The sequence below is a fragment of the Fundulus heteroclitus genome, unplaced genomic scaffold, assembly GCF_011125445.2.
Source record: "Fundulus heteroclitus isolate FHET01 unplaced genomic scaffold, MU-UCD_Fhet_4.1 scaffold_92, whole genome shotgun sequence".
NCBI classification, from domain to species: domain Eukaryota; kingdom Metazoa; phylum Chordata; class Actinopteri; order Cyprinodontiformes; family Fundulidae; genus Fundulus; species Fundulus heteroclitus.
This window is the reverse complement of record NW_023397384.1, coordinates 605,543-716,148: the sequence shown is the minus strand read 5'-3', so window position 1 is coordinate 716,148 and position 110,606 is coordinate 605,543. Positions and strand designations below refer to the sequence as shown.

General features: G+C 42.2%; 5 protein-coding genes across 14 annotated transcripts; 3 read left to right on the top strand and 2 right to left on the bottom strand.

Annotated features, from left to right (window-relative positions):
• Window positions 1-9,752: 9,752 nt before the first annotated feature.
• Window positions 9,753-13,129, top strand: rln3b (relaxin 3b). The gene is made up of 2 exons (XM_012851793.3): window positions 9,753-10,076; window positions 12,246-13,129. The coding sequence occupies exons 1-2, from the start codon at window positions 9,902-9,904 to the stop codon at window positions 12,509-12,511; spliced, it is 441 nt and encodes a 146-aa protein (XP_012707247.1). The 5' UTR covers window positions 9,753-9,901; the 3' UTR covers window positions 12,512-13,129.
• Window positions 13,130-13,492: 363 nt separating this feature from the next.
• Window positions 13,493-27,550, top strand: LOC105917088 (transportin-2). The gene is made up of 24 exons (XM_036134807.1): window positions 13,493-13,704; window positions 14,361-14,460; window positions 15,445-15,520; window positions 15,693-15,842; window positions 16,093-16,199; window positions 16,294-16,427; window positions 16,529-16,610; window positions 17,763-17,885; window positions 17,999-18,117; window positions 18,196-18,256; window positions 18,392-18,563; window positions 20,227-20,379; window positions 20,500-20,725; window positions 20,811-20,982; window positions 21,066-21,260; window positions 21,348-21,506; window positions 24,503-24,590; window positions 24,724-24,822; window positions 24,912-25,007; window positions 25,101-25,176; window positions 25,281-25,380; window positions 25,482-25,556; window positions 27,194-27,323; window positions 27,410-27,550. Exons 2-23 carry the CDS (start codon window positions 14,362-14,364, stop codon window positions 27,299-27,301), a joined length of 2,670 nt encoding a protein of 889 aa, XP_035990700.1. The 5' UTR covers window positions 13,493-13,704; window position 14,361; the 3' UTR covers window positions 27,302-27,323; window positions 27,410-27,550.
• Window positions 27,551-36,275: 8,725 nt separating this feature from the next.
• On the bottom strand, window positions 36,276-54,228 carry LOC105917098 (Na(+)/H(+) exchange regulatory cofactor NHE-RF2). 2 transcript variants are annotated; one of them, XM_021310178.2, is made up of 6 exons: window positions 53,449-54,228; window positions 49,436-49,753; window positions 42,653-42,838; window positions 41,034-41,187; window positions 37,761-37,981; window positions 36,276-37,676 (listed from the first exon to the last, which is right to left on the bottom strand). In XM_021310178.2, the coding sequence occupies exons 1-6, from the start codon at window positions 53,656-53,658 to the stop codon at window positions 37,509-37,511; spliced, it is 1,257 nt and encodes a 418-aa protein (XP_021165853.2). In that variant the 5' UTR covers window positions 53,659-54,228; the 3' UTR covers window positions 36,276-37,508. The 2 variants fall into 2 exon arrangements, with proteins under 2 accessions (XP_021165853.2, XP_012707254.2); XM_012851800.3 differs by having other exon boundaries at window positions 42,653-42,844; window positions 53,449-54,226.
• Window positions 54,229-58,172: 3,944 nt separating this feature from the next.
• On the bottom strand, window positions 58,173-65,906 carry nthl1 (nth-like DNA glycosylase 1). 2 transcript variants are annotated; one of them, XM_036134821.1, is made up of 6 exons: window positions 65,623-65,906; window positions 63,036-63,266; window positions 62,772-62,959; window positions 62,540-62,699; window positions 60,458-60,563; window positions 58,173-58,652 (listed from the first exon to the last, which is right to left on the bottom strand). In XM_036134821.1, the coding sequence occupies exons 1-6, from the start codon at window positions 65,885-65,887 to the stop codon at window positions 58,355-58,357; spliced, it is 1,248 nt and encodes a 415-aa protein (XP_035990714.1). In that variant the 5' UTR covers window positions 65,888-65,906; the 3' UTR covers window positions 58,173-58,354. The 2 variants fall into 2 exon arrangements, with proteins under 2 accessions (XP_035990714.1, XP_012707253.2); XM_012851799.3 differs by having other exon boundaries at window positions 62,772-62,942; window positions 63,040-63,266.
• On the top strand, window positions 65,676-108,949 carry tsc2 (TSC complex subunit 2). 8 transcript variants are annotated; one of them, XM_036134814.1, is made up of 42 exons: window positions 65,676-65,789; window positions 70,246-70,415; window positions 71,108-71,194; window positions 71,289-71,399; window positions 72,697-72,844; window positions 73,156-73,273; window positions 73,456-73,504; window positions 74,471-74,596; window positions 74,700-74,773; window positions 74,891-75,032; window positions 78,845-78,988; window positions 79,081-79,218; window positions 79,294-79,397; window positions 79,509-79,590; window positions 79,865-80,020; window positions 80,107-80,226; window positions 80,313-80,435; window positions 80,528-80,634; window positions 80,734-80,899; window positions 83,051-83,173; window positions 83,265-83,399; window positions 83,553-83,742; window positions 83,885-83,978; window positions 84,057-84,159; window positions 85,487-85,581; window positions 89,369-89,509; window positions 93,172-93,333; window positions 94,544-94,702; window positions 95,241-95,353; window positions 95,697-95,939; window positions 96,051-96,299; window positions 97,120-97,209; window positions 99,042-99,190; window positions 101,000-101,604; window positions 102,169-102,247; window positions 103,802-103,888; window positions 104,009-104,195; window positions 104,283-104,422; window positions 104,503-104,581; window positions 104,661-104,752; window positions 108,480-108,578; window positions 108,666-108,949. In XM_036134814.1, the coding sequence occupies exons 2-42, from the start codon at window positions 70,281-70,283 to the stop codon at window positions 108,831-108,833; spliced, it is 5,712 nt and encodes a 1,903-aa protein (XP_035990707.1). In that variant the 5' UTR covers window positions 65,676-65,789; window positions 70,246-70,280; the 3' UTR covers window positions 108,834-108,949. The 8 variants fall into 8 exon arrangements, with proteins under 8 accessions (XP_035990707.1, XP_035990709.1, XP_021165852.2 ...); XM_036134816.1 differs by lacking the exon at window positions 65,676-65,789 and adding an exon at window positions 66,987-67,007; XM_021310177.2 differs by lacking the exon at window positions 65,676-65,789 and adding an exon at window positions 67,034-67,119 and having other exon boundaries at window positions 74,906-75,032.
• Window positions 108,950-110,606: the final 1,657 nt, after the last annotated feature.

Genomic DNA, 110,606 nt, shown 5'->3' with positions numbered 1-110,606 from the left:
ATCCCCCCGCGCCCGCGGCGGCAGCAGCCGCCCCACTATTGGCTCCAGCCGTCGCCACGGAAACCGGCTGCGAAGTCACCGATCCGGCGATTTCCGAGTCCGAGCTGGGCGTGGCCTCGTAGAAGGCGGAGGAGGACGCGGGAGGCGTCTGGGAGTAGAGGGGCGAGTCGGAGAAAGGGAAGCTGTTGGATCGGCTGGAGGAGGACAGAAAAGAGACGCGGGGGACACGTCAACGCCGAGAAAGGCTACCGCCCCGAGTCACGTGACCCGTCGTGTGGCTCTTACATGGCCGACGTGGTAAAGGCCGCATCTTCTGCTCCGTCCACGTACTGCACCTGGTCCGGATAGACATGCTCCACCTGAACAAGCAGGAAGAGACCGGCGTTAGTTAGCGCTGATGGTTTCTGGGCCCGAGATTAGACGCTCTACCTTTAACACCGGGCTCATTCCTAGCCAGTTACCCCCCCGCATCCCATTCTTAATCTACAGGGATCAATACATTATATAGTCACCCTTTGCAGCCGTAAAAGCTTTTATTCTTCTGGACGCTTTTGATAAGGTTTAGCTGGGTGCTTGTGGGATTTATTTTGGACATTTATCCTCGGAGATCTGAGAGATTGAACACTGATGTTGGACAAAAATCTCCTTGGGATGGAGAGAACAATCGATGTTCAGGCTGGAGCTGCCAGGTAAGAGGCCTGGAGGAAGACCAAAGAGGAGATGTATGGATGGAGTGAAAGAGGACGTGAAGGTAGCTGCTGGGAGAGAAGAAGATGCAGAAGACTGGGGTGAGAAGGAGACAGACGACTCGCTGCGGCGACCGCTGGAGGTGAAAAGCCAAAAGAAGAAGAAGAAGAAGAAATTAGCAGAATATAGCTCCTTATTCGTGCTGGTGGTTTTACTTAAAAAGAAACTCCTGTATTCCCCACATGTTGCCAGTTTCTCAGATAACAGGCAAACCCAGTAGTACAGGAGCTTAGTCAGCATATTTTACACCCTCAATGTCACCAAACGGTGAGATTTTATACTTTTCAGGACACGTTTAGTTTCTTCCGATCGTTTGGCAACGTAAGATCTGCTTTTAGAAAACGTGCCAGAAGTGATGTTGATCAGAGAAACTCCAGCCCCATCGTTCCTCATCAGGTTGGATGATGCCGCTGCCTTTTCCTCCCCGTCTGACACACGCCCAGTGCTCCGCTCCAAGGCGGTGGAGGAGGAGGAGGAGGCCATAGGTGACGTGACGGATTTGGCCTTTCTCCTCCCAGCTCATCAAAGCCATACGGCTGGTAATTAGTAAAGCAGTCAGTGTCCTGCTACTTTAGGGTTACAAACGCTGTCTGCCTAACCACAGGGTCATCTTTAGAAGATTAAACTAAAATATATATAAAAAAAAAATGTTTCATTGCAAAGACTAAGAACAACACCCAGGCTTTGAACTTTGAGCACGAAAGAATCGTCTTAACTGAACTTTGAGCTTTCTCTTGCGAAGTTTGCCGTTGCGTAACCGGGCCGTGAAAGCAACGACACGCATGGGGCGTCTGACGGCGACCGAGCCCAGGGGGAGGAGCCCAGTTCACGGACCCGACCCGAAGCTTGCGAACTGGGGTTCTCCGCCGACCCACCTGGTCAAACGCACCCAAAAGGACGTCTCTGTACGGCATGCGCGCTGTACTGTGTGCGTTACGGAGGGGGGGCGTCTCTTTTACCTCCTGGTTGAGATGCACGGACTGCTGCAGGCTGCTGATGTGGCCCGTCTGGATCCTCTTGGTGGCCTGCGTCACCGCCTGCAACACCGACCTCTGTGGGAGAGGCAGCCCCGAGCTCGTCAGTGCCGAGCCCACCCACAAGCTGTCGCACGCAGAGAAGCGGCGGTGCGCTGCTTACCTGCGCCGGGGGCTGCACAGCCTGGACCACATGGGTGGGGACGCTGGGAGCGGGCGGGCTGGAGTCTGACAGGCTGTCGTTGGAGTGAGCCGGGCCCTCTGCGAAAAGATACGCCAGCGGATGAGGGAGGGAGGTGTTTGCAGGGAGATCAAATAAGAGGGAAAAAAAAGAGACAAAAGTTCAGTACTCACGAAAAACTGCCTCGATATCATAATAACAGCCGCCGCAAAACATATCGCTACCAAACGTCTGTTTTTGGCCCCGCGGAGCCAACATGGAGGAGGGAGAGTGCGTCTGCCCGTCTCCCCTTCCATCCTTATATCCCGCGTGCAAAAAAAAAAAAAAAAAAAAAGGGACAGCCTTGGACAGCTAATCTCCCCAGATGGAGAGAAAAATCCCTCCGTCTTGTAAACACGCAGATCAGATGAGAGAGGGAAGCGGGAGAGCGCTCCACGTGGGCTGACGGGCAGCGGGAGGACAACAAAAAGGATGGAGAGCAGGCGGGGAGCAGGGAAGGGCGGTCGTTTCTTTCTAACCTTCGGGGATTTAAAATCAGGAAGAAAAACAAAAAAAACAGCACTTCCTAAAACGCTGCCCTCTCTTTTCAAGCTGAAAGCAGCCGAACTACTGAAGGTCTAACTCACTGCAGCACGTACGACTTAAAATTAGCACGTCATCAATTAAATCAATCAATCAATTCTGCCCCCCCGTTCAGATTTCAAACATGCCAACGGTATTTCAAAAACTAGACCTGCAGAATATATTAAATCACAACCGTTATCACGCCGTCATTATCCCCTGATGCAACACGTCGGTGCGTCATGCGTGTGTTTTCTCCACGCGCTCCATCACACCTGGCTTGTAGGAGGGGCTGTGAAGCCAAAGCCCATAAAATAAACTAAAATAAAAAATTAAAAAAAGACGGGGACGGAACAACGACAATATCTGAGTCCATGTCGGCGGTGCAGTTTTGAGCAAAGGGAGAACATTTAGTCACTGCAACAGAACTGGTGTTTATGGAAGTCAGCGACATTAGAACTGAAATAGTGTTGATTCTTCTAAAAAAAATAAAAAAATAAAAAGCAACAAACCGTATATTTACATACTTACTGAGAACCTTGCATTAACTTTCATTTATTTCCATCCCTCTATGGCCTTACCCCAACTACCCCCCCCCCCTCAAAGGTTCTCACTTTGATGGTAAGATACCAAATGTTCTCACTCATCTGTAAGTGTGAGGACAAGTACACACATCCTTGTTTGAAGTACAAAGTGAGGATGGTGCCTTGACTTCCATACATCTCCCAGCCTTTCTACGCCCCCCCACCCACCCATCACCCCCCAATTGACACCTTAGTCCTAAACCGAACCCCTAGTCCAAAAGTGAAGACCTTTTTTATCCCCCGGTCCCTGCTTTACATCAAAGTCCTCACTTTAGCAGTAAAATGAGCAAAAAAAATGTCTCGCTCAGCTGCAAGTACAAGAACACGCACACAATTCGAAGCAACAAAAAGGAAAGAGAGCAGTTAAAAACTTTTAACTCGTTTAGATTCAGGATTCCAGTCCGCCTTGGGTCAGGAACGGAGACGCAGGCCTGGAAGCGTCTGACTGTAGGTGAGAGGGCAGCGTTACCTGATCCAAGCAGAGAGAGCCGTCTAGGAATAGATGGCTCTAAATTTAACATACAGGACACATGGGATCCTGTTGGGGGCCGGCTTCCTGTTATGAGGGTGTTAGGTTTTTTTTAGTTTTTTTTGTTAGGTTTATACTCGTGAGGAAAAACAAAAAGTTAAGGAGCTCAAGTTAATAAAAATTGCGGACAGCTTGGAAAACGGCTAAAATCCTAGGGTTTAACGGCGTTTTCACGAGACGCCAAAGAAAGTGACGGAGCGACCAGAGTTTTCCTGCAGCTGTTTGGAGCCCAGAGTAACTCAACACTCCCCCTTCCACACACGTTGCTGCACACTGCTGCTCAGCTGGCTGAAAGAAGGCTGATACACCTTTCCCCTCCCTTTTCACGGAAGATTTTCAGTTAAAAAAAAAAAAAAACGCAAGTACCTAACTTTTTTGATTCAGATTTGTACATAAACACTCTTATACCTTGAAATAAGACGTTTTATCTCAAGGTAATCCTGCTTCGAGAATCTCGTACTGCTCCATGCCTCATTGCAACCACCCAGTGTTCTTGCGTGTCCATTTTCTCTCCTCGTACAGGTTTAAACCGCCTCTGTAGCTCGTTAAAGCCCATTAATACACCACGATCAACTAAAATCCAGCTTTAGGGTCAGAGAAGATGTGAAGCCAGACTGCTGAGTCAGCCGTTTTATCTCCCTGGGAGCCAAGTCACTCAGCACAGCTTGGCTGCGTGGTACCTGCCCAACCCATCCAAGCCTAGAAAACGACTTTAACGCGCGTTTCAGACATATAATAAAGGGTCTACCCTCTGCTTTCTGAATCCGATCTGATCACTTCCTGCTGAGCAAACGACCAATCGGGTGACGTTAAATCCTGAGTTCACCTGAGGGCCTCTTACCTGTAACAGTCACTATAATGTACTGGGGCGAAGTGCTCTGCCCGTTGCTCTTCTGGACAGCGGCGTGCTGCTGGATATCAGGGCCCACATAGTGCTGCGTGGGCGCAGTTGGCGGCGCCGCCGCCTTCTGGCTCTGGGCGGGCGGCGCTTGTGAACAAAGTGCATCCTGTGCCGTCTTGGAGGCGGAGGCCGGCGGGTTGGCCGACGAAATGCTCCCAGACGCCGGCGGCGGGATCTCGGACAGGAAGTGCGCGGTCTTGGCGGAGGAGGGTGTGGTGGTGGCAGACGTCGCCATGGTTACTGCGTTGGCCTGCTGAGGCTGAAGGTCCTCAGAGTATCCACAAGTCGCCATGGCAACCAATCAGATGAGGCACCAGCTCTGAGGATGAAAAGCAGGCAGCGCTCATTAACTAAAGTGCCAGGAACAAACACCGAAACACAAATTGCTTCTTTTTTTATTTTTTTTTATATCTTCTATACGCTGTTGCTTTTACCTAAGTGGGCCGTGTGTGTGTGTGTGTGTGTGTGTGTGTGTGTGTGTGTGTGTGTGTGTGTGCGTGTAAAACATAAACCAGGGAAGGAAGCGGGGCTTTTGTCTAAGAACTAAGCAGTAGAGCATGCCTTTCCTGTTTTTCCATTTGCTATGTGACCAGGACCTTTTAATAATGAATTAGTTAGTAAATGGCCTCTTTTGCTGAACACGTACAACATTTCAGGTGAAATAAGAACGACACGCACGCATCAACAGGGAGGGAACGTTTAACTGTTGTCAGTTGAAGGTTATTCAACCCGGATTTAAACTCAAACTAATAATTCAAGCTACTGTCAGGCTGCACCTTAGGCCATCCTACTTGGCAAGGAGCCAAGTATGGCAAGCAATTTTATAACATAGTTGGCAGATTAAAACTTAAGCAGATATCGTTAAGTCCGTTCCTCATATGTAAAAAAAAATAAAATCAATATTTGTCCGATCCACGACAAATTTCAGGCATCCCAAATATCATTACCTCAATGATAAATAAGGTTACAGAGACCTGCAAGGAAGGCCATCATCTTGTGCATAAATACATAAGATCTCGCTGCAGCCGTGGGAAAAATGTGAATAAACTCTTAAGGATACTGAATAGGATTTCAAAGACCAAAAACAACAATGATAAGCAGCATGTCAGTGTTACCCTGGATGTATACTTCAGACATCGGTAAGGGAACCATTTCTGCCTGGTATGCAATTACAAACAGCAGCAATCGTATTACAGATAAACGACTCAGAACCGAGTCGGATGCTTTTCACTTAAAAAGTCTGAAGGTTTGTTATAAAAACATCGAAGACATCTGCTGTGTGGATTTTTTTCCATGGAGAACTTGGTTTTTAGGGACCTTACGATTAAAAAGACGTTTACTTTTGGGTTCATTGTGTATCTTATGTAACCATTATTATAGTTTAGAGTTATAGTTTGACAGAGAAAAATCAGCGCAAATGCTTTCACATTATTAGCCTTAATAATGTGAAAGCATTATCATCCCCGGGCCTGATTGCCGAGGGGTCAATTTCACTGCTAACTCACCTTAAATTGAACCCCCACCACCTCCCGTGGCTCAGAGGCCATGAGTTAAAGCAGCTCTTTTCACCATATGTTAAGTTTTAGACTATCTGTAACGATAAACAGCACGCATGTACACCTAGAACCACACAGCGAGTCACCAGTTATGGCAATCAGGTTATAGTTAGTACAAATGACATGGATCAAGACTACGTAAATTAATAAGTTAAAAAAAATTCTTTAGAAATGTTGCCTTAATGATTAAAAAGCAGATTATATGAATGTATTTACCACACACACAAAAAAAATTATTCCTAATCTTATCCCAAAACTAACAAAAACAGTGTAAACTAGAAAATAGTTACGAGGCCTTAACAGGGCGCCGTAGGCTGGAAGCTATAGTTGGGCCAACACGGACACTGGAATGATGAGCAAGGTGGAAAGAATGCTCGCAATGAGGAGAACGCAGTCCGTGATCAATAGTTAGATCAAATCAAGAGGAAGATAACCGTGAAAGTGTTGTGGCGCGACATCGCAGCAGGGCTGTGACCAGGTGACGGGTGTTCACAGGCGTCAGTGTGGTGGGTCTGGGAAGTATGCTGCTGAATGTTTTGTGGGTGTGCAATTTCTGCATTTAGAAAACTGTTTTGTCAGCAAATGTATAACTGCAAGAGACAAACACTTCTGTTTTTTTTGCGTTTTGATTAGTCTCATCAAACACACAAAAAAAAAAACAACGTTTCTGAGGCGTTGAGTGTTGCTTCACTTTAAATGCTCTGATCAATTATTTTAAAGCAGGTAAGTTTCTGTCAGGGACGGGTGATAACACATCATCTATCAGGAGGAAAACAGGGTGGTAAGAATAGGTCATCACGTGGTGATACAACATATAACAATATAAATAAATGAGGGGGAAATGACATAATTTGTCACCAGCTATGTGATGGTTGAGATGTTGACTGTAGGAAATAAATGCCTTCTGAAGCGGATTTTTTTTGTTTGTTTCTTGCCAAGAAAGAGCTGGACAACAGATATTAAACTTACGGCTCAGGACTGTTATCAAACCATTAAAAAGTCGTTTATACACAATTTTTTTCACATATTAATATTTTTTTTTATTAAATTCGAGTCGCTGTACACTTGAAATACTTTTGTTAAAGCAGATATAATTAATTCCATTCTGATTAGTTAAAAAAAAAAGGATCCAGGAGGAGCCGTAATCGTTGGCATTTAAAAGTAATTAGCGAACGCGGTGTGATCATTTGACAAACGGCCTGCCATACCCTCCTCTCCCCACAAATCGTCGATCATGTGGCACACCGTGCGCTCGCGAGTGACTTCAAGAATTCAATGTCACACCAAAAAAACTTTTTCGAAGTCGTAAAAAGATCGCCAAACGAGCGCACGTGTGGTTTTTCTGAACGCACGCACGCACGCCTGAAACGCGCGAGCGCTCGACTGGCGTTTCTGACCAACGCAGTCGGACAGCTGCTCGATGTGAGGGAGTTCGGAGCGAGAGTGATACGTAGCTTTCCGCGCTAGCTGCCTGCGTCGACTTGTGACGTTTAAGGGAGCTAGCTGCTCACTAGCTTCCTATATATCAGATTTGATTAACCGCGCTACCCGACTACGCCCCCAGATAGTTTCGTGGCAGTCCAAACTGTCATGAAACAACACGGACATTATGACGGATGGAGATGAATTGGGGGAGGAAAAGTACGATTGCCACTAGAAGCCAGCCGCCATCTTGTGCTCTTATCAAAGATCTGACATCGCCATAACAACGGCTCTGCGTTTGGAAAAGAAGCTAGCAACCACTTTTCATCATTCGACACGCTCGACCGATTTCACGTTTTTTTTTTTTACCGTGAAACACGCGCTCACGCACGTAATCGCCACACAAACTACACAATCACTTCTGAGATGTTTTCACCTGTATTTCCCAGTGTTGTCCTGAAAAGTCGATAAAGTTTATTCCCTTTGATCCCGCTTGTTGTTGTTGACTCCCGTTGCTTGGCTCTTGTCGCCAGGACTACCGTGACTATGGCGCCTAGCCTTCACCGGGGCAACTGTTGCTACCCTCCACACGTTGCGCCGCCCCTGCTTAAATGCTGATTGGCTTATACGCGACGTGGTTGCAACGTCAGTGAGACAGTCCGTCGCTGATTGGTGGGTAGTTCCTGCCTGTTACTTTCACACAAGCCTGACGTTAAACCATCACTTGTGGCGCTGTAAATGTACTTTTTTTTGGTAAATTGCACAGGCCGTTGAGCAGTTTAACGGGAAATTATTTTTCCTTATCTAATCGTAGTCTTTGTTTAATCGGGGTTTGGTATTAAATTGCAACTTAATACCCAAATAAGCGATTTTTCACGATTCTCGTGCAAGATTGCGGAGACTAATTACGTTTTCGGCTCCGTTCAGAGACATAAATTACTTCAAACCCCAATAATATGCACGTGGATTATTACTTAGCAAATTGCAAAAGGCTGTGTGGGCTTTGGTGTCTGCAGAGGCACTTCGGTTTATGAATCTGATGCTGTAGTAGGGTGGTGCCTATATGCTGTGCTGGATTAGCCTTGTTGCTGCTTTGTATAACATACCAGGAATCAGGATCAGAGGTATCGTGTCTCGCTGAAATATTCATACCTATTAAATCCCCCCCCCCCCCCCCCCCCATTTTGTCATTCACAACTACACACACCAATGCATTATACAGGATTTTTTTTATTTGAGGCACAAACACCAGATTGAACATAATATGAAATGGAGAATGATAAATGGTTTCACAATAAATCCATTAATAAACACGAAAGAAGGTGCTCATGTCAGATCAGACCAAATTGAACTTTTTGGCCTACATGCAAAACATGTTTGATGGGGGGAAAAACACTGCAAATAACAATACATCCCCACTGTGAAACATGGTGCTGGCCAAATCATGCTGAGGGGATCATTTTATTCTGCATGATGGATGAGGATAATTGCACAGCAATTTTGGAGCAATGCCTTTTGGAGACCGCAAAAGACCCGAGACTCGACCAGATGCTCGCATTCCAGCAGAACAAACATACAGCCCGAGCTACAATACAGTTTAGATCAAGCCTTATTTATGTGTTTGAAAGGCATAGTCAAACGTCCAGACCTCAGAGTATGTGACAAGGCTTGAAAATGGATCTTCCCCACCAAACTGACTGAATCTAAGCTATTCTGCAAAGAACAATGGCCAAACATTTCAGTGTGTAGATGTCCAGTGCTGGAAGAGACATACAACAAATAGACTTGTAGCTTTAATTGTATTTGAAGGTTTTGACTGTTAAAAAAAAGATAAACTTTTTTCAGTGGTGCACTACTTTGTGTAAGTGTATTAAATACAGTCCTAATGAAAAACAATAAAGTTAACGGTTTTAGAATGACAAAATGTGACAAAGTTCAAGGGGAGTGAACAATTACGAGGCGTTATCGCGACACCATTTTCCATGTTTCTGAACAAAACAATAACAGGGATAGAGTATCGTTCAGAACTTGTTTTTCTGTGATCAGAGCTGTATTACTTGGGACATACACTGTGTGTCACCAGCCTCTGGCATATTAGGTATCTTCAGTGTGAATGGATAGTGATCTCCATCCATCCACAGCAGAACAGATACCAACACGGAGACGGTTCTGGTGACAAACAGCAAACCCTGATTGATGTAAAGGACTGAAAGGCCAGCTTAAGGTCACAGGTGATTAGATTACCAAGAGCTCTGTTGACATCGGTTCTAGCATCATCCTTTTTCTTCCAGCATTGTTGCCCCTAAAAGGTCAGCAGTTCTATCTCCGAGGACGCTGATAAGGGAAGCGGCACTGGGGTCCATCTATGAGGTTCTGAAGCCTTTAAAAAGTGCCGGGACCATCCAGAGAAATAGCCACAGCCCACAGAGTCATTTATTCCGTCAGCATGTTGAAAGCAGCACTCTTAACATTGGGCCTGTTCATGGCATTTGTACACTTTGCTCAGTGTACTGATGGTCATTCTTCTTTCTACGGGGTAAAACTGTGCGGAAGAGAGTTCATACGCGCTGTCATCTTTACATGCGGTGGTTCTCGCTGGAGAAGAAGCATAGAAGACTCAGGTAAGATAAAATTGGGGTGGGAGGGGGGGGGGGGGCACTACGAATGTAAGATTGTTTTCATAATTCAAATTCCGATGTCCTTTACTGTTCCTAAAAGTGGGTGGGGGGCGCGGGGGTAGTAGTAAAAATAGCTGGAAACAACCAATAACAATAGCAAAACAATGATAATAGTATAGGTGCATCAAGATGCATATAAAAAATAGACTCAGATAACCAAACGTAAATTAAAGCAAGAAGAAAAAAAAAAAAGTGCTGATAGTTCACAGTGCAAATTAATAATTGCAGGTAATTGCACATTGAACAGAGTTTTTATTTATTTAGGTCATTTTTCAAAGAGGAGATATCTCTTTCCTAAAGGAAAAAAGAGCTCATCTTAAAAGAGGTATCACTCAATCGGCCAGAGATCACAATTAGCCCATTTTTCATTGATTGGCTCTGACTGGTGATGGTCAAATAATGAAAAATCGGATTTTTTTCCCTGTTCATTATATGCATCCAAACTAACCATTTTCTTTCTAAACTCTCATCCAACAACAGCAGGCAATTTGATTCCCCTACTTGTGTTTAGAAACACACACACATGTGTTAGGGACATGTGTCTACTGCAGTAAATTGGGAGAATCTTGTATTCCTTCATTTTCAGTTGGATTAAAAACTGATTTAGCAAATTTAGCTCAAGCTTGAAATAAACCTGGGAATCTGTATCGGCTGCACCAAAACGTTTTTGGTGCAGCTCCTTAAAAAGATATGCATGCTCTGGGCTGAAAAAGCTTTCTCTAAATGTTTCCTGCCATTGACACGTGCCAGAAAATGATGCTGTACATCAGCGTTTTAATTGGCAACGATCAATGTTGGACAAACATTGTTTTGTGCAGAAAAGCTGGAATAACAGGAGATTATACGTTTTTTTTTAAGACTACAACCATTGAAGTCCTTTCAATAGTAACAGTATTCAATTCTCTGAAGGGTCTTTTTGCAGAGAGCTGGACTGTTGTGGCTATCCTGGGTCAAGGTTTATGTCGCTCACTGTCCTGGGATATGTCAGCCATTTTCACAGCTGCCGGAAAATAAATGATGGCCACGTCCTTCATTTTCTGCACAGTAAAGGGACAATTCAGGATTTTTCAAGTCAAGTTCCGTTAATAGCTGTTAATATCTGTCTTGCTATAAATAACTCTCTTGGCATCTTCGTTGAGCGTAAATCAAGCTTACTTGGTCCCAGAGGCTGAACGTAAAGGTTAGACTGAGAGGAGCCAAGAACACTACGTACTTCTCCCGTGAAAGAAAAACTCCAATGGCAAAAACGTTGTGGTTCACGCGAACACCATTTGATGAACCTTTAAATCATTGTCACGTTTGCATTGGGAAGTCATCTGATATAGAAGTCGACTGTATAACGCTTGAAAAGGGAGCCATGTGCCACCAATGGTCTTCTTGTGGGAAACACATAACGGAAATGAAAGTAACAAAATAAAATGTTTATCCCAAACAGTAAAATCTGTTTTCTTTTAACTCTGCTTCACGTTTACGTCAGTGACTCTGACTGGAATTGCTTCTGCTCTCAGAATGTGTTTCCCATAAGAAGATCGTGGTGAAGCCTCCATTCCCAGTAGACATGTTTATCAGCTTCTTTCTAAACAGCCTTCCAATGCAAGTGACTCAAACATTTAAAGGTTCATGCGATAGCAGCATGAACATAGTCCACTAGGATGTTTTTGAGTTGTTTCAGTATGGTATAAGTCCACAGAAGTCTTTGATCCTCTTGGACTAGCCACTACCTTCAGCAACCAGGACCAACTAACATGGATTTAGACTAAATGAAGACACCAAAACCGTTATCTACTGCCTGTAAGACATGAACTGCTTACAACGCTTTCAATGAAGCTGATTTAGACTGAAGGAAGTGGAGGCTGCACCATTCTGTCGCAACCGGCTGATCATGATGGCTGACTTCTCCATCCTGTAGCTGGCCGACTAGAACTGTGTGATCAGCAAATTTAAGGAAATGCCTGCCGGTGTGGAAAACCTTTGCCATCATTAAAAATATAAAATAGTATCACAGCAGAAAAACAACCCTCTCCTGTAGATAACCAGCAAATGACATCCACATGTTCTGTGTTTTCTCTGAAGTCAAATCAGGGTATTGATACGTATTCTCCTTTCGATCAGCTCTTATTGGGGAGGAGATCCTTGATCCGTGGAGGACAAATTCAGTCCCTCAGCCTTCTGAGCAGGATCCTGCCAGTTCCCAAGCATGGAAGGATCAAGTGGTGAACGCTGCTGGTTTCAGCCGCTCGGCTCGCTCGCCACTCTCAGAGGAGGTGCTGGAGGCACTGCGGGGCGCAGACAGGAAAGGACGGGAAGTAGTGGTGGGACTGTCCAACGCTTGCTGCAAATGGGGCTGCAGCAAGAGTGAGATCAGCTCTCTGTGCTGAACATTGCTCACCCGCTCACTGACTGACACGTACGACTTCATGTTAGAATCCATGATTTTTTTTTTCTCCCATATGTTGATCACAAAATGTGTTACTGTGACTGTCACAGACTGAAAATGTGTAGATTTAGAGTCGGTTCCTTTTGGAAGAACCAATGTGCTATGTTTCATGCATTAAAGGCATTCCCACTTGAGCAAAATGCTGTTTCACAAGCAGTGATGTTAAGGATTTCAAAATAAAGGAAAGAGTAGACATAAAGCGAACAAGTTACGAAAACACACTACTAAATTATGACTCAATTATTATGAAACATTTTGTCTTGTAACTCACATCTCATCCGTCACATAGCTGGTGACACCACAGCTTGAGTTCTGTTGCCACATTCAGAGTGTTTAGGGTGTTTTACTTCTCTTTTAAACAGGAGGACATGCAGAAATAAAAACCCTTCTTTGAAGACAATTTTACAGATTCCAGTTAGTCATAACCTGTAAACCTGTATCAAAAGAAAGAGCATTGTATAACAAAAAAAAAAAGGAATCACATAACTGTACCATTAAAGTTACACAAGATGTATAAGATGTTGTAAGACTATAAAAAATAAATAACTACAGGTGATCAGAGGGGGTTTGTGTGATTGTTTTTTGCACTTCGTAAGAGAACCATTTTAACAGAATAATTTTTTTTTATTCTACTGACTGAGGTTTAAAGTCCCACCTGTTGCATGTGCGCTTTAAACTACACATCAATCAGGACAATAGAGACACAGTAATCACACGCTGGCACCATCTGGTGGTCAAAAATAAAACTCAAAACAAGTCATCAACGATATTCACGAACTAAAACGCATTGTATGCTTTTATATCGAAAAGACACCTTATTATAAACGGATTACCAAATTCTGGATAACAGAAAAGCAGCTGTGTTCAAACGTGCCCTTCTGCGCAGTCACCTGGCTCAGCCTCTGTGTTCACTACGGAAGCCGACAAGAACCAAACAGGTCACCCGGCTTGTTCGCAAGGCATGCGATCTCTGTCATACACAAGCTAGCCTAGCAAATACACAGACCTCCAGAGACTACGGCTTCCCTCCCCACACAGCCAGCTGCGATATTTTGTTTAATGTTGTGGGGTTTTCACGGCGTGACTGCAATCTTTTCTGTGTAAACATAGACCCAAGCACACCGGAGAGACCAGGTAACATGTTTCGCGCTACTTTCACACCGACGCTAGCTATTTACGCTACTTATAGCTTTGGGCTAATGTCCGGTTTGTTTTGTTACGCACGTCTAAGGCTGCCCGCCTCGTTGATTAGACGTTCAGATTTATAGCTGCGTGTTCCGGGATCTGCGTGATTTCCGCCTCGCGGCCGTTTAAGAAACCAGCGAGCACGCATTTATTAACCCAGCGGTTGACGCTAAGCTAGCCAGCTAGCTAGCTAGCCGTGTCAGGGACATTTGCGCCGTCTGGGCCTCATGGGGGAGAAAACGCTCCTCGGCTCGCAGTTTATAACTTACCAGAAAGGTACCGAGGCTAATTCGCCGTTAGCTTAGCACTGGCTTGTGTTAATTTTTGGGATTCGTCGCTAGGAAACCGGGGGATGCTTTTTTTTTTTTGTTTTTGTTTTTTAGCCAGTCATGTCACAGAACCGGCTTCGTCACGAAACCCGGCAGCCGTTTACGGCGTAGTTTCATTCTCTTGGAAGATTTCAAACGTCAGATTGCGTTGTGGTCAGATAACGTGACGGATGCCTTCCGTGTTGCCTTCCTGTTTGTTTGTTTGTGTGCGCGCGCGCTGGCGTGACTCAGAGCGCCTTTCAAAACAGCTCACGGATGTTGTGTTGTCTTTCCCAGGATGGAGTGGCAGCCAGACGAACAGGGTCTGCAGCAAGTGCTTCAGCTGCTCAAGGATTCCCAGTCCCCGGACACGGCCACCCAGAGAGCCGTGCAAGAAGTATCCTCGCCTCATGATATAAGCAGCAGGAGAAACCCCCGTTTCCCCCATGTGTGCCGAGCCCAGGGCCTTGGGTTTTCATTTACTGTGCCTAAATGCTGATCATGGGTGGGATGGTGCTGTGCTCTGGTGCCTCAAACCCAAAGCCGGCGCTTTTTTGTGGCTTCCGCCTGTTACGGCTTCTTCCAAAAGCTCAGGGTTCCTGAGCAGCCTGGAAAAGTAGGCAATTTGATTTAAGTGTTTTCCAGGTCTGGATTAGTATTGAAAAACGTCTAGTTTTTCAATACTAATTAATATTAGTATTCATCCATCCATTTTCCGACACGCTTATCTATCTCCAGCTGTCAATGGGCGAGAGGCAGGTTTAGTATTAGTATTAGTATACTAATACTAATTACTGTTAGTATACTAATACTAATTACTGTTAGTATACTAATACTAATTACTGTTAGTATACTAATACTCTCCGCCTTTGCATTAGTCATCACATCCACATCTTTGTTCATCTAACAGTCCATATATCACTTTATCCTTACAGTTTGTCGTTTTTTTTTTGTTGTTGTTGCAGGCATCATGTTTAAAGCTTGAATGTATGTATTAATATAGATTATTATTTTTTTAAGTGACAACAAGCTTTTGTATTCTTTAAAATTGGCTAAAAGGACCGAGGTCGTACTCTGGAAAAGTCAAGAATTGTGACAGGGGGAAAAAATGTGTAGAAATCAAGCCAAGGCTAAAAAGAAGTGTGGTTGGTTAATCAGCCGAGGTAAATTGCCCTTTGGTGTGAGTGGGTGTGTGGGTTTTCCGCGTGTCTGTGTCGTTCCTGTGATGGACCCACGGCTCTTGCCCGACCACGGCCCGAGTCGAGATTTAGCGGACGCAGAAGGTGCATAAATGCCAGCTGCATAAAGGCCAAAGTTGGATGAGGGTGTGCGAACGTTTGTGCCAAGCAGGGACGGCTGAACTCCTTAACAGATGACCCAGAAACTGGAGCAGCTTAACCAGTTTCCTGACTTCAACAACTATCTCATCTTTGTCCTCACAAGCCTCAAGTCTGAGGGTATGATCGTCTGAAAAACACAAACATAACACGGCAACATTAGAGCATGAATATTACAGCTTTTACTTTGCAGTACCGTTTCTATTCCGTATCCATCATCCCGCTTCCCACATGTTGAAATGCTGTTTCGTACTCTCTCTCTCTCTCTCTCTCTCTCTCTCTCTCTCTGAAGACGAACCCACTCGCTCGCTCAGCGGTCTGATTCTGAAGAACAATGTGAAAGCTCACTACCAGAACTTCCCCCCCACCGTGGCTGACTTCATCAAACGAGAATGCCTCAACAACATCGGAGATCCTTCGCCGCTTATCAGAGCTACGATCGGTGAGGGTGTGGCTGAAGGCGGGTGTGGGTGTGGGGGGGTGAAAACATTTACCCTGTAGTGATTGTGAGTCAGTCAGCCATGTGGGAGGCCGACTTTTTGCAAAAAAAGTGATGCGTGGGTGCTCCAAACTGTGTTTAACCCATTTTTGAAGGTGTAGAAGACTACGTGGCATTAAATAGGTAACCCAGAACTCTGACTGCAGGTTTAATTAATTTTAATTAACTAATTTTTTATTCCTATGTCGTGAAGGTATTCTGATCACAACTATAGCCTCTAAAGGAGAGCTGCAGACGTGGCCGGAGCTCTTGCCTCAACTGTGTAATCTGCTCAACTCTGAGGACTATAACACCTGCGAGGTGCGTCCTCCACACAGTAAACGTCCCGGCGGTTAAAGAGCAACGTCTAACTGTCGGTTCGATCGTGTCCCCCCTAATTTGCTCCTCCTTTCAGGGCTCTTTCGGAGCGCTGCAGAAGATCTGCGAGGATTCGTCAGAGCTGTTGGACAGCGACGCTCTAAATCGGCCTCTCAACATCATGATCCCCAAGTTCCTCCAGTTCTTCAAACACTGCAGCCCCAAGATCAGGTTCGTTGAATCTCTGCCGCGCTTCCTTCACATCTCCCTTTTATTGTCTCCTAAAGTCGAGCGTCTCGTCTAAAGAAGCTCTTGATTGGGTCTTCCTTCAGGTCCCACGCCATCGCTTGTGTGAACCAGTTCATCATCGGACGAGCTCAGGCCCTGATGGATAACATCGATACGTTTATCGAGGTGAGGGGTTTGAAAAGAATCTTGCTCCATCCTCAGGTGTCTCACGTTTCAGTTGTGTCTCTGTGATGCAGGAGGAGAGTAATTCTGATGTCCTGCATGTTTATGTTCCTGTGTGCAGATGAGTGAGATGTTAGCAGGCTCCTTTATAAACTTATTGTTTTGCTGAAGAGTTAATTCAACTACTTGGAGGAAGGGGTTTCCAACATGGAGACATTAAAGGCCTGCAAGAGCCACCTCTGGTCTTATATACAACATTTATTTTTTCTTGAACTGTCTTAGAAAAGGAAAGTGGTGAAAGAGCAGCAGTTGCAGCACATTTTCTTAGGGCGTGTTCACACCAGGGGAAGTCCTTTTGGTCCAAAAGCGGACTTTATTCTTTTTCGTTTGGTGCAGTTTGCTTTCACATTGTAATTTATTTTTAAAAGTGAACTATAACTTGTAACAGAGTCACACTGTGGCGGTGGTTGTTCCCATTGGACAGAAATGACTAAGGTAGCACAGACCTGGAAACGTACGACAACGAACCCCCCGCCCTTCATTTTCTCGCTAAACATACAGAACACGACTGCATTCTTCCACGTTTAGCTGTTGAGTTATGCGTGCATCTGCTCAAATATCTAGAAGGCACAGTGTCTCCTCGTCTGTCCACGGTTAATTATTTTACACTGCAAAAACAAAACTAAAAATAAGTAAAATCTTCTTGAAATTGGTGCATTTTATCCTTGATTTTAGCAGGTAAATAAGATAATTTGACAATGGAATGAGATTTTTACACTTAAATTAGGAACAACTTATCTCTATCATCTTATTTCAAATGCAGTATATCTAATTATCCTATTTTAGGGGTGAAAATACTCACTGCATTGGCAGATCAGGTAAAACATTTTTTTTAGACTCAAATATCCAGAATGTTATTAAAAGGTTTCCTAAAAAAAAAAAAAAGAGGTTTCTGTCTGGGTCAAAAGAGGAACATTTGCAGGAGCCATCGCAGAAAGCGGCTACATGTTTAAGACGGGAGAACACTGGACAGAATGCAGCAGAGGAATCTGCGCGTTACCCCTAAACCCTCACACAGCCTTCTCTGCTCGGTTTTCCGCTGCTCTTTCCTTTAAACCGTCACTCTTTCATCCTCCTCTGCGTCTCCTTCGGCAGAGTCTGTTTGCCCTGGCCGGGGACGAGGACAGCGAGGTGAGGAAGAACGTCTGCCGGGCTCTGGTCATGCTGCTGGAGGTCCGCATCGACCGCCTCATCCCGCACATGCACAGCATCATTCAGGTGAGGCGACCGCTGACTCTTTCATCACCTCCGCTCTCGTAGATGCGCGTCCCCTCTTCCTCCTCCTCCTCCTCCTCCTCCTCACTATCAGCTGTTATGTTTTTTCCCTGCAGTACATGCTGCAGCGGACCCAGGACCCAGACGAGAACGTGGCTCTGGAAGCCTGCGAGTTCTGGCTCACCCTAGCTGAGCAGCCCATCTGTAAAGAGGCTCTGTCTGGCCACTTGGTTCAGTAAGTGAAGACACGCTGACAGATGGGCGGAGTTGATGAAAACATTATCTCACCTAACTTATCTTTTTTTTTTTTTAGACTGATTCCTATCTTGGTGAATGGGATGAAATACTCTGAGATCGACATTATCCTTCTAAAAGTAAGCAGCGTCTCCTTAAATCAGACCCTCTGCATCTGCCTTCCTTCACCCATTATTAAACTTATTTAATAATGGGTGAAGGACATTATTATGAGAGGACGTTTCACTTCATCCGCCGTCTCTGCCGTCCTCCAGGGGGACGTCGAGGAGGACGAGACGATTCCCGACAGCGAGCAGGACATCAAGCCTCGCTTCCACAAGTCTCGCACCGTGACTCTGCAGCACGAGGGAGGGGAGGGAGAGGAGGGCGAGGACATCGACGAGGACGAAGACGACGACGACGACACGCTGTCTGACTGGAACCTCCGTAAGTCAGAGCTGCGAGATCGGATCCGTGCAGTCAGCCGGGCTCAGTTGGAGCCGCGCAGTCAATTATAATGACAGTAGATTTTATTTGTAATGCACTTTACATTTCTAGCAACTCTCAGAGTGCTCCAGTGGAGAGAAAAACGACTAAGAACATAAGAACACACTGCAAAACCGGATCTAAAAACAAGTAAAAATGTTCTTAAAGTTAGTCTATTTGTCCTTAATTTGAGCCAGTAAATAAGATTATCTGCCAAAGGAATGAGTATCTTTACCCCTAAAATAAGATAATTAGACATCCTGCACTTGAAAATAGATGATGGAGATGAATTGTTCCTATTTTAAGTGGAAAAATCTTATTCCATTGGTAAATAGTCTTATTTACCTGCTCTAATCAAGGACAAATACACTAGTTTAAAGAAAATTTGACTTATTTTTAGTTCTATTTTTGCAGAGATTAAAATGCAGAGAAAATACACAAGTGGAGGTTTTGAAGCCATTAAATTCAAGACAAATAAAAAGCAAAGCCAAGCGTTTAAAGAGGCCATTAAAACTATTGGGTAAAAATGAAGATTTTAAGGCCTGATTTAAAATGTATCTGGTTCTGTAAAAGGAGGCGAATCGTTCCACAGCGCAGGGAAAGGCCCGATCTCCCATTGCGCGGAAACGAAGCCTGGAAATGAGTAGAAATGCTACAGCACAGTTGAATCTGTGCTGTAGCAAAATATCAGGGAATTTGAGGAGGGAAGACGTTTAACTCGTATCGATCTTTTCTATTCTTCCGTCAGTTCAGCTGCTATGCTCTCATCTAACTTTCTGTTTTCATCCATTTGTCCATCTACACGTTTCCCCTCCGTTCATCCATCTCTTTGTCAGTCTGTCTATTCTCTCAGCCGTTTTAAGTTTCCATCCACCCCTCTGCTCTGTTCACCCCTCCATCGACCCATTGGTTCACTACCCAGCCTTCCTTCCTTCCGTCTATTCTTTCAACTATCGTTCTGTTTCCATCCACCCAGCCGTGGATTCCTAATTTGCTGAGCGCAGTGAAATTATCTGCTATAAATTCACGTTGAACTTTTTGTATTTTTACTTCTGGGACCTGAGACTCAGACTTTTTATTTTTATTTATTTTATTTTTTATAATTTTTTTCTCTTTTTTTTTCTTTTTTTCCCCTTTTTTTCTTTCTCTTTTTTTCTCTTTTTTGCTTCTTTTTTTCTTTTTCTTTTTTCTTTTTTGCTTCTTTTTTTTTTCTTTTTTTCCCCTTTTTTCTCTTTTTTTCTTTTTTTTTTCTCTTTTTTCTTCTTTCTTTTCCTTTTTTTCTTTTTTTTTTTTTTTTTTTTTTACAAATAAACAGGTTAAAGGCGTGGCCTGCATTCGTATTCAGGTCCCTTTTCTTCCAGACGCCTGATTAAAATCCTGTTAGTAGAAAGAATCCGTCTGTGTCGTTTATTCTCTTATCAAAGATTAGGTAAATATCGCTTTGTTGTAGCATGACAGAAATGGGAAAATATCCCGATCTCAGCGTTGGTAGCTAACTGGGTAGTTTTACCGCAGTTGCATGCAAAGTAAATTTAACATGATGGCTCTGCATGTTGTTATTAGCGGATGTAACCAATGTTAAAACGAGGTTTCCCCTGTTCTCTCTTCCTCCCCCCCCTCCCAGGAAAGTGCTCCGCCGCGGCTCTGGACGTCCTGGCCAACGTGTTCCGCGAGGAGCTGCTTCCCCATCTCCTGCCTCTGCTCAAAGGACTGCTGTTCCACCCGGACTGGGTCATCAAGGAGTCGGGCATCTTGGTGCTGGGGGCCATCGCCGAGGGTTAGACACAAACACGGACGTTAAACGGAAACGAAGATTTTTTTCCTGGAGCGAAACAGAAAAAAAACGAACCTCTCCTCGTCAGAGTAACGTTGAAACTAGTTCTCCTCCTTTTTTCAGGTTGCATGCAGGGAATGGTACCTTACCTGCCCGAGCTCATTCCTCACCTCATCCAGTGCTTGTGCGACAAGAAGGCTCTGGTGCGCTCCATCGCCTGCTGGACCCTGAGCCGCTACGCCCACTGGGTGGTCAGCCAGCCCCCCGACGCTCACCTGAAGCCCCTCATGACGGAGCTCCTCAAACGCATCCTGGATGGAAACAAACGGGTGCAGGAGGCGGCTTGCAGGTGCAGCTCTTAGCTCTTTTTTATATATATATATATTTGTTTTTTTTCGTGTCCTCCTGCTCACCCGTGTCCTGTGGGCCCGCAGCGCTTTCGCCACCCTGGAGGAGGAGGCGTGCACGGAGCTGGTGCCGTATCTGAGCTTCATCCTGGACACGCTGGTCTTTGCTTTCGGCAAATACCAGCACAAGAATCTGCTGATCCTCTACGATGCCATAGGGACGTTGGCCGACTCCGTGGGGCACCATCTCAACCAGCCGGTGAGCGCCGCAGACACGGGACGCACGCGCAACCCCCCGTTCGCACGGCCTGCAGCTAAACCCTTTTGTTCTTTTTATTTCAGGAGTACATCCAGAAGCTGATGCCCCCTCTCATAGCCAAATGGAACGAGCTGAAGGACGAGGACAAAGACCTCTTCCCGCTGCTGGAGTGCCTGTCGTCGGTGGCCACCGCGCTGCAGAGCGGCTTCCTCCCGTACTGCGAGCCCGTGTACCAGCGCTGCGTGACTCTGGTCCAGAAGACGCTGGCTCAGGCCATGGTGAGCCGCCCTCCCACGCACCGCCTTAAAACGCGCTCGTTTTGCATCGCTGCATGAAATGACGGCGGCCGCTCCGGCGTTTCTCAGATGTACAGTCAGCAGCCGGACCAGTACGAGGCGCCGGACAAGGACTTCATGATCGTGGCCCTGGACCTGCTGAGCGGGCTGGCCGAGGGGCTCGGGGGCCACGTGGACACGCTGGTGGCCCGCAGCAACATCATGACCCTGCTGTTCCAGTGCATGCAGGTGAGTGGAGTTCAGTGGCTGTTTGGTTTGTTCCTGCTATCAGCTCTGTGGATACAGTGGGGCTGGACGATAATTCAATAACAATATATATCGATCTATAGACGTATATGGATGATAGAGAAAAAGGGGTCAATAAAGGTTCAACAGAATAACAGGATTTCCCTCCTTCTTCCTAATTTTAGCGATGTAGGTTCATATTACAATCATTACATCCTCCCAACCAATCACAACACAGACCCAGTAACCAAGCTCCGCCCACTTTAAAAAGAGTTCAGAGAGCATGTGTTCTTTTTTTCTTTTTTAAAACTTGCAGTTTTGTTAAAAGGTTGGTTGAGTGTGAATTGAGTGCTTGTATCTAGAAGTAGATCGCGAAGCAATAGCATGAAATGGTCAGAGGCTGTACTTAAAATATGCTTTAAATTTGTTGATAATTATCAATATCGATCAATATGATGTATATTTTATCAATATGCTTTTTTTTCTATATCATCCAGCCCTAGGATACAGCTTTATATTCTGTAATACAGGGGCTGCAGGTATAGGAGGTATCAGAAATGGGTTTTCTTATTTATTACCGAAATACTTCGCCTTGCACAAATATTGCATTCTTTTTACATTTTGTCACATTGCAGCTGCAAATCTGCGTTTTTCTATTTTGGTTTTTTATGTGATGGACCAGATTAAGGTGACGTAGTAGACGGTCTTTCGGGGCATCTCTCCGGGGCCTCTACCGTTTCTCCACGTCTAAAATCTGAGTCCATTAGCTCAAACCCAGCCCGACTGAACAGATGAACATAATTTAAGTCTCACCACAGATTCAGCCATCTAGTTTTAATGCATCTTCCCATCTAGTCGGACCAGCTTCCCCATCCTTATTGGAGGAAAACATCTTTGCAGCATAATGGGCGTTGCCACCATCCCAGAGGATGTGGCGTGTTAATGACTTTCTGCTCGCCACTCTAATGTAAACGGCAGGTTTAGGGTGTGGAGTTGTCGTGAGACATCTTCTCCATCCCGGGCTGTGGATCTCTGCAGCTCCTGTGGAGTTTCCGTGGGGCTCTGGTCTGCTGCTGCTCTACTCAGAGATCTCTGTGCACAGCCTGCCAGCTCAGGCTGACTGCCACGTCTCGGTAGGTTGGCGGTAAGGATGGCCGGATATCATGGTGTTACGAGCAATTTCTTTTCAAGAGGAGACAAATTCTGATTAATGGTTAATATAAACTCCAAAACCTGCTACTTTTTAATAGTTTCTCCACTGTTTGGTCCATGAGAGCATCAGTTATTATCACTGAATAGAAAATTATGATTCAGTGCAGTTTAGTGAGAGAAATCACACTTCATTGTGTAACTGGTGTCATAATGGAGCTTATTTTATAAAAAAAAAGAGATTATTTTTTAACGCAGTACTGTCTTTTTCGGTCTGTAAGTCACTTTTTTTTTTCATTCTTTGACCAATTCTGCGACTTACAGTCAGGTGTGACATATATATCAATTTTAAATGCTAAATCATACTGACCAGCATGAACCAAGTAGTAAATGTTACCGTCTATAGCCACACGGGGGCGCACTAGGATGGTGCAAACTATAACCTGTGCCACTTAAAAATTAATTGAAACATTATAAACACATGTTTATATGTTGTTTCGCTGTTTCAGTCTCCATTCACGCAGCTGGGCGTCGCCTGGTGCAGCTTGAAAGGAGAGCCCAGATCGAGACGACTTTTATCGGGCTGTCTGTGAGGCTAATAACAGCTAGCGCTAGCTTACAGGTCTGCTGTCTGGGCGTTTTACAACTTCACTGATGCACGTGAGCTTTATGTTGCTCTGAAACATCCATGTCGTGCTGTTAGCTTAGCACGTAGCACCGCTACGATCACGGTCTAATTTCAGCGTAACTGACAACTTTCAGCGTTACGGGCCGTTACGCTGAAATGCCCTGACGGGTTAGAGTTGGAGGCTTCTTATGCTTATTTACCTCATTTACCTCAAAAATATGCAACATACCTCCCAGGTATGTTCCATATTATTCAGCCTGTCATTGCCTTAACAGATTAAATGCCAGCTTTTAGTCTTGGATTGTGTGAAATAAATTTCTAAATAAATGCGACTTATAGTCTGGTCCAACAATACGGTGTTTATGTTTGAGGGGCCTTGACTGCAGAGACACGCAGTCATAAATACCTTTTGTATCATCACTTCAATTGTTATCACAATAAACACCTCAAATTATATCGTAATAAAATTTCAAGTCCGTATATGCCATCCTTAGCAGGTTCGGCAAACTCTGTTTCCAGATGCTGGTCTGAACGGCATCTTGGGAAAGTTTATAACGCCACGCTGCTTTAACGGTCTCACATCTCCGTCTCTAAACTGTCTGCCGTGCTCCTCGGTTTTCATTAAGCCGGTTCCTCTTCTCTCAAACCTCTGAGGCCTTGAGAGAAGAGCCGGGTTCATAGGTAGACTCACTAGAGATGCACAATGTGTTGAACCGCCACTGCAGTGTCGGCGCGCGCTGTGACGACAGTCGTCGCAAAGGACGGCTCGGAGGCAGTATTTGGTAGGAAAATATATTTAAAGCGCCACGCATGCAAATTACCTCACGCAAATGACGCACGTGGCCCGTTGAGCCGGCCTCCGCTGCCCTTTGATGTCCATGCGCTGATGTATGTTTTTATTGAGTAAGAAGGTCACAGAGTGGTGAGGGACGGTTGTGTTGAGGGAAGGGAAACAGGCTGCAGTGGGGGGGGGGCAGTCATAATCAATGTTGTTGTTGCAGCAGATGTTGTGGATCCCTTCTAATATTAATCAAGTGACTTCAAAGGTTCAAGGGGTGTGAATACTTCTGCTTGGGCAAAACCCTCCCAGACTCTTATCCACTTATGGACCTGTTCATCACCTGTTGGCCCGTCCCGATGATCGGACGAGGGGACGTGCGCCATCGCTCCGCTTCTTTCGTTTACATCCGTCTTTGTCTGTTTTTGTGTCTTTTTGTCTCAGGATACGATGCCCGAGGTGAGGCAGAGCTCGTTCGCTCTGCTGGGGGACCTGACCAAGGCCTGCTTCCCTCACGTCAAACCATGCATCGGTAATCCTCCTCTTCCTCCTCTCTTCCTCCCCGTCGCCGCGGCCTACGGACAACGCAGGCTGGTCTCGATTCTTACCGTGAGCCAATTAAAACGTGTGTTTTTTTTCCCCCCGTCTGCTTTTTTGTCCCACAGCCGAATTTATGCCGATCCTCGGCACAAACCTGAACCCAGAATTCATCTCGGTGTGCAACAACGCCACCTGGGCCATAGGGGAGATCTGCATGCAGATGGGTTCGTGCCGCCGCCAGCTCGACGTCCGTCGTGATCTAAAAAAGGGGACCATGACGCGTGTCTCACTTTGTTGTTTGTTCATCACTCAGGAGTGGAGATGCAGCCGTACATAGCCATGGTTCTGAACCAGCTGGTTGAGATCATTAACCGACCCAACACGCCCAAGACCCTGCTGGAAAACACAGGTGCGCCGACGTTTGTTTGCATTCGCACGGCCGTCTCCTGCATGTTTTAACCTCTGGTTAGACGCCCTAATGCTGTCTGTGCTCATGTTGTAGCCATCACCATCGGCAGACTGGGTTACGTCTGCCCTCAGGAGGTCGCTCCCATGCTGCCGCAGTTTATCCGACCCTGGTGGGGGCATTTGTTTTTCTTTTTTTTTTTTTTTTCTTTTGTTTTTTTTGCTGCTAAAATTCTAGGCACCTGCTGTTAACGACTTCCTCCGTCACTCGTTCCAGGTGCACGTCTCTGCGCAACATCCGAGACAACGAGGAGAAAGACTCGGCCTTCCGCGGGATTTGCATAATGATCGGCGTGAACCCCGGAGGTGTGGTGCAGGTGAGGCGCTGAAGCTGTGCGTGGCGTTCAGCTACAGCCCCCCCCCGCCTGCCTCCTCCCGTCTTACACTTGTTGCACTGCTTTTTCCGTTTGTCGTTCAGGATTTCATCTTCTTCTGCGATGCTGTGGCCTCCTGGGTGAACCCTAAGGATGATCTGAGAGACATGTTCTACAAGGTAAGGGTCTGGTTTCACACGTCTCGTCCATCAACTCACCATCTCGCGTTTCTTTTGTGAGAGACGCGTTCGGGAAAGTGTCGACACGCAACGTGTCTCTGCAGCAGCATTTATTTCAAAGTAATTGTAATAAATTAACTGACACCAGCGGCTAGACAATATTGAAGGTTTCTGTTGGATCTGAAATGTGTTTATTTTTAATCATCCAAATTTAAGCCCTTTAAAATCTCCTGATTTTTCCTGATTTGCTCCCAATTCCCAAATGTTCTCTTCTTTTCATTCTTTGATTCTTACGTGATCAACTTTTAGCTCAAATATTTTGGATTTAAGAGCAATGTGGTTGTAATTTCATAAATAAAGTGTCTTTTAAAAGTATTTTGTTTTAGATTTTGTCACCACTGTACATTTCATTTGATTCTAGTTAATTTGTTTTTTATTTAGTAAGGAAACAGTAGCACATAATTATGAAGTGATGGAAAATGACCCATAGTATTCCTCCTTTTTTTTTTTTTTTTTATAGATTTAGGCTTGTACTTTGACTAGGCCATTCTAACATATAAAATGAGTTGAGCTGAACTATATCTCTGTAGCTCTGGCTCCATGTTTAGGGTTGCTGTTCTGCTGGACTGTGCTGAACTTCTATGCAGTCACGAGTTGTCTGCAGCGTTTTCCAGCTTTTCCTCCAGGACTGCCCCACATTTGGCTCAATTCAGCTTCCCTAGTGCTGCTAAGTAAACGGGTTCCCACAGCTTGATGCTGCCACCACCACCAATTTTCTCTCTTGCAGTAGACATGTCATAGGAAATACAAATTCCTGTTAAATAGCTTCTTGCATCTCTTTTTTTGACCTGATTTTATTTTTATTTTTCACTCAGTAATAACTTTGGCATAACGCCTGGAGGTGGGGTGTTGATTGATCGGCATAAAATGTTGGATTCCTGAAGGCTAAAGTTTTGGGTTTCTGACTGGCTGGTCAGTAGTCCGGGCCGATCGAGCTGAAAATCTGCCGACTCGGGTCCACGGACGACTTCATCGCTATATTAAACCTGACTGAGGCATTGGCAAACTGTGGCGAAGCTAGTCTTAAGTGAGTCTGGTGATGTTTGGTAACACGCAAAGCGTAAAGTCTGGGTTACGCCTGATGCATCCACGCGGCCATATTACGTCGGCCCAAAGTTTCCGCTCCCCTCACCCAGCAAAATTCCTAACTACGCAGACTGTCCCGCGCAGAAAAACATGGTGGTTCGTAAATATAGACATCTTTATGATTCGGCCCAAAAAAAACTAATTAACAACTTCTGGACAGAAATATGCATCGCTCTTGGAAGACGGTAAGAGGCGTAAATGTTTGAAACAACTGTTTTTTTTTTACTTCAACATGGTATAGGGTGTAGTACACTTGCCGTAGGAGCGCAACACTGCCCTCTAGAGTCTAGGAGAATAGTGCTACTTTGGAGTAAAAGCCGCACAGGGCATAAATGCTGCAGGCGTTGTCTTCCGGATCTCATTTCCGCATGAAACTTATGCGCGTCAAGCACAAAGCAACCTTATGGAGGGAGCATAAACGAATCGAGTTGTTTTGCACACATTGACGATGTGCTTTTATTTATTTTTTTTTTTGTCGTCTGACGCCACAGATCCTGCATGGCTTCAAGGAGCAGGTCGGCGAGGAGAACTGGCAGCAGTTTTCAGAGCAGTTCCCCCCACTGCTGAAGGAGAGACTGGCAGCCTGCTACGGTGTTTAGGTTCTCCACAGCCACCCAAGAGGTAAGCCCCTCCCCCACATTCAGAGTCAATTGAATTAAAAACACCCTGTTTGTTTGTTTATTTATTTATTTATTTATTTTTTCCAGGTGAGCCAGCAGGAGGAGGGTGAATGGGAAACTCATCCATCTGTGTATTGCACGGCCCTGATCTGGGGGGAGGGGAGAGGGACGCTTTTGGCCGCTCCCCCTGATGGACGGCCCCCACGCCCTATGTGTTTGTCCATAGAGGGAGGGAGGGCGGGTTGGGAGGGAGGGACAGGGGGGACACCTCTAGATTTAACTAGGCAGGGACCCGACACAGAAAAACAAAAAAAAAAACAACAACAACGACGACAACTAACTGGTAGGGACAGATAGAGGCGACCAGCCGGGAAAGAGAGCAGCACGGAGAAAAGTTCAGGGACAGACAGGGAGAGGGGGATTCACTATGGAGGAGGAGAGAACCAGCGGGAGGCGGTTTGATTCCTGGCTGGGACGACAGGGACAGTTAGGGCAGACAAAAAGCAGACACACACACACATGAAGTTGCACATGCTGTACATGGGAACAGACTGTGGGTGGCACTGTGGCTTCGACTTTTACCGACCTTCTACACCGAGTTAGGGACAGACAGGAAAAAGAAAACAACTCTCTAATAATAACTTCATTTTCTGGGGGGAAATAAGATTCAATATCAAATGCTCCATCTGTGCACACCCAACTCTGCTTAACTGTAAGACGATCTCACCTATCCTCATCTATGTTTCCTACCTTTCATTCTTACCAGAGTGCTGCTTTACAGAGCTATCATCTATCACACATATTGCTGTCTACATTTTCTACCTGATCGATCGAACGAAAGAGAGAGAGAGAGTTAGAGAGAGCGGGAAGCCTTTTTTATTTTCCGCCGGGGAAAAGAAAAAAGAAAAAGCAACATTCCTCTGGGAAGGGGGTGAATAGGGCTAACACTTCTGTTTTGTTTTTTTTTCTCGCCGGAGCGGGAGGAAATCGTGCAAAGAAAACCGCATCCGTAGTTTCGTCTCCGAGGTTTCAGCTCGTCGTGTGCGTGCATGTCGCAAGTTTGTAAATCCTATGTTTGTTTTGTTTTGTTATTTTTTTGGCATTCTTCAACGGTGTGTGAAATGTGTAATTTTTTTTATTTTTTTTTTATTTTGTTTTTTGGACATGGTACCGAGCTAAAAACTTGACTCCCCACCGCAATGTCCTTGGCACCTGTTAACTGTGACCAAGTGTGTGTGTGTGTGTGTGTGTGTGTGTGTGTGCATGTGACTGAGCGAGAGAGCGTGTGTGTGTGTAAATGTGTCTGTCTACATTTGTATTGATATCCATTTGTTGCCATATTGATATCTTTAGTAAAAAAAAAAAGTGATTGGTTGTGATGTTTATAATGTTTTATAATAGTTTTTTTTGTTTGTTTTTTTGCTGCTACTGATGATTTTTTTTTTTTGTTTCTGTAGTGAACTGAAATTCACACACTTAACACAAAAATGGAATTGATGCTATATTCAGTGACTGTTAAGTTGTTTTTTTGCACTTTTTATTTTATTTAGTTTTTTTTTATTTGTAAGGTATTTTTTGTTTTTGTTTTTTAAACCTCACCCATATGATATGTCTTGACCCTAATGTCAGTGTTTGTCATACTGTGTTGCACTGTGAAATTAAGTGTCTTTGAATGGCAAAAATATCTCAATACTAAATGGCAAAATAAAAGCGACTTTGTGAAACTGCGACTAATCCGCACTTTTACAACGACTAACCTTGCCATATTACTGAGCTCTGTGTGTGTGTGTGTGTGTGTGTGTGTGTGTGTGTGTGTGTGTGTGTGTGTGTGTGTGTGTGTGTGTGTGTGTTGGGTGCGTGTGCGAGATCCTGCATGAGGACGAGTGCATGAGGACATTTAGTTTTTGCCAATAAGCATGTTTAATGGAGGAGTGATACGGTTTACGAAAGGGATGTAGCCTGCCTCAGCCTAATCTGTATGCATGCTTTGTGTCTTTACACAGTGAGGATGTACGGCGCCCTGCAAAAGTATTTATACCCTTCCAACTTAGAATTATTTTATTTATTTATTTTTTTTACATTTTGTCCACAAACCACAAATATGTGTTTTTTATGAGGACTTCCTGAAAGACCGACCCAAAGCAGCGCTCAATAATAAAGACATAGAAACGTTTCGCCTATTCTTTGCAAAATAGCTCAATCTAATGTCAATTTGGATAGAGAGAAACTGCTTTCCATAGAGTCTCAGTGCCATTTAGGTCTGGGCTTTGACTAGGCCATTTTAACGCATGAAAATGCTTTTGCAGCTCTGGCGCCATGTTTAGTTTAGTTTAGTTGTCCTGCTGGAAGGAGAGCTTTGACCCCAGTCTGACATTTTCTGCAGCTTCCTAACAGGTTCTTTTTCTTTCTTTCTTTTTTTTTATAGCTCCGCTCATCTTCCCATTAGTTCTGGTAAAAAGTTTTCGCAGCAGAATTTTTGCTACCTCTGCGTTTAAGGTGCTTTGCAATGCCATCTACTTGGCACGCAAGTGTTTCGCATGCCACCTAAAAAAAACCCTAAAATTTGGTCTCATCTGACAAGAAAACCTTTGTCCACGTGGTTTGGGTCAAACTTTAAACAGGGTATCCTATGGCTGCCTTTTAAAAATTGCTTCATTTCTTTGCCACCCTTCCGAAAAAAGGTCACAATTGTGGGGTACTTGAGCTGTTGAGATGCTCACATCTGAGCTATAAATCTTTGCAGCTCCTCCAGAGTCTCTGTGGTCATCTTGCATGCTTAGATGCCTAGCTTTCATGGTCAACCATTTTTGTATGATGGATTGAACAGTGCTCAGGGAGGTCGATATATTCTATCGTGACCTAACTCTTAATGCTTTAAACTTCTCTACAACTTTCTCCCTGACCTGTCTGCTATGATCCTCAGTCTTTGTAATGCATTTTGTTCACTAATATTCTCTTAACAAGCCATAGTGAGATTAAATTAGACACAGGTGGACTTTGGACATAGGAAGGTATTCGATAAGATCAAACTCCTGAAGGCAAATTGCTGCCACTGGATTTTATTTTGGTGCGCCAGAGTAAAGGGCCGAATACATGGGCATGACACACTTCAGGTTTTCCTTTGCTTTTTGAAATTTAAAACAATATCTCAATCCCCTTCAGATTCACAATTACACTCTATTGTGTGTCGACACATCAAATGACGTTACAATTTATAGTTACAGTGGAGTGTGCGGTTATCACACAACTACATATGAGGGGTGTGAATACTTTTGCAATGCACTGTATGGGTGTGTGTGTGTGTGCGTGCGCGCAGTAGTGCATGTTTTGGTGTACTTTTCAGAGTAACATGATTGCCCTTTACACACCAACACACCACCTCAATTCACAACAAGAAAGGGACGGCACATGTGGATTAAAAAGCTAGGACACTGCCAAAGAGCAATAGCCACTAAATTTTAAAGATGGATCAAAAGCAGAGGCCGTCTGCGTCAATAAGTCCGCCATGCACGAAGTGGGCATACGGGTACAGCAGGGCTGTACCGGGTTTTTTTTGTTTTTTTTTTTAATTTGCCAGCAAGATTCAGAACAGGGAAATATTATTAGCTTATTTGTTCTCGTATTTTTTATTTATTTTTTCCCAGCTCGTAGATATTTGGACGCAGAAGGAAAAAAAAATGTTGCCGCTTAATTTGACCTAGACTGTGACCATTGAGATCATCGAACCAATCATCCGTCACTTCAAAAGGGAGACAATCTGAGTCCCAGTCGGGTTTTGTTCACAGTTTATAAGGGATATATTTGTTTTTTTAGTAAGTGTCTCAGTGGCTCAATAGATTAAAATGACTTTTTTGTTTTTTGCTTCACTGATGTTTTCTAGTTCCATGAAGACTTTTTGTATTGTACTCTTTATAATGGTACTGTAGAAGAGTCTGGTTAAGGGCCAGTCACAAATAAAAGAGGAGACATGTTTTTTATTTTTCAAGTTACGTTAATGTCATAAAAAGCATGACGCCGAGTAAGATTTTAATCTGAGTATGACTAATATAACAGAGCAAAAATACTTTGCTACCTGCCTTTAATCCGTTTTTCCCCTCCATTTTTTTCAATTTGAGAGTAAAAATAAAATACTTTTGGGGGTGATTTTAATGCTTTGTAGTTTTTATGTGTAAAGATGAATGAAAATCCAGCTGGATTGTGGATTTCCTGAAATAAATCTTGTCATGCATGCTGGGAAATGGTTGTTATAGTTTTTGGTGCTGTTTTTTTTTTCTTACTATTTATGTTTACACTTTTTATTCAGTTTTAAATAAATATAACATTTCCTGATAAATGACCTCTCAAATTAAAATCAATGTAAAGTTAGAAAACAGGAGTGCAATGGTGCTGCTTTTTTTCTGACGTAAAGATCACTTATTGTTCAAACACAAAGATCTGACCCTGAAAACATTTGGGGTGAAAAAGTGGATTTTCTATCATCCAAACAGGTTTAAATATACACGTACAACCACAGTAAAGTCTGGAAAGATATCTCTCACTGGGTTGCAGAGAATCCACTTAGTTTTAGTAATCATCAATAAGCTTCTTGTGTAATTCTGACCGAATATGAATATTTGACTACTTGGCAGAATTGGTAAAAAACTGAAAAAATGTTGTGTACTTGGAGTAAGTACACAGGAGCTGCGTAGATATCTTTATATTTAGTTTGAGTCATATTTTTCAAGCCATTAATTTTCCTGTTTTCTATAACTTTTTTTCAACAATCATGTCACAGTGTTTGCAGTGGAGCAGCTAAACAAGGTCACAGACTTCCAGCTTACCAAATACAATTTTTTTTTAGTCCAAGCGGAAGAGCACCGAAGCTACAAGTGGATGACATTCTTCTGTATTGTTGCTCTAATTCTAACTCCTTTCTCCAGCTCCTTGACCTTTCATGGTTCCAACAGTAAGACCTCTATCGTGGGGAGGAACGGAGCTCCTTTCAGGAGGATCATGTGAAGCTTATGAAGGAGGTCAACAATGTTTGGCTCATGTCGCGCTGTTAAAAGGCAACAGCACTACATACCATTTAAATGTATGTAAACGTAAATCCTCTCATTATTGTGGCATTCAGAAAACACATGATCGTCAGATCAAATTGTGATTTAAAAAAACAATAGAAACTACCTAATTTGAAAGTAATTATAGCAACTTTGTTAGCCTAAGCTGGACGAATGAAGTCTGAAAATGAAATGCTGGGGTGAAACCATCTAATCTGTGAGTAAACACACACAAACCACAGATGTTGAATTTAGGCTTTTTTTTTTTTTTTTTTTACAAAGAAGATCAGTTTGTTATCTGCAGCTTGGTGTAAGCTGTTCACCCAGAAGCTTTCAGGGTGGAGTTAAGGCAGAGCCACTTTAGAAAAGTCCCCTCCATAGAGCTCCATTCATTCATACATTTCTGTGCCATCGCCACATTGAAACACTGTTGCAGACAGGGTAGCATGCTGAAAATCTGCTCTCTGCAGGGATTGGGAGAAAGCAACATGTCTTGAAAGATGAATTAGGCTGCATGAAAAAACTAACAAAACCAACCTACTGTAGGTCTTATATTGTAACATTTTTTAAAAAAAAAACCTTTGGTTAGATCCCAAATGAACTGTGAGTGACCACATTTGTTTTCCCCCTGGGATCCTTAAAGTGAGTCTGAGTCACATCTAACAAAGAATGCAGAAATTACATGAATAGAACCTGTCTGACAACACGAAGTAGGCTGATCGCCTCAAAAAGCAACACATCATACTGAGATTTAAAGAAATTTAAGAACAGATGAGACACAAAGTGCTTTTGTTTTTAGACTGGAATGGACTACAAAGCCTTTTCTATGGCTTCGGGGCTCCAGTGAATCACAGTGAGAGCTATCAACAGAAAGGACTGGTCTATGGAGGACCAAGTCTTCCATATCTAAGAATAAATACATAAATAAATAAATGCTCAACAAATAAATAAGGTAATTATTACAAAGGCGAATAAATAAAGAAGCTAATTAAAAGAGATATATACATTTATGTCTCACTGTATAATTTAATTTCTACCTACATTTATTTCTTTATTGAATTTTTGGTGGCAATTAATTGTATGCTTATTTATTTATTGAGCATTTATTTATTTCTCTATTTATTTTTAAATATGGAAGACTTGGTCCTCCATAGTGGTCGCCCTAACAAAGTCACTCCAAAGAGTGCATTGTGGACTAACCCAGCGCATCACAAAAGAACCCAGAACAACATCTAAAGCACAGAACTCACAACAGCTCAGGTGGTTTTCATGATTCAATCATAATCTTGTGATCCAGGATCCACCAGCATGTCCCCCCAGGAATGGCCAGAAAACAGCATGGAGTGGCCTAGTCAAAGCTTGAACTCAAATCTAATGTAAATGCTGTGGCGTGACCTTAAACGGGGCTTTCTGTTACTCTACCTAATTCATTTTTCAACTGGGATCAGGTTGGTTTGGATTGCCTTTTTCTATTAATAAACGCATTGAAATGTGTAAACAGTGTGTTGTATTTACTTATCTTTGTGTGATATCAAATTTACTTTCATGATGTGAAACATTTGTGTGACTAAGAAGCAAAAACAGTGGAAATCTGTATGGGGCCAAATACTTTGTAACAGCACTTTACCTCCTCGCCTCAAAGTCACAGCAAAACGGACGGATTGCCGCGGCAAATTTGATGCCAGCATAAATTCAGAACCCTCCATAGAGCAGCTATAACAAGCAAAGCAACGCTGGCCTGGCCCTACAACAGGACCTTCATTAACAATTACCAAGCTTGTTGGGTTTTCTTACAAAATAAATATTTTTATTCGTTGCCACTGCAGGTTTGGCTAAAGGAATTGGTTGAATTGGGCCATCGACTGGTGCATAAATGTTAGATTTATCAAGTTCTAAGTTAGAAAGCAAACAGGAATGTTCTCTGAAGTTTGAATTTCCAGCTGTAAAGTTGGACATTCTTCAACAGTCTAGATCTAAAAATCCAAAATGGCGGCTCCACATTTAGAACACAACTATAGCTGCAGTAAGCTCTTTATTTGCACATCTGTCTGACTGTGTAAATGTTTCCCAATGAAAGTGTTTGCTTCATTGTTTGATTGCATAAACTGCAGAGAGATATTGTGTTTTCACTTCTTGGCTCTCACTTTTCACTCTAAATAGTCATCACAGCTGAAGGCGCTACTTGTAGCACAGTTAGAGTTCAGGACTGGGTTAGTTTCTTATTTTCTTTTATTTTCTTCTTTTAAAGGTCTTGTGGTGCAAGTGACCTTTATTCACTTGTCCAGGAGTCTGCAACCCGTGGCTCTGTTGCTACATGTGGCTCATTAGACCCTCGTCTATGGCTCTTAATGACAACATTTCTACAAAAGTAGAATTTCCCACTGAACATAAGGCATTCAATCAAAACAAAAAAAGAAAAAAAAGAAAAAAAGAAATGTGGTTCTTTGATTTAAAAAAGTAAAAACATTTTCCATAGTTGGTATCAGTGTTGTAGTCAAGTCACTATGCCTCGAGTCCGAGTCCAGGTTTAAGTCTCCAGTGTTCAAGTCCAAGTCATTAAAAAAATCAGAGTCGAGTCCACTACTCATCCGAGTCAAGTCCGAGTCGAGTCACTATTAATCCAAGTCGAGCCCTTATTGATCAAGTCGAGTTTAAGTTCCGCACTAAAGTAAGCATAGCCTACATGTTTTTAAACTAAAAAAAAAATAAACACTCCACCACATTGTACTAATAATTTAGATTTTAAAATCATACACCAAATAATATTCTAATGACATATTAAAATTATAGCCTGATGATATTTAAAAAAAGTCGAGTCTTTTTCTCAATTTCCGAATGTAGGAGTCCGAGTCCAAGTTCGAGTCATCAGTGCTCAAGTCCAAGTCAAGTCACGAGTCTCTAAATTTAGCTAATGACTCGGACTCGAGTTCGAGTCTCGGACTCGAGTACTACAACACTGGTTGGTATAATATAAACATTTTGTTTCCAAGAGTCATGTTGCCCTAAGCAGTTTTTGTTGTGTTGGACTGAAGGAAAAAGTAGCTACTAAAGATGTAAAGGGTTCTGATCCCTGCACTGGTAGCTCAAGGGGAAGACGGGTGAGAGATGCAGCATGATGTCAGAAATCAAACTCGGGTCAGTTGAGTCTAGGACTGCAGCCTCCATAAAAGCTGCCCCTATACCTCTGAGCCCTGCGGCACCAGGAGAGGACTCTGTCCAGCCATTCATTGTCTAAACTCGCTTGTCCTTGCAGGATAAACCACGGACAGACCACTTCATCACAGGACAACACGGTATTACATGTTTTTGGACTGTTGGAGGAAGCCAGAGCACCCAGAAAAAGGTTGATTTAATATTTTCTGAACATTTAGTTATAATATTTAAGATGTAGGTATGAGTTTAGCATTTAAATGCAACACTTGCACTAAAGATATGTGCTTTGATGCTTTACTCACCTTTTTGATACACCAGGTGTTTGCTTTTTAAATCTCTGTTCCTTTGTTTATCTTGTAAAACAATTTGAATTGCCTTCATTATAAATGGTGCTATACACAAAACAAAAAAACAAAAAAACAAAAACTTGCCTTTCATCAGAGATTTTAAATTTAGATTTCACATCAGCAGATTAGCATTTAAATTCCACATTGATACACAGACATAGATATTTAATATTTTTAAAAGGTGTTTCTCTCTGTTTTAAACATTTGCTACATCTGAGGAAAAGTGAGCTAATTGTTAATCATGTCGGCTAAATTTGTGATATAAAAATGGAACACTTGTTGCTCCATATTTGAGAACTATGGCCTTAAATTACTGTAGCAATACAATTGTGTTTTTAAAAACTTATTTCCCACTGTTAAATGTTTAAAGCAAAGAAAGGTGAAAAAAAATGTTAAATGAGTAACAAAAAGGTCTATTTTAACAGTATTCCCATTAAATATCCATTGATATATAAGAGGAGCACTGAAGTGATCAGCCATCATTTATTTTATAAACTAGACTAATCATTTGTATGTACATTTAAGGTTACATAGCGTCTATTCTGAAAACGATTAACATCAAATTACATAAAACTTCTACTTCTTCTGCTAAACAGACGTCAGAGGTCAGGATGTTGGACATTTTTCTGCCAAAAATACAACCGTTAAACGACAGATATTGACAGTTTATGGACATAGGTGTGAAATCAAACTGACGCAAACAGGAGTGATGGTGTTTCTAAGCTGGTTTGGCAGAAACTGAGACAAGAAAAAAACGAAAAAGACATAAAAAAAAGACCTACCATCTTTGTCCACAGCCAACTTCCATCAGACAAGCTTCTGCTTCATGAACATGGCGTCATATCAGTCAAAGTTTAGGCCTTTGGCTCCAGTTATCAAAGGTCAGTGATCAACTATCCACATGCTTCAATCGCTTCCTTCCTGCTTCCATCATGAATGTTTTTACACATAGCTTTACAACAGATGCACACAACGACGTCAAAATATAATCAGCCGACACATTAAAGAGAAAAATGCCAACCCTGAATAATGGTCACTACTCCATACAGCTCCAGTCCTATGGCTAGCCATCTGTGGTTCAGATTTGGATCTCCCTTTTAGATAAATCTGCTGTCTGGTGTCCGTGCGGCGCAGAGATTTGCTCCTTTTTTCCTGGAAAATTATCATGCACTGCAATAGTTGTTGCATCGTCTCAAGGGACGTGCGTCTGAACAAGACATATGCTTTCTGGAGTTTTGAAACTTCAAAGCCGATCTAGGTATTAGCTGATGAATTGTAGTTTCTGTTTCAGTCAGTTTCCTGTCCATATTAGCCTTAACTAGGAATGTCTATCATCTGGCTCTCGTTTTTATGACAGAGTCTCAGCGCTCTGTCAAACGGTCACTGTACAAAGCATTGCATGCAGGGAAATGTCTTCATCGTTAGCGATAGCTGTTCAGACGATACCTAGAGAATAATATTTGATATTACGTATCGACCTTACACTAAACAGTAACTTCCTTTTATTACATTTTGCCCTCTTTCTGTCCACACATCTACAATATGACAAAGTTTATTTTTGAGTATAAATAGTGCAGAACCATTACGATTTTTTTTGTGCCATTCTTGTGCCTCGTTTTTTTTCTTCTTTCTTTGCATCTTCTTGGTTCAAAAGTTGCTGAAGAGCTCCTGCTTCCTGCTCCAGTCCATAGGGGGCGCCCTCTTCTTGTTGCGAGTGGCGAGGACCTTCTGCCTGGCTTCGGCTGCTGTGGGACTCAGGCGCAGGCCGCTGTCCATGAAGGGGTCAGAAATGCGCCTGTCGTCGTCCTCGGGAACCTAGCGTGCATGCAGACAGGCGTGGTTCATTCTGGCCCTCCAAACCATCGTTCGTCGGTCGTGTGAATCACGTTTTTCTCTCACCTGGAAGCTCATGTCTGAGCTGCTGATCTCTGACTGGGTAGTGGAACTCCTGGACGACTGGGACGCTGAGCTCCCGTTGGCCCGGGATTTCGGAGAGCTGTTCGTGACGCCGGAGTCCGTCAGCGTGACGCTAATGACCGGTGCGTCTGTCGCAGAGAGCTCGGTGGTGGGGGACGGGGTCGGAGGGGCGCTTTCTGCTCGTCTTTCGTCCACGTAGACCTCTGTGGAAATAAAAGCAATCCCTGTCAAGGCCTGAGGGGTTCCCAAGCAATTTCCGCCTGAAATGACATCCCCGATATAAATCAACTACACCTACGCAGTTATATAGTCTAAATGCAAACTTTTGCTTCCTGTGTAACGGTAAACATAAAATAATATTTTTATTTTCCAGTGGAACCACTATTGCGACTGTCACTATGCCTGATGTATTGGTAATTGAACAAAGAAAAAACACAAATTGACCATTGCCCTAAATCAGGGGTGTCAAACATACGGCCCGCCGAACAATTTAGTCCGGCCCTGTGGCTAAATGCATTATCATTATAAAAAAAAAAAAAAAAAAAAAAAATGTTTTTTTTTTTTTCAGTGTCCTGTCTGGCAATGTGGCAATACGATGCCACAAAGAGCTCATCAGATTTGACTTTCACAAGTGGACAAGCTAAAAGGAAGAGAATGATAAAACAATTATTGAAAAAAACATGCACTTCGTTTAATTGAAAATATGCAGTTCCTATATTGTCCACGAGGGGCGCTGTGTTTTAATTAGCAGATTAAGCTTCAGGTGTGGAAAAATTCAAATCATTTCTTAATTTTTATCTGTTTGATGTATTTTGTCATGCAGGACAGTGTTTTTAAGTTCCAAAAAATGTGAATAAATGTTTTTCAACATTGTACAATCACTATGATCAGTTCTTATGCATAATGCACAAGTACATGTTTAACTGAGTATTGTTGAAATTGCACATATTTTTCTTAAAAACGCTGAGGTTATTCATAATATATTGTGTAAAAGTGAAATTAACTTAATATAAAAATCAACAACAAGTCCACATTTATTAGTTCTATTTAATCTTGCAATGAGTTTACTCGTGTGGCCCTCTTGAGATCAGATTAAGCTGTATGCGGCCCCTCAACCAAAATGAGTTTGACACCCCTGCCCTAAATAAACAGTACAAAACACCATGAAAACCAAGGAAAAGCATCTGATTTCTTTATTTTTTTTACGTGACTATGCCTGAAGCAAATCTGGACTGAAGCACACGGTTTCAGTGGGCAGTGTGGCAGGCGGACTTGTGATTTTGGCACAATTTAGTCAGATGTGCCAAAACTGTTCCAAATGTGCTTTTTAACATGGAATCTGGTCAAATAAAAGTGCAGAGTTCCATCGCAGGACTCCTTATGCATATGAAAAAGTCTTTAATCTACACATTTTCCCCTTGTATCACCCTGTCTACTTTTAAGACTAATCTTAAAACTTTCCTTTTTGACAAAGCTTATAGTTAGAGTGACTCATGTTACTCTGAGTTACATCTATAGTTATGCTGCTATAGGCTTAGGCTGCTGGAGGACATCAGGGTCTAATTGTTCTCACTCTACTGATTTATACTGTTCTCCAGTTTTGCATTGCATTACATTGAAATGACTGTTGTCATTTCAGCTTTTAACTTTTTGTTCTCTCTCTTTATTTTTTCTTCATAGTAGGTACACCTGGTCTGACGTTCTGTTAACTGTGACATCATCCAGAGAAGACAGATCACCCGCTATTACCATCTAATGTAGAACAGATTACTGGATCAATGTGTGCTTCTGTGCTTTTTTGTCTCTCTTGTTGTGTCTCTGCTCTGTCTTCTCTAACCCCCAGTCGGTCGAGGCAGATGACCGTTCATACTGAGCCTGGTTCTGGTTCTGCTGGAGGTTTTCCTTCCCGCTAATGGGTGGTTTTTCTTTCCACTGTCGCTTCATGCTTGCTCAGTATGAGGGATTGCTGCAAAGCCATGTACAATGCAGACGTCTCTCCCTGTGGCTCTACGCTCTTTCAGGAGTGAATGCTGCTTGTCGGGACTTTGATGCAATCAACTGGTTTCCTTATATAGGAACTTTTTGACCAATCTGTATAATATGATTGATTTTGACTTTGTAAAGTGCCTTGAGATGACATGTTTCATGAATTGGCGCTATTTGAATTGTATCATCAAAATGTACCATTGTTGCGCGGCATTATGCCAACCCCTCCAGATCCTCTGGAGATGACTATGCAAAGAAGGATTCTATACAAATTGAAGAACAGTACGGAGAACCCTGAGCATCCTCTTCATCAGACTGTTGCACAACCACAGTGTCTTCAGTCAGAGGCGTCTCCAGATGTGATGTAAGACAGACCGGGACAAGAGATCCTTCCTGCCTGCAGCCGTCAGCTGTACAACAACTCGTTGAAGAAACCCCATAATGTGAGTTACAACAGCATTTAATTTCCCTTTGGCATTAATAAAGTATTTTTGATTTGAATTAAATTATACCAACAATGTGCAAAGCAATGCATAAAGCTAAATCATAAACTAGATTATGCACGAAAATGACGTCCCCAGATATGGTGTTACAAAGACGAGCTTAACAAAACTGGGAAAGGGGCTTCCTCTAGTTTCACCTGATACCAGACATAGGAGGTCAGTAAATGTGTGGTGTATATTGTGCTTTTTTTCTAAACATCCACTGTGTTTAGAGGACCTTTAAATCTCATCAGGTGTGTTTAACGATTGTAAAACCATGAGGATTTGTGCAAAAAGAATTTGATTGGGATTGTCCCGGAAACACTACAGCGTCCTCTTGCGAGCCAATTAGAAAAAAAAAAAAAAAAAAAAAAAAGCAGTGTTTCACCTTTTTTAGAGGCGGAGTTTAAACACCTGTCTCAGCCGGGCCCACACGTGAACCCGTCAAGCTGCAAGGGCTTTAAGCATTGTGTCAGCAGACTTGAGTGTCAAGAGTGTTAGATCAATGTGTGCTTCTGTGCTTTTTTGTTTCTCTTGTTGTGTCTCTGTTCTGTCTTCTGTAACCCCAGTCGGTCGAGGCAGATGACCGTTCATACTGAGCCCGGTTCTGCCGGAGGTTTTTTTTCCCGTTAATGGGTGGTTTTTCTTCCCACTGTCGCTTCATGCTTGCTCAGTATGAGGGATTGCAGCAAAGCCATGTACAATGCAGATGACTCTTCCTGTGGCTCTACGGTTCCCCAGGAGTGAATGCTGCTTGGACTGGTCAGGGCTGGAGGTGCTGTCTGACCTTTAATGTGTGCGGTGGTCGGGGTAATTCCCAGTCTGCGGAAGAGTTCGTCCGTCTCCTGGTCAACCACCAGAAGAGAGACTTCATCCCCTTTGGATCTGATGAGCGCCACCACCTCTGAGTGCCTCAGGCCTTTTGTGTTGACTCCGTTTACCTGAGACGATGAAAAAGGAACATCAGTGGAGAGAAAACTGAGAGGCAGGGTGAGATGCTGCGCAGACAGAGACTGCGATTTGAGAGGAAGCTGCTTTGCATGAAATCCTTTCCCTGCGTCAGCGCTCTCCATTTCAACGTCAGTAAATGTGCACTTCACACGGAGGAACATGGAAACAACGTCTCAATTGGGCAATGCAGCTCACAAGCAGACATTCAGCACCCTTTGCACTTAATGCCACCCGTTATAAGGATCAATAAAAGCCTTAAATTCATCGTTTTATTGCTGCTCATAACTTGGACAACTGCCTTTTGCCAACAGAACAGCACTTGCTCTTCTCCTATAAATGACCCAAGTTTAGAGTATAAAGGGAAGAACCATTTGCACAAACTCTATGAGCCACAGATTACATTTTTTTATTTTGCTATTTTATTCCTACTGATTAAATGCACAAAAATTAAAGGTTGGGTTTCAATAACATTTTCAGTGTGAGATCAATCTACTGCTATAAAAGAGGAGTTTAGTTAAAGCTTTTTACTCATTCTTTTGGCTGTTATAAATAAAGTCCGGCACATTCTAACCAAACAAGCTTTACACACATTATACTGCTCATTATTTCAGCCTTATCTAACCTATTGCGTTGAAGTGTGGGGTCACACTTACAAAACAAACATTCAACCATTGATTATTATGCAAAAGAAAGCAATACGAGTAACGAACAACAAACATTTTAGAGATCACACCCTCTGTTTCTTCCTTGATTCAAGATTTCTCAAATTTGTAGATCTGATCAATTTCAGAACTGCTCAAATCCTTTATATAGCAAGAAATAACTTACTTCCTGTGCACATACAACAAGTGTTTTCTGATAGAGATGGGAGTTATAATTTAAGAGGAAAATTAAATTTTAAAACTAAGTATGTTCGAACAACAAAAAGAAGTTTTAGTTTATCAGTTAGCGGAGTGAAGCTCTGGAACAGCTTGCCTGAAAACATTAAACAATGTAAAAGCATCCAGCAATTCAAAAAAGAATATAAGAAAAGTATTTTTGATGAATACAAAAAAAGAGTAATATATAAAAAGTTGGTATACTGTTTGTTTTACTGTAAATATTTTGTCCTTTACCTCCATGACACATGTAACTGAGGGGTAGGGCTTAATAAGCTTATGCTTCATCCTACTCCTTTTTGAAACATGATGCATGTTTATGAAGTATTAAATGTAAACATTGTTAAATCATATCATGTTTCAAAATAAAACAACATGACCATGACCATGACCATCTTTACCAGGAATGCCAATCAAGTTGAAAAGCCCTATTTAAAGGCCAACATTGAAAATAAATGCCTTAAATACAATCACAATACCAAACGTTATTATTCCTGCTGCTAAAATTGTACTTTCTCCAATAAAGCACTCTTAAAATGCGTCGGTACCGCTCCGTTTTTTTGTAAGCAAGGTGTACCTCCACTATTCTGTCTCCAGGTCGGACGCCCGCTCTCTCTGCAGGCGAGTCGGGGTCCACGGATCGGACAAACTGGCCGCCCTTCTTCTTGTCGCTCTGCAGGTTGAAGCAGTAGCCGTTCTCTGCCTTCACCAGGCGACACAGACGAGGAAGGCGCTCCGGCGTCGGCGAAGGCGAAGGCTCGACCTGCAGCTGAGACAGCGAAGGGTGTGCAGGTTTAACGTCAATGCAACAGGAGTAAATAAGTTAGATTTTCAGTTTTAGGTGTCTGTTTCTATCCGGAGTAAAATGTGAAGCTACAATTTATCCATAGAAGCAGTTTCTTCTCTTTAGAAAATATCTGTTGGACTGGTTTAAATCTCTACCACTGAGGTTGATTGTGCTTCAGGAAATTCTGTTTACACGATTAAAACCTATAAACACACTAGCAGGGCCGTTAAATGCTGCGACTCTACTTATTTGCGAGGAGGCCGCCGGAGCCTGCAGCACTAAGCCGTCTCAGCTTGACACAAACAACCCATCTCTGGGCCTCGAAAGCGATAAATTTAGAACAAATGACAGGATGTCTTTCCCGGCCACAGGCTCCCTTACGGGGCTGTTGTGCTGGGCTGAAAAAGATTGCGCAGGTTAGGGCTGGGCACTAACTCAATATGGCGTATCGGTTTTCAGGACAGCTGTTGCAGGACGGTCGTGTTGTATCGTATCATCTAAAGACGAAAGGCCGTTCCTCTGATTGCCATTTCAAAGTAGCTGTGGGGCAAAATGAAAATGTTTTTATTAATAATATTGAATAGTTTACTTTAATTAGTCTTCTGATTTAAGATGGCTGTGTTGAGGTTTACGGTTCTTTGCTAAAGTATTCACACCCCTGGGACTTTTCAACATTTTGTCACATTACCACAATGTATTTTATTGGGCTTTTATCGGAGAGACCAACACAAAGTAGTGCATAATTGTTAAGTGGAAATAAAACAATATAAAGATAAATAAATCACAGCAAATACCAGTTTTGTGTGCCTTGAAACTGATTTCTTTTTTTTTTAATAATATAGCTAAAACTCAGGATGGAGAGCATCTGTGAATATCAGTTTTCAACTCTTGTTGCAGATTTTTAGTTAGACTTTGACTGGGCCATTTTAACACGGGAATATGCTTTGATCTAAGCCGTATCTGCTGCATGTTTGGGGTTGCCGTCCGCCTGGAGGGTCATTTGCAGCCTTTCTTCCAGAATTGCCCTGATTTTAACGCTGTTCATCTTCCCATCAACTTTGATGTATTTTATTGGGCTTTTATTGGATAGACCAACACAAAGAAGCGCATAACTGTTTAGTGGAAATGAAACAACATAAGGATAAGTAAATTACTGCAAATACGAGCTTTGTTTGCCCAGAAACTTTTTCTTTTTGCAAAATAGCTAAAACTCAGGGTGAAGAGCATCTGTTAATATCAGTTTTGAGGTCTTGTTGCAGATTTCAATTTGACTTTCCCCAGACTTTGACTGGGCCATTGTAACACATGAATATACTTTGATCTAAGTTATATCTATTGCACATTTAAAGTTTTTGTCATGCTGGAGGGTCATTTTCAGCCTTTAACAGGGTTTCTTCCAGAAATGCCCTGTATTTAACTCCATTCATCTTCCCATCAGATTATACAATGCTGCACTGTAACTGTAACAATAACTTTAATGACTAATATGCAATAACTAATGTGCAATTCTATTTAATACACTCTGCAATAATCCTGAAAGAAGTGACTTCTGCTGCTATTACACCAGAATATATGTCAATACACTTGTATATAAGTCACCGTGAATGTACATAAGACATCCTCTGCCTTATCTCTATTTTGTATTTTTATTTTTATTTTCTTATCTACTTCTTTTTGATCCACTGTATAAACGAGGACACACTGTATATACCTGATGCACCTTGTCCTACTTTGGAACCTTCTTCTTCTCCTGATTACTGATTACTGAGCCGATGTGACATGTGAATTTCTCCAATGTGAGATCAATAAAGCCTATCTTAATCTTAATCTTAATCATATTTGACCAGTTTCCCTGTCCCTGCTAAGGCCAAGCATGATGCTGCGACCACCACGTTTCAGCGTGGAAATGATGTCTTCGGGTTAAGTCGTGTTATCGTGCCGCACGTGGGGTTATTGAATGCTTCACTGGCTTTATGTAGAGGTACAGTATGAGGGTAGCGGGGGTGCTAAACGGAAATGCACAATGCAGTTCAGATTTGGATTTGTAGAGAAAAGCAAGAGAGAGTCAAATGGCAATGAAATACGTAGAGGTTTGTAAGTTAAAAGTGACAAAAGGTGAAAACATCCAAAGGGTATGAGTGGTTTTGCAGGACTGTGTGTGTGTGGGTGTTTTGGTGCCAGAGTGACCTGATGGTCACAGAGCTGACCGAAGTGGACTAAGTGGATCTGTCTGAGCCATTACATCTGATCCCGAGCCTTGTGTCAAACAAGAGCTGACACTCTGCGTGACACCAGCCTGGACACTGACTTCCGCAACAAGCCACATGCTGGGTGCGTGTGAGCGCTTCGTGCTGCGGGGCTTTACAGTAGCCTGCGCCCTGCGGGTAACAGACTGTCTGGACATACAGATGAGAAGCTACCTTCACGGTGAGCTGACCCCAGAGCTGACGGTCCTATTTCCACCTTCAACAGCAGAAAGAGCGACGGCAGAGTCCGCTTTGTTGTGAGTGCATCTGAGCGTAGCGCCAGTGGAGCGCACCGACCTGTTTGACACTTGAATCGTGAGCTGCAGTCACACCCCGACATGCTGGCTTGTTGTCAGCGACCCCATTCATGACTCTGACCCGTGAGGTCGGTCTATATTAACAACCCACTCAGGACGCACGCTTCGCTCAACTGTAACGAACCGAGGCTTTTTTTTTTTCTTTCTCTCCAGCAGAATAAAACATTTTCATGTTGCATGTGGTTATAATAATCCCTTCAGTTAAACATGAGTAACTTATGAAGACATTTCCAGAACCCTCTTAAAGTATTCACACCCGTTCAAGCGTTTCTCATTTTTGTAACATTACAACCACAAACTGCAATATGTAAGTAGAAAGGGAAGGACCCACACCCCTTTATTCTGATACACCAAAGTAAGGGTCCTTCTGCATGTAATAGAATCTAAGGGACCAGTTGAAACAGGGCTAGGTTGTAAAACAACTTCCTAATCTTTGAACATCTCACAATCAGTCATGTTTTTTGGACTGTGGGAGGAAGCCGGAGTACCCGGAGAGAACCCACGCATGCACAGGGAGAACATGCTAATTCCATGCAGAAAGACCCAGGGCAAGGGTAGGACTCAAACCCAGGACCTTCTTGCTGCATGGCGCTACCCACTGCGCCATTATGCAGTCCATCAGATTCAAAACAATGAACATTTAAATTTTGCAATAAGCCGATCCACCAAACTCCAACAAACCCCCTGTCTCCAGCTGTTAAAATGATGCACTGCTGTTAAGACTAGTGTTGCGCCGATTACATTTTTTTGGCCCCAATACCATCTGTTTGAAATTGATGTGTGTGTATATATGAAGAACTGCATACTACTTAGGGTAGTAGAACTTTTTATTGCCTACCTGGAATGGGTGACAATAGTTGAATAAACATTTGGCTCTCAAAGGCCAAAATAGTGCAACATTCGTGAAATTATAACATGTATAATAGTAGCGCAACAGTAAGACAGTAACATTACATTAATAATTGAATAATCTCTTTTAAACTCTGAGTTTTGGCTCTCAAATGCCAAAATAGTGCAACTTTCATGAACTTATATAACATGTATAATACTAGTCGGGAGAGAGAAGGCTGCGTTCAAGTGACATACAAACATCAAAATGATATCTGTGCCCTATTTGTTGGTACTCGCCGATACCGATACCACCATTTTAGTGCTGGGTCTGAGTCCCGTCCCATACTGGTATCGGTATCGGTGCAACACTAGTTAAGACCTTGCTTTTATTATATAAACCCCACTTTTGTCCATCTGTGTTTGTATTCATGTTTACTTAAATCCAAAATCAAAAGTGAAACAACATTGTTTTTGTTGTTAAACTTTGAAAATAGATCCAAGTGGATTTGATTAATTCAAACAAATGTGTTTAAGTAACCCCATGTTACGGATTTAAGTAATCCCATGTTTATGGAAGTTAATAATTTATTGCGGTCTTTCTATGCCGATATTGAACCAAAGTACACAGAAAAAATATAAATCAGCTTTTTATCAAAGTATAGATATGAAATATCCTGCTCAGTTCAATATAATCTTTGACCAAAAATTATTAAGAACCACTGCAGACGGCCCAAAGAGCCACATTCAGGTTGCAGAAGCCTGGCCGTAAAATCCCAAACGACAGGCATCAAAGCGTGATGTTCTAATGCAAAGAAATGCTAAAAGGTTCAAAGGATATAAGCACTTATGCAAGGGGCGATTCATGACGCGACCAAGTGAGATTAGTGAGAATGTGTCTGTTTGAGTCCGCGGTGAGCCTGAGCTGCCATCACTGAGGTTTCCTTCCTTCCTGCCGTAATGTGGGCGTCCGCCATCATAACATCACGCAGCGATGATGCTGCGTCTGTATTTACATGTTCAGAGCGGTGAATGTCAGTCACAAGACCCGGGGGCGGTGTGTGAAAAAGTGCGTCCTCTGTGAACCGCTGGCGCTCGACTGGGATTAATTTGCCCTAATGGGTCGCACAGACGAGCTCCAGAGCTGCTGAACCAAATGAATGAGACTCCAGCAGACTCCACCTGCACAACGCCATGTCCCTGTCAGAAGATTATCGCTTAAATAACATATGCCTGGAGCAAGTGTTGACAGTTATGTAACTGCTCCCGGTTTACCTCATTTTCCAAGTAATCGTTAAAGCAAAAGCGAATAAAGACAGCCGTGATGCAGAGCGAGGGAACAGCCTTTATTTACTCTGCTTTCAGCTAAACACATGGCCAGCTTGTCGTGGCCCGCTGGTCCTGCGTATCTGGGCCCGGCTTGTTTGGGGTCAAAACAACGGAGCCCAGTCCGTGAGAGTCGGTTCCCAGATAATCCCGCAGCCTGTCAGACTCTCAGACGTCATGCCGAGGTCTGTAGGGCACTTGTGGAAATACATACCACACGCTGAATTTTAGGAATCCGAATGCGTCGGCTCGCACATTCTTCGGTGTCAGCGGCAATAATTGGAATTCTCACTTGATTGTGTTTAATCATTCAACATTGCTTGGTTAAATCTGAACCCTCGCTCCTGTTTTCTCCCTGATCACACCCAATTAAATTCAGTCCTGGATTTAAATATGTAAAAACGGCTGTAAAAAGGAGACAACTGACTAGAAGAGTGGGCCAGCTGTTCTGAGAAGGCGTGAAGAGGTTAGAGAAATTCAGGAAACAAACAGCATCATGAAGACCGAGGAACACAGCAGACAGGTCTGTACGATAGAGTTTATTGACTTGGAGACAAAAGCAGGAGGAGGTATTTATTTTGTTGCTTAGAGAAAAGCTGAAAGGAAAAAGTCTTTCATGGAAGAGGAAGAAAATGCCAGATTTTATGCCCTCCTAGTAAACCTAATACTTGTGTAAATCAGGGATAGAGATGTGGAAAAGTTTAAAAGCATGGTTTGATTATCAAAGAAAATCCCAAGCTTTGAAAAGCACACTGCGAAAAGGGAACTAAAGCTATCAACTAAACTAGTAGGTAAAATCCTCTTGAAATTAGAGTATTTTTCATTGATTTGAGCTGGTAAATGAAACTATTTGCCAATGTAATAAGATTTTTGCACTTAAAATGAGAACAATTCATCTCCCTCATCTGATTTCAAGTGCAGGATGTATAATTATCTTATTTTAGGGGTAGACATTCTCATTCCATTGGCAAATAGTCTTATTTAGCTGCTCAAATCAAGGAAAAAAATATACATATTTTAAGAAAATTGTACTTACTTTTAGTTCCCTTTTTGCAGTGTACAACCTAAGCCATTATCTGATCTCTGGAGGAGCTGCAGAGAACTACAGCTCAGGTGGGAGAATCTTTTGACAGGAGCAGTGTTTGCTTTGCGCTCCAAGCATCTGGTCTTCATGGTGGAGTGGAGAGATGAAAGCCATGACCTTTGCCACATACCATGCAGGGGGAAACCGTGAACATGTGGAAGAAGAGGTCTTCAGAGTAGACTGAACAGAACATTTTCACTTGCTCTCAAAACGGAGATCTGGTGGAAATGTACTGCTGCGCCTCACCCTGAAAAACAGACCCCCAAAAACAGAAATATGGCGGTGGCTGTCTCTGTTGGGTCACTGTTTCTAATTTACTGCAGGGGAACAACACAGTCATGGGTGAAAACCAGTTAAAAGCTACAAAAGACTTGAGACTAGCGGGAAGTTTTCCTTCCAGCAGATCAGTGAATTCAAACATGCACCCACAGCCACAGTGATCAACACATATTCATATGTTAGAACGGCCCAGTCAAAGTCCAGGCAACCTGTGGCAGGACTGGAAAACTGCTGTTTACAGACACCCTTCACCCACTCTGACTTTCCTGATTGAAATGCTGGTTTTTACCTGTAAAAATTACCAAACCTATAGAGGGGTTTTCTCTCTCTTCACGATTATGCACCGTTTTAGTGTTGGTCTGTCACATAAAACCAAAAGAAAAATATACTCAAAGTTGCATTTGTAACAGGACAAAATATGACAGTTCAAGGGTGTGAATCTGTTGGCGAGGCTCTGTTGTTTGCAACAATGCTTTCTGTCGTCAGCTCTTACCTCTGTGTCTGTCCCTGAACTCGATGCCGTCGATGCCCTCTTGGCTTTGTCTTGAGCGGCTAAGTGAGCGGGCGGGTCTGCGGCGGGAAAATGGAAGAAGTATCTGAGGTTGGATTTGAGACACAGCGGGGAGTTCTCCCTCGGAATGGGCGAGGCTGAGGGTGTGGGGCTGGGAGAGGGGCGCGGGGAGAGGTTTCCCATTTCAATGGCCTGGTCCTCTGTGCAGGCCAGGTCCTGGCTGCGCAGGTAGTCGTCCGTCTCTCTGTCCACCACCAGCAGCCGGGTGCGGTGGGACACCTCGCAGATGCGGCTTACCACCTACAGAGGAGAAACGCGGAGACCGTGAGGCGGAGCCAAGGCTGTGCAGAAGGCCCTGAGCACAATATCTTTTTTTGGGGGGGTGGGGAGTCACCAACCTTTCATACCTCTGGTATTAAAGTAAAATAACTTGGTGTTATTCTTGACTAGGACATTTAGATCCCATATTAAACAGGTTTCTATGGTTTCCTGTTTTGCTAAAATAAGAAATATTCTGGCCAGGGGTGATGCTGAAAAACTAGTCCATGCATTTGTTACTTCAAGGCCGGGCTATTGTTATTCTTTACTATCGGGAGGTTCATTAAATGCAGTTCAAATCCTTCAGCTGATCCAAAAAGCTACAGCAAGAGTTTTGATGAAAATTAAAAAGAGAGATCTTATTTCATATTTCTGCAATTTTCGCTTCCCTTCACTGGCTTATTTTAAATAGAATTTAAAATTCTTCTTCTCACGTATAAAGCCCTTAATAATCAAGCTCCATCATATATCAGAGCTCTGATTACCCCGTATGTTCCTAACAGAGCACTTCGCTCTCAGACTGCAGGTCTGCTGGTGGTTCCTAGAGTCTCTAAAAGTAGAATGGGAGGCAGATCCTTTAGCTATCAGGCTCCTCTCCTGTGGAACCAATTCCCAGTTTTATGCTTTGTTTTTGCCCAGTTTGTTAGTAAATAAAGCCCTTCATTTTTATTTATAATAATAAATAAATGGATGTGCAGGAAGCAGCTAATGGCTATTAGCTTCTCTCAGTGAAGTATATAGCCTTATTTCATCATGATCCGCTGGATTTTGGTCTCCTTTTTGCTAAAGGCATATAACGTGGCTATATACCTTGTAGCTTATAGTTAGAGTGGCTTATGTTACCCTGAGCTATCTCTGTAGTTATGCTGCTATAGGCTTAGGCTGCTGGAGGACATCAGGGTCTAGTTCTCTCTGCTGAGTTCTCCTACTGTTCTCCAATTTGGCATTAATTGTTGTTATTTCACCATTATGTTCTTTTTATCTTTGTTCTCTTTAGTAACTACATATGGTCTGAAGCTCTGTTTAGCTGTGATAACATCCTAGCTATTGACTTAGCTACTGCGTCCAACAACTTTATGTTCCCCTATAGATGACACAACTTGCCTTGTCTTTTGGTGGCCAACCCTGTCTCTCTCCTAGACATAGCTACTGGCTGAGCTATTACGTATGTGCTCCTTTTCATCCTCTAGACTTAAAAACCAGCTCTCAAGTTTCCGCTGCAGTCATCAACACAATACAGACAACTTTCCACTGTACATGACTCTGTATGGTTCGATTGAAATTGTTTTGCAAAGTGCCTTGAGATTATGTGCTCTGGATTGTAGGCATATAAATAAACTTAATAGAATTGAATTCAACCCTCCGAAGTTTGTGAAGCAAAGTCCAAAATATGTTTGGGGGAGATTCACAAGGCATAGTCTGTGGATGGAGTCAGAGCAATTGAGGATGTGAGCTGCAACTGTCACATTCATTGTGTGAAGTCACTCCTGAAAAGAAACCAGCTTCAGAACCATTTTACCTGGGCTGGAGAGATAAAGGACTGGACTGTCAATGGTCCGGATAATGTTTGTATTTTATTTGAAAATCAAGCTCCCAGAGCCTGGAGGAAGAATCTGCATTGCTTGAAGTCCAGCATAAAGTTTCCACAGTCAGTGACGATTTGGAGAGCCACGTCATCTGCTGGTATTGGTCCACTGGGTTTGACCAAGTCCAAAATCAGCACAGCTGTTTACCCGATCATTTTAGAGCACTTCCTGCTTCCCTCTGTTGATAAATTTTGCTGATTTTAATTTCGAGCAGGGAAGATTTGAGATCCCAGATCTACCAATGCAGGTAAGCTGAAGGCAACTATCAAAGCAACCTGAGCTGCCTTTGGACCACAGCAGTGCCTCTGGCTAATCACCTCCATGTCATGATGCATATATTCAGTAATTAATGAAAAGCACAAGGGTTTGTGAGAACTGACATTAGTGAGTCAACATTCTTCGTCAGGATTTTGTGGTGGAGAGCAGAATGTATGGCTACATCATTAAAGCAGGTCAGCTAAGGTGCTGAAGCAGCAAGGTGGCCCCGTATCAACATACTGCACCCCCCTGTTACATGCCAGATGTTACGACAAGCACATCTCATCAGGCCAGAGAACATGTTCCCAAGGGTCTTTGGTATCATTAAAGGCTTTGTTGAGAAAGGTGAAACAAGCCTTTGGGTTCTTTTTGGTCTACAGAAGTTTCTTCCATGGAGGCCGTTTTTGCTCAGTCTCTTTCTTTTTGTTGAATCGTGAAAATGGACCTTATGTTGTTCTGGTTTCTTCTGTGATAGGGAAAATTCCCCAGAACCCAAATTACACACGGAGAAGCAGAATTTAGTTCTTATGCTCCAGTTATCTGGAACAAACTCCAAGAAGACTGTAAATGTGCTGAAACCCTGAGTTCCTTTAACTCAAGGTTAAAAACCTATTTGTTTAGAGTTGCCTTTGAATATTATTATAATTCGAACTGCTGCAGTTATCTGAAACTTCATTAGATTAAGTTTGTAGTGCAACTCCTCTTGATTCTACTGCAATGTACTTTCCGCTGTATGTTTTCTAATGTTCTGTTCATACAGCATTTTGAATTGTCTTGTTACTGAAATGTGCTATACAAATAAACTTGCCTTGCTTGACTCTATGTGTCACGGAGTATCCAAGCCTGGGTGCAGCAATGGACATTGTACCAAAAAAGCTGGTTAATCAGAGTTAAACTGTGATTTAAAGCAGCACCATGCAACTTCTGGCTACTAAGAGCCACTGGACCTGTAATTTCCAAGTTTAGTGCCCCTGAAAGCAACTGGAAACACTGCACTGTGGCAATTTTTTGGAATCTGATAGGAGACCACTTTGGACCAGCTGATTGAGAAGTTATGGAGTTAGTTTTAAAGACAAGGCCACATTTACCCCTTTAGATTATCATCGCAGTCTCCGATTGAAACAGAGAGAGGGAGAGGACGAGGCAAAGCCAGGGGGAGAGGGGGAGCTCTATATTGACCTTAAAAGAATTTATATATATAGATATATATATCTATATATCTATATACATATACTATATCAAATTAAGCTAACACTTGGGTCAAAACGGTGCTGCTTTAAGTATTAAGACAAAGTTGGGCAAGATAGCTTTTTTAAATGAAATCAGTGTTTTAAAACGGCTTTCTGTTTTCATTTATGTCATCTTTGATATTAAAATTTATTTGAAGATCTGAAACATTTAAGTGTGACAACAACGTGAAAACTGAAATATGTAAAAGGAGATATATATACACAAATTTCACTTTTTGTCTTGAATTGCTGACAGAAATGAATATTTCTGATGAATAAGACGCATGCGCACAGCTGTAGCGTTTGTCCACCTGTTCTACGTCAATTGAAATTCCAAGAAGCCGCAAAGTCCGCCTGTATTTTGGGCCTGGATCTGGTTTAAACGAATGTGTTTTTTTGGCTCAATCAGCTCCTGCTGGCATATAATACTTTTGTGTTATGACAAAGACAAGCTGTGATTCCCATTACACAGGCTCACACTGACCCATTTAGGGCCGCCCTCGTCTTCAGGCAAGAAAAGAAAAAAAAAAGTTGTCTAACAGGTAGGTCCTCACCTGGTTCAGCTTTACATAAAATGTCGCTCGTTGTACAATTAAGTACCCACCTGATGATGAGTTTCTTTCTCCACATTCTCCCCGTTCACCTCCACCAGTCGGTCCCCAGCTCGGAGTCCGGCCAAGTCAGCCGGGGAGCCGGGCTCCACTGTGCGGATGAAGTGTCCACCTTTCTTTTTCGTCTCTCCCTGCAGGTGGAAGCCATATCCGCGCTGTCCTTTGATCAGAAAGCAGAGCCTAGGTTTCAGATCATTCTCCATCCCAGCGTGTTAAAGTGGTGGGGGAACAAAAACTCAAAGTGCCTCCCAGGAATAAACAGGTAGATTTGCCAGAAGAGCCTTCTTGGGAAGTTGCTGGCTCCTAATCCAACGCGCCCCCGCTCGCTCCAGAGACAAAAAGCTCATCGTCATTATTCAGCATCATATGAATCCGGTAATAATCCACAGAAACACAAAGAGTGCAAATAGGATATGGCAAAAAAAAAAAAAAAATCTATTTGGCGATTAATCCATCTTTGGGGCGCAAACAGGAGCGCGCAAAGTGGTGCGTAAAATGGCGCTAAAAAGAAACATGTGCAGGTTAAGTCCCGTCCATCAGTATAATCCAAGAGATCAGAGATTAGAAAGCTGGTCCACGCACGTAACACCTAATTCTCCTCGTCAGCGGGGCGTGTGTCCTCCTGAGAGACCCGGTGAGAGTGGCGAGGCGTCAACAACACACGCCGCTATCCCCCGCAGCGCACACCTGGAGACTCAGCAGAGCCGCGCTGCTGCAGGCTGGTGGGACAGCCACTGTAAATAAATGGGCTGGGACTTATCCGGTTATTTATATCTGTTCGCAGAGGACAGAATGTGTGCGCAGGGAGGTTTGCTCCTTTGATGCCCTCCCGGAGAGGCAGAAAGTTGCCCCGAGCGGTGCAGCTGAAACCCGACAGGCTGTGACCCGAGAAATGATATCTCCTTATCAGTCCTCTGACCCCTATCTCCGTTGCAGATCACCAAAAGAGCGAATGCGTGGAAGGGGATGTAGCGTGGATGAAACAAAAGGCGTTTCCGTGTGATTGTTTTGCGTATGTGTGGGTGTGTGCGTTCATCATATATGCTTGAGAACGTCTCACCTTCCTTGATTTGACTCAGATGCAAGAAAGGTGAGATGTTTGCATCTTTGCAAATGAGTAAAATAGTCCAGACCAACTTTTAGGTTGTTTCTTCTACTGGTTTTATAAACAAGACAGGCCTGATTTTCATTCTTAAAAATACAAAAAATAAAAGTGACCTTTCTAATGGCTGTTCCTCACCAACAGCCACCAGGTGGTGAGGAGAGGGGAACACACATCTACCCCACTGATCCTCAACACTGGAACACCACAGGGCTGTGTCCGCAGCCCTGGTCTCTTCGCCCTCTTCACACACAGCTGCTCTGCTATCCATCCCACAAACATGGTTGTGACGTTTGGGGACGACACCACTGTCAAGACCAAAGGTCATAGTAGACTAAAGGAGGTCCAGGAAGCCTAACAAGCCGATCTCTGCATACAGGGAGAGGTGGTGGAGCGTGTGGACAGCATCAAGTTCCTAGGCATTTACATCTCTTCTGTCCTCTCCTGGAGTGTGAACACCTTCCATCTGATGAAGAAGACCCAACAACAGCTCTTTTTTCTCAGGAAACTGTAACTAAGCTGTTACAAAACCTTTACAGAGCTACAATAGAAAGCATTTTGTGCCTCAGCGGAACAGTGTGATATTGTTTCTACATTTTATTCCAACTTGCTTTTATTCTGTTTTATTTTCCTGTATTTTAATCATGTAAAGCACTTTGCATTGTCTTTGTACTGAAATGTGCTATAAAAATAAATTTGCCTTGCCTTGTGGGAGCTGCACAGTGCAGGAGATGAAGGATTTAGGGATGCCATCTGCACAAGTCCAGGAAAGGGCCACACGCATTGCTTCAGAACTCACCCCCCCTGGGCAATGCACTGTTTCACCCACTTCCATCAGGTAAAAGAACCCCAAAGTGTTCCCAGGTCAGGCAGAATCTATAGCCCCTCCAGGAAGTTCTGGGTCTTCCCCGGAGTCTCCTCCCAGTGGGACATGGCCAGAGAACTTTCAGAGGGAGGCACTTAGGAAACATCCTGAGCAGATCTCCAAACCACCTCAATGGATTCCTTTTGATGCCGAGAAGCAGCTGCTCTACTTTGAGCTCCCCCCGGATGATGTTCCTGTCTATCTGGCAGAATCTGGCCACCCTGCAAAGGAAGCTCATTTCAGCCGGTTGTTTCCGGGTTCTCGTTCTTTCGGTCATGATCCATACCTCATGATCATAGGTGAGGGACGGACTGGTAAATTGAGAGTTTTGCTCTATGGCTCAGATCTTTCTTCACCACAACAGACCGGAGCAGCTCCCACATTACTGCAGATGCAGCCCCAATCCGTCTGTCCATCTCCCTCTCCATCCCACCATCACCCGTGAACAAGACACCAAAAAACTTTAACTCCTCCGCTTGATTTAAGCCTGTCCTTAGTATGTGCATCATTACTAAGCAAACTGGTTAATATACCGCTTCTCCATGTTCTTATTGTTTAATGTTTTTGTTGACATTTCAATTTTTTTGTCCACTTTTTCTCATTTCTCACTTCAAATTGACAAGAAAACTGTGAATATTCCTTTTTCTATAGTAATTTTTGCAGTCCTTTAATAATAAAAAAACCTTCTCCGGTTGAGGCTGAGGCTGACCCGAACCCTGAGAGGGAAGACCACTTTCATCCGGTCGAGGACCATGGCCTCAGACTCTCATACCGGTCACTTCACTCTCAGCAGTGAACCGCTCCAATGCACCTGAAGAAGCAAACAGAAACCGCATCATCTACAAGAACCAATGATAAGATCCTGAGGTTCCCAAATCAGAACCCCCCTCTCTTCTACAACGTGAGATCCTGTTCATGAATACCACAAACAGTATCAGTGCTGAGAAAGTGGACACAGCTTTTGCTTCGGGCATAAGAGGATTGGATATGCTTTGTCCTTAAAAGCCACCCAGGCATCCAATACTCCTGCAGCACGCTGCACAGAATACTTTGAGGGACACAGTCAAAGGCCTTCTCCAGATCCGCAAAACCGTAAACCAGAGAAGCATAATCCGCTTACCAGTTCTGGTCAACTGTTCCACCGTTAGGGTGAAAGGTACATTACCCCTGCTAGATCCGAGGTTCTGCTATTACTTGCAGCCTCTTCTCCAACACCCCAGAGTCAGCTTTACACATGTGTTCCCTCGATAATTAGAACACACTCTCTGGTCCCCTTTCTTAAAAATTGGGACCACTGACCTAGTCTGCTGCGATAGACTGGCGACCTGTCCAGGGTGTACCCCACCCCTCGGCCATTGACAGCTGGAGATAGGCACCAGCACCCCGCGCCACCCCACAAGGGATAGATGTGTTAGAAGAAGGATGGATAAATGGATAACCTAGTTTGCCACTTCGACGGTGTTTTCTCAGTCCTCCATGCGACATCGAAGAGGCACGTCAACTATGTCAACCATACGACATCCAGAGCCTCATAGATCAGTTCAATAGTTGTCCTCTTTAGTTAAACATTTCTGTTGAGGTTGCAGTATGTTTGAGTTACACTAATTCACGCAGGACTAACTGAATATGAAACAGATTTGTTGGCAAGTCAATCAAAGAAAATTTTGTATTTTGTTGCATGAAACTGCAAACGTAGAGAGACAGACATGGGAGAAATATTTCCAACATCACATAAACATACAATACCGCTCAAAAAATGTCTTGTTTTTCCAAAGAAAACTGGAGTTGTATTAATCAAATGAGTTGCAAAATGAATAGAAATATAGTGAAGACATTGACAAGGTCAGAAATAATAATTTTGTCCTTCAAACTTTGCTTTCATCAAAAGAATCCTGCACTTGCAGCCATTACGGCCATGCAGGCCTGTGGTGTTCTAGCTGTCAGTTTGTTGAGGTGATCTGAGGAAATGTCCCTGTGCTTCCTGAAGCTCCTCCCACAAGTTGGATTGGATCGGTGGGAACGTCTTAAGGCACTGTAGGAACTGCTCCCACAACAGCTCAGCAGGGTTGAGACCTGGAGACTGTGCTGGCCACTTCATTATAGACAGAATATCTTGTTGACAATGTCTAGACTGTGTTTCTGATTAATTTCATGTTATTTTAATAAAAGAAAATGCTATATTAATTAAAAATATAAAGCCTTCTTCTTATATATATATATATAAAAATAAAGCCATTTCTAAGTGACCCCAAAACTTTTGAGCAGTAGTGTATACACAAAAGTGCACTTTTTTTTTTAATGCATGTTACATCTGTGTGTGTAGAGCTTAAAACGGTGTGCAAAATACCGACAGCTTGACTGTGTGTAAAAAAGCTTAGGGGGAAGTTTCCTGTGCAACTAAAATCAATTCTTATTTCTTTTTATTTTCCCATAACAACTTAAACTTGAACATGGCTTTATGAAACTTTGAGTAAATAGTTTTTTTTATTTTATTGAACAAAATAAAAGGAACAGTACAAAAAACATTAATTCCATTAAACATAACACTGCCAAACAGCGTCCAAAACCCAACAGATAAAAACTAGCAGTTATTCTTGTTGAATATTTGTAAAAACATTACATATGTCCAACATCGGCACTCAGCTTACACGATAACATGCAACAACCAAAAAAATCAGCAGTTAGCAGTAAATACTTGAACATGGCTTTATGAAACTTTGAGTAAATAGTTTTTTTTATTTTATTGAACAAAATAAAAGGAACAGTACAAAAAACATTAATTCCATTAAACATAACACTGCCAAACAGCGTCCAAAACCCAACAGATAAAAACTAGCAGTTATTCTTGTTGAATATTTGTAAAAACATTACATATGTCCAACATCGGCACTCAGCTCACACGATAACATGCAACAACCAAAAAAATCAGCAGTTAGCAGTACTTTTTAACCTGCCTTCTGGTCCATCTGGTGAGGGGCGAAGTGGGCTCTTGAGTCGCTGCTGCTTTATTTCTGACATCACTTTCCTCTGCAGGTTCAGTTTCAACTTTAATTCTGTGTACTGGACCTGCAGAGCCTGGTGATCCGGGTTTGGGCCTCTTTGCAGGAGAACATTTGTGTGCAGATGGACAGCTGTACTGGTTCAGGCATACGGAGCACAGCGGGTTGACCGGAAGACAAAGCTGCTGTCCGAAACCGACGAGCAGCCAGTTGATCTCACTCCACAGCTCCCTGCAACAGAAAAACATTAATGTGAGCTCAAACAGACTTGGCTGTGTTTGTTTTGTCCACCTGGGGGCACCACAACCACCTGCAAATGAAACAGTGGCCTATTTTTTACCTGATTATATTCTAATAATGAATATTGTTCATGGGAAATATTTGGTTTTAGCTACCTGGTGAATATACAGTCTAAAATAAACAAAATATTGAATATTTATTTACATTTCTAAGTCCAGAGTTAGTACTCCTTACTCTCGCACAACTCAAACACAGTTTAGTGTATTATACAGAGGATCAAAGATATGGAACAGTCTTCCCACATCATTGACAGATCTTTCTAAAGAACAATTTAAACGGAGAGTAAAATTACTGCTACTTAGTTGTCTAGATTTTCCATATGGATTTGTGGTCTAAATTATATTTTAAACTGTTATATATATGTTATATATTGAAATGTTGTTGTTTTTGAAATATATTTGTTATTATGGAGACTGCCACTCATTAAGCCCCTTGAGGGTTTTTCAGCAGTTGTCCATCACATTTTCTTCTTTTTTAGTGAAACATGATTCTGTTTTTATGTTTTGTTGTGAAAATAAATAAAATAAAAAAATAAAAATAAAATACATAATCTTGATTTTCATGATCAAAAATAAAGTCCACCATCACTTTATGGCAGATATCTCCACAGTAGGTAGGTAGCTAGGAAGGTAGGTAATTAGGTAGGTAGGAAGGTAGGAAGGAAGAAATTAATGAGTTAAGGAAGGAATGAAGGACACTTGACAGAAACATAGGATACATGGAAGAAAGGTGGGACAGAAAGGGAGAAAGCAAAAAACTGAGAAGATAAGAAGGAAGGACACATGGAAAAAAAGACAAATAGAAGAATGAAAAAAAATCAAAGGGAGGAGGTGAGGAAAAAAGGGACACAGTGGAGGAGCAAAGAAAGAGAAAAGAAAGACACAAGGACAGAGGAAAGGAAGAAAAAAGAAGGACAAGAAAAGGAGACTTGAATGACAGAAGTAAGGAAAGACAGAAGGGAATGAGCAGGAAGTAGAAATTATAGAGCCCTAAGACAAAAAGACACAAGAAGGAAGGGAAGAAGGAAAGGAGGTTACAAATAAAGGACAGAAGAAAGGTAACTAGGACACTAGTAATGGAGAAGTATCAAGAAAGAAATGAAAAAGGCTGGGAAGAAAAGAGGGGATGACAAGGAAGGCAAGACATCAGAAAGAAGATAAAGGGAGGACACAAAGCAGAAATAAAGTAGGAGGAATGGAAATAGGGAAATAAATTAGAGTGCAACGAAGAAAGACAAAAAGGAAGTAAGTAAACAAGGTGGAATGAACAAAAGAATAAAGCAAAGGACACAAGTAAGGCAGACAGGAAGTACAAAAGGAACAAAGCATTGAGAAAGTAGAATAGGCAATAAAGCGCTAATACTCTTATTTTCTTTTTGCACACTTAGCCAGACCAGGAAAATAAGGACTTCTAATTCCAGACTGATCAGGACCCCTGCACACTGACTTAGAACCTGCTGCCACCACGCAGCCGCATTGTGCTACGATGTAAGCATTTTAAATCTAGTCGGCTCATTTTACCGCCAACACACACTACGATGAACGATGAAAATACGCTCTGACGCCGTCACTAAGGTTTCTTCCATTTTTATGTTTGTTCTAGTAACAGTACATTACTCAAACTAAAAGAGCATCTTTAAGTAAAAAAAACAACAACAACCACATTAAGCAAAGAATAAAGACATAAATTGACCTTAGTCTATTTTTTTAAAGCTGTATTGTGCATGGCGTGGTTACCTTGGCAACCACTCTTCCAGGGCCTTGCGTGTGTCTTCTGGGTTCTTGGTTGGTTTCTTGAGCCAGCCCAGCCTGTTAGAGATGCGATGCACATGTGTGTCCACCCCTAAACACAAACCATCAACACCAATAAAGACCAGAACCAAGTCGCCTCTGCATGCGATCTAACGCGACACTCCTGCAAAAAGCCCCCATGGAGCCTTTAGTAAATGTGATAAAACATATATGATCATTTTCATTCTGGAAAAAAAATAAAAACACATCCAACCTTATAATAGATGCATTGAAGGGATATTTTTTAGGGTCCTACTGTTGCTTTGTGTTGACGCTTTACGGACACTCAACTAATGCCACTGGGAAGCAATTTAAAAATGTCCAGAAAAATCTAAGGAAAGTACCAAACCAAGTTTATTTCTAAAGCGCCTTAATACAACCACAGCTGAAACAAGGAGCTGAACATAGCTGCCAACAGGAAACATACATTAAAAGGACAAGAATATATAAATAAGCCATAGGAATAATAAAAGGTTAAACATGATAAAGCCATAGAAAACAAACAAGGTCAAATGAAGTCTCACTAATGCTGAAGGCCAAAGAATAAAACAGGTTTTAAGATGAGTTTTAAAAGTAGGCAGTGAAGATGTGCAGAGGGAGCTTATTCCACAACTGAGGAGCAGCAGTACAGAAAGTCGTACTGTCCAAACAATTAACAACGTGGGCTAAAATCATCTATCATGCCACAACTTTTTTTTTACTTTCATTTCTTAAAGGAGTTATAAGTTATATATTTACTGTAAAATCAACCTAAATCCATTCTCATTTGTCACCCAGGATGGAAGTAACATTCCCTATAAACAGTTATTCACCTCCATCAATAATGTCTTAGTCGCATGTTTACTTCCTGGTTCCTGAGCCAATCATATGAGAGCTCCCAGGGATCCCGAAACAGAGCGCAGCATTTGGTATTTTATGTTGGAAAAAGAGTAGCTGCCTGCTAACATGGAAGCCATAAAGAGAAGCAGACCAGAAATAGAACAGAATACAACAATATATACCTATTTTGTGGAAGTAAAAATTCACAATAGCAACACCCCGTTTAAAAACGACATATTAGATAGTTATTGTACCAATTTGAGCCACAAGATGTCAGTATTACTTATAGCTCCTTTGAAATTAAAAAAGCAAGCACTGTTGCGTTGCAGCAAGAAGGTCCTGGATTTTGACTCCTGGCCTGTAGTCTTTCTGCATGGAGTTTGCATTTTCTCCTCATGAATTCGTGGGTTCTCCCCGGGTGCTCCGGCTTCCTCCTACAGTCCATAAACATGACTGTTGTGATTGCTCTAAATCGCCCTGAGGTGTGTGCGTGCACGTTTGTTTGTCCTGTGTGTCTCTGTGATGGTCTGACAACATGTCCAACGTGTTGCCCAATCACTCCTGGAGGCAGTCAACCAGCCACGCAATGGCACTACAAGGATATGCGGGTATAGACAATTTACCTGGTCTAAAATGACTAAAACAGTATTTTACTGAAACAAGATGGTTTGCTTTATAGTAAAAAAAACCAAACTGATTCATAAGTCGTTGCAGGTGTGAAACATAAAAAGGGTTTCATACGTTTTTCTCATAAAAAAGACATACAATGTCTTCAATTTTGTGGTTCTGTTTTCCCACTTTTCTTTGTCTAGAAAAATATCCTAGTCTATTATCCACAGCAAGAATGTTTAATCTTCAGCTTTATCTTTATCTAATAAACAATGGCACTTTGAAATCTGCACTTGAGGTAAGATTTAAATAATTTTAGAAGTCGGTAAGGGCCAGAACAGTCGCAGGTTAAAACTGTAGAACTGACAGAAGGTGCACTTTCTTTTTTACCATGACCGTATTTTCTCACAAAAAAGCTTTGTAGGCATGCAGCTTCTCTAAAGATGGACTTTCTTTTTTAACGGGACACACTGTATGAAACCTACAGACGAGCATCCAAATATGTTAGGATGCATAACAATGTTCTAATGATGGCATTAAGTCAGTCTTATTCAGCCGGACCCGTGCACACCTGTGCGTGCTTCAGATGGAGGTACCCACCTATGCCAGACACCTGGTCCCAGGCGATGTCCATAGCCAGGTGAGCCATCTTAGGTCCGACTCCCGGCAGGCGAACCAGCCCCTCCACGCTGCTTGGGATATCTCCCCCGAACTCCGTCACCAGCATGGCCGACGTCTGCTTCAGAAACTTCACCTTATTCTACAGAGGAGGAGCGTCGCTTTAGTTTACAACTTTCCTTGGTGAACAGGAGGTGAAAATACGGGCCGTTACCCTCCAGAAGCCAACAGGATAGATGAGTTCCCCCAGCTTTTTATCATCCGTGGCCGCTATGTTCTCTGCAGTGCAGCCGTGCGCTCGAAGCCTCTGCATCGCCGCACCTGTCACCTGGTCCTTTGTCTGGCTGGACAGCATGAGCGACACCAACACCTGGAAACGTCTCACCTGTGAAAAGCACCTGGCTAATTTTTTTTTTTTTTTTAACTGCACAGATACGGCGTACTATACACTTTGCAACGAAAACAACCCAGCCCACACCTACATGCGCAGGGGCTTCCGTGTCGTAGCATTTCTCCGCTCCCATGTTATCCACGGGTGCGTCGCGGCCGCTCCTCATCTCGCGGATGAAACCCAACTGCGTCACCCAGTCGGGAGGCTCCCAGTGCTCCATCTTAGTCTGGGAAGCGCCGTCGTCTCCGTCGTACTCCACCTTAACCTGTCTCCTCCGTCGACGCCGTGACGAAGCGTCGAGCCGTTCATGACAGCCATCTAAAGAAAACAGAAGAAAACATCTAGGTGTTACTCGATTGTATCTGTTGCTTTATGTCTGTCGGTTGTGCTGTTCTTTTTGCATCTCTCTTTCCAGGTGATGGAGCAGACGGAGAAGGTTTTATCATTCTCTCCCTTTTATCTCTTCTTTCTTTCACCTCTACTCTTTTTTTTTTTCTTTCTCTCTCACTTCTTGTTCTTCCTTTACTCTCCCATTGTAATGTCCATATAATTTGAAATTCTCCTTGCAGGAATCACAATAAAGCTATTTACAAGCATAAATCAAGCAGAGCACTATGGCGAAAGCTGTTCGCTCCACTTGTAAAAGCAAAATCTGTCGAGCTCTATCTGGCATTGAGACATCAATTACTATTGCCACATTGCTAGACAGGACACTGGGGAGGAAAAAAAAAAAGAAAACAGAAGACAAAGATACAGTAAATCTGTCAGTAAAAGATATGCTTATAAATGACTATGCAGAATACATTTATTGTTTTAAGTTTGCAAAATGCTGGTAGTTTTTGCAAAGTTTTTGATTCTCAGTCATCCAGGTCATGGTCATCCCAAAAAGAGTAAAAAACAAAGCAACTGGACTTGTTTTCCATAGTTTGAAGACGTTTCGCTTCCTATCCAGGAAGCTTTCTCAATTCAAAAAGTCTGGAGTAATGTGGAGCATTACTGCTGCATTTGTTGGGCAGTAGTATAAAGCTTGATACTCCACATTACTCCACATTAGAAAGCTTCCAGGACAGGAAGCGAAACGTCTTCAAACTACGCAAAACAAGTCCCGTTGCTTTGTTTTTTTACTCTTTTAGGAAAGTTTGCAAAATAAATTCAACGCCCAGAACATCCCGATACCCACTCTCTCTAGGAGACAGCTGAATTAAAAAAAAAGGACAATAAGAAGAAAGGAAACATACAGAAAATGATCTTTCCCAACTGCTGCCAAACACTGTGGAACTGGATGTGATGTGCTTAAAAAGCAAAACAAGATGCCCAAACCCAAGCTGTGTCCTTTTTTAATCTTCTTTGTTGTTTACTTATTCTGAAGATACATCTCGCATGGAAAAGGAATTTGCTAAGCTTTTCGTTTGCCAGAACAAACGCTGATTCATCCCAGCTTTCATTCGTCACGTCAATTGTTTGTAGGAAATGATGCCCCCACGGAAATGAGGAACCTTGTAAAGCAGGTGATCCGCTCATCTCGTGACTCGCAGACTTGTCTTGTGACCCATTAGGTCATAAATGACAGGGGTGGACCCTGGAGGTGAGTTTGATCCGCGACATGGTAAACCCCGCTGTTTGAATTATCCAGGTTATAAAACTATCTGCCGGGTAAAACAGAGTCAGTCTTTGTAGCTTCATCTATAAACTATAAATGCAGCTGTTCTCTGAAGGCCTCAGAGGTTTGTCAGAGAACATCAGTGAACAAACACCACCGTGAAGACGAGACTGTGGAGATATTTAAAGCAGGGTTATAGTTATAAAACAATATTTGAGCATCGAACATTGCTCTGTTCAAAATCGCACGGCACAAATTCAACTTTGCAAAGGGTCCAAATAAACTGACAGGAAAGGGAAGGGGGGCATTAATCAGAGAGAAGCCAAGAGGTACATGGTAACTCTGGAGAAGCTGCACAGATCCACAGCTCAGGTGGGATACTAATACTGCTGCATCTCCCCCACCTTCATCCATTGTGAAACATGGAAGCGGCAGTGTAGTGGTATGTGTCTGCTTTCCTTCAGCAGGGACAGGGAAGCTGGTCAGAGTTGATGAGAAGACAGAATGAGTGAAATACATATGGGGCAACCCTGGAGGAAAACAAGTTAAGAGGCTGTAAACAACTCGAGACCAGAGCTTGCTACTCCAACCTATCCATCCATCCATCCGAGCATTTGTTACAAGGTTTAAAAACCAAAGCTTATGTATGCTCTTCATCAAATCTCACAGAGCTAGAGGTATTTTGCAAAAGAGGATTATTAGGCAATAATTTCAGTCCCCTCAGCGAAAAGCTGTATACTTGAAGGTAATTTTATTAAGTATACTTAAGTATAAGTATTAGCGCTAATGTACTTAGTCTTAGACTTCTGTTTATACATTTAAGTCAAGTATACTTCATACATTAGTATATGAAATTTAGTTTATAAAAACTAAACCTCAAGTACACTGTTTCATTTTAAGTATGAAATAAGTATACTCGTAGTACACTTGAAAAAAAACAAAACTCTTTTCACTGAGGGTCTCCAGGTGTGAAAAACATATACGCATGCGCAAATAACCTTATGTAATGTAGCGGCCCGTTTGGTCAGATTTGTGCTTTCAGTGTGTTTGGTGGTGAGCCTAACTTGAACGTACCGGTGGATAGAGGGGTCAGAGAGGGCTTCAGGTCGGATACTGTCGCTTCCTCCGCCTCCGCCTTCACCTTCACTGCAGGAACGGTGTCCGCATCCCTCTGACTGCTGGTTAGTTTGGACCTTAGGGAGGCCGCCGGGACTCTGCCCGCACCCCCACTGCGGTTCCGGGTGAGAACGGAGCCGCTTTGCATGAAATACGGAGAGCTCATTTTCAAACTCTGAACTACACTACACAGATTAGTGCCACAGCGGACATTACGAGGCATTGCATAGGACAGGACACGAAGTTGGTCTCAGGATCGTAGTCTCTCAGCTCAGCAGGGAGGCTGTTTCTAGTTAGTAAAATCGAGTATTTTTTTTTCTCCAATTGGTCAAAGTTTTGAAGAAAGACATTTCCAAAAGTACAATAAAATGAAAATCAAAACTTAATTAATAATATAAGAAAATATAAACAAATACACATCTGTTAATCTTGGGCAGTTCTAGACATGGGCTACAGGGTCCTGTGCCATGTACTAAAGACATAATAAATTGTTTATTATATGTGCTGCCACAAGAAGCCATGGCTGATTGGCTCCTTGGACCATTTTAACTTTTTGCCTTTACAGTTTTACTTTTAACAGAGATGTAAAAATTAAGGTGTTTCATTTTTATCTCCAGCTGTATTGAGATATAATAATAGATTAAATCTGCTAGATCAGGGGTCTGCAGCATGCAGCTTCTGCTTGTGGCCCTATGGCTCACTTAATGTATTAAATGATTAAATATTGCAGTTTTTTTTTTCATTCTTCTGTTCCCCCATGAAAAATATTGGCCCCTAGGTAAACTTGTTTTAGCTCCACCGCTGCTGATTAAACAACTACATGAAAAATAATACATTTTACATCAAAGTTTATAAAAGTTTTTTTTCAATATTTACACTTTTTGATGTGTTGTGGACTATTGCTTGTATTTATTTAAATATGAACGAAACATACAAGCTGTGATCTAGTAAATGCGCAACGGGCTTGCCATAAAAACAGCTCAACGGTGCCGTGACTCAATAAGACGCTAACTTCAGTAGCCTCGTTTAGCTAGCTGCTAGCGGTTAGGCTTCAAGTTAAATAACTTGTCAAAAACATTTCTACAGTGAATAGATTGATAGTGCTTTGGAGTGCCAGAAGCATTGCTTTTTATGTCAAGACATATTTTACTTGCAGTTAAAACTAGGCGACTAATGAAAAGGATGTTTACATTGTGTTTTGCGTCTCTTGGGTGTCGTAGAACACCATTTCCCATGAAGTAGCGCGGCAAAACGTGTTTTCACAGGAAGTGTCGCTGTCAGAGAATATGTGCGTCTTCCGGTAGGGGAGTGGAGGACTGAGAGCAAGCTTTCGGCAACAAACAGTGAGTTATATCAATGCACAGCAGCAGCAGCAGTAGCAGCAGACTGACTGGTTGGCTTTAAAAGGACGAAGGCTCGGATAAATGAAGAAGAAAGCGACTCCGCTCCCGTGAGGTGAGAAGAAAAAAGGGACCAGGAGGAGGGGGGAAAGCTATCTAGTTTAGGTCCATAAATCTTCCAACACCAAAGCAATGTAAGCAACGCAAAGCGTAGCCGAGGCTCCGACCGCGTCGCTGTGCGTTTCTCGTGATGGTGCATTGTTTAGGGTGTCCTTGGTTTGCTGTGGCAGGAGGACACCTGGCACAGATGTTGTTGTCGCTGGACTGAAACAGACCCGCCGTTGTCTGGACTGCGTCCTCCCCTCCCCTCTGCCGTGTCAAGTCCCACATGACAGTAAAGTCCTAAAACCAGCCCCCATGGGTTTACACATTTACAGGCAGCCGAGCTGCTGTAAATCCTCCCGGAGAACAGCAGGTGACCTGCTCGCTTCACCTGCGGATGAATTTACGTTGCCACACAGGGGCCAAACGGACCCTGGTTGCTTGGCAGGTGCCAATCCTAGTTCTGCCACTGGGGCCAGAGGAGATATCAGCTAAAGTTTTAGTACCTTTTCACCTTCTGTCACCTTTACAGCCACCAACTTCAGCGTGTTTTTACTATGACTTCCCGAGATAGTCAGTTGGTGCATAATTGTGACGTGGAAGGATGTGAGGTTTGAACGCTTTTTTAAAACAAATAAACAGCAAAACTTTAGGGCTGAACAGTTAATCGCATTTTCAATATAATCGCGATTAAAAAAAACGCAATTTCCAAATCGCAGAGTCTGCAATTTTTGGCTATGTAACAATTAGGGAATTATACACGTCCATTAGGTGTTGGTATAATGTTTGAAGTGGGTTTGCCTCCACATGGAAGGGAAGACAGTTGCAGCAGTGAGATAATCTAACTTTATTACTTGTTTTAGAGTTTATATAATCATACATAGCATTAAGTACAGGTTAATCAGTTTAATACATAGACTTGCTTGTTGGTTGGACTTTATGTTCAACAAGGATTGATGTCCAAATCAACTAAAAGCTGTTCTCTTGAATAATATTCTGATTAATAGAAATATTAAAAGTTCTTGTTTTGAATAGTCCTTGTTTACAAATGTCTTTATTTAGACGCCATTTTTGTTGCTTGTGGTTAACGCAGAGAAAAGTCAAAATTGCAATTTTGGTCGAAATATATTGTAGGCAGAACGCAATCATTTCTGCTCTGAGTTTAGATGCTGTGGGTCTTTTAGCACAGCGAGGATACAAAATGATTTGTTGTTTGTATATGTTTAAAAAGACATGATAAATTAAACTGGGAAAAAAAATTGCATTAAATCGCAATACTAAGAAAAAAAATCGCAATTAGATTATTTTCCAAAATCGTTCAGCCCTACTTTACTTTGATACCCCTTATTAGAATCGAGTGCTGCCACATGCCAGTAGATGTTGAGTCCATCAGCGTGTGATTTAATCTCAGTTTAAATCCAGCTGACCTGTGAAAGCCTCACTGGTTTGTTAGAGAACATTAGAGAACAAACAGGGGACACAGCAGGCCTGTCAGGGAGAATATATATGGCGTAAAGTTTGAAGCAGGGTTAGATTATAAAACAATATCCCAAACTTTGGGCCTCTCAAAGCTCTGCTCGAGCCACCATCTGGAAATAGAAAGGGTACGCAGCCAAGAGGCTCTAGAGGAGCTTCAGAGATCCACAGCTCCTGTGAAAGAATACACCGTATCTATAAAAGCACTTTGTTGTGTTGTCCACAAATCTGGCCTCTATGCAAGAGTGGCAAGAAAAAAAATAAAAAAGCTGTAAGAAATCCTGTTCATAGTTTGCAAAGACTCCATGTAATGGACACAGCAAACTGCTCTGGTCAGATGAGATTATATATTTAGTTTTTTTTGGCTACATGCAAAACACAGCGTGCAGGAAATCTAAGGCTGAATCCCATTTTAGTGAGTCACCATTAACGCATCTTCAAGGAGCCGGATCACTCCGCACAAAGTTCTTCTTCGTAAGCAGATGCGACTCAGCCCGGCCATAAGGGTCGTTGTCAATTCTGCTGCACACATTTTTTTATTCTTGTTATTAGAACAAAAACCAAGTTATTCCGAAGGTTTCCTGTTGACAAAATCTATACTGAGGATTTTCTTTGTCAGTTATGATTGATGTATTGCAAATGACCCGACAAAGTTAAACAAACAGCAGACCTTTTAATACATACAATAATCTCAAAATACATATGGAGTATATTGACGACCAGTCTGACTGAAGGCATACTTGAGTTCGTCACAATTTACATACTTAGAAGGCTGTTACATCGGAATTAAACTATAAATTACATTTGCTGTTTTTTTCTTCAATAATTGACAGTTAACCATTAATTTAAATTAATCAAATTAGACATTACTGTTGTTAATGTGCCAATGAAAACTTGCAAGAAGATATTTGTCAGGGTGTTTGCAAGCACAGCTCTTACATCTTTGTTTACAAGTTTGACACCTGAAAAGTCTTCCTTATTCTTTGACACCTGAAATCTCTCTTTTTTTTTAAAGGGCTTCAAGGCCATTTTATTATCGCTTCCTCTGTTCCACAGAAATAAGTGTGGTCCTCCTGACCCAGTGGTGCATTAGGACCTCTGGCTTAAGGGTGAAGAGTGAGGGCCAAGGTGAGAACACCAGCATCATGCTGTGGGATGCTGTGTGTTCTCAGCAGGGACGGGGAAAGCTAAATACAGGGCGAACCTGAAAGAAAACCCGTTAAAGGTTCAGAAATGCATGACAGGCGTTCTGTTTTTTTTATTTTAAAAAGAAAATCCCAAAAAGAACCAAACCAATCCTTTTTTTTTCCCCATCCCACAATTGTGTTACTTTGTGTTGGTGAATAAAATAAACTCCAATAAAACACAATAAAGTTTATGGTTACAATGTAGCAAAAATTAGCAAATTCAAAAAGTATGAATTCACTCAGAGGAGCCGATGCGTATCAGTCAATTAGAAGGAGCTTGTATTGCTTTTTCTTGTTTTATTAATTTAAGCAGTGTATAGTTTATGCGGTGCAAGCAGTCAGACAAAAACACATCGATCCTAAAAAAAAAAAGATTGTAGATTTACAACCTTTTCCAGCTACATCTGGTTTAAAAACAAAATCAGGAGTGAGATAGCCTAAATGTTTGTGACACGACTTCTGTGCTCCTGTTGCAGGCAGCCGTCATCAGCAGCTCTGAAAGCATTTCACCATGAACAAGCCTCAGAGCAAGGAGTCGCTCAAAGAGAAAGTCCGGGGGATCTTCGGGCTCGGGCCGCAACGTCAGCAGACTAAACAGTCAGATTCCAAGCTACCCGAATTTATAATCACAGCTGACATCATAAAGGTGAGCGAAGCTGTGCTTTTCTCTATAAACTCTGTTCTGGTCCTGTTCCCAGGCACTGCTCCAGTTATACCTCTGCTGTTGGGGGGGTTTCTGTTAAATGTAGTTTCAAACACACGTGGTCATTTTAGACGGGTTAGTTCATGGATTTTGTTAAACTGATGTATAAAAATATTGGTTTTGATGCATGTTTTATGGCAAAAAAACTCCACTGTGATACTTATGGGTTTAAATTAAATTAAGGTTAAAGTCGCTTAAAACCATAGAGAACACAAACAGAAGTTTTGATTATAAAACAACAAATTAATCTTCTTGTGAACTTTCAGACACTTTTTTTTGTGTGGGTAAAAACGTCTTCAGTAGTCTTCTTCTTAATATCATTATTATTATTATTATTATCAATATTGCTGATGTTAAAAAGCAAAAATGCTAACTAGAAATTAAAAAAGTTGTAGCATTTAATTTTTTTAAACTTAACCTGGTGTGGGTTTTTTTTTCTCAACTGCTGAACTGAATCTAGGTTATTGTCCTATTGATAGCAGTAAAAATTAATAAATCCTTGTATGTTATTGAATATTAAAAGGTTTCATTACCCAATCAATGGGTTTGGGTCTGAAATAGAACCGGACCTAACGTTTAGCAGGATTTGTAATATTTTGTTTTTAACTGCAACTTAAGTTTTCGTTGTTTTGCAGGAGCTCCAGCCTGATTGTGGCCTGAGCAGCCGCATCCGGGTGATGAACCAAATCTGTGATCTGGCAAAAATCAAAAAATTTGAAGAGGTGACTGATTTGTGTTTTTCTACTATGTTTTCTTTGTGCAACAGCAACATGTGGAATCCACCGTATTCGTTAAACCTGTGCTTCTGTCGTTCAGAATGCAGTGGAGGCTGTGTGGAAAGCCGTGGAGGACATGCTGTCCCCGGAGCAGCCGCCAGAGGCCAGACACGCGGTCCTGCAGCTTCTCAGAGCCATCATACAAGGACAGGTAGATCTCCACATGATTCGTCCTGTGCAGCATGTGGAAAAAAAATATGACAGTTATTTAAAGTTGGATGCTGTGTGTTTTTTCTTTCAATTCAATTGTATTTATATAGTGCCAATTCATGAAACATGTCATCTCAAGGAACTTTCCAAAGTCAAAATTCAATCAGATTATACAGATTGGTTAAAAAAAGTTCTTAAGGAAACCCAAAGAACAATAACATCACAACGGAGGACTAAGTTTGGGTCTAAGTAAATAACGCAATGTGTGAAAACATAATGGAGAGATGCCGTACCCAAGGAAGCAGGAGGTGAATGGCCACTTGTGCCAAAATTGCAATGAAAAAGGCAGGGCTAGGTGGGAGGACCCTCATTCTTTGCTCTTCAGAGCAAGAAGGTTACCAACTGCACCATAGTGCTGCCAGTCATTAATCTGTATCACTGAAATATATTGTACTAGTGAGCTTTGCACTGTTTTTGTAAAACCAGTGAATGGAAGCAGCTGAAAGTCACTTTGTTTTACAAAAGTGACAACCTACGACGTCCTGGGACAGTCAAACTCAAAATTTTAAATAAATAACATGAACCATTGATGTTTTTGACTCACTGAAAGCACTTAAACAGTAAAAACCTCAGTAAAACTAGTTTTATTACTTTAAAAGCTACACGCTTTGGAATAATAACGCCAGTAGTAATCCTGAAGCCAGAAGGTATCACTAGAGCCTCCTTGGATGTGGCAAAAATGGGATTTCTCTGACATTTCTTTAGACCAAAACAGTTTCTTCTCATACTATCACACTCAACCAAACACATCACTTGCAAATCTAATCGGCACAGACTCCAAACAAAGCTACCTGCTGATGCATTAAAGTGCCAGACAAAAGTCTTTGATGCTGATAAAATGTCTCTAAACGCGTCAGATATTGAATCCCCGAAAATGTGCTTTTGGACAAGGTGTCCGAGGTAGACTATGAGGCCTAATTCACAATATAAATTCAACTCTAATCTCCAGCAACCACGCATCATCGGACATATTCTGTTGAAGATATTTGTCGACAAAGCAATCCCGTTTGTGTAATTCTGCGCTAAAACAAAATGTCTTTGCTCTCTGTTGATCCATAAAGCCACATTACCACTCCGTATATCGTAGCTTCCCTTTCAAAGAGGTTTAAAATTACTTTGCCTCTTTTAAAAAGTCACACTTGTTAGTGCTATAGACAGTTCTACTATCTCTGGTCCTGAATAATGATGATATTTGGGCTTTATTCTGAGTGTTTCTGTTTTTGTATTCTTGTTTGAAGGGTGAGTGGCTCGGTCCTCTGAGGGCGTACTTTTTTAAGGTGATCAGAGACTACCAACCTTGCAACGAGGACCTCTCAGAAAGACTGGAAGTGTTCAAGGCTTTAACTGAAAATGGGAAGGACATCACATACCTGGAGGAGGACATAGGTAAAAAAAAAAGATACATAAATAGTCCTTTTGTTACTAAGCTTCAATGTCACTTAAAAAATAAATTCTTAATAAATGCTGCACTCGTAGTATGAACCTCTTAAATAGAAATGTCCCCTCAACAAAGTTTAGTGTATCTGGATTACAGGTCAGCTATTTCTAACGTTGAGTGCTTATTCAAATCAAAGTTTATGGTTAACAGATTTTTGTTTTGCATCTTCTCAACACATCTGTCCTAATAATAAACTGCTTTACTGCTTTTTTTTTTTTTTCCACAATCACTTACAAAGTCTTGGTCTCCTTTCTCTCAGCACTATTTGTCCTCCTGTGGATGGACATAGGTCTTACCTCGGACTTCCTTCATGTTCTCGTGAATCTGGTTAAGTACAACAGCTGCTATCTGGACCAGAACGTCTCCATCATGGTCCAGTAAGTCTTGGGGACACATGGAAACGCATTCAGTGTTGGATGGGCTGCAGAGTCTTTTTTTTTTTTTTTTTTTTAGAAATTCAGTCACCTGAGCATTGTTTGCAGAGAGAGTTACATTTTTGCCAGACCCTGGTGGTATTTTTCATTCATAGGACATGATTAACCTTCTTTGCTTTCTGCAGGAAAATCTGTCTCCTGTGCAACAGAACAACATCCTCGACTGATATAGAGGTTGGTTCTTGTCGTCATGCCAAACTTCATTAAAAAGAAATATTTTCCTCTCTAAATTATTGATTTGTGTCCAAACGCCTTCTCTGCTCTCTGGCTTACAAAACCCCTGACTCATCTGAAAAATAAAGTAATTTAATCCAAAACGGATATATTGTACAAGCGATGGTTTTATGATTAGACTTAAAGAAGGCCAACTGCAGGTTTGCTGTGGTTGAGCCAGGAAGTCCACGTCTTTGACACAGGGGACTCTAGTAATGAGCAATATAGAGAGAGTAACTAACTTTACAGTCAATTTTTTGGACCCAGAGAGAACCCACACTTCCAAAGGGAGAACATGCAAACTCCATGCAGAGACAACCCAGGCTAAGATTTGAACCCAGAACCTTCTTCTTACAAGGCAACAGTGCTAACCACTGTTGGTGGCTCGAGTGTCAAAAGTAGTAATAATTTTTGTGTTTTTCTACTTCTCACTAAATCTACTGCTTTTGCTGCATGTGCTGGTAGTTTTCCTTTTGGAGAAATAAAGTAGCGAATAAAAAAAATAACCAAAACTGTAAAGATACAAAATAGAAAAGTATGAAAGGGAGACGTGGGTCATTAGATGCTTCGTACTGACTTCTGATAACCGGAAGAGGAACGCTGCTGCATCTTTACTCACGCCAGAAGTGAACATCAGACAGGAGATGTTGGGGGGGGGTTGGGGAACAGCACGCTTGCAAACAGAACTGAGGACAGTTATAGAAAAGAGTCATTTTTTTGATGATTATGTTGTGATGATTCAAAACTGAAAGATTAATTTAATCAGTTGTACCCACCCAGAATTTATGAAACCTATTTGTGTCCATTAAAAATGCAACACACTGTATGCACAAAGTTATTGGTTTGTGTTGTTCTGTGCAGTTAGATTGCATATTAGTGATGCTGATCACAGGTTTGGTTGTTTTTTTTGTTGTTTTTTGTATCCAGGTGGCGCTTCAAGTCTTGGATGCTGTTGTGTGCTACAACTGCCTGCCCTCAGACTCCCTCACCGTCTTCATCATAACACTCTGCCGTACGGTTAATGTGAAGGAGTTCTGTGAATCCTGCTGGAAGGTGAGAAATGGAGCCACTGCTTATTATTATTATTTTTTTTTTTATGGATTTTAAAAATGCTTTTTTGTTTCTTATGTGTTTGTTTGCTGCTGTGTGTCACCAGCTGATGCGGAAAGTTCTGGGGACTCATCTTGGCCACAGCGCCATTTACACCATGTGCCGGATCATGGAAGAGAGGTACCGCCACTTGCCAAGTTTACAGCTTTTACCTGTTTTCACTAATGCTTTGTCTGAAAATGTACATTCTATGCTGGTGTTTATCGTGACTGTCATTCAAACTCACAAGTGTTAAAGTAATTTCTCCACCAGGGTGTACATGGAAGACGCGCCGCTGCTGAGAGGAGCGGTGTTCTTTGTGGGAATGGCTCTGTGGGGCGCTCACAGACTCCCCGCTCTGAAAAACACACCGACACTCGTTCTGCCATCTTTCTACAAGGTAACCGACACATTCACCTACACTTAAAGTGGCACGTTTACAGCTTTAGTCTTTTCAGTGTATAAAACTAGATTTGTCTAAAATGGTTGATGACATGAACACATCTGAATCTTCCCAATGCCCGCTCCACATGATTGACCCAAACATACATTTTCCTCCACACATGAATGTGCAGGATGGCTGTGACTGGTAAGCCTGAAGACGTGGGTGATGCTTGCACATAAGGACAGTGTTGAACTTAGTGACTGTTGTGGTGTTTTATGGACTCACTTCTAAGTATCCTCTGAGGAGCAGGAGGATATGGAGTCATATTGGAAGCAGTTTCTCATTAAAAAAAAAAAAGAAAAAAGAAACAAAACTCGAATATCCTCACATCCGAGTCATCCCCATCATGTGGATTTCTCCTCTCCTTTTCATATAATTGAACAGCATGTTTTAATCAAAAGGAACCTCAAACACTTTGACCAAAGTAACAATCTGCTGGGTTGGATCCTGGATTTTTTTTTTTTTTTTTTTTATTACCAAGACGGAGAGCGATTGTAATTGTCTCTCAGATTTCAAATATACCTCCACTGGGACACCTCAGGGCTGTGTGCTGTCACCTCTGCTTTTTATTCTGTATACCAGCATGTTTCAGAGCAGACATGATAACAGATTTATAATAAAGATTGCAGGTGATTCTGTTGTCGTCAGTCTCCTCCAGGAACTTGAAAGCAGCCGCGGTCTGGTGACTGATGACCTTGTTCAACGGTGTGAGGAGTCTTACCTCCAGCTGAGCGCTGAGGAGGCCGAAGACTTGATCATTTGATTTTAGGAGGAAACCTAATAAAAACAAAGTCACTTTTATAAAAAGCCAGGCCATTAAGAGTGTGCATACTTAAAAATATCTTAGGACTATTGTAGATGGTAAACAGGGCTTTCAAGCCAACTGTGAGGCTGTTTGCAAAAAGGCTCATCAACGCTGTTCAGGACCCTCTGCCATTTTAATATGGCCCAAACCACAATGACCATCTTTTATCAAATCAGCTTTATCCTTTTCTTTGGTAGTATGATTTGTTAATACAACTTTGAAAGAGAAATTCCCTCCTGCAGAAAGTTTAAGTGCTGTCCAGGCTGATTGGAGACTCTCATCCCTGTACAGCGAAAGGTTCTGAAATGTAGGACGAGACATTTTTAAAAACTGAACAAGCTGAAATGACCAACAATCTCAGAGGACCGCATGTTTACCTTGATCGCCCTCCTCCTTTGTGTCCCTTTGGTTTGTTTAGTTAAGCACTGCTATGGTTTTGGTTATGTTGAGATCACATTCTGGTTTTGTTTCTCCCAGTATGTGTGGAAGTGTATTTTGAACCACTGCAGAACAAATCTAACCTGACAACAGCCAGCTGCATGTCTCGCTCCGCCTAGCTCCACTCACATACATCTGGGACACCGCCATAGGAATTGCCTTTACTGAAGGCTAGGCCTTATCAAAACTCCTTGCATATGATTGGATAAGCCACTTGTCTGTCATCTTTATCAACGTGCTATTTCAACCACTCACACCGAAGCTAACCCGTGACGCTGATGAGACCAACGCAGGAAAAAAAAAACTTTTTTGCCAAATCCGGGCGAAAACATGGTTTCCACCAACAAAAGCCTTCAGAGCTGTTCTCTGATGTTATTTTAATGAAACAATATCAGATAGATTGGACAACACAGAAGAAATAGCAGCATCAATGCTAACGCTTGCTTCCTCGCTGCGAGCCGCCATTGTTGTTGGAATCTCACGGTGGCTTCTCCACTACGTCACATCCATGAAACACCCGCCCTGCGTCCTGATTGGCCAGACCATAAATTTGGTTGGGGAAATCACTTTCAATGAGCGGTGTCCCAGATGTATGTGAGTGGAGCTAGGCGGAGTGATACATGCAGCTGGCTGTTGTCAGGTTAGAACAAATCTACCTATGGGTACAAATCAAGGAACCTCGAACCTTGATGTCGAACATCAGCCAAATTTAGCGTTAGTTTAAATGCTTATTACTTAGAATATTTATCGTTCTGCTCCTTATAGATAAAAAAGTAACGTGCTGTTTTTAGCTAGTTAATAGTCAGGGTTTTCTGCTTGTGGGCCTGTGATTTTCTGCATAACACGGACTGTGGTTTCAAAACAGCGTCACCTTCACAGGAATAATAGATGGTGCTTCTTTTGGTCCAACATGATAACACTGCTTGTTTTTCCTAATCAAATATTTCAAAATAGATGAAATACTTTTTCTCTTACAGTAAATTTAGTAACCTTTCAGCCAGCGGACCAGCAGTATGCAGCAGCAGGTTGCAGACGCGTAGTGCTGCCTCATTCTTTAGCTAGGTCACTTGTTGGTTGTATAGTAAGGGTTTAGATCAGGAGTATGTAAACATTTCATCACATGAGCCAAAGTGGTCAAATCCAAAGTACTTGAGGCCAAAAAAAAAACTAAAACTACCAAAAAATTATATTGTGAACCTTTGTTTTACATGCTCCATAAAATCTGAACATGCAATATTTAACTTAATCAAATTATTATTTTTTTTTTTTTTTTGTAGGAAGGGGATGTCAGTCATTGTAGATCCAAAACTTCAAAAAGGTTTTGCACGTTAGACGTATTAAAACTGTTTTCTGTTCTCAGCAATAAAAAAGGATTTGGTTCTGTCTTTGAAAAACGCTTTCTTTAGGAAATTAATATAAAAGCAGATTTTGATGCCCTAAAGCCTGTAGTTGAGCAAAGGTCATTGGCTAGAAGTGGTCCTATTTACTAGGAAAATAAATAGAATGTAAAAAGAGTGGTTATTAAAGGTATACTTTGGAACCGGGGTTGATTTTCCAGTGAGGCTCCTCCCAGAGGGCGAAAGTAAAAGTGCACTGTCATAAAGATGCTCAGCTGTTCTGGTTTCTCCATCAAGCCAGGCGCGGTTGTTTTGAGCTTAGCAGACAGGCGAACACAACGAAAAGTCGAAAAAAACGGCAGTACAAACAATGACTAACATAGTGAAGGTATGAACATGCACACAGAGAGAGAGAAACCATTCCAATGTTACTTACAATCGCATCAGCAGAAACGCGAGGTCCGCGTCAGCCTTGCAGCCTTCTTTTTCTTTTTGCTCTCGCCATTCGGAAAAAGCTTGCCCGATGTTCACCCGTGTACGACTCCTCTCTCTGTCCAGAGCCCTCTTCCTCTTTCTTGCCTGCTCCAACATGGGCTTTTGCTGTTTTCTCGCTGGTTCCGCAATGATAACTACAAAAATATCGCCACTGCGCTACCAACGACCATGCCTTTCACTGGGGCGTGTAGCAGTTCTCGTCGTAAAGCAAGACCGACTCTCACGATGCACAGACTTCTGAGCCTGTGTGTGCGGGCCGAGGGCTCCTGCAATTGCAAGTGCGGTATTTCCCCCACAGACCACCAGGGCGGCCGAGAAAACCTTTGTTCGACCTGAAATGACTCATTTAATCATCCAAAACGGTATGGAACACATTAATTAACTGAAAAATGTTGCATAGTATGCCTTTAAAGGATGAATGCTTCGTGTTGTTCCAAACATTTTAAATTGGAAGAAGATTTTAACTTAATAATTATGCCCTAATCAATAATAAAGTTTCCATCTACATCAACCACCTGTGCCAAGGGGCCAGATCATTCTTGAGTTGCAGTTGGTGGGTGGGTGGGTGGGGGGGGGCGCACAAAATCAGTCGAGGGGCCACACTTTGGACACCCCTGGTTTAGATAAATCAAGTGACAAGAGGATGGTCAGATGGACCTGCTGATAAACAACTGCCTGACTTCTGCTTTCAGGCCATGTCATGTGCCAACGAGGTGGTGTCGTACGAAATCGTCCTCTCCATCACCAGACTGATCAAGAAATACGGCAAGGAGCTGCAGGTGGTCACATGGGACATCCTGCTGGGCATCATAGAGCGACTGCTGCAGCAGATCCAGGTTCACGCAAACATAACAATCAAGGAAAGCTGATGGAGGAACCGACAGGTTTTCGAGAAGCTGATTATTTTTGGGTTTTTTTGTGATTGCAGACGATAGGCAGCGCAGAGCTGAAGGCCATCGTCTATGAGCTGCTGACCACGGTAGAAGAGCTGTATGAGCAGAACGGTTACCACGGCTCCACGGAGAAGTTCTTCAGCCTGGTGGAGAAATGTGCCGACAAGAGACCCGTGAGTAGCCGCTGCGCTTAACCCTCTCCTTCAGGGCCGCTCGTGTTCTCATTTACCGTCTCCTGTGTGCGACAGGACGCATCGGTGCTGACCCTCATCTCGTACAGAGCACAGTCCATTCAGCCCGCGAAGGACGGCTGGATTCAGAGCCTCCACTGCCTCATGGAGAAATTCTTCAGGTTAGGATGCTCTCAGGAGTCTGTTCAGCTGCATTCTTTTTTATTTTTATTTTTTATCTTTAATCTCTGGGCTCACACTTCTGCCGTGTCCTCTCTGTGTCCCTGTTGAAGGAACGAGACTCGCAGTGTGATCAGGATCAAAGTGCTTCACATCCTCTCCTTTGTTCTCAGTACCAATCGTCAGCTCTATGAGGTTTGAACACACAAACACGCGCGCACACAAATCTGCATTTCTTGTAAATTTGGTTCGCTGATCAGAGAAGGGAAAGGCTTTCTAGCCTTGGGCTGCTTTACATTTTAAAAGTTAGAACCAGAACTTGTTTTTATGCATCTCTTGTCTCAGCGTTTTGATGTGTAGTGAAGTTTGATAGTTTACAAGCTGTCGTTAACTTTGATGCACATTAAAGATGTATCGAAGAGCGCCTGCTCTTTTATTCATATGTTATTTTTTTTTCTTCTTTTTGCAGGATGAGCTGATTGAAAAGGTTGTGATCCCGCAGCTCAGTGGGATAGCTGAAGACCGGGACCTGGCGGTCAGAAAGCAGGCCACCCAGCTGCTGGTGGACCTGGCTGAGGGCTGCAACACGCACCACTTCACCAGCCTCCTGGACATCATTGAGCGGGTGAATGCAGGCAGAAGAAGAAATGAGCTTAAGTCGTTTGATTCCCCTCAGTTCAGTCAGGGTGAAGTTTATTTTTTTTTATACAGGTGGCCAGTCGCTCGCTGGTTTGCTCGGGGTCCCTGGAAGTCGCCGAGAGAGACCCCACAGCTGACTCCCCTATGGAGGATGTCAAGACTGCTGTGCTGGGCCTGCTGGAAATCTTGCAGGTACTTAATTGGCAGCAGTTTCTACAGAAATCTGTTGTTTACGTGAAACCGGATCATGAAGAACCGTCTCTGTCCCCGTGCCACAGAGCAAACTTTACAGCCTGCCAGCCAGCCATGCGAGTCGTGTTTACGAGCTGCTTATCAGCCACCTGCAGCTTCACTACAAGAACAAATACTGCTCAGCTATCGCTTCCACTGTTAGACTGCAGGTAAAAGCGCCTCCTTTATCTGTGCACACCTTATCTCCGCTACGCGTCATGCTGCATGACTCCTGTGCTGTTTGCTCTTGTCGTTTCTTCAGGTGTTTGACTTCTTCCTGATGATGCGCGCCGACTCTCTGCACCGTGTCGGCGTTCCCAACAAGGACGGAGTGATGAGGTTCAGCCCTTACTGCTACTGTGACGCCGGGTAAAAAAAAAACAGAAACGCGCACAAAGAAAGTCTCCCTGCCTGAACTGGCCCCAGTGATGACAAAACCAGCGACGCCGTGTACCCTTTTTGTTTCAGGGAGCCGGAGAAACGCGTTTGTGATAAAAAGCCGGCGGGGTCCATATCCCCCCCTGCTGGCAGTCCTGCTCCAGCTGCCGCTCCGCCTGCTTCAGTAGCCTCCATTCGCTCTGCCTACCTCCCCTACGCGCCTGCCTTCAGCGTCCTGCTGCAGTGCCTCAAGATGGTACACACAAGAAATGTTTCCAAACAACAACGCAGTCGAGACACTGAGCTATATAATACACTGGAGTGCTGATTTTGCCGAAAAACTGAAGTCACTGGCCGCCATCTTGCTCCTCCCTACTCTCACAGAATCCCATAGGATTTGGTTGCAATAACAAGCAGTTTTCTGGCTGAGTGAAAACGTTTCACAGGTAATTCTACAGTCAGTGGATGTACTAACAGTATGAAGTACTAGGAAATTAGGTGCTGAAATATTTTACGTTATTCATATTAAATATATATGTATATATAAGTATATGTGTATATGTATACACATATGTAAATATATGTATATATGTATACACATATGTAAATATGTGTCCATGTATATATGTATACACATATGTAAATATGTGTATATGTATATATGTATACACATATGTGTATATATGTATACACATATGTGTATATATGTATACACATATGTGTATATATGTATACACATATGTGTATATATGTATACACATATGTAAATATATGTGTATATGTATACACATATGTAAATATATGTATATATGTATACACATATGTAAATATATGTGTATATGTATACACATATGTAAATATATGTGTATATGTATATATGTATACACATATGTAAATATATGTGTATATGTATATTGTTGTTTATATATTTATAAATGTTATATACATATATTTAAATGAATAAAATGCAAAATATTTCAGCACATGACTTTCTTAGTACTTGATAGTTTTAGAACATAGCATAAAAGTATATGGCATTTGACATTTTAAAAGTTTTAAGCCCCCCCTGAACATGAGAAAATCCTCGTTATTCGATGCTGTAGCGCACATATTCCCTAGTTACTGGGGGGAAATAGGGAGTACCAATATGGCGGCTGGTGGCTTCAAAGCGACTCGTTCAAACAGACGGCGATTAGCACTCCAGTGTGTTATATAGCTCAGTGAGTCGAGACTTTTGTGTTTTGTTTTAGATTGTCAGGCTAGATTGATTCAGAGCATTGGAAGATGGAAATCCCAGGCTTTCTTGACACATTTGTAGACATAATCTAGATCAGGGGTCACCACATGTGCTGCCCTCAAGCCTGTTCAAAAAATAGCACGACCCTCCAGTGAGCTGCATTTAAAATGCTATTTTATTCAGTTGCTACTCCTTTTTAATGAAACTCTGGGTTCCTATGCAGTTTAGAAATAGATTTTGTCATGTAAGTATGGATAATTGTAAAACAAGAACATATAGAATGGAGAAATCTTTGTTTTCCCAGACTTTCTCCCATCTGTACTAAAGGACAAAAATCAAATAATGCTTAATAAGTGCTTCGCTTTTTTTAACACTGAATTGTTTGAAATTGGTTTGCTTAATCTTTAAATTTGTCACATCACATGTTGGTCTAACATTTTACACACTGATATTTTGGCTTTTTGACTCGGTGACTGAATGAAGGCTCATTCCAAAATCAGAAATGGGCCCTTAGGGGTCGAATTAGTTCCCCGGTCAGATTTTTGGGCCGAGTCGCGGTGCCAACTGGCCACATCTACTGCAGACTGATGGAGACTTTCCCCGACTGAGAATCAGGGGTAAAATATGGCTAAAAACTGTAGCATGTCCCCTGCTGTAGTTTGTCCTGAGGACTATTCCTGTGTTAGCATCAGGCTTCAGAAAGCCTTCCTCGTATTGGCAGCCTTCCTCTGATAGACGCGCATTTGATGAATCAATCTTGTGTCTTGTCGTAGAGCCTGGGTCTCAAATTCCAGCTCTTGGGTGCTGGTGTTCTGTAACTTTAAGATGTCTCATCTTCAGCACACCTGACGGACTACCTAAGTCATCGGGAGGACTGTGATTCAGCCACAGACTCAGGTGCGTCGGAGCAGAGATGCATCTGAAAGGTGCAGGACACCGAGCACCTAGAGGACTGGGGTTTGATTTGCGTGTTCAGGAGTGGGCAGCAGATGTTACAGTAGCTGCAGATGAGTAAATGTCATCAGTGTCGGCATAGCAAGGGGCCTTCTTGGTGGTGCGATAAGCCTAACCTTTGTGGGTAATGAGCTAATGGCTGGGAGCCGGTGCACCTGCTCAAACCAATCCCTAGTTAGAGAGACTTTTATGTGGTTTTATTTATTTGTCTTGCAGGAGACCGACTGGAAGGTGCTGAAACTCGTTCTCGACAAACTGCCTTGGATGCTGCAGTACAAAGTGCTGCTGCTCACTTCGTCGTGCAGCTTGGATCAGCTCTGTTCAACACTCTGCTCCATGGTAGCACGCGTTTATGCACACATTACCGAGACCACATACGGAAGGGGGATCGGTTATCAGGGTTGATCTGTTCTGCTCTCCGTCTGCAAAGGTGACGGATCGTCAGATCTCGGAGCGTTTGAAAAAGATGCCAGAGGGGTTTTCCAGGACGGATGTTCAGCTGGCTGTGGTTCCCGTTCTTACGGCGATAACCTCCTACCACAACTACCTTGACCAATCCAGACAGGTGGACGTTATTAGATTATTTATTTTTTTTTAGAATCCTGGCAGATAGCGTTACTAATTAGTCAGATGTTAAAGTATTGCAGCTGATGGTGAAGTGTTATTTAATAAAGTTTCATGCTGACATCTGCCGACTTTAATTTCCTTCCTGCTGCAGAGAGAGTTGGTTCAGTGTCTGGAGACCGGCCTCATTTACCGCTGTGCCAAACAGTGTGTGGTGGCTCTAACGATGTGCACGGTGGAGATGCCTGACATCATGATCAAGCTCCTCCCGTCTCTCATCGTCAAGCTCACCCACATCTCTGCTACCGTTGCCATGGCTTCGCCCATGCTCGAGTTCCTCTCCAGTGAGTCCCCCAAAGCCAATCGTTTCGGATATATTCTCACATTTTCCCGTCGACCGCTGGAGCTCGGCTATAGCTTCAGCTACAACACAGATTAAACGTTTTATTTAAATCTATTTTTTTTTGTATCCTCTGTGTTTTGCAGCCCTGGTGCGCTTGCCCCATTTGTATGCCAACTTTGTAGCCGAGCAGTATGTCAGCGTGTTCGCCATCTCCCTGCCCTACACCAACCCCTCGAAGTTAGCGCCGTCACACGTTAATATGCATTTAGTCAGCTTCGTAGGCTCTCTGTGATCCGTCATTTCTTTCCCCATCAGGTTCAACCAGTACATCGTGTCCTTGGCCCACCACGCCATCGCCATGTGGTTCATTCGCTGCAGGCTTCCCTTCCGCAAGGACTTTGTTCAGTACATCACCAAGGTGAAACGACACGGTCGTCTACCAGGCGATCCCTTCACTCTTAACTTTTTTCTGTTTTCCCAAAAACATAGGGAAAAATAGGAGAAATATTGCAATAACAACTCACTGAGCAAGAAAGAGATTTATTCACTGTGTGAATTCTCACTGGTGGAGCTGAAATGGAGATCTGCCTGTGGAAAAGAGTGCAAGATGAAGCAAATCATTTATTTTTGTAGGTTTTTTTTTTTTTTTTTTTTTTTTTTTTTTGGCTGTAGGTTTTCACTGTTTGACTTTGCAATTGCATAGACAAAAGAAACTTTAAAAGATGTATACACCCTGGCTTAAGGCCAGGTTTGTGTAATGCCAAAACATGAGACCATGACATTTTTTTCCCCCTTTTTGATATACGTATTCTTTACACTTCAGCAAAATTGTACAGAATGCAATTTATAGTGGGGGAAAAATATAAGTAAACATGCTGACTTCGTAATATTGGCCCCCCTGACCTTGTGACCAGATTGTGATGATACTTCTTGTCCACAACCCTCTTCAGGTCTCCTACCAGATTTAGTTTTAGACACTGGCTAGGCATTTCGAGATTTTTGGTTAGAATCACTGTGATGCTGAGAAATAACATCTTTAGCTGTCTGGATCTCACGCCTGAAAGGTTTTAAACCTTAAAATTAGCTAGTATTTGGTGCATTTTGATAATTTTTATCAAACTCCAGTTCTATCTTAATCCCGCAGCATGATGCTGCCACCGCCGTGTTTTACTGTGGGTCAGCTGTTCTTTAGTTCATGAGTGGTGTTGTTCCTGTACCAAACTGACGTTGTGGAACTGGATCCTGAAGATAAAATTTGGTTTCATCATACTAAAGAGTTTAGCCCGAATGTCTGGTTGAGAGAAGACGTTTGCATTTAAAGCCTCTTTTTTAGGCCAGACATATTGAAAATACAGGAGATTGTTTTACATATTGAACTTAATCAGCAATTGTTTGAAATTCCTGCAGCCCCTTGTCTGCTGCTGTCAACTGACTTCCTTTTTGTCATTATTTGTATATAATACAAAGTGAATTTTAACAGAATTCTTACCCTTTGGAACCCCGCTAGAGCAGCTAAACTTTGTTTCTGGTTCATCAGATTTTCTATAGTAGATGTGATGGCAGCTGTGTTACCTTCAAGACAATTGGATTAAAATAAAGTATTAATTTAAGGGTGTGCACAGGTTTGTTACATTTTTCTTTTTTTCTCCTACTGTTTTATGCATCTGGACTCAGGTTCAGGGTTATTCAGGCACATTTCAGAGTGAAGTTTGTGAGTGTTTCTCTGTCTCCGTGTCTCTATGCAGGGTTTGCGCTCCAACGCCCTGCTGCCGTTTGACGACGGACACGAGCAAAGCCCTTTCCGCGCACGAAGCACCAGCCTCAATGAGAGGCCCAAAAGGTAAAGCACGTTTCCTCATTCAGCTGAAGTACCGCCTGGCAGCGCCGCACACAGCCCATGTGGCCGATGCCGTGTAAGAGGGGGATAACTATAGGGGGGGTAAATACGCTGATGTCTTTAACTGCTGTGACTCCTCTCAGGTTGCCATGGTGGTCATAATTTCTTTTATATTTTATGTTCATGGTTTTCAGTCGGTTCTGTCACAGTTTATCGTGCAGATGACTCGTAGTGGATGTCATTTCAACTCTTATCACCTGTATAATGTCTTATCATTTAATTTTTATTTTTTATTTTTTTCTTTTTTTAGCCGCTTGCAACATATAATTCAGCCGTTTTTGTATTTTGTTCCTCACTTGTTTGTTTATAACTATGCAAACAGGCTGGGCTCAGAACAGAGTTAAGGTTTTTCTTTCTCTCTGTCAAACTTAACATTTCACAGTTTTTTGTGATGGCAAACACTCCCCCTGTTCATGAGGGGAGCTCTCTGACGGAGAGATGTAAGGATTGCTCTCTGAGTTAGCTCTGGTTTGTTGCTTTTACCTTTTGCAACTGGCCTTTGATGCTATAGACACGTGTAAGGATGCGAATATTTCATCAATCCAGCTGAGATTGATCAACTCAGAGCATCTCCTGAATAGAGAGTTGTAATCTAAAGACTGTTGTAAAATAACAGCATTAAAGCCGCGTTAAATGGCCTATTTTATGAAGAGGAGCTTCATGTTTTCTCAGAGGTTCTGAGAAAAATCAGAAAACTCCAGAGAACAGCTTTACTTCCTCCTAAATAACATAAAAAGCTGATTATTTATATGTTCTGGGCAACACATGACTGGGCTTTACCACAGAAGCTAATTGGCAAGTATTCTTCTGTTGGGAAAAAAAAAATGGTATCTTGTGAAAGATTAGTTTGGTTTCAGACATTAAATCACTCCCTCTAAATAACCTCATAAAATATAAAAGATTAAAAAGAAACAAAAAGCTGTTTCCTCACACCTCCTAAACTCTTAAATAATGTGGTGCTTTTGGATTTTACCGACATTCAGTATTGACCTTCATTATTGGACATACAAAGCTTTTCAAAGGGTATTCATGACCGTTGAACCTTTCTTAGTTTGTCATGTTACAACAACACACTTCTATGTTTTCACTGGGATTTTATGCGATAGACCAACACAAAGTGGAAGTGAACTGATGCATCGTTTTTAACCTTTCATCACAAATGAAAATCTGAAAAATGTGGTGTTCGTTACTCGTCATCCCTCTTCACTCTAATACCATTAAATAAAATACTGTGCAACCTGATGTCCTGCCCTTCAAATGGTTTTGATCAAATCATACCTCGATGTTGGAATAGCGCAATGTGTGACAACGCCTAAATTGTTGTTCTGCGAGGCTGTCAGGATGCCCAAAGCTGAAAACAAATGTACGGCACACTTCTCAGATTTAGATTTGTAGAAAAAGCCTTTAGCAAACCATCCAGCAATTTTCTGTCCATTTCACAATTATCCAATCTTTTGTTTTGGTCTAGAACAGTGGTGTCCAAACCTTTTGCTTCAGGGGGTCCCAAATGTCAGCTTGAAAATAATTGCAAGCCACAAAATCTTTTTTTGTTTTTAGTTAAAAATGAAAACTAAAATAGACAAAACACAATATTTTAATAAAGAGATTATTGTAAATCTGAAGCTAAACATCTCAAAGGGTTTGCCTTGTTAAAAAAATAAAAAAAATAAATTAAAATTGTTCAGGTTGATCGTTGTCTATATTTTGTTGTTTTAGCAACAAGGACCAATATGGGTCGCTCCTTTTTATATAAAAACAAAACAAAAAAACTTGCCTTATTTAACCAGGCTTACAAAATGGGTTTGTCCAATTGTCGTGGTTTGGTGTAAAAGTCACAGGATGCCTGATTTGCTATTAAATTGAATTAAAGCAAAAAACAAAAACATGGTTGACGCTGTTGTACCTTCCATTTTTTAAAAAAATACTATAATTTGCGGTTGAACGCCACAAAGAAATTCCTCTTCGAGGGACAACAATGGCCCCTTAGCCACTCTTGGACACCACTTGTCTATGAAATTAAATCTAAATAAAGTAGATTGTTGTTTGTGGTTGTAACATGACTAAACATGAAGAGAGAGGTTCTATCAGTGTGGTCCCTTTACTAATATTATACCAGTAGTAAATATTAACCCACCTCCATTAGCTCACATGTGGTATCATCATCCTTGTGCTGTTCATGTCCGCTGCAGGATTGGTGCTCCGCACAACAGATTTCACGCTGATCATTAAGTTCCTTCATCCAATGCTGGTTCACTTTTAAGATTACTTTATTAAAACCAAAAGCTTTTCTCTTATATTATTCTTTTATAGTCTACCAGCTTTTCTCCGATACACAACTGTAGTCCAGCCATTTTTGTTCAGTTTCTGATGTTTTACTGTCGATTTTTGCAAGGCTTGTGCTTTAGTCCTTTTAATGGGCCAAAAGTGCCACAATCCACAAAGTCCATGTTTACTTGAATCTTCATATGTGTGACAATTTAAATGAATGGTTATCATTTAAAACAAATTCAAATATTTACCATTTTGTGTTAATGTTTAAGTTTGTTAAACAGAACAAAAACACTTCAGTTTACTGTGTAAAATCCAGTAGAATAAAAAATTATATATATATATATATATATATATATATATATATATATATATTTTTTCTTTTGAGCTTCAATTTATCATTAAATATTTTCGACCTCGACTGTTGCCAGTTAATCAGATCCTGAAATCTGACTGGTTAATCTACACAACAAACTAATTATACACCAGTCAGCTTGTCTATTGCAGGCTTTGCCCCAACCCCTGACTGATTTAAAAAGCCCACTTTTTAAATATTATCATTCTATTTTAGACATTCGATTGTAATTATTAAAGATTATTTAGGGTTTTGGCGAGATGTTAATACAGTCAAATAATTGTCGGTTTCATCCTTTACTTTATTTAATGCATGTGTTTCCTGTTCATGTATTTACTCACATTATCACATACACGAACATATATATATTTAGCAAGTCTTAAAACTTTTGGATTGTGGCACTGTTGGTCTTCCGTATTTCCATCCCTATGGTTCTGTCATATTAGTCGCTTCTTTAACTTTGAACCTGCTGAAATGTGCATTATGTTGCTTTCCTGAATACTTCCTATGTGTTTTTTTTTTTTTTTTTTTTTTTTTGAGTAGCAGAGGCTGTTTGACCCTCTGCTTGTAGCTGGTGTGTTTATTTTGGTTTGAGCCTTTCTTAAAACCCTCTTTTCTTTCTCCGTTCTCCTGTTTATATGATTCATGTTGTTCACTGCTGTTAATTTTCACCTTGTTATGTTTGTTTGTTTTTTTTTCTTTATTTGACCCCCCTCCTCTGCTGCCTCCTGCGATTGGGTGCTGCCTTGTTGTTGTGGTTTTGGGGTGGTTGTGTCATCCTGGATCCTCTCCACATTGCTCCTGGCCCCTCCCTCCTGTGACTCCCGCCCTTTGATGTCTTTGCTCTGTGCCTCGCCCCCCCCCCACCCTCCCTCGCCCCGCGTGGTGTTTGCCTCTGGTCACCTGCTCATACTGCTGTGGTGCTCGGGTGATGATTCCTGCTGTCCCCTGGTGTACTTTGAAAACCACTCCTCCACTATCACCCCCCCCCCCCAAACCACTGCCACCCACCCTCATGACGGCCCAACCCTTTACCGCCCGACATAATGACCAACCCTGGCCCCCGTTCCTGTCGCTCTTTGCCACGGATCCCTCCGCACCACCCAGCCTGCGGGCTGGAAAAGTGGCAAAGCCAGCAGCATCTGTAGCCAATAGCAGCAGCTCTCCAGTTAAAGAGCTGAGGGACCTTTCGGCCATGGAGGCTTTCCGCTCCCGCAGCATCAGCGTCTCCGAACACGCGGTTCGCAGGTTAGAAAAGAATCTCCTTGGTGACGAAGCAGAAAAAAATCTATAAGTTCAAACGGTAACAGCCTAAACACTTGTTGCTTCCTCCATGGGATGGTTGACGGGGGGGTGGTTAATGTCAGAGGGGGGTCCGTCGAGCAGTCGTAGGGGAGGGTTGTTGTAGAGGGGACTCCTGGAGTGGGTGGTGCATGCTGGAGGAAGGTGTGTGATGGCCTTTTTGATTTATTTTCGGCTGTCCTTGTATATGTGCTGTTTGTAGATTTAGTTAAAATAATTTGCTTTTGCATGCAGTGTTTGTCGAAGCCATTGGAAAACATCTTGATCCACTTGGATGTTTTTTTTTTTTCCTTTCTCCCCCCTTGCTCTAACATGAATTTTGCTTTATTTTAATTGTTTTGTTGTTTGTCTGCACTTTTTGATTCAGCTTTGATTATTATTATTTTATTTTTTTTGCTGGGTGAATTGCTGACTGGTTTCGATTGGCTTTTAACTGCAAATGAACGCTAAGAGGGACTGGTGCCCGGCACGTGTGTGTGTTCAGAGTGGCGCCGTCTTCACGTTTCTCTTTGACAGCAACTGTGACCCACAGCTTTGGCCTCTTCCTCTCTGTAGTGAGGGGAGCGGGCACTTCTGTTTCCTCTGCCAACGATGGGCACGACAGCAACACAACAGCTTTGTTTGCCTGCTTGCCATCTTTTTGGTTTCATTCGGCTTCACTGGGACATCCACTATGCTGCTATGACCATGGCAATCTTATTAGTCTGGGATGATGGGAGTAGCTTGGGCTGAGGTGAAACGATGCCTAGTTTGATCAGCTAAAAAAGATCTCCATCACCACACACACCCACACAGATTCTGTTCGCCTTGCTTGTTTGCCTCCATTTATGCTCATGTGACTGAATAAAAGGAGATCGAACACTGCAGTTCAATGTGGCAGCTAAGTATTCACACCCCTTCAACCTTTTCACTTTACAACCATAAAGATCGCTACGATTTTTTTGGTGGGATTTTATGTGATATACCAACAAAAGTAACTAGCGTAAAGAAAACGGCACACTATGGCTTTCATTTTCCTTTAATGAATCTGAAAGCCTTCAAGAGGGGCTGAAAATCACAGCCCTCCCCCCCCCCTTCCTTGCAGACCTTTTACCTTTCATTTAAGTGTGAGGCGTAAGTTTATTGCGCAGTGGCTTTCCCATGTTGCACTTCTGGAGAATGAAACTTTATGCAAGTTCATTGCAAAAGGGTTCAAGTTCAGACTGGTTGGATGGAGAACATCTCTGAATATCAAATTTTCCAGTCTCACCAGAGTTTATCAATTAGATTTATGGCTAAACTTTGATTGGGCCGTTCTAACACGTGATTGTAACTATGTTCATTCCAGCGTAGCTCTGTCTGGATGTTTAGAGTCAGCGGACTGCTGGAAGGTGAACCTCAATCCTAGTTTCAGGGTTTCTTCCAGGATTGTCCTGTTTTTAGCTCCAACCATCTTCCCCTGCTGTTGAAGAGCATCCACAGAGCACGAGGCTGCCCACATTAGTTTCACCTGCACATTATGTGTTCAGGGTGAAGAGCAGTGTTGGCTTTCTGCCACAAATTGTGTATGACATGATAAAAACAACAACTATGGTCTCCTTTAGCCATGGCACCCTCTGCTGCACCTTTGCTGGGTCCCCTAATGCTCCATCTTATGACCTTAGAGAAAATGGAGCAGAAACACAAAAAGAACACAGCAGCACTGATCCAGGAATACTTTCTATGTGAGAGAAAAGTAAAAAGGTAATGGCAGTAGTTGCTCCTTTTTTAGTAGCTTCATCTAGAAGAGAAACAGATAAGCAGTGAGCCAGTTTTCAAGAGAGCACATACAGTTAGCTGTAGTAAAAGCCAATAGCTACTATTAGCTGTCCTCTCAGGATTTCTCACCTGAACTGTAGGAGGATGAAGCTCCTCCAGAGTCGCCATGACTCTCTTAGCTCCTTCTCTGATTAATGCTCTCCTGCCTGGTCTGCCAGTTCAGATGGGCGGCCATGTCTTGGTAGGTCTGCACAGGTGAGCTCAGTTTACCACATTGACAACCTCTAAAGCCGGTTGGCGTTATTTATAGTTAGGAGTTGTCATGTCTGACATTTCTTCTTTATTTGCAAAGATGTTTTGTTTCTGTTTTTACATTTCACAATTAAGCGAAGCTTTATGTTGGTCCATCACTTAAAATCCTAACAAATGATGTTGAGGTTTGTGGCAAAATGTGACAAAGGTTACAGGAGAATGAAAACTTCTGCGAGGCGTATTATGCCTTAGTTTCCCAACAGATGGCAGCAGCACATTAACACGTCTAACGTTTGTTTGACAAACTAACAAGGATTTGTCAGACTGTTTGAAGACTGCAGTGTAGATCTTCTTAACCTGCTTCATCTGGTGAATGGCTGCAAATGTTTTTTTTCTTTTTCTTTCTGAAATTTATTAAGGTTTGTTTAGTATTGTTAGATTTAAAACCTGCATCCAGGTGTACACAAACTCCAACATGACCGTGTTTAATACTTACCTGTTTTATTTGTTGCAATTGATAATTTGCCTTAAATGCACAGAACGATTTAACTCGAACGGCTATAAGTTAAATATGGAGTGGTTCATGGTCATGTTTTTACGGAGTTTGTGCCCACTGCTCATTTTAATACAAATATTAGTCAAGTAAGAAAAAAAAAAAAGGTAAGTTGGGGGAAATCGGTGCATATGATTTTGATTCATATTCTCGGGCTTGGTCTGATTGAGAGAGTTCATATTTCTCCATCTAAATGGAGAACACATTCACAAAGAATTATTAAACATATATTTTCAATATTGAGACATTTAAATTTGTTAATAATCTGAAATTTAGTCTGTACCTTATTGTTTGTACAAAGAAAGGCATATCAAACAAATTAAGTCTGATGCCTTTAGTTAATTTTCCATTCCTGCCTCCACTTCCTTCTGACCGTCTATTATTTGTAGCTTCTTTCCTTTTTTTAAAGTTTTTTTTCTTTTTTTTTGTCTTTAATGATTTGGATTTGAAACTGTCCACGGCCTTGAATAATCCCTCCTGTCAAGAACAGAGACGTCTCAGTCGGCCTGGAGTGTGGAGCGCTCATTATGAGCGTCAAATCAGGCTTTCAGCTCCCGTTCTGTCTAAAGCCGGCTGAGACGGGTAGCAGCTTCCATGTCTACAGATACTCGCTGCTTTCTTTGCAGAAAATGACTCGAGAGTTTTCACTCCACACTGGACAGCGATAGTCTGCTCACAACTTGCTTTTACTTCTTAGCTGTTTTGAGCTAAAAATATTCTCATTAAACTAGTCCCATCAGCAGAGCACTTATTTTCATTTGGCAAAAAGAAACCAAAAATAATAGCAGCCTCTGAGCTCACTCAGACCATGTCCCTGCTGTTGTCTGTATTTTGTGTGCTTGGAACTGTTTTTTATCATTATTTTACTTTTATGCATGCATATAAATGCTTGGTTTGCACGTGGTTTAGATGGAAACTTGATCACCGGTGTGGCGTCTCTGCGTATTTTTTACCATATAATTAATGTTGTCTCAGAGCATGCATGCCCATGCACACCGACACTGCATGCCTTTCTCTTGCTCTCCTGCTGTTTAGCAATCTCTCGTTCTTTATCCCATTTTTTTAGGATGCACACTTCAACCACTACCTGCAGCCTGGGCTCTGCTGATGAAAATGCAGTGACTCAGGCCGATGAGGGGCTCAAGACTGTCCACCTGGAGCTCACAGAGACTTGTCTAGACATGATGGCAAGATACGTGTTTTCAAACTTCTCTGCTTTGCCAAAGAGGTCAGTGAGTTGTTTGACTATATCCGGTTGTAAAGATTTAAAATGGAAATACAGATTTTAGTCAGTTCGTCCCAAACCGATTGCTCAACATTGGAGAACAGTCTTGTGAAAACAACAAATCAATATAAAAAAAATATATATATATTTTTTATCCTTTCTGTCATGGGTGGTCACTGACTACTTATATTAGGAGCAACAGTCAGACCATTGGAGATTGGCATCAGCCTTATAACTTTAAGACACAGAAAATATGTTTCATACATTAATCAAAATCTCTTTCTGAAAATCTTCTGTTTTCTGTGCTTCCTTTCTTATTTTCTTATTTCCTGCTTTTCTTCCTCGCGTTCTAAAATGTTCTACCCTTCTTTCTTGATTCTGTTCTTCCAACTTTCTCCCTCCTCCTGCAAGTTCTTTCCTTTCTTGCCTTCCTTGATTCCTTCCTTCCTTTTTTGTGCTGCCTAAAACCTGACAGTAACCATAAAGCTTAGGTTATCTTTAGTTTTGTTAATTCTAACATACATTTACAGGACAAAGAACTCTGGAAAGATTAGTCTTAGAAAAATAGGAATAACTTGAGCATTTAATACTAGAAATTAGCACAATTAGCGCTGTTAGCGTTAGTACGTTTAAACATTGATTTCTGTACTTGTGGAGCATAACCCCTTATTTTATTGCTGAAATATCCAAAGAACTGCCAACATTTCTAAACCCAGCATGCTATCTGGCAGACTGAGGTAGAACGTTCCAAAAGATAAAACTGAACATTTTCTGTAATATATTCAGCTTCCCGTTATCTTCCAAAAGTCTAATTGTTTGTATTTTCTACAAAGAAATGTTGACTGCTACTTTTAAACAGTTTCTCTTTTAAAAAGGTTGTTAAAGCTTTTGTGCTTCATCTTGAGTGTTTAATACCTCATTTAGACTTAAATGGTTATCTTTGAGTCCTCTTCTTTCTCTCAGTAAGGAACTCCACTCTGAAGAAAGTTTTATTCACTTCTGTAACTTGCTAGTACTTGGCTATGGTGGGTTCAGTGAAAATAAACAGAAACAGATGTTTACGTTACCGCCAAGCCGACTGGTCAGCTGGAATGGTCTGATTTCTGTCACCAGCCAGTTTCTTGTGCTATTGCAATATTTATTGTAGCTGAAGCTATATAGTTGTAATTGTTAAGGAAAATGTTAATGTTTTGTCTCCCTGCTGTCTTCTTAGGTCTCCCATCGCAGAGTTTTTATTAGCCGGAGGTCGCAGCATGACCTGGTTGGTGGGCAACAAGCTTGTCACCATTACAACCAGCGGGGGAGTCCGAACGCAGGCGTTGCTGGGCCTGGATATGTCTGAGCGTCTGAGTGGAGGAGGGGAAATGACGAGGTGATGCAAGCTTGCAGACACACCAACTTGACTTATGTCGTTTGGTTATTTATTTATTTTTTTTTCCTATTTGAAGCATTCACTTTTGCTTCTCAGTGACAGCAAGGTTTGCTTTGGTGTTAAATTTCCCAATGACGTAATTTTCCTTCAAAAATTCAAAGGGATTTTTTTGTTTTCGTAGGGATTAATTGTCAAGAGAGGAAATACAGTTGCAACTCTCCCCTCACAGGCCACCAGAACATACCATACAAAGTTCCCCAACCAAATTAAAATTAGAGGGTCCATATTTGAAGAATACTCCCTGATTTTTAATTTAAGTCATTCTATTCTTTACACAGTGTTTTTACAGTCACAGAGCTGTCCTCCCCGTGCAATGCATTCAAAACAAATTATAGCTGACATGATCCACTTCTTAATTCAACGGCAGCATGCTCTTCACGTTTCTGTTGTGCAAAATTAAAACGCAGCTTCAAGCTAAACGCTAATTGGTTACCTGGCTGAGATCGGCAAGGATTTCTGAAATCTGCTGGGTTTGCAGGTCCGATCCGTCACTTCACACCCGAATGACCAAAGAGGCTCCGGCCAAACTGGAGTCGCAGTCCAGTCAGCAGCAGAACAGAACAGCTCGGACGCGAGTCCGCTCCAGGTCAGGTGAGCATGTAGACCGGTTTACAGACGGTCAGCAGTCGTCTGGCTCCTGCAACCAGGTAGTGTTCATTCTCTCCTGGACACGTTGCTCATTTCAAGTCTGTTATTTGGATTATCCTTATTAATGCCATATTATGCTTTCACATAAAGTATTACAGCAATGCATGACTTATTTCTTACTTTATAAAATTGTGTTTGGGATTTCCTGAATGTATTTTTTTTTTATTCTTTATCTTCTTCTTACACTTCTAGGGGTAAATATCTCATTATAGCATCTTTTTGTCACCGAATCAGTGTGGATAACGTCTGTCTTTGTGATTAAAAAGCAACTATCCTTGTTTTCCAGGTGGCCATGCTCTGCGTGCCGGTCCTATTCAGAGTCTCAGCCCTCTGGTTTCCCCCTCTGAGGGAGAGTTGGCCTCTCCTCTTTCTCCCTCCTCTGGACCCACCTTAGATAGTGTCGGTCCTCCCTCTTCCACTTCTGCTACTCTGTCGGCCCCCCCTCCTCTCAAAGATAACCCCAGCCTCGCCGAGTTTGTTCCAATGCTCACTCAAGGTTGGGCCGAGATCTTCATACGGAGACCTTCAGGTATGCCCTCGCTGGACTGGGTCCTCTCTGATGGCTCTTTTTGCTTCAGTTTCATTCTGTCTAATGACATAACATGATACAGCAGTATAAATGTGTCTTCTTACACCTCAGGTAACACCAGCTGGCTGATGTGTCTGGAGAACCCGCCCAGTCCCTTCTCCTCTGAGCTGGGTAACATGCCGCTGCAGGAGCTATCCACTGTCCTGATGGCGATGGAGGGAGTGAAGGAGCCTCCTACTCAGACGGCCAGTGCTCCAGCCAGCACGGCCGCCCCAGCGCCGACGTCCGCCTCCGAACCTCTGACTCAAACGCACAGCAGCGTTGGAGGGAAGGCCAACATGTTCCAGCGCTCTAACACCGGTGAGTAGGAGCATTAGGGGTTCTGGCGCTGTACAAACTCGTTGCCACACAAGCCACGGTCATCAAACTGAAAGTAGTCTGGGGACACAAATTTCTATAGTTTATTAAACTAAAATATATTCTTGTCAATGTATATTTTTATTGCAGCCTGTCCTGTACCTGCTTAGGAAAAGCTTTCCCTCATCATGATGCTGCCACCACTTTGTTTTACAATGGGGACAATGTTTTCCGGGGTTTTGTATTCCCTCATATGGCATTTTGTTTTTAGGCCAAAAAGTTATTTTTATTTGTCTCTTTTGACCAGAGCACCTTCTTCCAGGTTCGCCGTGTTGCTTCAATGACTTGAGCCAAACAGGAAACAGGACTTTCTATGGCTTTTTCTTTTTGTCTGCCTCTTCAACTCTTCAATAAAAGCCAGATTTGTGGACAAAATGTTGAAAACTTTAACAGCTACGAACATTTCTGCAAAACACTGTAGATGTTGAGCATAAATGGGTCCATCTTGTGCCGTCCTGCCCTTTAATGCATTAAGCTTAATGCCATATTTATTACCCGTTTGTACCGTTTCACAGTGGACCAGCTTGTGAAAAAACTGATAAATGCTTTCAAAGCTCTTGTTTTTATTCAATGTTTCCAGTTTAGTGCAAACCTTCATCCTATTCTTTATTGGCCTTTTTTGCATTTGAGACTTTTCTCCAGTTATTTATCTTCTTCTTTATCTTCATCATGATGGAAATGCTTATTTGTGATTGGCTGTGGTGTGTTTTGTGGCTCTATGTGCTCCTGACCCCCCCCCTCTACCCCCCCATCCTGACCGCAGTGAGCGGCTCGCTCTGGTCTTTGGGTCTGGCCAGTGCCCCCCCAGGCCCTCCGCCTCCTGGCAGGTTGCACAGGAGCATTTCCTGGGCAGGTACCGTCATCCTGTGTGACCCCACGTCTCCCCCCCCCCCTTCCAGAAAAGTCCTGGGGTAGTATATTTCTTCTCACTTGTACAAACCGGTGGTCTTTCAGGCGCAATGCAGAGATGGTTTAGAGCCATTTTATCCATTTTTCATCTGAAACCAGGAAATTGTCTGAAACAGCTTGAAGAATTGGACGCATACAATTAATTTAAATAGATGAGACAAGAATATTGTTCCTGATTATGTGTTGAGGAAGCAAAGTGACTTATACATGCAGTGGGGGAAATAAATACTTAATCCATTGCTGATCTTCCAAGTTTTCTCTCAAATCAAAGCAAGTTGTCCAAATTTCATTCTATAGTTTAATTTTAATGTATAAAACAGTTAAAACTGTGTTTGTCATTCAGTGGGATCATTAAGTGGCCTTGAACTCAGTGCAGGAACCTTTTATTTTCCAGCTCAGCTCTAACACCTTGTTGGTAGCTGGTTTCTCAGTTTTCACCCATCTCAGGGATCGTGGCCCACTCCTCCTTAAAACAAAACAAAAAAACAAAAAAAAACCTTTAGGCTTCTTGGCTGCTGCTCTGCAATGCCAGGCTTCAGCTCCCTCCAGAGATGTAGGTGTGAAGAATGGCTACACCTCTCCAGCACCATACAGTTCCTCTTGGTTGTTTTTCCTGAGTTCTTGTAATGCTGGAAGATTTATCCGTTCATCGTTTCCTGAATGTGCTGAGGTCAGTTTTCAGACGGCGTGCTTCGGTTCATACTCAGCCTTTCTTTTTCCTGCCAACATGGTGGGTTGAGATTCAAAGATCACTTTCCCCCGAAGTCTCCTCTGAATCTCTCTCTGCATTGGCACATTTTTATTGCAAGAAACCCACAAGGTATAAGCTTTATTGCCAAGGAGCATTGGTATCTTCCCAGCGGTACCTTTTTGTAAATGTTTGCATGACAGGAGTGTCTTAATAAAGTTCTGTCACAGTGAAGAGGACCGTCACTTTCAGGCAACAGAGGTTAGAGATGAAGAACTTGAAGCTTAAGATCACTAAGAACAGTTTTAAACGTACAGCATTTCTTTGTTTTTTTTCATTGTAAGTAGAAGACAAGTTGAAGGAAAATCTTGGCAGTTTTCTATCCTACAAACGTATTAAAATAAAACTCAGTTTTGTGAAAGACCGGCTGTTTTTTGCCCAAACTTTGTACAAGTCGAGATCCTCGTCATTCCTGCTTTCCTCGGGAGGGTCATCTGTGACCGATGACAAAGTCCTGCCTCCTCTTGGATCTGTCAATCAGTAGCAGAGCAAAAGTTGCAAATTTACTAGTTTTTATTGTTTGATTCTTTTTTTTCCTCTCCCAATATCTTCTCTAACTCTTGAATTTCTGAAATATACTCCCAGGGTACCCCTTAACTTTTGTTGTCAACAGGAAAGGCCCAGACCTCTCCAGGCGCTTCTTTGTTTGTTGCATGAGTCTGGATGAGGAGGGAGTAGATGAAGAGAAACAACCTGCCCAACTGATCTGAGCTCAGTGCTTTTGTGTGTGTGATCCGCTTTAGGTCGTGATCTAATTCCTGGCTCAGAGTGTGTTGATTGATGTGGAAACGCATTTTGATTCTGTTTCATGTCAGAAATAATAATTCGCATCTTCAACTAATTAGACTTCAGAGAGGCTGTGTCAATAATAAATACTGACAGCTGCTGAAATCTTATTTTTCTGTTTTCAGTCTTGCAGCAGTATGTGTTTGTGTGTCTGTGTGACTAACACTGGACATAGTTAATGTGAGTTATTCACGCGTGTCTCCATCTATAAGGCATGTAACGACTGCTGTGTCCTGCCGCAGACTCCGTGGTGGTACTGGAGGAGGGATCGAGGGTCCCAGCCGAGCCCGCCCCACTCGAGTGGGTGGAGGGCGAGGAGTTTGAGCCGGTGCCCACCGAGCCCATATTCATCTCCGCTGACAAAGATCCCCTTCCTGGGATGCTCAGCAGGGTAAGTAGCTGATTGAGGCCTAATTGGACAGAAAGGAGCTTATTATTCTGCCTTGAGCTGAGCGTTCGGGCTGAACTTAGATCCATTTGCAGACTGACTCACGGAGATCGATGTGATTAATAGGCTGCATTTGTATGCTTGTACTGATGACTGGAGCAGAGAACAAAAACAACCCATTTTCATCCACTCACATTCATACACGATGGAGTACTGGGGGCATTTTAAAAGAAAAATGACGAAAAGCGATGGGAGAACATGCCTTTTTGTTGAGGTTCATTCATATTTTTTTTTTAAATCATGGATATAAATTGAGACCTATCTAAAAGTAAAAAAAAATTAAATTAAAAGGGACGTTATTTTGACATACGCACCACCTTTGTGTATGTATATATGTGTGTGTGTATATGTATGTGTGTGTATATATATATATATATTAGGGCTGGGCAAGTTAACGCGTTAATTCCGCGTTAATTCATTAGACTATTAACGGCGATATTTATTTTATCGCGCATTAACGCATGTTGCTCACATGCTTTCAGTCATTGTCAGTCAGGCAGCACTCTCCCGCTTCCCCTCCCCTCTCGTACATGGCTCAGCGGCGCCAGCCAATCAGCACGCAGGCTCAGCCTGGCCCGCCCACTCAGCTCTCACACAAACTTGACAAACAAACAGCTGAGAGAGACCGCAGCAGCGAAAAAACATGAAAACGTCGAGCCCCAGAAACGGAGAGAGGAGACGAAACTTCTCTCACTGCCCCGACAGACTCACAGACGTCTCTGACTGAGGCGTTTCAGTCCTCCAGGGAACATCCAGGTAGATCAGTGGATGGATGGATGGATGGATGTTACTGGAGCCCACACATAACATGTAATTAAGACCTTGAAAGAACCCAGTACATATATTAAAAAGTGTTATTTAAGATAAGATAACATTAGCTAATCCTTTTTTTATCCCACGACGGGGAAATTTATAGGATTAAAGCAACAGGCAGGTGCACACAACACAGACAAAATTACATAAGGATTGAAATATATAAGAGGTGGATTAGCGAAAAAACACTGAACATAACATTAATATTATTATTATTATTATTTAATTGTAATAATAAAATAAAAACCACAAAACCCAAAAGGTCAACAGTTTCATGATACATCAAGCTTAGGGACTGGCTAATATACAGCAGGTCAAAAAAGGCCATATTTTGGCTGCAGTGCTTGCTGTTCTCTTATGAAGAAAAGATCAACTAGTGCACTAAATTCAATAGATGGGTTGAAAATATCCAGTATAAAATAAGTGCTAAAAATGTTACAACACTTTTGTTCATATGGCAGCAGAACATTAAAATAAAAGTGCTCTTTACACTACTTTTGAATTCATTCTTGGAGTTTGTAAATACAATGCGATTAATCGCGATTAAATATTTTAATCGTTGCCCAGCCCTAATATATATATATATATATATATATATATATATATATATATATATATATATATATATATATATATATATATATATATATATATATATATATATATTTATTTTACTTGCTGTTAGTCATTTTCAAATTTCTTAGCGATTATATCTGAGTGTAGATGTGTGGACAAGTTTGGGTGAGTAGCCACTTTCCTAAAACAATTTGCTGATTTTTAAAGCTCGAACCAAATCTGCCTTCATGCAAATTGCCTGCACTCTTGTCTTTCCCATTTTGAATAGTTGCTAACAGGGTTGTTTTCGTTTGAGTTTATTAGTCATTCTGTTAATATATGCCAAAAGAATAATATTGTTATTGCCTCCCTTTTGAATTTCAGTCTGCCTCCACCTCAAGCCAGGACGACGAAAAGTCCACTCTGGAAGAGGTGAGCGAGGGAGCGATTCCTATCGATCAGCCCAGCGTTGGTCCGTCCACCCCAGGCAGCCAGGGTCCTGATCTCCCTTTTCAGAGCCACTCTCAGTCCCAGGGTCACGGACTGAACAAGTCTAGCTCCTCCCCAGAGCTCCAGACTCTGCCTGAGGCCTTCACCTTAGCAGCTCTGGAGTCTGAGAAGGTTCAGGGGGAAGCACCTCGGCCCAGGGCGCCCTCAGATGGCAAGCTTCAGGCACAGAAGCCTTACTCAGACAAGGACAAAGTGGAGGCGAGTACAGGAGTGGACCCTAGTGGACCGGGAGGTCCCGTCCAAGGTGTAGAAGGCTCAGCCTCGTCATCTCAGAGTGGAGGAACTGCGATGAAGTTGGCTTTCCCAGCAGCGCCAGCGCAGCCTGGACCCATCTCTCCCGGTGGAGGCCACCGACCCCGCGGCCACACCATCTCTGTCTCAGCCCCGTCCTCTAGGAGAGAGAGAAAGACGGAGAGGGACTCCTATCACAGCCGACCCGGGTCCGGCAACGCAGAGAAGATCTCTGGACTGAGTCCCAGGTAGTCAGCAGTTTAGAAAAGGCAGGACTGTGGCTTTAATTCGCTGGTACTGACCCATAGTACCTCTGAACAGATGTCTGCTGTTGGAAGAATCCAAAGATCTAAAATTCATCTGTGGTTTAGAGGTTTTAGATAAAATAATATAAAAGATTGGAGGAGGGATTTCCGTTTTTGTGGGTTATTTTTGGGTAGTCAGGGTCTTACCTGCAGCAGGCCGGTAAATCTTAAGGAGCTGGTAAGAGGCCTCACTTGCAGGCAAAGTTAACATAACAAATTATCTTAGGTGCATTTTTACATGAAAATAAATAAATAAAAAATCTAAATTGTTTAGCTGCTTGAGCGGAAAAAAAAACATAGCTTAGTCATTAAAGCCTTTTTACTGTTCACTGCAAACAAAATAAACCACAATACCCCTTTTTAGATACCAAGTTTATTCCTAGAGTAATCTTGAATGTACATTTATTTGCCAAACAGTCCTTGAAAGCCTCTGTTTAGAATTTAAGTGAATTTAATGTATAACATTTCCGTGTCTGTATAATTAGTTTGTTTTTTTGTCTTTTTTAGCTTTGTCTTCCTCCAGCTGTATCACTCTCCTTTCTTTGGGAATGAAGCCAATAAGCCGCTGCTGCTGCCCAAAACTCAGGTGAGCTGTTGGGTCCCCCGCTGTTGATTTGATCCCGTCAATAAAAACGAAGCGCTGCAGAGTTGGTTGTGCAACAGGTCGCATATACAGTCAAAGCACACCCTCTTTCAATTCCTAGCAATAAATCCGGACATAATAAAATTATCTGGTTTTGAAGATGTTCTAAAATTATTAAAATCTAACATTAATTGCACTAAACACAGCTGCTTTGGCTGATAAAGCCAAAAAAGAAATGGACCGTTTAATTCAAGTGCTTGTAGAACCAGATTTAAATTGGCTATTAATTATTTAAAGTAGACTTTGTCTACGTTAGAGTGCTGCAGGACATGGATCATCGCTGTTAGACAGGGTGAGGTTAGCTGTAGGCGTGACAAAGAAGATCAAGGTGGAAGTGGGGCTAAATCAAGGGTCGGTTCTGAGCCGCTTCTTGTTTGCTGTGATGGTGGACAGGTTGACAGATGAGGTTATACAGAATCCTCCATGGACTATGATGTTTGCAGATGATGTTGTGATCTGTGGTGAGAGCAGCGAACCGGTGGAGGAAAACCTAGAGAGATGGAAAGGAGGGGAACGAATATTAGCCGTAGCAACACAATATGTGTGTGTGTGTGTGTGTGTGTGTGTGTGTGTGAACGAGAGGGACCCAAATGGAGTCATGAGGTTACAGGGAGAAGAGATAAGGAAGGTGGAGAATTTTGAGTACTTAAGGTCAACAGTCCAAAGCAACAGGGAATGAGGAAAAGAGGTGAAGAAATGTGACAGATGTCTGATAAGAGTATCAACAAGATGGCGGTGAGAGCAGCGACGATGTCTGGTTCAGAGACAGCGGCACTGAGGAAGACACAGGAGGCAGAGCTGAAGGTAGCAGAGCTGGAGATGTTGAGGTTCTCTTTAGGAGCGATGAGGATGGATAAGATCAGGAATGAGTTCATCAGAGGTTCAGCTCATGTTAGATGTTTTGGAGCCACAGCCATATATTACAGACTGAGATCATTTGGACGTGTACAGCAGAGGGATGGTGAGAACGCCAGCAGAAAGATGTTGAGGCTGAAACTGAGGATTAGAAGATGACCAAAGAGATTTATGGAGGACATGAAGGTATCTGGTGTGAGAGAAGAAGATGCAGAAGATAGAGTATGATGGAGACAGAGGACTCACTGAGGCGACCCCTGAAAGGGAGAAGCAAAACGAAGACGACTTTGTCTGAATTCAACTTGAAACTTAGAGTTGAAATAGGGTGTACTTACTTTTTTTATGATCTGTTGTTTGTTGTGACGGTTGCACAAGCTGTCATCTATTAGCTTCATACCCAAGAAGTTTTGACATAATAATATGGAAACATCCCAAATCTCTAAATAGAATACAAATTTAATTTTATTGACCAAATATACTGCTCCAAAAAAAAAAAAATTGCCGGAATAAATTTTGCCTCAGATTTCTAAGCGTGACAAATGCGTCTGACAAAAGGTGACTCTTGTTAAAACGTGTGCTTTAATCCCGTCTCTCGTTAACCCGTCTGTGTCCGCTGTGCTCTCATCTCGTCTTCTGCTGCAGGTGATTGATCGGGCCGTGAAGGTTCTGGACCAGATGCCTCCTTATGATACCCATAAGATTGGAGTAGTGTTTGTAGGAGCTGGTCAGGTGAGGACACACCCAATGTGAGCTGACTGGCCTATCACATCGTTCAGGGCTGGGAGTTCTTCCCTTTTAGTGGCGTACATTAATTCGTCGCGTTCGTTCTCTCTCTCTCTCTCTCTTTAGGTCAACAATGAGGTCGCAATCCTGTCCAACGAGTACGGGTCAAACCGCTACGCCGCCTTTCTCACTGGTTTAGGGAAACTAATCCACCTGAAGGACTGCGACCCGGACCAGATCTTCCTGGGGGGCCTGGATCAGTACGGCGACGACGGAGAGTTTACCTACTGTTGGCACGACGACATCATGCAGGGTGTGTTCACGCACGTCACAACACAACACCGGGCGATGGCGACTAAAGTCTGGCGCTTAAACTTTGGACGAACCTGTGTGTCTGCAGGCATCTTTCATATCGCCACGCTGATGCCCAACAGGGAGAGTGACAAGGGCTGCTGTAATAAAAAGCGCCACATCGGCAACGACTTTGTCATTGTGGTGTATAACGACTCGGGAGAGGATTACAAACTGGGTACTATAAAGGTAAATGTGCAAACTCACTCAGAGAAATCATTTGAATGCGTTTTAGTGTTATTACAAAGTACATTTCTCTCCTTTTTTAGGGCCAGTTTAATTTTGTGGAGGTCATTATAAAACCGCTTGATTATGAATGCAACCTCGTCTCTCTCCAGTGTCGAAAAGGTGAGTTAGCTTCTGTCCTTTCTGCTGCTCATTATTTTTCTCGTGCTTCACTTTCTTCGCTCTTCGCTCTGTTTTTCAGATCTGGAGGGCTTGGTGGACACGTCGGTGGCAAAGATAGTTTCCGACCGCAACCTTCCACTCTTAGTTCGACAGATGGCTCTGCATGCAAATGTGAGTCTGTACCTGATTTCTCTGGAAAATATTCACACCTGTTCAACTTTTTTTTTTTTTTTTTTTTTTTTAAACACTTTGTCAAATTTCAACCACAAACCTCCATCTATTTCCTTAGCATTTATTTTGTGTTAGACCAACACAAAGTAGTATCGTAATTAAAGTTCAAGGAAAGGATTTATGGATTTCAAATATTTTACAACAAGAATTCTGGAAACTTCAGAGTGATTTTTGTATTCAGCACACCTGAGTCGATTCTTGAATTCTTAAATAAAAGTAAGATAAATTAAATTTTTGGCTGGGTCAGCTTACCACAGATTCTCAACTGTCTTGTCGACTCTGACTGGGCTGTTCTAACACATAAAAATGCTTTAATCTAAAGCATTTCATTGAAGCTCTGTCAAATTAAAACAAACAAGCTCAAATTAAGTCTCACTGAGGTTGAAAGCTAAAGAATGAAACGGGTTTTAAAAGCAACAACAAAGAGGGCTCTGCCCCTCTGAGGCTCCTAGACCATGATGATGATGATGATGATGATGATGATGACTTTATTTACATGGTGCTTTCATTCAAAGTGCTGAACAGTAGGTGATTAAAGATAGTAAAACAAGAAATAAAACAGCACGATTTAAAAATGGGTAAAAACATAAAAACTAAAGGAAACACCAGTATTAAAACAATATAGGTTAGGCATTGAATTAGGCTGCATAAGATAAAGTGAACAAGTGTTCACTTTATCTTATGCAGCCTTTTTTTTTAGCTTGGCTTTAAAGACCTTCACAGGACACGGCTGCCGAATGTCTAAAGGGAGATTGTTCCACAGAGATGGGACAGGAAAGGAAAAAGCACGCCCCCCTACAGTTTTCCTTTTAGCCTTAGGGACTTTTAAAAGGACCCATGCCCTGAGATCGAAGAGCACAGGGTGGAGCATACAGGTGCAAAAGGTCGGATAAATAAGAAGGCGCCAGACCATTTAGTGCCTTGTAGGTGAGCAGCGAGGTCTTAAAATCAGCTCGAACCTTACAAGGCAACCAGTGAAGGCATGTCAGTGATGGGGTGATGTGTTCATATTTCCCAGTTTTGATCAAGATGTGAGCAGCTGCCTTTTGAAACATCTGCAGGCCTCTAAAACTTTTCCTTGGTAACCCAAACAGGAGAGCATTACAATAATCAATGTGCGAAGATACAAATGCATGACTAAGAACTGCTGTATTTTCGAAAATAAAAAAATAAATGATTTGGGAAATGTTCCTAAGATGATAAAACAAAGGCCTTGTGACCTCTTCAATGGGAGATTCAAAGGAGAGCACCAGGTCAAACCACACACTCCCAAGCTCTTTACTTTGTCCCTACATCTTGACATGTCGGCCGAACAGTGGCTCCTGCTGGTAGCACTGGTATCAGCAGGAGCCACTGTTCGGCCTACCTCAGGGTCCGAGTAGGAAAGTAGGGATGAAGAAACTCAGAGGAACATTATTCAAACAATTAAAAACAAAAACAAGAATTTTTAAAGCTAGCTCTAAAAGACCGAGGCAGCTCATGGAGAGAGGCCAGAACAGGAGTGATAGGTTCTGTTTTTTGAACACGTCGCCATTCCTTGTCTCCGTCTCTGCTCCGTCTTCTCTAACCTCCAGTCGATCGAGGTAGATGACCGTTCACACTGAGCCCAGTTCTGCTGGAGGTTTTCCTCTCCACTGTTGCTACATGCATGCTCGGCATGAGGGATTAGTGCAAAGTCAGCTAAACAGTTAATAATAATAGATTTTATTTGTAATGCACTTTACATTCAAGACAGACCTCAGATTCCTACAGGTAAGATCATCAAAGCAAGATAAAAACATCAGTGTAAATATATATAAATAAGTTGTGCAAAAACATTATTGTGCAAGGTTAAAACTTCTGCTAAAAAGAACGTCTCAATAGTCTGTGGTTCTCTTCGATGGTCAGGGAGGGCATTATAAGTCCGAGGAGCGGCCGAGCAGAAGGCACGATCGCCCATGGTGCTCAGCTTAGTTCAGTTCAAGCTACAGTCTGGCTTCCCTTAGACGTGTTGTGAATTTGTGCTTGAGCACCAGTTAGAAGATGTGAAGCAGCGTTTTGAACCAGCTGCAGACGAGAGGGTAAAGACTGACTCAGGCTACGTTCACACTGCAGGCCTTGATGCTCAATTCCGATTTTTTTTTTTTTGTGAAATCTGATTTTTTTATTTTTTATTTTATTTTTTTCGTGTCCGTTCACATTTCCAAATATATGCGACTTGTATGTGATCTCCTGTGTGAACTGCATTCATACAACCTAAGCGTCCCGCATGTGCAGTAGAGGACGCGATGACGTAATACGTAGCAAGCGTGCTCAGTGTTTGCGGAAGTAAACATGGATCGTAATGCTGCAGCGTATCTTGTGTTCTTTACGTTATTCTCCAACAGGAGCCAGCACATTACCGACGCAATCCTTTTAAGAAGATCGAAAAGGAAGATAGCCAAATTTTAGCGATGTCAGCGGCTTTACTGATACGGACTTCATTCATAATTTTCGAATGACAAAGGCAACCTTTATGAGCGTCTGAACGGATCTCTTTAGCACTCTCATGTAAAAACACACATCTTCAGGGGGCCATAGCAGTGAGTAAATGCGTTGCCGTGGGGCTGTATTGACTTGCAACAGGTGCTTGTTACTGCATCAATAGTCAATCTCTTTTTTTTTTTTTTTTTTTTTTTTGCCAACCTCTTTGGCATAGCCAGGTCCTCCGTTAGTGACGTTTGTCAAATATCAATGACGTACAGGTCGGATAAATGCGACCCGGCCGTACAGACAGAGGTCGCATTTGAAAAGATCAGATACGCATCGGATTCAGGACCACATATCCAAGTGGCCTGGGTCGCATTTGAAAAAATCCGATGTGTTGTTCAGACTGTCATAAAAAGATCAGATCCAGGTCGCATATGGGCAAAAAGAATCGGAATTGGGTCACTTCAGGCTGCAGTGTGAACGTAGCCTTAGTCACTCCAACATAAAGCCTATTACAGTAATCTGAGTGGGGCGAAATCAAAGGGTTGTTCAGAAAGAAAAGATTTCACTTTTACCAACCACCTTAAATGATAAAAGCAGGACTTTATAACTGCTCTAATTTGGCTGTCCAGTTTAAAATCACAGCTTAAAACCCAAATCGGTAACAGTCTGTTTAAATCAGTGGTGCTGGACTCACTAGGGGCCACTTGATCTAAATGCTGTCGCCTCTGTTTTCTTCCCTACATGGGTTGGGGTGAACTGATGGCAAGATTTTATTAAGTTTTAACTTTTTGTTGCAACACATTCATAAAGGTCTGAGTTGAAGATTTAACAAGCAACAGTTGTCCTGTTGACCGATTCCTGGCTGCTTCTCTGGGTGATGCTCTCCTTTCCTGGCCGGTCAGTTTAGGGTGGACAGATTTGTCTCAATACGTCTGTAGTTGTGCGATACTATTTCCGTCTTTGGGTGGTGAATTTAGCAGCGCTGCAGTTCAAAGGCACGGTATATAATTATAGAACCTAACCCTGCTTTAAACTTCTCAGCACCTTTCTCTCTGACCTTTCTGCTATGCTCCTTGGTCTAAAATCCCGAATGAAATAAGTGATAATGTCAGAAAATGTGGAATACTTTCAGGGAATAAAAATCCTTTTGTAAGACGTGATGCATCCAATTTCTTGCTAAACACTCCCTTAATTAATGCTTATTTCCTTTTTCTAGATGGCTTCCTTGGTGCATCAGTACAGAGCTAATCCCTCGGATGCTTACGCTTCCAAGTGGCTGGCGAGATTACGGCACATAAAGAGGATCAGGACCAGAGTGAGTTATGAGTTGTTGTCCTTCACCGTCATGTCTTTCATTTATGTTTAACCAATCTCAGTTTAAACCACCGTTTTGGTCTCTCAGGCTCAAGAAGACATCCAGTCCCGCTCGACTCCTGGAATCTCGCTGACCCAAGGGCACACTCAGCAGAACAAGTCCTTTCAGCAAAGCACGTCGGCACAAAACCCGGAGACCTCTGGGCAGAGGAAGCGACTCGTGTCAACAGTGGACGATTTCACTGATTTTGTTTAATTTGCATTAATGGTTGCTTTGGCAGACAGTCGCACTGTCTCTCACTCACACAAACCACAGAATGGTTGCGTTTGCGTCAGCTACTGTATTAATTAAAGGTGATCATTTAAAAATAATCTGATACGTGTCCTTTTATTTCCCTGGCTTGATGAAACAATTAAAGCCTGTTTTGTAAATGTTTTTTGCCTGCTCTGCATTTACATTGTTTCAGCTCATTGTTTTTTTTTCACCCCTGCTACCTTCCCACCTTGTGCCAAAAATCTTATTCAGTGGGCAGGTAGAGGTTGAAAGCTCGAAAGCATAAACCAACTTCCTGTAATCCAGGTAGTACGCTTCCTCCACTCTGAATTATGTTCTATGCATCAAAAAAATGAGGTTGGTTTCTGGTTTAGCAGCATAGTGATGCGATTATTATTATTATTATTGGGGCAAGTTAAAACCCCTCTATTTTAAAATGTATAACACTAAGATTTCTAAAATTTGGACATAAATATTCACAGTAAATAAAGAATATTTAAACTATGCTTTGTAAAATTGTCAAACATTTATTCTGGTTGTAAAAGTTTAGAAAAATAAGAGTTTCAGTGGTTTGTTTGACTCCTAAACTACGTTCATTTTCAAAACTACAGGTCCGGTCTAAAACTGATCTAACGTATTGATGCATAATAACAACTCAAAAAATGCAAAATGGTGTTTTTCAAAGCGTTTTTACTGAATGATTTTCTGGGTCACCTCTTTTTTTTTTTCTTTCTTCCTAAATCCACCTTTTAAGTTTTAACTTTTTCAAGCGAATGTGGTTTCATCCTAATTTCATATAAGGCTTAAAACACAGCCAATATAATACATTAAAATATCTCAGAAGAAGGTCATGCAGAACTTGGCGGGATGTGAACCTTTTAACGTGTAATGTTCTTTATCAACATCCTGCAAAGGTTTATATGACTAGACTATCTACAAATAGCTACATAAAATGTTTTAAAAATAAATAATTGAGTAGCCTCAATTATACACAGATATTAATTAAATATGACAAAGATGATTTTGCTATTTTATTACTGTAATGGTTATAATGAAATGATTATGGAATCACATCAATCAACAATTTATTTCATTTAATACAGTCTATGATTTAGACTGTATTAAATTATCCTGCAGGGGCGGCCTTTTGCTGCAACCCAACCCGAGGATGATATTACAGGGCCTGATACCAATATTGGATTGTTTTGGTCCCACAATTCACCATAAATTACTAATGAATCAAACCTCACTCTAACCCCAGGAAGTTTAACCATTTTCCATCAGCATAAAGCTTTATTTAGCCCCAAAAACCAGAATAATTTACACCTTGCAGAGTCCAGCTGTCAAACACTTTATTCGACTTTGTCAAGTGCAAAAGCATGAGAAGTGCAACTACAACTGCATGGATACAAAGGGGGGGAAATGCGCAGGCAATTGCTCTTTAAAATCAAAAACGCTTTATACAAAAACAGCTTGGACATAAACGGTTTAGCTTTGGCACCGTGCTCTTCCAGACTGCACACTAAGCCAGGAGCGGTGACGGCTGAGCTTCCTGTGGGTTTCTACTAAACTATCAGTTCTGTCAAATGATTTAAAAGCTTTGGCTGTTGTGCATCAGTTAGACCAGAAAAAAATTAACGGAAAACCTTGGAGGTTGCAACGCCAGTGCTCGACCTAAGTGTGTGTGTGTGTGTTGCAATAAGCGCAAATAAGACGGATCACAAAAAGCAGGAATACATACATCCTAAGGCCCAA

Coding starts and splice junctions, on each gene's coding strand:
- rln3b (XM_012851793.3), top strand. CDS start 9,902: ATGTTGAAAGCAGCACTCTTAACATTGGGCCTGTTCATGGCATTTGTA. Junction 10,077..12,245: donor AAGAAGCATAGAAGACTCAG/GTAAGATAAAAT, acceptor CCTTTCGATCAG/CTCTTATTGGGGAGGAGATC.
- LOC105917088 (XM_036134807.1), top strand. CDS start 14,362: ATGGAGTGGCAGCCAGACGAACAGGGTCTGCAGCAAGTGCTTCAGCTG. Junction 18,257..18,391: donor TCGACATTATCCTTCTAAAA/GTAAGCAGCGTC, acceptor GCCGTCCTCCAG/GGGGACGTCGAGGAGGACGA. Junction 24,591..24,723: donor TCACGTCAAACCATGCATCG/GTAATCCTCCTC, acceptor TTTGTCCCACAG/CCGAATTTATGCCGATCCTC.
- LOC105917098 (XM_012851800.3), bottom strand. CDS start 53,658: ATGGAGAATGATCTGAAACCTAGGCTCTGCTTTCTGATCAAAGGACAG. Junction 37,982..41,033: donor GACCACCGCACACATTAAAG/GTCAGACAGCAC, acceptor TTATTTCCACAG/AGGTCTACGTGGACGAAAGA. Junction 37,677..37,760: donor GCTCAGACATGAGCTTCCAG/GTGAGAGAAAAA, acceptor CATGCACGCTAG/GTTCCCGAGGACGACGACAG.
- nthl1 (XM_036134821.1), bottom strand. CDS start 65,887: ATGCCTCGTAATGTCCGCTGTGGCACTAATCTGTGTAGTGTAGTTCAG. Junction 63,267..65,622: donor TCTGACCCCTCTATCCACCG/GTACGTTCAAGT, acceptor TGTTTTCTTTAG/ATGGCTGTCATGAACGGCTC. Junction 62,700..62,771: donor ATCCTGTTGGCTTCTGGAGG/GTAACGGCCCGT, acceptor CCTCCTCTGTAG/AATAAGGTGAAGTTTCTGAA.
- tsc2 (XM_036134814.1), top strand. CDS start 70,281: ATGAACAAGCCTCAGAGCAAGGAGTCGCTCAAAGAGAAAGTCCGGGGG. Junction 71,195..71,288: donor AAATCAAAAAATTTGAAGAG/GTGACTGATTTG, acceptor TCTGTCGTTCAG/AATGCAGTGGAGGCTGTGTG. Junction 85,582..89,368: donor CTCAATGAGAGGCCCAAAAG/GTAAAGCACGTT, acceptor CGCACCACCCAG/CCTGCGGGCTGGAAAAGTGG.